The sequence below is a fragment of the Salvelinus alpinus genome, chromosome 29, assembly GCF_045679555.1.
Source record: "Salvelinus alpinus chromosome 29, SLU_Salpinus.1, whole genome shotgun sequence".
Classification (NCBI taxonomy): Eukaryota; Metazoa; Chordata; class Actinopteri; order Salmoniformes; family Salmonidae; genus Salvelinus; species Salvelinus alpinus.
Window position 1 is genome coordinate 35212894 of NC_092114.1, and position 144179 is coordinate 35357072.

Genomic DNA, 144179 nt, shown 5'->3' on the forward strand with positions numbered 1-144179 from the left:
TGAACTTAAGATGCCTAAGGGAGACCGGGCCTTGGTCTCTTCTGGTCTTCATGTTTACACTGATCACAGCACAGACCATCCCCAGCAGATCACAGCGCAGCAGTGTAGAGTACACTGCATAGAAAGTTGAGTCAACGCCAAAAGGGTTCCTCCAGAAAGAGTCTTAGGGACTGACACACGCACACCAGTACATAGCCGTGGGAAGTAGGGGTGTTGGGGGGAGGATGCAGCACTCCCTGAAAATGTTTAATAAAATAAAGTAAAGTTCTCACAAAACTAATGCACTGGGCTTTTACCAGTCCTGTATTAGCGGACTGGATTTATAGCCGTCTGTTGCGTGGGCAAAATAAAAATCTCCCCACCCCCAAACATCTTCAAGCAGATATGTACCAGTACGCCACACTGTCCAGTGAGGTTGGAGAGGACTAGAAAGGAGCGAGTTGTAATTGTTTGGCCATCCATGTCTTTGGGCATTGCTGAGCAGTCTGTCTGTACACCACACAACCCTGTCAAACTTGGTGAGATCATAGTTACAGCTGAGAACAACCTCATCTCCCGCTGAGAAGAACTCGGACCAGGTGAAAGCCAGCCTAATGAGCTTACACCATATTTTTCCAGTTAGTGCAGATGAAGGGCACCTACATTTATTTTCATAGCGTGAAGCTTGGAATTGGGTAGCCCGCTTTATATGCGCTACAGTCAATTATGATTGCATGTCTACTTATATTAACTATATAATTATTAATATACGTCTACTGTATGATAGCTAGCAAATTAATTTGCTAACTAACGTTAGCCTGCCTAGCTGGAACTTCTGAAGAAGGAAAATTATTTTATTTTTACAACTTCCAAAAACTAACCAAACAAAAACATTACTGTTACTTGACGTTTGTGTCGTCGTGCATTAGTAGTACAATTTCTAACTTATTTACATTCGTTTTTACATACACTTGTATGTTGACTTCTCCGTATTGACGTTGAGGTTTTAAGTCTTAGCGTATGTACAATCATCACGAATTGAATTATGGGGCGTTTCAGGCCCCGAAGTGAACATAATTGTACACTCATAAACTCGTACAAAAACGAGGGCTTCGGGGCTTACGTTGCGAACTTCCCTTGCTTGGCTAATTATTTGGACCGACGACAAAGATGGCCATGGGAATTCCCTCAAGGGCATAAGGCGAGGGTAAGTGGAGGAGGGTGTGTCTTTTATGAGTTTGAAATGGGCCGGGTGCCTGCAGGCTGACCCCAGATGATATTTGAAAGGTGTTTCCTCCAACACATTGTCTGCATTCCAAATACTTAAGACACCCTATCCCCTCAGCCCTCAAATTAAGTGGATACTTCTGATGACGTATCATGACGTCTGACGAGTATACACTTGCAGGGCGAGGGAGGAAGGAATGATTTTTAAATGGACCGCCCTTACCCGGATATTCTTCACTCGTTCATCCTGCGATGATTGTGTTTTCAGCCACCGGTAGCTTGTGGGTGCTTTATATGCGCTACAGTCAGTTATGATTGCATGTTAACTACATAATTATTAATTATTATTATAAAACATATTTTTTTTTTTAAACATAATTATTCATATATGCCTACTGTATGATAGCTAGAAAAGTAATTACTTTTACGAGATGTTTGTGCATTAGTAGCACCATTTCTAACGTATTTACATTAATTTTTACTTACACTTACTTACACTTGTATGTTGACTCCATATTGACGTTCACGTCAGAAAAGCTGAGTACAGGCTGAACCAATTAATAAGACATGCTCACTGCTTTCTCAGTGTGACCCACCACACTCAATCCATAGGCAGAACCAATGATTCGTGGGCAGACGATAGAATATAGGCCCACTATTCTGCCTCAGCAGAAAAATGATGCCTCAATATTTCCTCAACTTTAGTGACCGGTCTAATAGTCAAGTCACACTACTATTTCCCAGCACAATGACACACTGGTGGCAGTCTAGACATTCCCTGTTGTATTGACAGAGTCAAACAAACGTCATGTTACACGTGTCTACTCTCTCTCTTCTGTCAAAAAAGAGCGGATCAAATGGGAACACAACCCATTAGTCCTGCAACCTTTTCTTAGCTCAAGTTCTGCCCTGAGTACAGGGAGAAAGCCCATAGCTCAACAGTCTGCGACCTGTATGAGCTCTTAATAACCTTCGGCATAAATGCCGGGTTAGGACGTAACATCGCTCTGCTCAAGTCGCCATTTATGGCAAGGCAGTCGGGTCTCGTCGAAAGAGCACACACATCACTGACACGCTTGGCTGTAGTCAAGGCAAGCAACAGTGCAGTCTTCAGAGACAACATCTTGAAGGGAATTTGATTCAATGGTTCGAACGGCGTCTCACAGAGCGCCTCGAGTACCACCGTTAAATCCCACTATGATAGGGTGGCTCGCGTCCCCAATAGAAACTGTTTCACTAAAGGGTGACTGAAAACAGTGTCCCTGCCAAACCCCTCATGACAAGCTGAAATCGCTGCCGCAAACATCTTAATGGTGGCGGGTGAGAAGAAGCGCGGTCATGTTTCGAGGATGCATGACTCGACCTACGCCTCCTGAGCCCGTTGGGCAGTGGCAGCAATGAGACCATATCGAAATTGGGGAGAAAAAGGGAGTAAAAAATATATGTTTTTACTATTACTGAATGTAGAAAACACCTGGGCACCTCATTCAGAAATGTTGGTGAATGCAACCAAATTAGGCTGCCCTATAGCCATCAATTGACTATTAATCAATTATAGTTAACTACTATAGGGGACCTTATTTGATTGACATCAATCTCAGCAAGTGGCAACAACAATAGTCTACATCTCTCAAACTCAACTCTGGACCGCAAAGCCAGTTCCACTGTTTTTTTCCTCATTGGAGTCATTAAAACTCGTTTTTTAACCACCACAAATTTCTTGTTATAACAAACTATAGTTTGGCAAGTCGGTTAGGACATCTACTTTGTGCAAGACACAAGTCATTTTTCCAACAATTGTTTACAGACAGATTATTTCCCTTATAATTCACTGTATCACAATTCCAGTGGTTCAGACATTTACATACACTAAGTTGACTGTGCCTTTAAACAGCTTGAAAATTCAAGAAACTTATGTCATGGCTTTAGAAGCTTCTGATAGGCTAATTGACATAATTTGGGTCAATTGGAGGTGTACCTGTGGATGTATTTCAAGGCCTACCTTCAAACTCAGTGCCTCTTTGCTTGACATCATGGGAAAATCAAAAGAAATCAGCCAAGACCTCAGAAAAAAGATTGTAGACCTCCACAAGTCTGGTTCATCCTTGGGAGCAATTTCCAAACGCCTGAAGGTACCACGTTCATCATTCCATTGATTTTTTCCCCCCTGAAAAACTCCCCAGTCCTTAACGATTACAAGCATACCCATAACATGATGCAGCCACCACTATGCTTGAAAATATGGAAAGTGGTAATCAGTCGTGTTGTATTGGATTTGCCCCAAATTTAACACTTGTATTCAGGACAACAAGCCAAATGCTTTGTAACATTTTTTTGCAATATTACTTTAGTGCATGTTTTTAAAATATTTTTATTCTGTATAGGCTTCCTTTTCACTCTGTCAATTAGGTTAGTATTGTGGAGTAACTACCACGTTGTTGCTCCATCCTCCGTTTTCTATCACAGCCATTAAACTTTATGGACACATTCAATCTCTCCCTATCCCAGTCTGCAGTCCCCACTTGCTTCAAGATGTCTACAATTGTTCCTGTACCCAAGAAAGGTAACTGAACTAAATGACTATTGCACTAACTTCTGTCATGAAGTGCTTTGAGTGTCTAGTTAAGGATCATATCACCTCTAACTTACCTGACACCTTAAACCCACTTCAATTTGCTTACCACCCCAATAGATCCACAGACGATGCAATTGCCATCACACTGCACACTGCCCTATCCCATCTGGAAAAGAGGTATACCAATGTAAGAATGCTGTTCATTGACTATAGCTCAGCATTCAACACCATAGTACCCTCCAAGCTCATCATTAATCTCAGGGCCCTGGGTCTGAACCCCGCACTGTGCAACTGGGTCCTGGACTTCCTGGCGGGCTGCCCCTAGGTGGTGATGGTTGGAAACAACACCTCCACTTTGCTGATCTTCAACACTGGAGCCTCACAAGGGTGCGTTCTGAGCCCTCTCCTGTACTTCCTGTTCACCCACGACTGCGTGGCCATGCACGCCTCCAACTCAATCATCAAGTTTGCGGACGACACTACAGTGGTAGGCTTGATTACCAACAACGACGAGACGGCCTACAGGGAGGAGGTGAGGGCCCTCGGAGTGTGGTGTCAGGAAAATAACCTCACACTCAACGTCAACAAAACAAAGGAGATGATTGTGGACTTCAGGAAACAGCAGAGGGAGCACCCCCCTATCCACATCGACGGGACAGTAGTGGAGAAGGTGGAAAGTTTTAAGTTCCTCGGTGTACACATCACGGACAAACTGAATTGGTCCACCCACACAGACAGCGTTGTGAAGAAGGCGCAGCAGCGCCTCTTCAACCTCAAGAGGCTGAAGAAATTCGGCGTGTCACCAAAAGCACTCACAAACTTCTACAGATGCACAATCGAGATCATCCTGTTGGGCTGTATCACCGCCTGGTACGGCAACTGCTCCGCCCACAACCGTAAGGCTCTCCAGAGGGTAGTGAGGTCTGCACAACGCATCACCGGGTGCAAACTACCTGCCCTCCAGGACACCTACACCACCCGATGTCACAGGAAGGCCATAATGATCATCAATGACAACAACCACCCGAGCCACTGCCTGTTCACCCCGCTATCATCCAGAAGGCGAGGTCAGTACAGGTGCATCAAAGCAGGGACCGAGAGACTGAAAAACAGCTTCTATCTCAAGGCCATCAGACTGTTAAACAGCCACCACTAACATTTAGTGGCCGCTGCCAACATACTGACTCAACTCCAGCCACTTTAATAATGGGAATTGATGGAAATTATGTAAAAATGTATCACTAGCCACTTTAAACAATGCCACTTAATATAATGTTTACATACCCTACATTACTCATCTCATATGTATATGTATATACTGTACTCTATATCATCTGCTGCATCTTGCCATCTTTATGTAATACATGTATCACTAGCCACTTTAAACTATGCCACTTTATGTTTATATACCCTACATTACTCACCTCATATGTATATACTGTACTCTATACCATCTACTGCATCTTGCCTATGCCATTCTGTACCATCACTCATTCATATATCTTTATGTACATATTCTTTATCCCTTTACACTTGTGTGTATAAGGTAGTAGTTGTGGAATTGTTAGGTTAGATTGCTTGTTGGTTATTACTGCATTGTCGGAACTAGAAGCACAAGCATTTCGCTACACTCGCATTAACATCTGCTAACCATGTGTATGTGACAAATCAAATTTGATTTGATTTTCATACTTCTTGAGAAGAGCAGAGCTGTTGTGAAGGAAGTGTCAATACAGAGCTATATGGAGCCCTCCGCATTGTCAATAATGGAAAAAATACCCAAATGTCATACTTGAGTAAAAGTATAGATACCTTAATATAAAGTCACTACTTGAGTAAAATTATTTGGTTTTAAATATACTTAAGTATCAAAAGTAAATTTAATGGATAAAATATATTTAAGTATCAAAAATTCCTTATATTAAGCAAACCAGATGGCACCATTTTCTTGTTTAACATACATCTTGTTAAAATGTATTTTATAGCCAGGGTCACATTCCAACACTCAGACAATATTTACAAAAGATGTGTTTAGTGAATTTGTGTTTTAGTGAATCCGCCAACACATAGGCAGTAGGGATGACCACGTGTTCTCTTGATAAGTGCGTGAATTTCAACATTTTCCCGGTCTGCTAAGCATTCAAAACGTAACGACTACTTTTGGGTGTCAGGGAAAATGTATGGAGTAAAAATTACAAGATTTTCTTTAGAAATGTAGTGAAGTAAAAGTAGTCAAAAATATAAATAGTACAGATACCCCCCAAAACGACTCAAGTAAAAATAATTTAAAGTACTAATTAAGTACTTTACACTACTGCGCATTGTTACAAAATGTGGGAGGTGCATAGCGATGTGATACAGAGCTCGATTTGGCCTCCGCACAGAGCCTTTGGATTGCATTGCCAGAGCAATGATAAATTGGCTTTAATTAGGCCAACAAATCCCGGACTCCCTCAACTGGTTAAGCGAAGCCGGAAATGTTAAACCCTCTTTCTGGAATACCCACCAGAGGGGTATCCTACGAAGCAAGCGAGATATACGCAGGGTTTTCTAAAGTTAACCAGCTTCAGTTAGCTTCACATTCCAGCTCAGGCTTCATCCGTACCATTACGGTGGATATTGCTCGTCCACCTGCCGCTAACTCTAGCAGGCTTGTAACTGCACGTGTAAGGGGCTGAATACAGTTGTATTCCAGCCACTAGGGGGTACTCTGGTGAAGCCCATGGGAAATAAATAAATATAGTTTAAGTGAATTGGGGACAGGAAGAATAAGAAACAAAAAAAAGGGCTGTAAACTGCTGTTACATGTGCTGACATGATTAAAAGGGAAGTAAACCGTACCTTCCATGTTGTAGTTTATATTATAAGCTCATAGAAAGGGTAACAAATTTGGAGGCACCGCTGAGATTTATTTTCATGTGAGCACCGGCCCATATTCCTGGAACGAACAACGAGCGAGAGACATTGGGAGAGTAGCTAGCTAGCTAACGTTTTCAGGCTAACCACCAAACAGATTGTAGCTATCTTGCCATTGCCTGCATTGTCGTTGTTGCCACGTTAGTAGGACAATATGAGTCGAGAGAGGGAAACGTTGTTGGATGAAATCGAGCAGAGTTTATGGACTTTAACTGATGACAATTTATGGCACATGTGTGTAACGTTACGTTGTGGAATAGGAGGTGTAGATGACTGAAGTAAAAGGAAAGAGCCATCGCGCTTTGCGGCGCAAATTGATGGAAGATTACTGTGAGAAGGAGGATTTAATGGAATCAGAGGATGAGGGAATGTCTTGGCTGATTCAACTGAAAGACGAAATCAAAGGAATATCGGACTCTGAGGATAACGTGAAAAGTCTGCCTACAAGTCCCAGCCAGTCGGCGCCAATGATGCAAGTGGACAGCGGAGAGATGGGAGCTGCAGCAGAACGAAAAGAAGAGGGAGGGGCTCCTCAGCCCAGCAGAGAAGTGGTCTCAGCTCCAGAAAGGCATCCGCCACAGAGAGAATGGAGTGAGTATGTCCAGTTATAAAGACTTTAAAATCCATGGACAGATAGGAGATCAGAATCAGAAAGATAAGCTCAGCTTCAGCAGCCTAGAACATCAGATTGAAAATGGACAGAGAAAAGGGTACCATGAATTAGAAATCATACAAGCAGTAACCAGAGCTGTGAGCCCAGGGCTTAAAATGAGGAGTTATCTGGAGGGAAAAACAGACATGACACTCTACACACTAAGGCAAATCTTGAGGACACATTATGCAGAGAAGGATGCTACTGAACTGTATCACAAGTTGACTAAAGCAACACAAGAGCCGGGAGAGTCTGCCTTGGACTTTCTAGTCCGAGTCTTTGACCTGAGACAGAAAGTGTTATCAGCCTCAGCTTGTGCCCAATCAGGACTGAAATATGGCACAGAGTTAGTCAAGAGCAAATGCCTGCAGGCCATTGTTACAGGATTAACAAATGATCATGTCAGGGCAGAGATGAGAGTGCATCTCCAGAATATTAACACCAGTGATGAACTGTTGCTTGAGAAAATGCTAATTGCCCAGGGCAATGAAAGCGAACGTATGCAAAAGGCCAGGATTTCACGTAAGTTCACACCCACACGAGTGAACGCAGTACTGAGTGAGGATAACGGGGATAGCAGAGAGGAATGTGCACAGGCAGAGCCCTCACGGACCACATCCAAAAGCAATACAATCCTCTACTGAGTAAAATTGATGCGCGCAATGAAGCAATCAAAGAACTGACCTGTAGCCTCATTAGTACAGTCAGTGCAGGGCCAGGGTGACAGTTCAGTTGGGAATCGCTCCAACAGAAAACCAAGTCCAACCAACAGGGAGAAAAGAAAATGCAAAAGTTGTTATGAGACTGATCAACAGACTTTCCATCATTGCTACAAATGTGGCAGTGATAGCCATTGGGTAGTAGGATGTAGGATCAGGGGCAACGCATATCCCCGATCGGGGAAACGCCTGGGGGTCACAACCATGGAACGGGGAATGACCTCAGATACATCTAGCTCCATCCAGTGTTGCAGCGGCTGCAGTGCAAAGGTAGAGAGAATCTCAGAGTTGAAGTTGTGTTCATTGTGTCATAAAGCTGCCTATTGTTCCAAAGTGTGCCAACAGGATCATTGGAAACAGCACCAACCTACAAGGTTGGTGCCTGCAAGACTGACCACAACTCCCCTTGTCCCATGACACAGAGAGAGTGGGGGCCAACTACCCCAGCCACCACAGGACATTGTAATATAGCACAGCTCATTGGTAAAAGATGTCAAGTGTGGTGTTATATGGAGGGTGTGAAGACACAGGGGCTCAGGTATCCATCATAAGTGAGGAATGGAGAAAACGTAATTTGCCACGCACACAAATTAGACCACCGGCAGAAATCATGGGCAATACAGAGAAACTGGATCTGAAGGCAGCCAATGGCACTGAAATTCCCTTTCTGGGTTTTGTTTTAGTTTGCTTGATCCCAAAGCTGAGGTCATTGTAGGAAAACAGTTGAGGGTTCTGATAATAGTCACAAATTAAAGACTGGAGAAACCAATCATTGAGTTTAATGTAATTGAAGAAATAGTTCAAACAAAAAGTAACAAGGAGCCCTCAGAGCTGATGTATACAGTAAATACACAGAGGAATGCTTGCTTACAGCAGGCAGACGTGACGTTGTCATTCCAGGTGGACAAACAACATGGATTCATCCCTGTATCCCAAGAGAGGTCCCCTTCAATGATGGAATTGTGTTATTTGAACCGGACGTGAGAGGGATCTGTGGCCTGGACTTACAAAGTCAGGTCGTGAAAATATCAAAACGACCATCTCGAAAAGTTGACATTGCAGTAGTGAATACTACCAAACATGACATTACCTTACCAAGACAAACAGTGATAGGGACATTACAGAGAGTAGTAGCGTGTCACCTGGTTCCTGTGCCCAGTGGAGAAAAGGTTACTGTAGCACAGGTTCAGGACAGATCCCCACCAGAGCCTGGCCCTGCAACAGTCACATAGAGTGGTGGGACCCACCTGTAGATGTTCAGCACTTGAGCCAAGAACAACAATAATTAATCAAACAGATGCTCAGAGAGGAATCAGCTGTTTTCGCCAAAGATGACATGGACATAGGGTGTATTGAAAATCTCAGAATGTGTGTTCATTCTGAGATTGACTGATAACATACCAGTGGCAAAGAGATACAACGGTGTGCCACGCCCCTTGTATGCTGAGGTGAAAAGCCACCATCAGGAAGTCAACTTCATCATATGCATCACCTCTGGTCTGCGTACGGAAAAAGGATGGGAGTTTAAGACTTTGTGTTGATTACAGGGGATTGAACAAGAAGACTGTTCTGGACAGGCATCCCGTACCCCGTATATAGGAAATACTTGATGGTTTGGGAGGAAACTCATGGTTTACAGTTTAAGATCAAGGAAAGGCTTTGTGGGAGAGGAGTCCAGAGAATACACTGCCTTCAGCAGCCCTTGGGCCTTATATGAATGGAATAGAATTCCCTTTGGCTTATCAAACAGTCCCTCTGCCTTCCAACAAAGCATGGAGGAAAGTTTAGAGGGTATAAGAGATCTGTGTACCATATTTGGGTGATGTTCTTATTTTTAGTCATCATTTGAACAACATGTTGAAGATGTCCCTCAGGTACTCAGGCAGCAAAATAAATGGGGTATTAAACTCAGGGCTGATAAGTGTGACCTATTCAAGAATGAGGTCCGTTATTTAGGAAAAATAATTTCTGCTGAGGGTTACAGAATGGATGTTAAAGAAATTGTAGCAGTGCAAGAACTGGTAAACAGGCCACCAACAAACATGAGAGAGCTGAGGAAACTACTGGGGTTTCTAGGGTACTATACGGGTTATGTACAGAACTTCTCACAACATGCATAATGTCTCCATGACTTACTAGCAGTGAAGTCAGAGACCCCAGCATCCGGGAAGCGAAGGACCAAGGTAGCTATGCAGTCAGGACAGGCTCTGCCCCACCAGAAAGTTATATAGGAGGATGCTCACCAGAGAGCATTATTTTATTTATTTTTATTTCACCTTTATTTAACCAGGTAGGCCAGAGTTACACAACACAGAGTTACACATAAACAAACGTACAGTCAATAACACAAAATAAAAGAAAAATATAAAAATCTATATACAGTGTGTGCAAATGTAGAAGAATAGGGCGGTAGGCAAAAAATAGGCTCTAGTGGTGAAAATATTTACAATTTAGCATTAACACTGGAGTGATAGATGTGCAGATGATGAATTGCAAATAGAGATACTGGGGTGCAAAAGAGCAAGAGGGTAAGTAATAATATGGGGATGAGGAAGTCGGGTGTGCTATTTACAGATTGGCTGTGTACAGGTACAGTGATCGGTAAGCTGCTCAGACAGCTGATGCTTAAAGTTAGAGAGGGAGATATGACTCCAGCTTCAGAGATTTTGCAAATTCGTTCCAGTCATTGGCAGCAGAGAACTGGAAGGAAAGGCGGCCAAAGAAAATGTTGGCTTTGGGGATGACCAGTGCAATATACCTGCTGGAGCGTGTGCTACGGGTGGGTGTTGCTATGGTGACCAGATAAGACGGGGCTTTACCTAGCAAAGACTTATACAGTTGAAGTCGGAAATTTACATACACCTCAGCCAAATACGTTTAAACTCAGTTTTTCAGAATTCCTGTTATTTAATTGGAGTACAAAAATTCCCTGTCTTAGGTCAGTTAGGATCACCACTTTATTTTAAGAATGTGAAATGTCAGAATAATAGTGGAGAGAATGATTTATTTCAGCTTTTATATCTTTCATCACATTCCCAGTGGGTCAGTAGTTTACATACACTCAATTAGTATTTGGTAGCATTGCCTTTCGGGTAGCCTTCCACAAGCTTCCCACAATAAGTTGGGTGAATTTTGGCCCATTCCTCCTGACAGAGCTGGTGTAACGGAGTCGGGTTTCTAGGCCTCCTTTCTTTTTTCTTTTCTTAAAAAATAAATAAATAATTATTTACTACAAAAAACACAAGGGGTAACATTAAAGTATTAGAACATGATGGACAAACAATACAGCATCAAGACACTATCAAACATGTATCAGTCTTTCCGCAACAGAGCCATCCGTATGTGTGAGGGTGCGTGTGCACGATAGTGATATAAAATATGTCAGAGTTTCCTTTTTCATGATCACAATCTTGTGAAGCCCGAACCCTCCAAGATCCCCCCACAGTTCCCCAATAGCTGTCCCTCAACCATTCGAGACCCCTCCCACAGTCCGTCCCCCCCCCCCCCCCAGGGGAAAAAAATAAAATACAATGAATTAAATTCCATAGGATTGAGGTCAGGGCTTTGCGATTGGCCACTCCAATACCTTGACGTTGTTGTCCTTAAGCCATTTTGTCACAACTTTGGAAGTATGCTTGGGGTCATTGTCCATTTGGAAGACCCATTTGCGACCAAGCTTCAACTTCGTGACTGATGTCTTGAGATGTTGCTTCAATATATCCACATACTTTTCCTACCTGTAAACATCCGACTTCAACTGTAGATGACCTGGAGCCAGTGGGTTTTTCAACGGATATGTAGTGAGGGCCAGCCAACGAGAGCATACAGATCGCAGTGGTGGGTCGTACAGTTGAAGTCGGAAGTTTACATACAGTTAGGTTTGAGTCATTAAAACTCATTTTTCAACCACTCCACAAATTTCTTGTTAACAAACTATAGTTTTTGCAAGTACTAACTGACCCAAGACAGGGAATTTTTACTAGTACTAAATGTCAGGAATTGTGAAAAACTGAGTTTAAATTTATTTTTTACTGGTCTTTTTATTTTATTTTATTGGTCTTCATCTCGTGGCTCAGTCATTTCATTCGCGATAAATGGAGTTAACCGTGAGTTATGCCGCGTTCAAAACAACTGTCACTGGGGGAAAAATGAAATCGGAATTCCAAGTCGGAAACTCAGGCATCTTTCTAGAGCTGACTTCCCGACCTGAAGTTCACTGACGTCATGATTTAAACTCGTTCCCAGTTGTCTTGAAAGTACCATTAGCATTCCCCGGAGCAGGTTAGATATGAATGCACCTGGCTAAAAGGTGAGCCACTTTCGTATGACCGGTTATCCCAAGTTGGCCAACTCAGAGTTGGCCAAAGTTACCTCGCTAACTCTTCAAACCTGCTTCGTACATAAAACAATATACACTGCTCAAAAAAATAAAGGGAACACTTAAACAACACAATGTAACTCCAAGTCAATCATACTTCTGTGAAATCAAACTGTCCACTTAGGAAGCAACACTGATTGACAATACATTTCACATGCTGTTGTGCAAATGGAATAGACAAAATGTGGAAATTATAGGCAATTAGCAAGACACCCCCAATAAAGGAGTGATTCTGCAGGTGGTGACCACAGACCACTTCTCAGTTCCTATGCTTCCTGGCTGATGTTTTGGTCACTTTTGAATGCTGGCGGTGCTCTCACTCTAGTGGTAGCATGAGACGGAGTCTACAACCCACACAAGTGGCTCAGGTAGTGCAGCTCATCCAGGATGGCACATCAATGCGAGCTGTGGCAAGAAGGTTTGCTGTGTCTGTCAGCGTAGTGTCCAGAGCATGGAGGCGCTACCAGGAGACAAGCCAGTACATCAGGAGACGTGGAGGAGGCCGTAGGAGGGCAACAACCCAGCAGCAGGACCGCTACCTCCGCCTTTGTGCAAGGAGTAGCACTGCCAGAGCCCTGCAAAATGACCTCCAGCAGGCCACAAATGTGCATGTGTCTGCTCAAACGGTCAGAAACAGACTCCATGAGGGTGGTATGAGGGCCCGACGTCCACAGGTGGAGGTTGTGCTTACAGCCCAACACCGTGCAGGACGTTTGGCATTTGCCAGAGAACACCAAGAGTGGCAAATTCGCCACTGGGGCCCTGTGCTCTTCACAGATGAAAGCAGGTTCACACTGAGCACATGAGCACATGTGACAGACGTGACAGAGTCTGGAGACGCCGTGGAGAACGTTCTGCTGCCTGCAACATCCTCCAGCATGACCGTTTTGGCGGTGGGTCAGTCATGGTGTGGGGTGGCATTTCTTTGTGGGGCCGCACAGCCCTCCATGTGCTCGCCAGAGGTAGCCTGACTGCCATTAGGTACCGAGATGAGATCCTAAGAGCCATTGTGAGACCATATGCTGACACATGCACATTTGTGGCTTGCTGGAGGTCATTTTGCAGGGCTCTGGCAGTGCTACTCCTTGCACAAAGGCGGAGGTAGCGGTCCTGCTGCTGGGTTGTTGCCCTCCTACGGCCTCCTCCACGTCTCCTGATGTACTGGCCTGTCTCCTGGTAGCGCCTCCATGCTCTGGACACTACGCTGACAGACACAGCAAACCTTCTTGCCATAGCTCGCATTGATCTGCCATCCTGGATGAGCTGCACTACCTGAGCCACTTGTGTGGGTTGTAGACTCCGTCTCATGCTACCACTAGAGTGAGAGCACCGCCAGCATTCAAAAGTGACCAAAACATCAGCCAGGAAGCATAGGAACTGAGAAGTGGTCTGTGGTCACCACCTGCAGAATCACTACTTTATTGGGGGTGTCTTGCTAATTGCCTATAATTTCCACCTTTTGTCTATTCCATTTGCACAACAGCATGTGACATTTATTGTCAATCAGTGTTGCTTCCTAAGTGGACAGTTTGATTTCACAAAAGTGTGATTGACTTGGAGTTACATTGTGTTGTTTAAGTGTTCCCTTTATTTTTTTGAGCAGTGTATAACATTGTTTTGCAAGATCCATGTAAAACACTGACTTTTCTCTGGGTTTTCAGTTGCTAGGTACCAGTAAGTAGGAACAGCTGAAGAGAGGGCTGCAGAAATAAAAATACGATTGTTTAGAAGAGGTGGACATTGGAGGATGAGATGAGAACCTTCAGCAAGAAGAAAGCAGATACTGCTCTGTGGCCACTCCTTCAACACCACTGCCAACCACAAAATGGACAAACACTGCAAACGGTAAGAGACATTCATTATAAATGTAATCACATTAATCTGTCATCCCTTCAATCCTAATTCACTTTCCACACTCGACTTTATTTCTTCACCCTCAATTTCCATACCTGCTTAGAGATTGACAACCATACATGAGGATTATATATTGTGTCCTGTGAGTATTTATAACCGAACGATGTATAGTTTCATCAAAGTAAAAATATTCTGAGTGCTGTCTATTAATTTGACAGTGGTTACAATTCCCTAGGACCGTTCCTAGCTCTATACCAAAACAATTGGTGGGAACCACATATTATTGTTTTCGTAACAGAATGGAGCTTTAATATGGCATCTAAGGATACTAACCAAAATCGAAACAGATGCTCCAGAAACCTCGTGAGAATTTTTTGGGACAAATATTTTAGATTTCACTGTAAATAAATCAAAACTATTGATTAAAAAAAGCAGAGCTTATGAAATTAATTTATACATTACCAGCTTGTTTACTCATTTGACTCTTACTAATTTGGAACCAATATTAAGGTCTTTAGGCCATTTATTAAATAAATAAAATGTTTCCTTTTAATACTAGAAAAGCCTGGCCTCTTTGGGATCCCCATTCAGGCCAATGAGGGATAATTTTGAATCAACATTCAGTCTAATAAATACATTTTCAGTTTAAAAAATACATTTTCAAAATACTACTTTGGTTGTGTTTATGAAGGTCTTGGGTAACATTATAATACAAAAAAAATTATTTCCAAGAACACAAATACATTTTCATTAGTTTGTTACTGCAGGCTGTCTGTTGCTGGCATGCTCAAGTGTGGAGCGCATGGAACAGTGGTTATTCTTGGAAAAAGTACTATTTTGAGACTGATTTGGCAATGGTAAGTGTTTTGGAAACCTAAGAATCTGCTGTTTCTGATACTGTATAGAAATGAAATCGAAACATCTTATCTGCATGTGACTATGTAGGAGGATTTGAAAAAGTCCCTTTTTGGCGCTCAGGAAAAAATGGCCTCTTAACTGCTTATAACACAAATTCTGTTCGTGATATTGAAATCCTAACAACTTATGACTAATTAAGGAAAAGTTAAGGATGGACGGGGGAATTACTTTAAAAATGTCAGAGATATTATCCCCTTGACCTTTCTTGTGTTAAACACATTTGAGTCTGAAAAAAGTGATGTAACTGTGAACCCAGAATATCTACATTATTTTTGACTACCTATCATAAAAGTAATTTTGGAACATTAAAGTCAATGTCTTGAAGTACTCAACACAAGATTTTACTTGTTTTAAACACACATTTATTTTCTCTAACCCAAATGATTGATACATTTTTTTCTACTTTACTCAGTCTCTTGAAAGGTTCATGAGAAGAAATGATGAATGGACAAAAGACCCATAGACATTAAAACCAGTAGATGGTGATAGCACTGACGTCATCCACGTATTCCTATGGAAAACTCTCGATGGCTGTGCATCATCAGAGATACTTTTGAGGATATGAGAAACCAGAGACACTTTTGAGGAGATGGCAATCTCATATTAACTCCCATTGTTGCCCATGCGTCGTATTGGCTGAGCTGTACATTCAGGGCGATTCTAGGACAAGTAGAACTCTCCGTCAACGAGTGAAATGGAGTCAATTGGGCGCTAGCTCAAAAACCCAACATTAGCATGAATTTTGTAAACAAGACATTGCAAATCTTTTCTGAGATGTAAGATAAATAACTTGTTCTCTGTAATATTGTACAGTTTTGGAATCGTGACATTACGTACTTTCACGGAAAATAGGCAGTTTTCTCGACTCACCCTGACTTTGAGAAGGGATTGGGTGATTAGCTTAGCAGCCACGTGATGCTGCTTAACAATGAGAACGCGATTGTCGACGGTGCTGTGTGGACGTTATATATTGAATTATGTGATTCCTTTCTCTACTATCTCAGGCGTCATGTTGCTAAATGGCACAAAAAAATAGCTAAGAATCATGTTGAAAGTGGCCGTAACAAGCAAAGGATCATGGTCGATGTAGTCATTTTCATCCTGCCTGAGAGTCAACCATAATGGTTGTTTAGCAACACAACCAACGCCTAAGCAACTATGGGGAAAAAACAGACTGGGTTGGCAGTTGGCTTAGATTGTTGAATATGGAAAGCCATTTGGCTCTTTGCGTGTAAAATAAAAACCCATGTCAAATAACACATTACATTTAAGTCAAACACTATTTGATGAGTCAAATAAGGTTTTAATTTTACATGTCAAATAAAAAAGTTGTATTGTTGTGTGCCTAATTTGCACGTGCAAAGCCAAGCGCCAACATTACGATCAGTAGCACTGTCAAAGCTGCTGTAAAAAATAAATAAAAGATTGCAAACAAGCACACTCCTTGGCCACGATGTAGTTACAATACTGCGTTGGTAATAAGTCATAATTTTTTTGACTGAATGGGACAACGTCTGTGTTAGCATTTGAAATAAGATCAGGATCAAACGAGCAGGATCAAAAATGTTAGCAAATATATTTTGATGCAGATGTTATTAGCAACTTTTTGGGGTAGTTAGCTTTAGCTTGGTACCTAGCGAGCACCAATGCAACCAGCCTGTAAACAATGACCAGATGACACTGAAGCCATTTTCAATATTCTTAGTATTGATTTAGGAATCCATGTGACTAAATATTAGCTAGGCAACCACTTGTTGTTCTCCTATTGAAATCGAACTTCAGTTCATTAAAATAACTAGCTAGCTAGATAACGAACTAAACAAGCTAGCTAGCTATTTAACCCTGTTGCCCCAAGTTAACGTTATAAGCAGCTAGCTGGCTTCATCTGGCTAGTGCCGCTTGACCGGACCGGGTTATGTGTTGTGGAATTTGCGGCTCGCCCTTTAAATAAAAGTCCCTCTGAAAGTGATGCAAATGGATACAAATAGTGGAATCATGCCATATTTAGACTAGATAATGCGAAACAAGGTTGGAGTGTTGGAATGTGGAGCAATGAAATGGGGTATCAGTCTACTCAGTACCGAAGTTCTCCTCAGAGTTTTCAGACTCCAAAACATCCATGTTGTATTGTTTTTCCTCTGGAATAGTGTTCAACAAACACATAATAGCTTGACTGGTACAATAAATGTGGATCATTTCACAGTTGTTTCAGAGTCCCGCAATATGAGCTACAACACAAATATTTGTGTAATCTATTCGCAGTTGTTTTCTGTGGGTTTCCATTAGCAGACCAAAACCCAATTTTATTGATCCACAATGTACAGAGCAATATGAATGTCAATACGCACAATAAGCTGACTGAGGAGGTGATTTCTCACAGTCAAAGTCACGCAATAAGAGCTACAATGCTAATATTTGTTTAAACTCTTCACAGTTGTGTTCTGTGGGTGTCACTGAGTAAATTGATACCCCATGTCATTGATCCACAATGCATAGGTAATGGTGTACAGTAGGGATGCACGATATATCGGTGAACATATCGGAATCGGACGTTATTAGCTAAAAATACCAACATCGGTATCGGCCCGATGTCTAGTTTAACGCCTATGTGCAAAACCGATGTCAAAGCTGACGCACATACCTATATAACGTAAGCACATGATGTAATGATGCCATGTACAATTTGGCGCTACACGTGCAACACAGCATTCCTATCCTAGCCCACAATGTCAGCTGTGTAGATCGAACAGTCAAAAAGTCGAGCAGTCATTTGAAAGAGTAAGAACATTTCAGGGAGACAACTCAAAGGTGAAATCCATTAACACCAAGTTAATTTAATTCATTGCCCTTGACAATCAACCGTTCTCTGTCGTGGGTGATGTTGACTTTCGCGACTGGTCGAACACCGGTACATACTACCAAGTCCTCTATTTTTCAGATGTTGCCCTACCGGAGTTACACAGTAACAGCGTCACTGCTATTAGCTTCACAACATAAACGCCGTTTGGGTCTTTGCGTGTCAAAAAAGATACACGTCAAAAAACACAATTTGACAATAACACAATTTGGCTTTAAATAGGGCTTTTAATTTGACACGTCAAATAACACAGTTCTATTATAGAATGTTGTGTGTTCTGAATTTGCACGTGCAAGCCAAGCGTCACCACTACTATCAGTAGCAATGTCAAAGCTGGCAAACAAGCAAATACTGGCCACGAACGATGTGTTTACAATACTGCGTTGGTAATAAAGCATAATTTTTTCGCCCGCTACTTCTGGGGTAGCTAGCTAGCTTTAGCTTGGTACCTAGCTAGCACCAATACAACCAGCCTGAAAACAGTGACCAGTATTTCTGCAGTCATTTTCATTATTCTTAGCAATGATTCAGGAATCCTTGTGAGTAAGTATTAGCTAGGTAGCCAGTTGTTGTTCGCATAATGAAATTAAACTTCAGTTCATGAAAATAAATAGCTAGGCAGCTACTTAACACTGTTGCCCAAAGCTAGCGTCATCTGGCTAGTGATGCTCGACCGGACCTGGTTATATGCTGTGAAGCTAGCCACAATAAGGATTAGGCACAATAGTGTAATTTGAGGTTTACCTTCAAAATAAAAGTACCTCTTTGAAAGTGATGCAGAAGGTAACAATTGGTGGATTCATGCCATATTTAGACGAGATAATGTTAAACAAGGTTGGAATGTGAAGCAATGAAATGGGGTATCAGTTTTCTCGGTTACACCCACAGAACACAACTCTGAAGAGTTTATGCAAATACACTACCGGTCAAAAGTTTTAGAACACCTACTCATTCAAGGGTTTTTCTTTATTTTTAAAAATATTTTCTACATTGTAGAATAATAGTGAAGACATCACAACTATGAAATAACAGACATGGAATCATGTAGTAACCAAAAAATGTTAAACAAATCAAAATATATTTCATATTTGAGATTCTTTAAAAAGCCACTTATTGTGGCCTTGATGACAGCGTTGCACACTTGGCATTCTCTCAACCAGCTTCATGAAGTAGTCTCCTGGAATGCATTTCAATTAACAGGTGTGCTTTCTTAAAAGTTAATTTGTGGAGTTTCTTTCCTTCTTAATGCATTTGAGCCAATCAGTTGTGTTCTGACAAGGTAGGGGGGGTATACAGAAGATAGCCCTATTTGGTAAAAGACCAAGTACATATTATGGCAATAACAGCTCAAATAAGCAAAGAGAAATGACAGTCCATCATTTTTTAAAGACATGAAGGTCAGTCAATACTGAACATTTCAAGAAGTTTCTTCAAGTGCAGTTGCAAAAAGCATCAAGCGCTATGATGAAACTGGGGCGGCAGGTAGCCTAGTGGTTAGAGCCTTGGACTAACCGAAAGGTTGCAAGATCGAATCCCTGAGCTGACAAGGTAAAAATCTGGCGTTCTGCCCCTGAACAAGGCAGTTAACCCACTGTTCTTAGGCCGTCATTGAAAATAAGAATTTGTTCTTAACTGACTTGCCTAGTAAAATAAAAACGGGCTCTCATGAGGACTGCCACAGGAATGGAAGACCAAGAGTTACCTCTGATGCAGAGGATACGTTCATTAGAGTTACCAGCCTCAGAAATTGCAGCCCAAATAAATGCTTCACAGAGTCAGCATCTTTCATGTCATACCATGGCATTTACACATAAAACAAGGAGGATGTTCCTTATCGTGGATGTAATGGCATGTTCAATAGAACAGATTCAATGAAACTAGAACACCTTTCAGCGTCATAGTAGAAGTCAGGGAAATGTCAGGGAGTGAGTCAACTCTTAAATTATCTTGCCATCTTATATTATGAAATCTAATGACAAACCAAACCAGTTTTAAATCAACCAGTACTGTTTAGGGTGTGTCTAGTTATTTATTGGCGGTTGGCAATGCCTAAGACGACAATAAATAATCAGAAACTTGAAATCACATTTCACATATCCAAATAGTGTTGTGTAAGGGTAAGTTGTACAATTCACATCTGATAAATACAAGTTAGGATTCGTTACGATTGGGTCACTGCAAATCGTTAGTTGGGATGTGTGCAAAAAGTATATCATTGGTCAAAACACTGACACACTGACTGGGGATGTTGCTCTTCGCAAGATGACACGTTTTCTCTAAATGAATACATTTCTACCTGTACATATGTTTTGTTACTGTCGCAAGTAGCCATCCTATAAGCAGGAAGGAGTTCTATAGAAATAATTTGCACCAGGCAAATTTTTATAGTACGATAGTATAAATAAAGGTTGTAAATACACCTGGCTGGCTAAGTTTTCGGAAATATCCTGTATATATCCAATATTTGTATTCATTCTGACTCTAATTCTGGTTAGGCTAAAGTTGTAAAAACAATAAAGGGCTTTTTACAATGCTGAGACAAACAGAGCCAAGCTCTACTGAGCTGTCATCCACTAGTTGCTGGAACCATGCTGGAAAGGACAATGTTACAAGAAAATATCCAAGCCAGCACTGTATGGTTCAATAGTGTGAAAGAGTATACGTTAACACAGCAACTTACCTCACCACCTTGATTAAGTGGTAGACAATTCTTATGAATCATCTTAAAGTGGCTTAGCAATGAATTGATCAATGAAACACTGCATTTTACAATGCCTCACCAGCCTGGAAAGCTTTCAACACTAATATGTTCTGGGTTTGTCATCAACATATTTCACACATTCGACGTCATATGCAGAGGTGTCTCTACATGTCTGGGTGTTATGTGTAATTAAGACAGTCAGACAGACGCACACCAGAATAGAAAGGGCGGTTATTTAGGAACATTCCAACTCAAGGTGTCTTTAAAAAAAGGCACTCCCTTCCCCAACGTCAAAATATCTTCACAAGACCCTCCCCTTGTATTGTAAAAAAAAATTGCACACCCTCCGTCCTCATAGAATTAACTCAAAATAATTTTTAACGATAACTGTAGCTAGCGACCCTGTGTTTCTAAACATGGATATCAACTTTGCCACTTCAGCATGTTTTTGTGGCACAGTAGATGCCATGCAGGGCTATGGGCCAGAAGGTTGAGGGTTCGCCGACCACCACGGACTCTACAAACTCATACAAATTAACATTTCTCATCCATAGTTACAGTCAAGTTCACTCAAAGAACACTTACACAATATTAGTGCCTTTATAGAAAGAGTAAACATACTGATCATCTGGTTTTACAAAACTTGCTTTCTAGGATAGAGAAAATATTTCAAAATATTCGAATGAACACCCTTATTTTAAATACCGGTACTGGGGTGGGGAGGTCATCCAAAATACAGGAGGGTTGTCCAACTTTTTTGTTTATTTTTGCTTTTGGGAGGGTTGTGTGTTTTTTTTATTGGGAAAAGGGGAGGGTAGTGCATTTGTCCCCCCCCCTGGTTTACATTCGCTTTTTTTGCAGGATTAACTATATAATGTCTTCTATCTTAGCCACATTTCCTCATCTGCTTGCATACCCCTCCCCTATATCAAGGTGTTTTGGTACTTCCCTTAAGCACTACACTTTTCCTCATGCTAACTTTTACTATACCACTGGTCAGTATAGCCTACCAGTATATCCTGCCCTACATCCACATGAATCCACAATAAGAAATATGAATAGCTGATAGGCAGCAGAGAGGCCAGTTGCATCATTGCGCATGAAAGAACAGTGAAGACATGAAACACGCAGCTCAAAAAGTTCCCCTATTGATCATGTTTAGGGACAATATCCTACCTAGACTAGCCTACAACACCTCAATGCAATGAATAATTGCATTATTGTTTTCAACTGAGTACAAAATTCTACTCTAGGCTGCTTTGAAAATGTCATTTGAATAACGGCGCAAAAGCCCTGTTTCATTTAATTTGGATCAGTTGTAGGTCTACTCTCGACGGTGTAGAAGTTCTAGAAAAATAGAGTAGCAGGCCAGTCTGGCTTTTTATTTCTGATACTGAGATGTGGTCTGTTGCTGATCATCATTCTGCCAAGTCTTCGTACAATAGTGTGGCCACATGCTCCCGGCAGGCCCAGTTATTCAGGAAAGCTTAACATGAGCTCTGCTTAGTCTTCAATCCGAGCGGCTATTCCTCGCACACCTAGAACCTAACGTATCAATATAGCCTAAATATTGGTCATTTAACTTTGAAAAGGTATTACCTTTATGTGCCATGAACACAACCAGTCACAGTGTTTTAATCTGATTAGGCTACTTCAAAAGTCTCCTGTAGGCATGTGCATGGTCGTCCAAATTATCATTCCAGCATCTTCAAAATGGCTTCACATTAACCAGGTTTCCATCCAAATCAAATCTAATTGTATTTGTCACATGCGCCGAATAGTGAAATGCTTACTTACATGCCCTTAACCAACAATGCAGTTTTAAGAAAAATAAATGTTAAGTAAAAAATAGATAAAAATAACAAATAGTTCAAGAGCAGCAGTAAAATAACAGTAGCGAGGCTATATACAGGGGGTACCGGTACAGAGTCAATGTATGGGGGCACAGGTTAATTGAGGTAATATGTACATGTAGGTAGAGTTAAAGTGACTATGCACAGATAATAACCAGAGAGTAGCAGCAGTGTAAAACGAGGGGAGGGGGATATAGAGGTCTGGTATAGAGGTCCTGGATGGCAGGAAGCTTGGCCCTAGTGATGTACTGGGCCGTACACACTACCCTCTGTAATGATGCAACCAGTCAGGATGCTCTCGATGGCGCAGCTGTAGAACTTTTTGAGGATCTGTTGACCCATGGGGGAATAGTCTTTGTCGTGCCCTCTTCATGACTGTCTTGGTGTGTTTGGACAATGATAGATTGTTGGTGATGTGGACACCAAGGAAATTGAAGCGCTCAACCTGCTCCACTACAGCCCTGTCTATGAGAATGGGGGCGTGTTCGGTCCTCCTTTTCCTGTAGTCCACAGTCATCTCCTTTGTCTTGAACACTTTGAGGGAGAGGTTGTTATCCTGGCACCACAGGAACAGGTCTCTGACCTCCTCCCTATAGGCTGTCTCATCGTTGTCGGTGATCAGGCCTACAACTGTTGTGTCATCAGCAAAATTAATGATGGTGTTGGAGTCGTGCCTGGCTATGAAGTGATGACTGAACAGGGAGTACAGGAGGGGACTGATCACACACCCCTGAGGGGCCCACGTGTTGAGGATCAGCATGGCAGATGTATTGTTACCTACTCTTACCACCTGGGGGCCGCCCATCAGGAAGTCCAGGATCCAGTTGCAGAGGGAGGTGTTTAGTCCCAGGGTCCTATGGTATTGAACGCTGAGTTGTAGTCAATGAATAGCATTCTCACGTAGGTGTTCCTTTTGTCCAGGTGGGAAAGAGCAGTGGGGAATGCAATAGAGATTGCATCATCTGTGGATCTGTTGGGGCGGTATGCAAATTGGAGTGGGTCTAGGATTTCTGGGATAATGGTGTTGATGTGAGCCATGACCAGCCTTCCAAAGCACGTCATGGCTACAGACATGAGTGCTACGGGTCGGTAGTCATTTAGGAAGGTTATGTTAGTGTTCTTGGGCACAGGGACTATAGTTGTCTGCTTGAAACATGTTGGTATTACAGACTCAGTCAGGGACAGTTTGAAAATGTCAGTAAAGACACTTGCCAGTAGGTCAGCGCATGCTCGGAGTACACGTCCTGGTAATCCGTCTGGCCCCGCAGCCTTGTGATTGTTGACCTGTTAAAAGGTCTTACTCACATCGGCTACGGTGAGAGTGATCACACAGTCGTTCGGAACAGCTGATGCTAACATGCATGCTTCAGTGTTGCTTGCCTCGAAGTGAGCATAGAAGTAATTTAGCTCGTCTGTTAGGCTCGTGTCAATGGGCAGCTCGCGGCTGTGCGAGCTGTGCTTCCCTTTTTATGAGAGTAAAGTACGTTAAAAAAAATGTCAGGACAGGCCTGATGATAACAGCCATTTTGTCTAGGTAAACTTACCAAATGTCGACAAAATAAAATAGGCTGGACAAGGTGGGATATTTTTGTGTCGGTCAAATTAATAATGCGAGAAATGTTGGTGGAAAATGCTTTTCAAGTAAACTTGGATTCATGTGATGATATGTTGTGTGGTTCTCCCAATACAACTCGGGAAAGCATGCAGTTTATTAGGCTACAAATTAAATAAGTTATGATAAACTTCAGTGTGGTGAAAGTGATGATTGATGCTGCAGTTGGACCTCGAAGCCAGCTCCACTGCATTTTTTTCGTTGTTCCCCTCTAATCAGGGACTGATTTAGGGACACCAGGTGTGTGCACTTAATTATCAGGTAGAACAGAAAACCAGCAGGCTCTGGACCTCGTAGAGTAAAAGTTGAATACCCCTGATGTAGGCTATACCCACAATGTATCTGCTAGCTGTTAGCTAGAGCACACGTGCCAATACAAGAGTGGGCACATTCGCTACACAGTGCATTCAGAAAGTATTCAGACCCCTTGACTTTTTCCACATTTCGTTACATTACAGACTTCTTCTAGAATGTATTTAATTATTTTTTCCCTCATCAGTCTACACAATCTACCCATAATAACAAAGCAAAAACAGGTTTTTAGAACCTTTTGCTAATTTATAAAAAATAAAAACCACATTTACACAAGTATTCAGACCCTTTACTCAGTACTTTGTTAAAGCACCTTTGGCAGCGATTACAGCCTCAAGTCTTCTTGAATATGGTTCTACAAGCTTGGCACATTTGTATTTGGGGAGTTTCTCCCATTCTTTTCTGAGTGCCCAGTTCCCAGTTGTTTTGAATGTGGAAATAGTGACGGCGTCAGCATCACTGGCTACTGACCTATTAAAAATTAGTGTGTTCTTCAAACATGTCAGGGAACTGTCTTATGTGGGACACCGAATGAAGGGATGACGACTAACGTCTACCACCAGAAATAAATGCTAATAGGTACTGTATCTGTATTGGTTTGAAAGACAATTATAATATTTGCACATTGTTGTATTAGCAGAACAATAAGGATGGTTTATTCTACATGGAACCGTTGCACTTGAAAGTTATCAAAACACTTTGTTTAGAATATCTACATAAGTTCAGCAATTTGCACTTTTCTCTTATTACTTTGTAGGCTACTGCTGGACCCATGGCTTGAGGCAAACTCTGTCATATCCAGGATGAAGTGTCATGCCCTCCACCCCTCCTGCCACCTGACTGCACCTGTACGTACACGACAGAACCTCACCCAGAGACCTGTGATTGTCAGTATGTGGTTAGACAGCCAAATCCTTAGAAAATACCATAGAAATAGAATTGAATGCCATGCTATTTCTGGGACAGCTGAAGAACAAGGAGCATACAAATCTATCTGTTGTTCTCCTCTACACACAACTTATTTGTATTTTTGCTAGGTAGAGTGTAGGCATACTGTCTTTATAAGCACATCAATATTACAGCAGAAAATGTTTTGTCTTTACATGAAATTATAAAACTTCAAGTTGCAAGCTACTTTCATAGCAAGGTGTTGTAGAACGAGTGTCTCATGAAACACATTGCAGACAATGGTAAAACATGTGTATACTTTAAATGCATACATTCAACAGCTGATGATACCAAAATGAACAAATGGCCTGGAAATCACGCATTAGATGCCTTCACAGTATGAATAATAATTAGTATGTTGATTTTCATTGCTTACTGCATATGCTTTTACTGAACAGTACGTTCTAAATAATATGTAGTACGATTAGTACACAGAAGTATGTACTTTTAGTAAGTAGTAGGCAATACAGATATTGGACACGGACCATGCCTCGGGATTTAATGAATGTGAAATGTCATATGAATATAAATATATTCTTTCCCAGCACTGTCTCTAAGTAGGTTGGTATACAATGAGTCTTAAATCTGGTCACACCCTAAAAAGTCACACCCTCGAATATAAACGTACTCTCTAAAACTTGTTGTGTTTGCACCTAGCAAGTACAACGGAAATGCACAGACATTACATCCATATAAACAGTCCTTATTAGTCAAGAAGGCTCTGATAGTAACAATTAGACATGTTGAGTCAGGGATCACTGTCAGGGTTGTACAGGTTCACAAGTGATACTCACATGTTGAAAGAAACTCGCCCAAATTGCTTATCTAAATATTTTGGGTAACACTTTGTGAATGTTAAAGGTGCCATAACAACCTAATATTTAAAAATAATTCAAACGATACCAGAATAAGTAATTTTTTTATTACAGTATTTAGCAGCAGTATTGTTGCTGGTGTTGCTGACAGGATTAGTCCTGTGCACCACAAGGCTGTATTAGACTCTGCTGAGCTAAAGCCAAGGCATAAGCTTCTGGCTCAATGGGTGTTAGGCCGGGTATCTGTAAAGCACCTCCTGATCACCTCTGATGTAAAAAGGGCTTTATAAAAGAAACAATTGCTCTGACCTGAGTTCAAATAGTATTGAGCCTGTCTGGAGTGGAGTGCCAGAAAGATGTGGTTTGCTCTTTTGGGACTATTACAGTGGTCCCATTGTGCCAGGCAAGCTCAATCATCGACCACAGCTAGTTAGAGTATTTAGAATATACTATTTATCCAGGTCTGGTTCCAACCCCTTCTGCCACTGTGTCCTTGAGCAAGGCACATAAACCCCTGAACTGCTACCTGGGTACTGCTCTGAGGCTTACCTGATGCTCCCAGACTGTTGCGTGAATAGTATGTCAGAGGGTTGGGTACTGTGACAGGTGGAATACACATTTTAGTTGTACTGATAAACAAGGCAACATTAAACATGTCCTCCAACTAATAAATGTAAGATATTGTGTGTGACCGCATTTTATCCAATATATTGACCAGATACTCAAGTGGTCGCTCTAACAATGAAAATACATGTGTTCAAAATAGAAGGCAGTTAGCCTGGGTACCAGTCCAGGGCTTGACATTCAGGTAATTTCACTTGTGAGTGATTTTCATGTGTCATTTGCATAATAAAATCACATAATAAAATCATGGGATTTTTACAGTGTTTATAAATACAGGGTAATTGTGTGAATTTTACAGAGAGTAGAGGCCTAATGTTTATGAATTAAAATGGCCAACGTGCTTCCCGTGGATACTTTTTTATTGTCATGCCAGATACTCAAGGTTGTGACCTGGTCCGTGTACATCTTAGACAATGGTGTTCTGATGTAAAACGGAAACGTCAGCAACGTGAAAAAGGCACGTTTTTCTTTCCTTTTCAAATTTTTATTTTATTTTTTACATAAAACACATTGGTTGTTGTTATCTCGCTTTTTGCAGATGAACAAAAAAGTCGAGATTCTCGAGATGCAGCAGTGTGTATGAAGACTCTCCGGTGACAGTGTCCGAGGGGTTGGCTGAGAGAGTTTTTAAGGTGACTGTGGAGAGGGCCAGAGCGGGGAGCAACCCTTATAGTGCATGCACACAGCCATGGAGCTATTGAGAACACTCCCTGTGGTACAGCCGTTACTGGTAAGACGGGGAGAAAGAAGGGATGAGGGAGGAGATGTGTGTAGGTGGTGAGGAGGCGGAACATGTCGTACTCTCTGTCCTGAAGAGGTTAGTGTGCGAGGGCGCTAACCTGCTACTCTCCCTCTGCTCCCTCTGAGGAAGAACATCCCGGAAAACATTACCTTCCTCTCCTTTTTGTGTGTTGTGTGTGTGTCCAGTTGTTTTAGTCTACTCATAAAAGTGTGTTTGTCTTTCAAGAAATTCCACAAATGAACTTTTAACAAGGCACACCTACCTCATGAAGCTGGTTGAGAGAATGCTAAGAGTGTGCAAAGCTGTCATCAAGGCAAAGGGCGGATACTTCGAAGAATCTCAAGTATAAAGTATATCTAGATTTGTTTAACACTTTTTTGGTTACTACGTGATTCCATATGTGTTTTTTCATAGTTTTGATGTCTTCACTATTATTCTACAATGTAAAACATTGTAAAAATAAAGTAAAACCCTTGAATGAGTAGGTGTCTCCAAACTTTAGACCGGTACTGAATGTGTATGTATGTATGTACGTATGTACAGTATATGTCTATATACAGTGCATTTGGAAGGTATTCAGACCCCTCAACTGTTTCTATATTTTGTTACGTTACAGCCTTATTCTAAAATTGATTAAATAGTTTTTTCCCTCATCAATCTACACACAATACCCCATAATGACAAAGCAAAAATACATTTTTTGAAATTTTATAAAACCTCCAAAATGGATAGCACATTTACATAAGTATTCAGATCCTTCACTCGGTACTTTATTGAAGCACCTTTTGCAGTGATTCCAGCCTCGAGTCGTCTTGGGTATGATACTACAAACTTGGCACACCTGTATTTGGGGAGTTTCTCCCATTCTTCTCTGCAGATCCTCTCAAGCTCTGTTAGGTTGGATGGGGTGCGTTGCTGCACAGCTATTTTCAGGTCTCCAGAGATGTTTGATCGGGTTCAAGTCCGGGCTCTGGCTGGGCCACTCAAGGACATTCAGAGACTTGTCCCGAAGCCACTCCTGCGTTGTCTTGGCTGTGTGCTTAGGTGATCTTTTGCCCCAGTCTGAGGTCCTATTTGATCTGGAGCAGGTTTTCATCAAGGATCTCTCTCTAAGTCTCTCTATAAGTTCCTGTTGAACACATCTTATTGAACGCGGAATGAGGGAGAGCTTGGTTTGTTGTTTTGAAAGTGTATTGGAAAGTTTCTTAGTAGCTAGCTAACTTTTTAGTTTGTATCATTAGATATTGCTGTACTGCCGGAACTAGAAGCACAAGCATTTCGCTAAACTCGCAATAACATCTGCTAACCATGTGTATGTGACCAAGAACATTTGATTTGATTAGATTTTTTACTGTTAGAGTTCAGTGCAGCCTTTGATATTGTAATCTGTTGTTGAAAAAATTTATCTGTGGCTTTTCAACCCTTGCCATATCATGGATTCAGAGCTATCTATCTAATAGATCTCAATGGGTTTTCTTTAATGTAAGCTTCTCTAATGTCAAACATGTGAAGTGTGGTGTACCGCAGGGCAGCTCTCTAGAACCTCTACTCTTTTCTATTTTTACCAATGACCTGCCACTGGCATTAAACAAAGCATGTGTGTCCATGTATGCTGATGATTCAACCATATACCCATCAGAAACCACAACTAATGAAGTCACTGAAACCCTTAGCAAAGAGTTGCAGTCTGTTTTGGAATGGGTGGCCAGTAATAAACTGGTGCTGAACATCTCTAAAAATAAGATCATTGTAATTGGTACAAATCATTCCTTAAGTTCTAGACTTCAGCTGAATCTAGTAATGAATGGGGTGGCAGTTGAACATGTTGAGGTGACTAAATTACTTGGTGTTACATTTAGATTGTAAACTGTCATGGTCAAAACATATAGATTCAATGGTTGTAAATATGGGGAGAGATCTGTCCATAATAAAGAGATGCTCTGCATTTTTGACACCACACTCCAAAAAGCAAGTTCTGCAGGCTAGTTTTGTCTTATCTTGATTATTGTCCAGTCGTGTGGCCGAGTGCTGCAAGGAAAGACCTAGTTAAGCTGCAGCTGGCCCAGAACAGAGCGACACGTCTTGCTCTTCATTGTAATCAGAAAGCCTGATATAAATACTATGCATGCCATTCTCTCTTGGCTAAGAGTTAAGGAGAGACAGACTACATCACTTATTTTTATAAGAAATATTAGTCCCAAATTGTTTGCATAGTCAACTTGCACACAGCTCTGACACACACACTTACCCCACCAGACATGCCACCAGTGGTCTTTTCACAGTCCCCAAATACAGAACAAATTCAAGAAAGTGTACAGTATTATAAAGAGCCATTATTGCATGGAACTTCGTTCCATCTCATATTACTCAAGTGAACAGCAAACCTGTTTTTAAAAAACAGATAACGTAACACCCACGGCACAACGCCTCTCCCCTATTTGACCTCGATAGTTAGTGTGTATGTATTGGTATTGATATGTAGGCTATGTGTGCCTTTTTACATTATAAAAAAATTAATGTAGTTCTGTCCTTGACCTGTTCTTGTCTATTAATGTTCTATATTATGTCATGTTTTGTGTGGACCCCAAGAAGAGTAGCTGCGGCTTTTGCAACAGCTAAAGGGGATCCTAATGAAATACCAAAATACTACAAAATAATCTTGTTTCCCATGGTCTGAGAGTCCTTTAGGTGTCTTTTGGCAAACTCCAAGCGGGCTGTCATGTGCCTTTTACTGAGGAGTGGCTTCCGTCTGGCCACTCTACCATAAAGGCCTGATTGGTGGAGTGCTGCAGAGATGATTGTCCTTCTGGAAGGTTCTCCCATCTCCACAGAGGAACTCTGGAGCTCTGGAACCATCGGGTTCCTGGTCACCTCCCTGATCAAGGCCCTTCTCCCCTTATTGCTCAGTTTGGCTGGGTGGCCAGCTCTAGGAAAAGTCTTAGTGGTTCCAAACTTCTTCCCTTAAAGAAAGATGGAAGACACTGTGTTCTTGGGGACCTTCAATGCTGCAGAAATGTTTTGGTACCCTTCCTCAGATCTGTGTCTCGACTAAATCATGTCATGGAGCTCTACAAACAATTCATTTGAACTCATGGCTTGGTTTTTGCTCTGACATGCACTGTCAACAGTGGGACCTTATAGACAGGTGTGTGCCTTTCCAAATCATGTCCAATCAATTGAATTTATCACAGGTGGACTCCAATCAAGTTGTAGAAACATCAAGGATGATCAATTTCGAGTCTAATAGCAAAGGGTCTGAATACTTAAACTGTTTTCGCCTTGTCATTATGGGGTATTGTGTTTAGATTGATGAGGATTTTTTTATTTAATCAATTTTAGAATAAAGCTTTAACATAACATAATGTGAAAAAAGTCAAGGGGTCTGACTACTTTCCTAATGCATTGTATACATTCTGAACAAAATGATAAATGCAACATGTAAAGTGTTGGTACCATGTTTAAAATGAATGAGCTGCAATTAAAGATCCCAGAAATGTTCTATACACACAAAAGCTTATTTCACTCAAATTTTGTGCACAAATTTGTTTACTTACCTTTTAGTGAGCATTTCTCCTTTGCCAAGATAATCCATCCACCTGACAGGTGTGGCATATCAAGAAGCTGATTAAACAGACTGATCATTATCACAGGTGCACCTTGTGCTGGGGAAAATTAAAGGCCACTCTAAAATATGCAGTGTTGTCACACAACACAATGCCACAGATGTCAAGTTTTGAGGGAGCGTGCAATTGGCATGCTGACTGCAGGAACATCCACCAGAACTGTTTCCAGAGAATTTAATGTTCATTTCTCTACCTTAAGCAACCTCCACCATCGTTTTAGAGTTTGCATACTCACCAGACATGTTACCCATCGAGCTTGTTTGTGATGCTCTGGATCGTCGTGTACGACAGCGTCTTCCAGTTCCCGTCAGTATCCAGCTACTTCACACTGCCATTGAATAGAAGTGGGACAACATTCCACAGGCCACAAGCAACAGCCTGTTCAACTCTATGTGAAGGAGATGTATTGCGCAAATGGTGGTCACACCAGATACTGACTGGTTTTCTGATCCACACCGCTACCTTTTTTTAAGGTATCTGTGGCCAACAGATGCATATCTGTATTCACAGTCATGTGAAATCCATAGATTAGGGCCTAATGATTTTATTTCAATGAACTGATTTCCTTATATGAACTGTGTAACTCAGTAAAATATTTGAAATTGTTGCATGTTGCGTTTATATTTTTGTACAGTGTATATTATTCTTATTAACACAAGTTCAACTCACTATAAAATTAGAAATCTGGAAATCCGTTGTTGGGTTCACCATGTGGGGTCATTGTGACCCTCAATCATAGTTAGCAGCTGATTACAAAATACCTTGACATCTCTTTTGTTAGAGATTCATAAACTGAATCTACCTTCAAAAGAAACAGCTACATTATGTTAGTTCAAATATATTGGAATTAGCAGGTATGTGAGTGTAGGACTGTTAAATAAAACAGGCTGAGTGATCACATTCGGCCACTGACCAAATAAAATGAATGGCTCAAAAGTTAATTAAATTAAGTGTAATTAAGCAAGTTTTGGGCTATAGAAAATCTTGAAAAATGTTTGTCACCTGTCCAGTTTTCAATACAAGAAGGTCAGTAACTGGGGAACTAACAATTGTAATTATACTCTCAAAGAGATTCATCTACCCATCTTTTGTCCCTCCCTTTTTCACATTATCTTTTGACCCTCCCACAAGTTTTCTTCAGAAAACCTAGCCAGTTTTCTTTCACCTGATCGGTGAAACTCCAGTATCTTTGAGAAAAAACAAAAGCAATATTATCTATATACTGTATATTATTATATAACAAAGCAGTCACCCCACCACTTTAGTAAAAAGCTGGGGAATGAGGCTGAATAAATGTAACCACTCTCAAATTCATGGATGCAAGAAATGACCATCGATGAGGTAAAAATGATGAGGACCAAGGCAGTCTTCAAAATATTGAAATGCCTTTATTGTAGTGTAGTTTCATGTTCAGTAGAACAAATAAAAAAAATACTTGGAACACCATCATTATAGCATTTGTCAGGCAGAGATACAAGTCTTTAAATAAACATGCAATCTTCTGATATGTAATATTATAACAAACCAAACCAGTGTTCAATCAACCATGATTATAAAGGCTTTGGCTAGTCACAGAATTAGTCATCTGTGGACAGCAACACTGTTAAGAGAATTTTGTTCTCAATGTTCATAAACTGAACTTCAATTAAACTACTCTGTCTGTTACTAAGAATTTGTAAGGTTCTTATTGAAATGAAACAGACAGAGGCCAGTCTACAATAGTCAGCAAAGTTTATTTACGAGAGCTCTGCTGTGCATATACAGAAACGTTCCTTTTATAATATTCTCTTAACCTACGCACATACATACACACTAATATTCAAAGTTTATTACCACTCAGCTGACCGTTCCAGTCCCCCCCAGATACGGGAAATCTGGAGGGGCTCTCCCTGTCCTATCTTATCTCCCCAGAGTTATAGCCGGGTCAGTTCAAACATAGTTTAATGATCCACTTTGATTTCTTTAGGCACACACATACATTCCTCTCTTCTCATGTACATGCTACATAACCTCTTTATTATGAACTAACATTATTTATCAATATAGAAAAACAGGGTAAATTCAGTTAGTTATAGTTCTACGTTAAATGTATACGTCATTATTCATAAAAATCAGAACAAACACCTAAGACAACAGAAAATGATCAGAAACATGAAATCACAGTTCACATATCCAAATAGTGCTAGGAGTAAGTGTAAGAGTAGGTTGTACAATTCACATCTGATAAATATAAATTGTTGTGGATTGTTACAATTGGGGTTCCTGCAATATGTTTGGTTCGGAGTTCAACATAGGGTGGCGGTCTCAAAATGGTCTCTCAATAGCCATGTTGTAGGACTCACATGTCATGTTCCTGACCTTATTTCCTTTGTTCAGTCTTTGTTTAGTTGGTCAGGACGTGAGCTGGGTGGGCATTCTATGTTATGTGTTTCTATGTTTGGTTTAGGGTTGTCTGATTTGCCTGATATGGTTCTCAATCAGAGGCAGGTGTTTTACGTTGTCTCTGATTGGGAACCATATTTAGGTAGGCTGTGCTCACTGTTTGTTTGTGGGTGATTGTTCCTGTTCGTGCGTTCATTGTTTTTTCATTGTTCACTTGTTCAGGACTGTAGCGTCGTTGGTTTCGTTTTGTTTATTGTTTTGTTCGTCTAGAAAAGTATTCTAATAAATATGGATACATACCACGCTGCGTTTTGGTCCTCCTCTCCTTCAACCAACGACGAGAGTCGTTACATCACAACCCTAGGTTGTCCCCTGTCCTGGGGAAATGTAACCACTCAAATTCATAGACTGTTATGGATGCAATAATTTATATTTACCAATCCCGGATTGTCCATTTAAAGACTCTGCCCAATCACTTTTTTAATACATATTTTTATATTATACTCGCAAACAGATTTACCTGCCCATATTTTGTCCCTCCCAATTTTTTTTGTCAGAACACCTAACCAGTTTTCTTTCACCTGACCAGTTTTCAATACCACGTCAGTATCTTGGGAAAAAACAATAACAGTATTATCCACAAGACCTTTCACATGCATTCACCCGCCCATCCATTGTCCCTCCCTTTTTTCATAATATTTATCTTATATTTTGTGCCTCCCAAAATATTTACGTCACTTGAAAGGTGAAGAATTTGTGGCATCAAAACAGCCCGAGAGTAATATAAATAGAAACTAGAAATACATTGGCATGACAGTATACAAATGAACAGTTCAATTGTAAGCTTGAAATGGCAAACACAACTACACGGATAATAACATTTTAGAGCGGATAGAAGCTAGATATTGTGATTGCTTATTGTCATTGACCAATTCCTTCCTCAATTGATATTTGGAGAAATTACAGAAATAAGGAGACTGGCAGTAAAGTGTTTTCTGTAGGTAAGTAATGACCTTTACTGTATAATGTAATCTATACATGGAAAAGCTTTGATTTGTTAACATATTTTATTTGCACACAGTAAAAAATGTCACATGAGGAAGAGAAACCCAAAATGGGCTTTTAAGAAAGGATACAAGTCCTAAATGGATAATGTAAATAAATAACATTGAAACTATGAAGATTATGGGTATTATGTATGTGTTATATATGAAAACCCATCCACTTTGATGAACGACAACTATTACTGTCACAGAATATATATAGGATTCAGAATTTCTGGCAGACCGTTTGGAAACTTTTCCTCTTTTATGAAGTAACGGTTACATGATTTAAGTGATATACATTCATCAGTATAATGGATGGATGTGGATTCCTTTCAAAATAATGAAGTAAGCTTACAGTATTGTTACGTGTGAGAGGATATTAAGCATAATTATTTATCCTCCTGTCTTCTTTATACAATAACAATAACATGTAGCCAAGTCCTGTGCTGTCATAATGAATGACACAAACATGCCTCCCATCTAAATCTACCACCTTTCCTTTTGAAGAATATAGACATTGGATTTATGAGCTTCATGATAGCCAAGTTTAAATACATATGTTTTTTAAGCAGTAAAAGGCTGATTTCTCTTGACAAAATGCAACCCTAATGTAGATTTCACTGTATTATTTGATGTATTATGTGTTATATTTGGGAAAACACTCCACTTTTGATGAACTGCACCTATTACTGTATCAGAATATGTATTGGTTTCAGAGTGAATTGCACTAGGGTGTATAAATCCATTTTTACAGCAGCCTACTATACAAAAATTATATAATTTTTTTTGAGATCTTTATACCTCTTGATCTGGCACACCTAAATGAGTTCAAGTGCACACGTTTCCTTACCAAGTTACACATTAAGTTTAACTTGAATGGAGTCCACCATTGCACATTAATAGTGGTTCATAAGAACAGTCAATAAAATGTATATTTTTCTTTCTGTTCAGAAAACAACTGCATCAACTGGGTTCAAAATGAAGGCACAGAAAGTGACAGCTACTTTCACCATGGGTATGTAGTACACTGAATTTCATGTTTTACTAAATGCTAACTTCATGTCAACTAGTGTATTAATCCTAAATCAAAATGTAAATTATCAAAAAGGCAGGATGGTGACATAAAATGTAATTATACTAATGAGCAATGATGTATTTTCTTTTGCATATGATGTTACAATGCATATGATTTTTTTCAAAATATGTGTCTATTTTGACATTTAGTGTGGGAAATTTTAAAGGTTGTCTAATCTACTGTCAAATGTCACACCTCGATTTAAATACATACATATTTAAAGGGAAAATTACTAAAGTGTAAGAGGTAAACATAATCACACTGCTACATATTACTTCAATTATATTAACACACTACTTACTGTAATGAAAAATGTGATATCTTGTCAACAAACAAAAAATACAACTCAAGTGTGTTAATCTCAGTAAGGTATTATACAGTGCCTTCAGAAAGTATTCACACCCTTTCACTTTTTCCATATGTTGTTGAATTCCAGCCTGAATTTAGAATGGATTTTTATGTCATTGGCCTACACTCAATACCCGATAATGTCAAAGTGGAGTCATGTTTTTCAATTTTTTTAAACAAATTAATAAAAAATGAAAAGCTGAAATGTCTTGAGTTCATAAGTATTCAACCCCTTTCGCTATGGCAAGCCTAAATAAGTTCAGGAGTAAACATGTAATTTACAAGTCACATAATAAGTTGCAAGGACTCACTCTGTGTGCAATAATAGTGTTTAACATGATTTTTGAGTGACTAAGTCATCTCTTTACCCCACACATACAATTATCTGTAAGTTCTCAAGCAGTGAATTTCAAACACAGATTCAACCACAAAGACCAGGAAGGTTTTCGAAAGCAGACTCCTCAAGGATCCTCCTCTAGGATTTCGCCTGCGCTTAGCTCCATTCCATTTTTTTTTTATCCTTAAAAACTCCCCAGTCCAGATTATAAGCATACCCATAACATTATGCATCTACCACTATGCTTGAAAATAAGGAGTGGTACTCAGTAATGTGTTGTATTGGATTTGCTCCAAACATAACACTTTGTATTCTGAACAAAAAGTGAATTGCATATTCTGTATAGGTTTCTGTCTTTTCACTCTGTCAATTAGGTTAGTATTGTGGATTAATTACAATATTGTTGATCCATCTTCAGTTTTCTCCTATCACAGCCATTAAACTGTTTCAAAGTTACCATTGGCCTGATGGTGAAATCCCTGAGTTTTCCTTCCTCTCCGGCAACTTAATTAGGAAGGATGCCTGTGTCTTTGTAGTGACTGGGTGTATTGATACACCTTCTAATGTTGAATTAATAACTTCACCATGCTCAAAGGGATATTCAATGTCTGCCTTTTTTTGCGGGGCATTTGAAAACCTTCCTAGTCTGCTTTCCACCAGAAACTGGGAGATGAATTCACCTTTCATCAGGACAATAACCTAAAAAGGAAGGCCACATCTACACTGGAGTTCATAATCAAGAAGACAGTGTGAATGTTCCAGTTTTGACTTGAATCTACTTGAAAATCTATGTAAATGGTTGTCTAGCAATGATCAACAACCGATTTGACACAGCTTGAAGAATTTTGAAAAGAATAATGAGCAAATGTTGCACATTCCAGGTGTGGAAAGCTCTTAGACTGACAAAAGGTGTTTCTACAAAGTATTGACTCGGTTGTGAACACTTATGTAAATGAGATATTTCTGTGTTTTATTTTCAATACATTTGCAAAAATGTTCTTAACATGTTTTGACTTTGTCATTATGGCTTATTGTGTGTAGATGGGTAGGAATTATTATTTTTTAAATACATTTTGAATTCAGGCTGTAACACAAGAAAATGTGGAATAAGTCAAGGGGTATGAACACTTACTTAAGGCATTGTAGGTAATATTCTTAACAATCATTTACTCATTATTTTTACATTTTTACATCATTATTTATTTTCAGAAAAATATAAGGAGTGTGGCTACAAATTATAATTATTTATTTTATATGAAAATAAGCAGAATATTTAAAAACTGCACCATCCAGATGAAGAGTAAACGTGGAAATATTGATATTGTGCGCAATAAACAATTTAACCTTTCATCTCACAAACCACAGTGTTCTTATGTTGGATTATCCATGGAGTTTCTTCCACAACCGGAACTTCCACAACTGCAATTCCTACAACTGCAGATCTTATTACGACAACAACAACTGCAGCTCCTACGGCAACAACTGTAGCTCCAACGACAACTGTAGCTCCAACGACAACTACAACTGCAGTACCTAATACAACAACCACAACTGCAGTTCCTAATACAACTGTAGCTCCTATGACCACTACAACAGTAGCACCTACAACGACAACTGTAGCTCCTACAGCAACAAATGTAGCTCCTACTACTACTACAACTACAGACCCTACTACGACTGTAGCTCCTGCGGACACTACAAAGGTAACACCTACAATTACCACTGTAGCTCCCACGACACCTGCAGCTCCTACGACAACTGAAGCTCTGACGACAACAACTGCAGCTCCTATGACTACAACAACTCCAGAACCTACGACTGCTACGACTGCAGAACCTACCACAACAACTGCTGTTCTTACGACCACAACGACCACAACGACTGCAGCACCTTCTACATCATCTACAACTTCAGCTCCTACGACAACCACAACAACAGCACCTACTACAACACCTGCAGTTCCATCAACTGTAGCTCCCACGACCACTCCACCTGCTGTACTTACTACAACAATCACAACTACAGCTCCTGATACAACAACTGTAGCTTCTACGTCATCCACAGCAGCTGCCTCTACGACAACCACTGCAGCTCTAACAACAACAACTGCTGCTCCAACGACCACTACAACTCCAGAACCTATTACGACAACCACTGCAGCTCCTGCTACAACAACTGCTATTCTTATAACCACTGCGACTGCAGCACCTTCTACAACTTCAGCTCCTACGACAACCACAACAGCAACACCTACAACAACTGCAGCTCCTACAACAACTTTAGCATCTACTTCAACCACAGCAGCTGCCCCTACGACAACCACTGCAGTTCTAACAACAACAACTGCTGCTCCAACGACCACTACAACTCCAGAACCTATAACGACAACCACTGCAGCTCCTGCTACAACAACTGCTATTCTTACAACCACTGCGACTGCAGCACCTTCTACAACAACTACAACTTCAGCTCCTACGACAACAACAACAGCAACACCTACAACAACTGTAGCTCCCACGACAACTGCAGCTCCTACAACAACTTTAGCATCTACTTTAACCACAGCAGCTGCCCCTACGATAACCACTGCAGCCCTAACTACAACAACTGCTGCTCCTACGACCACTACAACTCCAGAACCTACTACGACAACCGGTGCAGCTCCTAGTACAACAACTGCTGTTCTTACGACCACAACGACTGCAGCACCTTCTACAACTTCAGCTCCTACGACAACCACAACAGCAACACCTACAACAACTGCAGCTCCTACAACAACTTTAGCATCTACTTCAACCACAGCAGCTGCCCCTACAACAACCACTGCAGCCCTAACTACAACAACTGCTGCTCCTACGACCACTACAACTCCAGAACCTAGTACGACAACCAGTGCAGCTCCTAATACAACAACTGCTGTTCTTACGACCACAGCGCACCTTCTACAACATCTCGCTCCTACGACAACCACAACAACAGCACCTACTACAACATCTGCAGTTCCATCAACTGTAGCTCCCACGACCACTCCACCTGCTGTACTTACTACAACAATCACAACTACAGCTCCTGATACAACAACTGTAGCTTCTACGTCATCCACAGCAGCTGCCTCTACGACAACCACTGCAGCTCTAACAACAACAACTGCTGCTCCAACGACCACTACAACTCCAGAACCTGTTACGACAACCACTGCAGCTCCTGCTACAACAACTGCTATTCTTACAACCACTGCGACTGCAGCACCTTCTACAACAACTACAACTTCAGCTCCTACGACAACCACAACAGCAACACCTACAACAACTGCAGCTCCTACAACAACTTTAGCATCTACTTCAACCACAGCAGCTGCCCCTACGACAACCACTGCAGTTCTAACAACAACAACTGCTGCTCCAACGACCACTACAACTCCAGAACCTATAACGACAACCACTGCAGCTCCTGCTACAACAACTGCTATTCTTACAACCACTGCGACTGCAGCACCTTCTACAACAACTACAACTTCAGCTCCTACGACAACAACAACAGCAACACCTACAACAACTGTAGCTCCCACGACAACTGCAGCTCCTACAACAACTTTAGCATCGACTTTAACCACAACTGCTGCTCCTACGACCACTACAACTCCAGAACCTACTACGACAACCAGTGCAGCTCCTAATACAACAACTGCTGTTCTTACGACCACGACTTCAGCTCCTACGACAACCACAACAACAGCACCTACTACAACATCTGCAGTTCCATCAACTGTAGCTCCCACGACCACTCCACCTGCTGTACTTACTACAACAATCACAACTACAGCTCCTGATACAACAACTGTAGCTTCTACGTCATCCACAGCAGCTGCCTCTACGACAACCACTGCAGCTCTAACAACAACAACTGCTGCTCCAACGACCACTACAACTCCAGAACCTGTTACGACAACCACTGCAGCTCCTGCTACAACAACTGCTATTCTTACAACCACTGCGACTGCAGCACCTTCTACAACAACTACAACTTCAGCTCCTACGACAACAACAACAGCAACACCTACAGAAACTGTAGCTCCCACGACAACTGCAGCTCCTACAACAACTTTAGCATCTACTTCAACCACAGCAGCTGCCCCTACAACAACCACTGCAGCCCTAACTACAACAACTGCTGCTCCTACGACCACTACAACTCCAGAACCTACTACGACAACCGGTGCAGCTCCTACTACAACAACTGCTGTTCTTACGACCACGACTGCAGCACCTTCTACAACATCTACAACTTCAGCTCCTACGACAACTACAACAACAGCAGTTACTACAACACCTGCAGTTCCATCAACTGTCGCTCCCACGACCACTCCACCTGCTGTACTTACTACAACAATCACAACTACAGCTCCTGATACAACAACTGTAGCTTCTACGTCATCCACAGCAGCTGCCTCTACGACAACCACTGCAGCTCTAACAACTACAACTGCTGCTCCAACGACCACTACAACTCCAGAACCTATTACGACAACCACTGCAGCTCCTGCTACAACAACTGCTATTGTTACAACCACTGCGACTGCAGCACCTTCTACAACAACTACAACTTCAGCTCCTACCACAACCACAACAGCAACACCTACAACAACTGTAGCTCCCACGACAACTGCAGCTCCTACAACAACTTTAGCATCTACTTCAACCACAGCAGCTGCTCCTACGACAACCACTGCAGCCCTAACTACAATAACTGCTGCTCCTACGACCACTACAACTCCAGAACCTACTACGACAACCAGTGCAGCTTCTACTACAACAACTGCTGTTCTTACGACCACGACTGCAGCACCTTCTACAACATCTACAACTTCAGCTCCTACGACAACCACAACAACAGCACCTACTACAACACCTGCAGTTCCATCAACTGTAGCTCCCACGACCACTCCACCTGCTGTACTTACTACAACAATCACAACTACAGCTCCTGATACAACAACTTTAGCATCTACTTCAACCACAGCAGCTGCCCCTACGACAACCACTGCAGCCCTAACTACAGCAACTGCTGCTCCTACGACCACTACAACTCCAGAACCTACTACGACAACCAGTGCAGCTCCTACTACAACAACTGCTGTTCTTACGACCACGACTGCAGCACCTTCTACAACATCTACAACTTCAGCTCCTACGACAACCACAACAACAGCACCTACTACAACACCTGCAGTTCCATCAACTGTAGCTCCCACGACCACTCCACCTGCTGTACTTACTACAACAATCACAACTACAGCTCCTGATACAACAACTTTAGCATCTACTTCAACCACAGCAGCTGCCCCTACGACAACCACTGCAGCCCTAACTACAGCAACTGCTGCTCCTACGACCACTACAACTCCAGAACCTACTACGACAACCAGTGCAGCTCCTACTACAACAACTGCTGTTCTTACGACCACGACTGCAGCACCTTCTACAACATCTACAACTTCAGCTCCTACGACAACCACAACAACAGCACCTACTACAACACCTGCAGTTCCATCAACTGTAGCTCCCACGACCACTCCACCTGCTGTACTTACTACAACAATCACAACTACAGCTCCTGATACAACAACTGTAGCTTCTACGTCATCCACAGCAGCTGCCTCTACGACAACCACTGCAGCTCTAACAACAACAACTGCTGCTCCAACGACCACTACAACTCCAGAACCTATTACGACAACCACTGCAGCTCCTGCTACAACAACTGCTATTCTTACAACCACTGCGACTGCAGCACCTTCTACAACAACTACAACTTCAGCTCCTACGACAACAACAACAGCAACACCTACAGAAACTGTAGCTCCCACGACAACTGCAGCTCCTACAACAACTTTAGCATCTACTTCAACCACAGCAGCTGCCCCTACGACAACCACTGCAGCCCTAACTACAACAACTGCTGCTCCTACGACCACTACAACTCCAGAACCTACTACGACAACCGGTGCAGCTCCTACTACAACAACTGCTGTTCTTACGACCACAACGACTGACTGCAGCACCTTCTACAACTTCAGCTCCTACGACAACCACAACAGCAACACCTACAACAACTGCAGCTCCTACAACAACTTTAGCATCTACTTCAACCACAGCAGCTGCCCCTACAACAACCACTGCAGCCCTAACTACAACAACTGCTGCTCCTACGACCACTACAACTCCAGAACCTACTACGACAACCAGTGCAGCTCCTAATACAACAACTGCTGTTCTTACGACCACGACCTCAGCTCCTACGACAACCACAACAACAGCACCTACTACAACATCTGCAGTTCCATCAACTGTAGCTCCCACGACCACTCCACCTGCTGTACTTACTACAACAATCACAACTACAGCTCCTGATACAACAACTGTAGCTTCTACGTCATCCACAGCAGCTGCCTCTACGACAACCACTGCAGCTCTAACAACAACAACTGCTGCTCCAACGACCACTACAACTCCAGAACCTGTTACGACAACCACTGCAGCTCCTGCTACAACAACTGCTATTCTTACAACCACTGCGACTGCAGCACCTTCTACAACAACTACAACTTCAGCTCCTACGACAACAACAACAGCAACACCTACAGAAACTGTAGCTCCCACGACAACTGCAGCTCCTACAACAACTTTAGCATCTACTTCAACCACAGCAGCTGCCCCTACAACAACCACTGCAGCCCTAACTACAACAACTGCTGCTCCTACGACCACTACAACTCCAGAACCTACTACGACAACCGGTGCAGCTCCTACTACAACAACTGCTGTTCTTACGACCACAACGACTGCAGCACCTTCTACAACATCTACAACTTCAGCTCCTACGACAACTACAACAACAGCAGTTACTACAACACCTGCAGTTCCATCAACTGTCGCTCCCACGACCACTCCACCTGCTGTACTTACTACAACAATCACAACTACAGCTCCTGATACAACAACTGTAGCTTCTACGTCATCCACAGCAGCTGCCTCTACGACAACCACTGCAGCTCTAACAACAACAACTGCTGCTCCAACGACCACTACAACTCCAGAACCTATTACGACAACCACTGCAGCTCCTGCTACAACAACTGCTATTCTTACAACCACTGCGACTGCAGCACCTTCTACAACAACTACAACTTCAGCTCCTACGACAACCACAACAGCAACACCTACAACAACTGTAGCTCCCACGACAACTGCAGCTCCTACAACAACTTTAGCATCTACTTCAACCACAGCAGCTGCCCCTACGACAACCACTGCAGCCCTAACTACAACAACTGCTGCTCCTACGACCACTACAACTCCAGAACCTACTACGACAACCAGTGCAGCTCCTACTACAACAACTGCTGTTCTTACGACCACGACTGCAGCACCTTCTACAACATCTACAACTTCAGCTCCTACGACAACCACAACAACAGCACCTACTACAACACCTGCAGTTCCATCAACTGTAGCTCCCACGACCACTCCACCTGCTGTACTTACTACAACAATCACAACTACAGCTCCTGATACAACAACTTTAGCATCTACTTCAACCACAGCAGCTGCCCCTACGACAACCACTGCAGCCCTAACTACAGCAACTGCTGCTCCTACGACCACTACAACTCCAGAACCTACTACAACAACTGCTGTTCTTACGACCACGACTGCAGCACCTTCTACAACATCTACAACTTCAGCTCCTACGACAACCACAACAACAGCACCTACTACAACACCTGCAGTTCCATACAACTGTAGCTCCCACGACCACTCCACCTGCTGTACTTACTACAACAATCACAACTACAGCTCCTGATACAACAACTGTAGCTTCTACGTCATCCACAGCAGCTGCCTCTACGACAACCACTGCAGCTCTAACAACAACAACTGCTGCTCCAACGACCACTACAACTCCAGAACCTATTACGACAACCACTGCAGCTCCTGCTACAACAACTGCTATTCTTACAACCACTGCGACTGCAGCACCTTCTACAACAACTACAACTTCAGCTCCTACGACAACCACAACAGCAACACCTACAACAACTGTAGCTCCCACGACAACTGCAGCTCCTACAACAACTTTAGCATCTACTTTAACCACAGCAGCTGCCCCTACGATAACCACTGCAGCCCTAACTACAACAACTGCTGCTCCTACGACCACTACAACTCCAGAACCTACTACGACAACCGGTGCAGCTCCTACTACAACAACTGCTGTTCTTACGACCACAACGACTGCAGCGACCTTCTAGCAACATCTACAACTTCAGCTCCTACGACAACCACAACAGCAACACCTACTACAACAACTGCAGCTCCTACAACAACTTTAGCATCTACTTCAACTCACAGCAGCTGCACTCACTACAACAATCACAACTGCAGCTCCTAACTACAACAACTGCTAGCTCCTACGACCACTACAACTCCAGAACCTACTACGACAACCACTGCAGCTCCTACTACAACAACTGCTGTTCCTACAACCACTGCGACTGCAGCACCTTCTACGACTACAACTTCAGCTCCTACGACAACCACAACAGCAACACCTACAACAACTGTAGCTCCCACGACAACTGCAGCTCCTACAACAACTTTAGCATCTACTTCAACCACAGCAGCTGCCCCTACGACAACCACTGCAGCCCTAACTACAACAACTGCTGCTCCTAAGACCACTACAACTCCAGAACCTACTACGACAATCACAACTACAGCTCCTGACTACAACAACTGTAGCTTCTACGTCATCCACAGCAGCTGCCTCTACGACAACCACTGCAGCTCTAACAACAACAACTGCTGCTCCAACGACCACTACAACTCCAGAACCTGTTACGACAACCACTGCAGCTCCTGCTACAACAACTGCTATTCTTACAACCACTGCGACTGCAGCACCTTCTACAACAACTACAACTTCAGCTCCTACGACAACAACAACAGCAACACCTACAGAAACTGTAGCTCCCACGACAACTGCAGCTCCTACAACAACTTTAGCATCTACTTCAACCACAGCAGCTGCCCCTACAACAACCACTGCAGCCCTAACTACAACAACTGCTGCTCCTACGACCACTACAACTCCAGAACCTACTACGACAACCAGTGCAGCTCCTACTACAACAACTGCTGTTCTTACGACCACGACTGCAGCACCTTCTACAACATCTACAACTTCAGCTCCTACGACAACCACAACAACAGCACCTACTACAACACCTGCAGTTCCATCAACTGTAGCTCCCACGACCACTCCACCTGCTGTACTTACTACAACAATCACAACTACAGCTCCTGATACAACAACTGTAGCTTCTACGTCATCCACAGCAGCTGCCTCTACGACAACCACTGCAGCTCTAACAACAACAACTGCTGCTCCAACGACCACTACAACTCCAGAACCTATTACGACAACCACTGCAGCTCCTGCTACAACAACTGCTATTCTTACAACCACTGCGACTGCAGCACCTTCTACAACAACTACAACTTCAGCTCCTACCACAACCACAACAGCAACACCTTCAACAACTGTAGCTCCCACGACAACTGCAGCTCCTACAACAACTTTAGCATCTACTTCAACCACAGCAGCTGCCCCTACGACAACCACTGCAGCCCTAACTACAACAACTGCTGCTCCTACGACCACTACAACTCCAGAACCTACTACGACAACCAATGCAGCTCCTACTACAACAACTGCTGTTCTTACGACCACAACGACTGCAGCACCTTCTACAACTTCAGCTCCTACGACAACCACAACAGCAACACCTACAACAACTGCAGCTCCTACAACAACTTTAGCATCTACTTCAACCACAGCAGCTGCCCCTACGACAACCACTGCAGCCCTAACATCAACAACTGCTGCTCCTATGACCACTACAACTCCAGAACCTACTACGTCAACCAGTGCAGCTCCTACTACAACAACTGCTGTTCTTACGACCACGACTGCAGCACCTTCTACAACATCTACAACTTCAGCTCCTACGACAACCACAACAACAGCACCTACTACAACACCTGCAGTTCCTACAACTGTAGCTACCACGACCACTCCACCTGCTGTACTTACTACAACAATCACAACTACAGCTCCTGCTACAACAACTGTAGCTTCTACGTCAACCACAGCAGCTGCCTCTACGACAACCACTGCAGCTCCTGCTACATCAACTGCTATTCCAACAACCACTGCGACTGCAGCACCTTCTACAACTACAACTTCAGCTCCTACGACAACCACAACAGCAACACCTACAACAACTGTAGCTCCCACGACAACTGCAGCTCCTACAACAACTTTAGCATCTACTTCAACCACAGCAGCTGCCCCTACGACAACCACTGCAGCCCTAACTACAACAACTGCTGCTCCTAACGACCACTACAACTCCAGAACCTACTACGACAACCAATGCAGCTCCTACTACAACAACTGCTAGTCTTTAACCACGTCGACTGCGCACCTCAGCAGCTACGCTCCTACGACAACCACTGCAGCTACTAACTACAACAACTGCGTTCCTCCAACGACAGCACTACCAACTCACAGCAGCTGCCTATTACAACAACCACTGCAGCTCTAACTACAACAACTGCTGCTCCAACGACCACTACAACTCCAGAACTTACCACGACAACCACTGCAGCTTCTGCTACAACAACTACTATTTTTACAACCACTGCGACTGCAGCACCTTCTACAACGACTACAACTTCAGCACCTACGACAACAACAACAGCAACACCTACAGACAACTGTAGCTCCCACGACAACTGCAGCTCCTACAACAACTTTAGCATCTACTTCAACCACTGCAGCTGCCCCTACGATAACTACTGCAACCCTAACTACACAACTGCCGCTCCTACGACCACTACAACTCCAGAACCTACTACGACAACCAGTGCAGCTCCTACTACAACAACTGCTGTTCTTACGACCACGACTGCAGCACCTTCTACAACATCTACAACTTCAGCTCCTACGACAACCACAACAACAGCACCTACTACAACACCTGCAGATCCATCAACTGTAGCTCCCACGACCACTCCACCTGCTGTACTTACTACAACAATCACAACTACAGCTCCTGATACAACAACTGTAGCTTCTACGTCATCCACAGCAGCTGCCTCTACTACAACCACTGCAGCTCTAACAACAACAACTGCTGCTCCAACGACCACTACAACTCCAGAACCTATTACGACAACCACTGCAGCTCCTGCTACAACAACTGCTATTCTTACAACCACTGCGACTGCAGCACCTTCTACAACAACTACAACTTCAGCTCCTACCACAACCACAACAGCAACACCTACAACAACTGGAGCTCCCACGACAACTGCAGCTCCTACAACAACTTTAGCATCTACTTCAACCACAGCAGCTGTCCCTACGACAACCACTGCAGCCCTAACTACAACAACTGCTGCTCCTACGACCACTACAACTCCAGAACCTACTACGACAACCAATGCAGCTCCTACTACAACAACTGCTGTTCTTACGACCACAACGACTGCAGCACCTTCTACAACTTTAGCTCCTACGACAACCACAACAGCAACACCTACAACAACTGCAGCTCCTACAACAACTTTTGCATCTACTTCAACCACAGCAGCTGCCCCTACGACAACCACTGCAGCCCTAACATCAACAACTGCTGCTCCTATGACCACTACAACTCCAGAACCTACTACGTCAACCAGTGCAGCTCCTACTACAACAACTGCTGTTCTTACGACCACGACTGCAGCACCTTCTACAACATCTACAACTTCAGCTCCTACGACAACCACAACAACAGCCCCTACTACAACACCTGCAGTTCCTACAACTGTAGCTCCCACGACCACTCCACCTGCTGTACTTTCTACAACAATCACAACTACAGCTCCTGCTACAACAACTACTAGCTTCTACGATCACTACCACAGCAGCTGCCTACTACGACAACCACTGCAGCTCCTGCTACAACAACTGCTATTCTTACAACCACTGCGACTGCAGCACCTTCTACAACAACTACAACGTCAGCTCCTACGACAACCACAACAGCAACACCTACAACAACTGTAGCTCCCTCGGCAACTGCAGCTCCTACAACAACTTTAGCATCTACTTCAACCACTGCAGCCCTAACTACAACAACTACTCCTCCTACGACCACTACAACTCCAGAACCTACTACGACAACCAGTGCAGCTCCTACTACAACAACTGCTGTTCTTACGACCACGACTGCAGCACCTTCTACAACATCTACAACTTCAGCTCCTACGACAACCACAACAACAGCACCTACTACAACACCTGCAGTTCCTACAACTGTAGCTACCACGACCACTCCACCTGCTGTACTTACTACAACAATCACAACTACAGCTCCTGCTACAACAACTGTAGCTTCTACGTCAACCACAGCAGCTGCCTCTACAACAACCACTGCAGCTCCTGCTACATCAACTGCTATTCCAACAACCACTGCGACTGCAGCACCTTCTACAACTACAACTTCAGCTCCTACGACAACCACAACAGCAACACCTACAACAACTGTAGCTCCCACGACAACTGCAGCTCCTACAACAACTTTAGCATCTACTTCAACCACAGCAGCTGCCCCTAAGACAACCACTGCAGCCCTAACTACAACAACTGCTGCTCCTAAGACCACTACAACTCCAGAACCTACTACGACAACCAATGCAGCTCCTACTACAACAACTGTAGCTTCCACGTCATCCACAGCAGCTACCTCTACGACAACCACTGCAGCTCTAACTACAACAACTGCTTCTCCAACGACCACTACAACTCCAGATCCTATTACAACAACCACTGCAGCTCTAACTACAACAACTGCTGCTCCAACGACCACTACAACTCCAGAACTTACCACGACAACCACTGCAGCTTCTGCTACAACAACTACTATTTTTACAACCACTGCGACTGCAGCACCTTCTACAACGACTACAACTTCAGCACCTACGACAACAACAACAGCAACACCTACAGAAACTGTAGCTCCCACGACAACTGCAGCTCCTACAACAACTTTAGCATCTACTTCAACCACTGCAGCCCTAACTTCAACAACTACTCCGCCTACGACCACTACAACTCCAGAACCTACTACGACAACCAGTGCAGCTCCTACTACAACAACTGCTGTTCTTACGACCACGACTGCAGCACCTTCTACAACATCTACAACTTCAGCTCCTACGACAACCACAACAACAGCACCTACTACAACACCTGCAGATCCATCAACTGTAGCTCCCACGACCACTCCACCTGCTGTACTTACTACAACAATCACAACTACAGCTCCTGATACAACAACTGTAGCTTCTACGTCATCCACAGCAGCTGCCTCTACTACAACCACTGCAGCTCTAACAACAACAACTGCTGCTCCAACGACCACTACAACTCCAGAACCTATTACGACAACCACTGCAGCTCCTGCTACAACAACTGCTATTCTTACAACCACTGCGACTGCAGCACCTTCTACAACAACTACAACTTCAGCTCCTACCACAACCACAACAGCAACACCTACAACAACTGGAGCTCCCACGACAACTGCAGCTCCTACAACAACAACTTTAGCATCTACTTCAACCACAGCAGCTGTCCCTACGACAACCACTGCAGCCCTAACTACAACAACTGCTGCTCCTACGACCACTACAACTCCAGAACCTACTACGACAACCAATGCAGCTCCTACTACAACAACTGCTGTTCTTACGACCACAACGACTGCAGCACCTTCTACAACTTTAGCTCCTACGACAACCACAACAGCAACACCTACAACAACTGCAGCTCCTACAACAACTTTAGCATCTACTTCAACCACAGCAGCTGCCCCTACGACAACCACTGCAGCCCTAACATCAACAACTGCTGCTCCTACGACCACTACAACTCCAGAACCTACTACGTCAACCAGTGCAGCTCCTACTACAACAACTGCTGTTCTTACGACCACGACTGCAGCACCTTCTACAACATCTACAACTTCAGCTCCTACGACAACCACAACAACAGCCCCTACTACAACACCTGCAGTTCCTACAACTGTAGCTCCCACGACCACTCCACCTGCTGTACTTTCTACAACAATCACAACTACAGCTCCTGCTACAACAACTATAGCTTCTACATCAACCACAGCAGCTGCCTCTACGACAACCACTGCAGCTCCTGCTACAACAACTGCTATTCTTACAACCACTGCGACTGCAGCACCTTCTACAACAACTACAACGTCAGCTCCTACGACAACCACAACAGCAACACCTACAACAACTGTAGCTCCCACGACAACTGCAGCTCCTACAACAACTTTAGCATCTACTTCAACCACTGCAGCCCTAACTACAACAACTACTCCTCCTACGACAACTCCAGAACCTACTACGACAACCAGTGCAGCTCCTACTACAACAACTGCTGTTCTTACGACCACGACTGCAGCACCTTCTACAACATCTACAACTTCAGCTCCTACGACAACCACAACAACAGCACCTACTACAACACCTGCAGTTCCTACAACTGTAGCTACCACGACCACTCCACCTGCTGTACTTACTACAACAATCACAACTACAGCTCCTGCTACAACAACTGTAGCTTCTACGTCAACCACAGCAGCTGCCTCTACAACAACCACTGCAGCTCCTGCTACATCAACTGCTATTCCAACAACCACTGCGACTGCAGCACCTTCTACAACAACTACAACTTCAGCTCCTACGACAACCACAACAGCAACACCTACAACAACTGTAGCTCCCACGACAACTGCAGCTCCTACAACAACTTTAGCATCTACTTCAACCACAGCAGCTGCCCCTAAGACAACCACTGCAGCCCTAACTACAACAACTGCTGCTCCTAAGACCACTACAACTCCAGAACCTACTACGACAACCAATGCAGCTCCTACTACAACAACTGTAGCTTCCACGTCATCACACAGCAGCTACCTCTACGACAACCACTGCAGCTCTAACTACATCAACTGCTTCTCCAACGACCACTACCAACTCCAGCATCCTATTACAACAACCACTGCAGCTCTAACTACAACAACTGCTGCTCCAACGACCACTACAACTCCAGAACTTACCACGACAACCACTGCAGCTTCTGCTACAACAACTACTATTTTTACAACCACTGCGACTGCAGCACCTTCTACAACGACTACAACTTCAGCACCTACGACAACAACAACAGCAACACCTACAGAAACTGTAGCTCCCACGACAACTGCAGCTCCTACAACAACTTTAGCATCTACTTCAACCACTGCAGCTCCTAACTTCAACAACTACTCGCGCCTACGACCACTACAACTCCAGAACCTACTACGACAACCAGTGCAGCTCCTACTACAACAACTGCTGTTCTTACGACCACCGACTGCAGCACCTTCTACAACATCTACAACTTCAGCTCCTACGACAACCACAACAACAGCACCTACTACAACACCTGCAGATCCATCAACTGTAGCTCCCACGACCACTCCACCTGCTGTACTTACTACAACAATCACAACTACAGCTCCTGATACAACAACTGTAGCTTCTACGTCATCCACAGCAGCTGCCTCTACGACAACCACTGCAGCTCTAACAACAACAACTGCTGCTCCAACGACCACTACAACTCCAGAACCTATTACGACAACCACTGCAGCTCCTGCTACAACAACTGCTATTCTTACAACCACTGCGACTGCAGCACCTTCTACAACAACTACAACTTCAGCTCCTACGACAACCACAACAGCAACACCTACAACAACTGGAGCTCCCACGACAACTGCAGCTCCTACAACAACTTTAGCATCTACTTCAACCACAGCAGCTGTCCCTACGACAACCACTGCAGCCCTAACTACAACAACTGCTGCTCCTACGACCACTACAACTCCAGAACCTACTACGACAACCAATGCAGCTCCTACTACAACAACTGCTGTTCTTACGACCACAACGACTGCAGCACCTTCTACAACTTCAGCTCCTACGACAACCACAACAGCAACACCTACAACAACTGCAGCTCCTACAACAACTTTAGCATCTACTTCAACCACAGCAGCTGCCCCTACGACAACCACTGCAGCCCTAACATCAACAACTGCTGCTCCTATGACCACTACAACTCCAGAACCTACTACGTCAACCAGTGCAGCTCCTACTACAACAACTGCTGTTCTTACGACCACGACTGCAGCACCTTCTACAACATCTACAACTTCAGCTCCTACGACAACCACAACAACAGCCCCTACTACAACACCTGCAGTTCCTACAACTGTAGCTCCCACGACCACTCCACCTGCTGTACTTTCTACAACAATCACAACTACAGCTCCTGCTACAACAACTATAGCTTCTACATCAACCACAGCAGCTGCCTCTACGACAACCACTGCAGCTCCTGCTACAACAACTGCTATTCTTACAACCACTGCGACTGCAGCACCTTCTACAACAACTACAACGTCAGCTCCTACGACAACCACAACAGCAACACCTACAACAACTGTAGCTCCCACGACAACTGCAGCTCCTACAACAACTTTAGCATCTACTTCAACCACTGCAGCCCTAACTACAACAACTACTCCTCCTACGACAACTCCAGAACCTACTACGACAACCAGTGCAGCTCCTACTACAACAACTGCTGTTCTTACGACCACGACTGCAGCACCTTCTACAACATCTACAACTTCAGCTCCTACGACAACCACAACAACAGCACCTACTACAACACCTGCAGTTCCTACAACTGTAGCTACCACGACCACTCCACCTGCTGTACTTACTACAACAATCACAACTACAGCTCCTGCTACAACAACTGTAGCTTCTACGTCAACCACAGCAGCTGCCTCTACAACAACCACTACAGCTCCTGCTACATCAACTGCTATTCCAACAACCACTGCGACTGCAGCACCTTCTACAACTACAACTTCAGCTCCTACGACAACCACAACAGCAACACCTACAACAACTGTAGCTCCCACGACAACTGCAGCTCCTACAACAACTTTAGCATCTACTTCAACCACAGCAGCTGCCCCTACGACAACCACTGCAGCCCTAACTACAACAACTGCTGCTCCTAAGACCACTACAACTCCAGAACCTACTACGACAACCAATGCAGCTCCTACTACAACAACTGTAGCTTCCACGTCATCCACAGCAGCTACCTCTACGACAACCACTGCAGCTCTAACTACAACAACTGCTTCTCCAACGACCACTACAACTCCAGAACCTATTACAACAACCACTGCAGCTCTAACTACAACAACTGCTGCTCCAACGACCACTACAACTCCAGAACTTACCACGACAACCACTGCAGCTTCTGCTACAACAACTGCTATTCTTACAACCACTGCGACTGCAGCACCTTCTACAACAACTACAACTTCAGCTCCTACGACAACAACAACACCTACAGAAACTGTAGCTCCCACGACAACTGCAGCTCCTACAACAACTTTAGCATCTACTTCAACCACTGCAGCCCTAACTTCAACAACTACTCCGCCTACGACCACTACAACTCCAGAACCTACTACGACAACCAGTGCAGCTCCTACTACAACAACTGCTGTTCTTACGACCACGACTGCAGCACCTTCTACAACATCTACAACTTCAGCTCCTACGACAACCACAACAACAGCACCTACTACAACACCTGCAGATCCATCAACTGTAGCTACCAAGACCACTCCACCTGCTGTACTTACTACAACAATCACAACTACAGCTCCTGCTACAACAACTGTAGCTTCTACGTCAACCACAGCAGCTGCCTCTACAACAACCACTGCAGCTCCTGCTACATCAACTGCTATTCCAACAACCACTGCGACTGCAGCACCTTCTACAACTACAACTTCAGCTCCTACGACAACCACAACAGCAACACCTACAACAACTGTAGCTCCCACGACAACTGCAGCTCCTACAACAACTTTAGCATCTACTTCAACCACAGCAGCTGCCCCTACGACAACCACTGCAGCCCTAACTACAACAACTGCTGCTCCTAAGACCACTACAACTCCAGAACCTACTACGACAACCAATGCAGCTCCTACTACAACAACTGCTGTTCTTACGACCACGACTGCAGCACCTTCTACAACACCTACAACTTCAGCTCCTACGACAACCACAACAACAGCACCTACTACAACACCTGCAGTTCCTACAACTGTAGCTCCCACGACCACTCCACCTGCTGTACTTTCTACAACAATCACAACTACAGCTCCTGCTACAACAACTGTAGCTTATATTTCAACCACAGCAGCTGCCTCTACGACAACCACTGCAGCTCCTGCTACATCAACTGGTATTCCAACAACCTCTGCGACTGCAGCTCCTGCTACAACAACTGCTATTCTTTCAACCACTGCGACTGCAGCACCTTCTACAACTTCAGCTCCTACGACAACAACAACAACAGCAACACCTACAGAAACTGCAGCTCCTACAACAACTTTAGCATCTACTTCAACCACAGCAGCTGCCCCTACGACAACTACTGCAGCCCTAACTACAACAACTGCTGCTCCTACGACCACTACAACTCCAGAACCTACTACGACAACCAGTGCAGCTCCTACTACAACAACTGCTGTTCTTACGACCACGACTGCAGCACCTTCTACAACATCTACAACTTCAGCTCCTACGACAACCACAACAACGGCACCTACTACAACACCTGCAGTTCCTACAACTGTAGCTACCACGACCACTCCACCTGCTGTACTTACTACAACAATCACAACTACAGCTCCTGCTACAACAACTGTAGCTTCTACGTCAACCACAGCAGCTGCCTCTACGACAACCACTGCAGCTCCTGCTACAACAACTGCTATTCTTACAACCACTGCGACTGCAGCACCTTCTACAACAACTACAACTTCAGCTCCTACGACAACCACAACAACAACACCTACAACAACTGTAGCTCCCACGACAACTGCAGCTTCTACAACAACTTTAGCATCTACTTCAACCACAGCAGCTGCCCCTACGACAACCACTGCACCCCTAACTACAACAACTGCTGCTCCTAAGACCACTACAACTCCAGAACCTACTACGACAACCAATGCAGCTCCTACTACAACAACTGCTGTTCTTACGACCACGACTGCAGCACCTTCTACAACAACTACTTCAGCTCCTACGACAACCACAACATTAACACCTACAACAGCTCTAGCTCCCACGACAACTGCAGCTCCTACAACAACTTTAGCATCTACTTCAACCACTGCAGCCCTAACTACAACAACTACTCCTCCTACGACCACTACAACTCCAGAACCTACTACGACAACCAGTGCACCTCCTACTACAACAACTGCTGTTCTTACGACCACGACTGCAGCACCTTCTACAACATCTACAACTTCAGCTCCTACGACAACCACAACAACAGCACCTACTAGAACACCTGCAGTTCCTACAAATGTAGCTACCACGACCACTCCACCTGCTGCACTTACTACAACAATCACAACTACAGCTCCTGATACAACAACTATAGCTCCTACGTCATCCACAGCAGTTGCCTCTACGACAACCACAGCAGCTCTAACTACAACAACTGCTGCTCCAACGACCACTACAACTCCAGAACCTACCACGACAACCACTGCAGCTTCTGCTACAACAACTGCTATTCTTACAACCACTGCGACTGCAGCACCTTCTACAACAACTACAACTTCAGCTCCTACGACAACAACAACACCTACAGAAACTGTAGCTCCCACGACAACTGCAGCTCCTACAACAACTTTAGCATCTACTTCAACCACAGCAGCTGCCCCTACGACAACCACTGCAACCCTAACTACAACAACTGCTGCTCCTACGACCACTACAACTCCAGAACCTACTACGACAACCAGTGCAGCTCCTACTACAACAACTGCTGTTCTTACGACCACGACTGCAGCACCTTCTACAACATCTACAACTTCAGCTCCTACGACAACCACAACAACAGCACCTACTACAACACCTGCAGTTCCTACAAACTGTAGCTACCTACGACCACTCACACCTGCTGTACTTACTACAACAATCACAACTACAGCTCCTGACTACAACAACTGCTAGCTTCGACGTCAACCACAGCAGCTAGAACCTACTACAACAACCACTGCAGCTCCTGCTACAACAACTGCTATTCTTACAATCACTGCGACTGCAGCACCTTCTACAACAACTACAACTTCAGCTCCTACGACAACCACAACAGCAACACCTACAACAACTGTAGCTCCCACGACAACTGCAGCTCCTACAACAACTTTAGCATCTACTTCAACCACAGCGGCTGCCCCTACGACAACCACTGCAGCCCTAACTACAACAACTGCTGCTCCTAAGACCACTACAACTCCAGAACCTACTACGACAACCAATGCAGCTCCTACTACAACAACTGCTGTTCTTACGACCACGACTGCAGCACCTTCTACAACATCTACAACTTCAGCTCCTACTTCAACCACAGCAGCTGCCCCTACGACAACCACTGCAGCCCTAACTACAACAGCTGCTTCTCCTACGACCACTACAACTCCAGAACCTACTACGACAGAACCTACTCTTACGACTGCTATGACTGCTATGACTGCAGAATCTACCACGACAACCAGTGCAGCACCTTCTACAACAACTACAACAGCTATTTCTACAACAACTGTAAATCCTATGACAACAATCGTTGGTCCTACATCAATTAATACTGCAGATCCTAAAACCACCACCCCAACTGGTAGTTCTCATCCTACAACGACTACAACTGCAGCACTTACAAAAACAACCGCAATTGTACTTCCTACCTCGACAACCAGAACTGCAACTTATAACTCAACTTCTATGACATCAACTACTAGGTATGCAAGATAATTTAGTGTAATTATTTCATACAATTCAATTAACACTTTGTCAATCAAGGAACCTTTGCGACAATGAACCGTGTAAATCCATGTATATCCATGCTTGTGTCATTATATGAGTATAAATTAGCATATAATAACCCACCCAAAAAAATATTAACTCTTGAACCGTTCAAGCTAGAGAGACCGAACCAACTTTCATATGTTCAGGCTATCCTATCCTTTCCTTATCCATCAATCAATCTTTCCATCTACCTACTTTTTCCAATTATAACCAGTCACTACCATTACTACTGCGGTGACTGCCAATACTATAACTTATTTTACAACCATGAATACTTTAAGACAAGCTAGCAAGTACACACATTTTCTTTAGGAAATGTAATTTTCCATGTATTATTATTTTCTCTTAGATTCGGCACAGTGGGGGTTTTTGTTAAACTGATATTCAAGGTCAAAACACCAGTCCCCACTGAGAATGATGTCCTTGGTGCCGTCAAGAAGCAACTGTCTCCTCAATTCACGACCACTCAAACCACCTTCCAGAATGCAACTTATATCAGTGAGTTCCACAAATTAGGCTTCATGAAGACATTTATTTCCACTCTATAATATAATTTCTTAATGAGTAAACATTCAACTGCTCCTGCTATCTAAATACTTCTTGAATGTTTTTTAATGTTGTTGAAACTCCTAAATTGTAGCAGTTCATTTGATCTGTTGCTATAGTGACCATTTTTTTGTGTGCTCACAGAACTTACAGATACTTCATTTGCCATCGACCTTGGTTTCAAAATAACCAATGTAACCCAGGAGTCTCTAAGTAATAGACTCACACTCACCAATGAGACCGAACTCCAGATCCAGGATTCAATTAACAAACTAGTAAGATATACTGTACTTCTACACATAAGATACATTCATGGTCATGTTCAGGTCATGATAGTAATTGACAACTTGATGTTTTGTCCCCTTTTAGCTCCATAAGGTTCTCAGTGAACCAGACGGCAAACAGTTTCAATTTCCCATCGCCGACTTCATGTAAGTACAACGTCATATCCTTGAACCAACCCATCTTTCTCAACTGCACTCTTTAGAATTTCTGCATATTTCATTTAGCTGCTGCTTGTACAGCTAAACAGGATGAAGGGAGCATGTTTAACTCTCACACAAAACCCATTTTCACGTCCACAGTGATGATGGCACTGAAATCACGGCAAACGTGACGTATGTATACAAAGAGGAAGATGTCAACCACCCTAGTAGTTTTCTACAGGAAGTCTTAAAAGTCTCAGGTATGCTGCTTTCATTACCATACGGTTGTCATTTCTATGTTTTTTTTATGACAGTGAGTTATCAAACACCATGTAACGTGTATAATACTCAATCTCGAAAACACTTATATATCTATGTTATATGACATATTACAAGTTTATAATCCCTCTAAAATGTATTTTCATTTATTTTCTAGGTCTCCTGACCACCACTGTTGCCCCAACAACAACTACCAGCACCACACCACTTCCTACCCTTTTGACTTCAGTGACATCAACAACTAGGTAAGCAAGATCATTTATTATAATTATTTCATACAATTCAATGAACACTTTGTCAATTGAGTAACCTTTGCAACAATGAACCATGTATATCCATGCTTGTGTCGTTAACTACTGATGTTTTAATGAAAGCATCCAAAATGTTAACTTTTCTTTAGAAAAGCTCTTTGAGTACATCAATCGGTCAAAAGGCGCAATATAAATCTAATCCATTATTATTAATGTGCTTGCTGAAGGCAAGACCACTAGATTTCTTAGATACTTTTTCTAATTATTTTAACATTTTCTAAACTTTCTAAACTAAAACAATTTAATTGAGTATAAATTAGCATATAATAACCTACCAAAAATAATATTAACTCTTGAACCGTTCAAGCTAGAGAGACCGAACCAACTTTCATATGTTCAGGCTATCCTATCCTATCCTATCCTATTCTTATCCATCAATCAATCTTTCCATCTACCTACTTTTTCCAATTATAACCAGTCACTACCATTACTACTGCGGTGACTGCCAATACTATAACTTATTTTACAACCATGAATACTTTAAGACAAGCTAGCAAGTACACACATTTTCTTTAGGAAATGTAATTTTCCATGTATTATTATTTTCTCTTAGATTCGGCACAGTGGGGGTTTTTGTTCAACTGATATTCAAGGTCAAAACACCAGTCCCCACTGAGAATGATGTCCTTGGTGCCGTCAAGAAGCAACTGTCTCCTCAATTCACGACCACTCAAACCACCTTCCAGAATGCAACTTATATCAGTGAGTTCCACAAATTAGGCTTCATGAAGACATTTATTTCCACTCTATAATATAATTTCTTAATGAGTAAACATTCAACTGCTCCTGCTATCTAAATACTTCTTGAATGTTTTTTAATGTTGTTGAAACTCCTAAATTGTAGCAGTTCATTTGATCTGTTGCTATAGTGACCATTTTTTTGTGTGCTCACAGAACTTACAGATACTTCATTTGCCATCGACCTTGGTTTCAAAATAACCAATGTAACCCAGGAGTCTCTAAGTAATAGACTCACACTCACCAATGAGACCGAAACTCCAGATCCAGGATTCAATTAACAAACTAGTAAGATATACTGTACTTCTACACATAAGATACATTCATGGTCATGTTCAGGTCATGATAGTAATTGACAACTTGATGTTTTGTCCCCTTTTAGCTCCATAAGGTTCTCAGTGAACCAGACGGCAAACAGTTTCAATTTCCCATCGCCGACTTCATGTAAGTACAACGTCATATCCTTGAACCAACCCATCTTTCTCAACTGCACTCTTTAGAATTTCTGCATATTTCATTTAGCTGCTGCTTGTACAGCTAAACAGGATGAAGGGAGCATGTTTAACTCTCACACAAAACCCATTTTCACGTCCACAGTGATGATGGCACTGAAATCACGGCAAACGTGACGTATGTATACAAAGAGGAAGATGTCAACCACCCTAGTAGTTTTCTACAGGAAGTCTTAAAAGTCTCAGGTATGCTGCTTTCATTACCATACGGTTGTCATTTCTATGTTTTTTTTATGACAGTGAGTTATCAAACACCATGTAACGTGTATAATACTCAATCTCGAAAACACTTATATATCTATGTTATATGACATATTACAAGTTTATAATCCCTCTAAAATGTATTTTCATTTATTTTCTAGGTCTCCTGACCACCACTGTTGCCCCAACAACAACTACCAGCACCACACCACTTCCTACCCTTTTGACTTCAGTGACATCAACAACTAGGTAAGCAAGATCATTTATTATAATTATTTCATACAATTCAATGAACACTTTGTCAATTGAGTAACCTTTGCAACAATGAACCATGTATATCCATGCTTGTGTCGTTAACTACTGATGTTTTAATGAAAGCATCCAAAATGTTAACTTTTCTTTAGAAAAGCTCTTTGAGTACATCAATCGGTTAAAAGGCGCAATATAAATCTAATCCATTATTATTAATGTGCTTGCTGAAGGCAAGACCACTAGATTTCTTAGATACTTTTTCTAATTATTTTAACATTTTCTAAACTTTCTAAACTAAAACAATTTAATTGAGTATAAATTAGCATATAATAACCTACCAAAAATAATATTAACTCTTGAACCGTTCAAGCTAGAGAGACCGAACCAACTTTCATATGTTCAGGCTATCCTATCCTATCCTATTCTTATCCATCAATCAATCTTTCCATCTACCTACTTTTTCCAATTATAACCAGTCACTACCATTACTACTGCGGTGACTGCCAATACTATAACTTATTTTACAACCATGAATACTTTAAGACAAGCTAGCAAGTACACACATTTTCTTTAGGAAATGTAATTTTCCATGTATTATTATTTTCTCTTAGATTCGGCACAGTGGGGGTTTTTGTTAAACTGATATTCAAGGTCAAAACACCAGTCCCCACTGAGAATGATGTCCTTGGTGCCGTCAAGAATCAACTGTCTCCTCAATTCACGACCACTCAAACCACCTTCCAGAATGCAACTTATATCAGTGAGTTCCACAAATTAGGCTTCATGAAGACATTTATTTCCACTCTATAATATAATTTCTTAATGAGTAAACATTCAACTGCTCCTGCTATCTAAATACTTCTTGAATGTTTTTTAATGTTGTTGAAACTCCTAAATTGTAGCAGTTCATTTGATCTGTTGCTATAGTGACCATTTTTTTGTGTGCTCACAGAACTTACAGATACTTCATTTGCCATCGACCTTGGTTTCAAAATAACCAATGTAACCCAGGAGTCTCTAAGTAATAGACTCACACTCACCAATGAGACCGAAACTCCAGATCCAGGATTCAATTAACAAACTAGTAAGATATACTGTACTTCTACACATAAGATACATTCATGGTCATGTTCAGGTCATGATAGTAATTGACAACTTGATGTTTTGTCCCCTTTTAGCTCCATAAGGTTCTCAGTGAACCAGACGGCAAACAGTTTCAATTTCCCATCGCCGAATTCATGTAAGTACAACGTCATAACCTTGAACCAACCCATCTTTCTGAACTGCACTCTTTAGAATTTCTGCAGATTTCATTTAGCTGCTGCTTGTACAGCTAAACAGGATGAAGGGAGCATGTTTAACTCTCACACAAAACCCATTTTCACATCCACAGTGATGATGGCACTGAAATCACGGCAAACGTGACGTATGAATACAAAGAGGAAGATGTCAACCACCCTAGTAGTTTTCTACAGGAAGTCTTAAAAGTCTCAGGTATGCTGCTTTCGTTACCATACGGTTGTCTTTTCTATGTTTTTCTTTATGACAGTGAGTTATCAAACACCATGTAACGTGTATAATACTCAATCTCGAAAACACTTATATATCTATGTTATATGAAATATTACAAGTTTATAATCCCTCTAAAATGTATTTTCATTTATTTTCTAGGTCTCCTGACCACCACTGTTGCCCCAACAACAACTACCAGCACCACACCACTTCCTACCCTTTTGACTTCAGTGACATCAACAACTAGGTAAGCAACATCATTTATTATAATTATTTCATACAATTCAATTAACACCTTGTCAATCAAGGAACCTTTGCAACAATGAACCATGTATATTCATGCTTGTGTCGTTAACTACTGATGTTTTAATAAAAGCATCCAAAACATCAACCTTTCTTTAGAAAAGCTCTTTGAATACATCAATCGGTCAAAAGGCGCAATATAAATCTAATCCATTATTATTAATGTGCTTGCTGAAGGCAAGACCACGAGATTTCTTAGATACTTTTTCTAATTATTTTAACATTTTCTAAACTTTCTAAACTAAAACAATTTAATTGAGTATAAATTAGCATATAATAACCTACCAAAAATAATATTAACTCTTGAACCGTTCAAGCTAGAGAGACCGAACCAACTTTCATATGTTCAGGCTATCCTATCCTATCCTATTCTTATCCATCAATCAATCTTTCCATCTACCTACTTTTTCCAATTATAACCAGTCACTACCATTACTACTGCGGTGACTGCCAATACTATAACTTATTTTACAACCATGAATACTTTAAGACAAGCTAGCAAGTACACACATTTTCTTTAGGAAATGTAATTTTCCATGTATTATTATTTTCTCTTAGATTCGGCACAGTGGGGGTTTTTGTTAAACTGATATTCAAGGTCAAAACACCAGTCCCCACTGAGAATGATGTCCTTGGTGCCGTCAAGAAGCAACTGTCTCCTCAATTCACGACCACTCAAACCACCTTCCAGAATGCAACTTATATCAGTGAGTTCCACAAATTAGGCTTCATGAAGACATTTATTTCCACTCTATAATATAATTTCTTAATGAGTAAACATTCAACTGCTCCTGCTATCTAAATACTTCTTGAATGTTTTTTAATGTTGTTGAAACTCCTAAATTGTAGCAGTTCATTTGATCTGTTGCTATAGTGACCATTTTTTTGTGTGCTCACAGAACTTACAGATACTTCATTTGCCATCGACCTTGGTTTCAAAATAACCAATGTAACCCAGGAGTCTCTAAGTAATAGACTCACACTCACCAATGAGACCAAACTCCAGATCCAGGATTCAATTAACAAACTAGTAAGATATACTGTACTTCTACACATAAGATACATTCATGGTCATGTTCAGGTCATGATAGTAATTGACAACTTGATGTTTTGTCCCCTTTTAGCTCCATAAGGTTCTCAGTGAACCAGACGGCAAACAGTTTCAATTTCCCATCGCCGACTTCATGTAAGTACAACGTCATATCCTTGAACCAACCCATCTTTCTCAACTGCACTCTTTAGAATTTCTGCATATTTCATTTAGCTGCTGCTTGTACAGCTAAACAGGATGAAGGGAGCATGTTTAACTCTCACACAAAACCCATTTTCACGTCCACAGTGATGATGGCACTGAAATCACGGCAAACGTGACGTATGTATACAAAGAGGAAGATGTCAACCACCCTAGTAGTTTTCTACAGGAAGTCTTAAAAGTCTCAGGTATGCTGCTTTCATTACCATACGGTTGTCATTTCTATGTTTTTTTTATGACAGTGAGTTATCAAACACCATGTAACGTGTATAATACTCAATCTCGAAAACACTTATATATCTATGTTATATGACATATTACAAGTTTATAATCCCTCTAAAATGTATTTTCATTTATTTTCTAGGTCTCCTGACCACCACTGTTGCCCCAACAACAACTACCAGCACCACACCACTTCCTACCCTTTTGACTTCAGTGACATCAACAACTAGGTAAGCAAGATCATTTATTATAATTATTTCATACAATTCAATGAACACTTTGTCAATTGAGTAACCTTTGCAACAATGAACCATGTATATCCATGCTTGTGTCGTTAACTACTGATGTTTTAATGAAAGCATCCAAAATGTTAACTTTTCTTTAGAAAAGCTCTTTGAGTACATCAATCGGTCAAAAGGCGCAATATAAATCTAATCCATTATTATTAATGTGCTTGCTGAAGGCAAGACCACTAGATTTCTTAGATACTTTTTCTAATTATTTTAACATTTTCTAAACTTTCTAAACTAAAACAATTTAATTGAGTATAAATTAGCATATAATAACCTACCAAAAATAATATTAACTCTTGAACCGTTCAAGCTAGAGAGACCGAACCAACTTTCATATGTTCAGGCTATCCTATCCTATCCTATTCTTATCCATCAATCAATCTTTCCATCTACCTACTTTTTCCAATTATAACCAGTCACTACCATTACTACTGCGGTGACTGCCAATACTATAACTTATTTTACAACCATGAATACTTTAAGACAAGCTAGCAAGTACACACATTTTCTTTAGGAAATGTAATTTTCCATGTATTATTATTTTCTCTTAGATTCGGCACAGTGGGGGTTTTTGTTAAACTGATATTCAAGGTCAAAACACCAGTCCCCACTGAGAATGATGTCCTTGGTGCCGTCAAGAAGCAACTGTCTCCTCAATTCACGACCACTCAAACCACCTTCCAGAATGCAACTTATATCAGTGAGTTCCACAAATTAGGCTTCATGAAGACATTTATTTCCACTCTATAATATAATTTCTTAATGAGTAAACATTCAACTGCTCCTGCTATCTAAATACTTCTTGAATGTTTTTTAATGTTGTTGAAACTCCTAAATTGTAGCAGTTCATTTGATCTGTTGCTATAGTGACCATTTTTTTGTGTGCTCACAGAACTTACAGATACTTCATTTGCCATCGACCTTGGTTTCAAAATAACCAATGTAACCCAGGAGTCTCTAAGTAATAGACTCACACTCACCAATGAGACCAAACTCCAGATCCAGGATTCAATTAACAAACTAGTAAGATATACTGTACTTCTACACATAAGATACATTCATGGTCATGTTCAGGTCATGATAGTAATTGACAACTTGATGTTTTGTCCCCTTTTAGCTCCATAAGGTTCTCAGTGAACCAGACGGCAAACAGTTTCAATTTCCCATCGCCGACTTCATGTAAGTACAACGTCATATCCTTGAACCAACCCATCTTTCTCAACTGCACTCTTTAGAATTTCTGCATATTTCATTTAGCTGCTGCTTGTACAGCTAAACAGGATGAAGGGAGCATGTTTAACTCTCACACAAAACCCATTTTCACGTCCACAGTGATGATGGCACTGAAATCACGGCAAACGTGACGTATGTATACAAAGAGGAAGATGTCAACCACCCTAGTAGTTTTCTACAGGAAGTCTTAAAAGTCTCAGGTATGCTGCTTTCATTACCATACGGTTGTCATTTCTATGTTTTTTTTATGACAGTGAGTTATCAAACACCATGTAACGTGTATAATACTCAATCTCGAAAACACTTATATATCTATGTTATATGACATATTACAAGTTTATAATCCCTCTAAAATGTATTTTCATTTATTTTCTAGGTCTCCTGACCACCACTGTTGCCCCAACAACAACTACCAGCACCACACCACTTCCTACCCTTTTGACTTCAGTGACATCAACAACTAGGTAAGCAAGATCATTTATTATAATTATTTCATACAATTCAATGAACACTTTGTCAATTGAGTAACCTTTGCAACAATGAACCATGTATATCCATGCTTGTGTCGTTAACTACTGATGTTTTAATGAAAGCATCCAAAATGTTAACTTTTCTTTAGAAAAGCTCTTTGAGTACATCAATCGGTCAAAAGGCGCAATATAAATCTAATCCATTATTATTAATGTGCTTGCTGAAGGCAAGACCACTAGATTTCTTAGATACTTTTTCTAATTATTTTAACATTTTCTAAACTTTCTAAACTAAAACAATTTAATTGAGTATAAATTAGCATATAATAACCTAGCAAAAATAATATTAACTCTTGAACCGTTCAAGCTAGAGAGACCGAACCAACTTTCATATGTTCAGGCTATCCTATCCTTTCCTATATCCATCAATCAATCTTTCCATCTACCTACTTTTTCCAATTATAACCAGTCACTACCATTACTACTGCGGTGACTGCCAATACTATAACTTATTTTACAACCATGAATACTTTAAGACAAGCTAGCAAGTACACACATTTTCTTTAGGAAATGTAATTTTCCATGTATTATTATTTTCTCTTAGATTCGGCACAGTGGGGGTTTTTGTAAAACTGATATTCAAGGTCAAAACACCAGTCCCCACTGAGGATGATGTCCTTGGTGCCGTCAAGAAGCAATTGTCTCCTCAATTCACGACCACTCAAACCACCTTCCAGAATGCAACTTATATCAGTGAGTTCCACAAATTAGGCTTCATGAAGACATTTATTTCCACTCTATAATATAATTTCTTAATAAGTAAACATTCAACTGCTCCTGCTATCTAAATACTTCTTGAATGTTTTGTAATGTTGTTGAAACTCCTAAATTGTAGCAGTTCATTTGATCTGTTGCTATAGTGACAATTTTTTTGTGTGCTCACAGAACTTACAGATACTTCATTTGCCATCGACCTTGGTTTCAAAATAACCAATGTAACCCAGGAGTCTCTAAGTAATAGACTCACACTCACCAATGAGACCAAACTCCAGATCCAGGATTCAATTAACAAACTAGTAAGATATACTGTACTTCTACACATAAGATACATTCATGGTCATGTTCAGGTCATGATAGTAGTTGACAACTTGATGTTTTGTCCCCTTTTAGCTCCATAAGGTTCTCAGTGAACCAGACGGCAAACAGTTTCAATTTCCCATCGCCGACTTCATGTAAGTACAACGTCATATCCTTGAACCAACCCATCTTTCTCAACTGCACTCTTTAGAATTTCTGCATATTTCATTTAGCTGCTGCTTGTACAGCTAAACAGGATGAAGGGAGCATGTTTAACTCTCACACAAAACCCATTTTCACGTCCACAGTGATGATGGCACTGAAATCACGGCAAACGTGACGTATGTATACAAAGAGGAAGATGTCAACCACCCTAGTAGTTTTCTACAGGAAGTCTTAAAAGTCTCAGGTATGCTGCTTTCATTACCATACGGTTGTCATTTCTATGTTTTTTTTATGACAGTGAGTTATCAAACACCATGTAACGTGTATAATACTCAATCTCGAAAACACTTATATATCTATGTTATATGACATATTACAAGTTTATAATCCCTCTAAAATGTATTTTCATTTATTTTCTAGGTCTCCTGACCACCACTGTTGCCCCAACAACAACTACCAGCACCACACCACTTCCTACCCTTTTGACTTCAGTGACATCAACAACTAGGTAAGCAAGATCATTTATTATAATTATTTCATACAATTCAATGAACACTTTGTCAATTGAGTAACCTTTGCAACAATGAACCATGTATATCCATGCTTGTGTCGTTAACTACTGATGTTTTAATGAAAGCATCCAAAATGTTAACTTTTCTTTAGAAAAGCTCTTTGAGTACATCAATCGGTCAAAAGGCGCAATATAAATCTAATCCATTATTATTAATGTGCTTGCTGAAGGCAAGACCACTAGATTTCTTAGATACTTTTTCTAATTATTTTAACATTTTCTAAACTTTCTAAACTAAAACAATTTAATTGAGTATAAATTAGCATATAATAACCTACCAAAAATAATATTAACTCTTGAACCGTTCAAGCTAGAGAGACCGAACCAACTTTCATATGTTCAGGCTATCCTATCCTATCCTATCCTATTCTTATCCATCAATCAATCTTTCCATCTACCTACTTTTTCCAATTATAACCAGTCACTACCATTACTACTGCGGTGACTGCCAATACTATAACTTATTTTACAACCATGAATACTTTAAGACAAGCTAGCAAGTACACACATTTTCTTTAGGAAATGTAATTTTCCATGTATTATTATTTTCTCTTAGATTCGGCACAGTGGGGGTTTTTGTTCAACTGATATTCAAGGTCAAAACACCAGTCCCCACTGAGGATGATGTCCTTGGTGCCGTCAAGAAGCAACTGTCTCCTCAATTCACGACCACTCAAACCACCTTCCAGAATGCAACTTATATCAGTGAGTTCCACAAATTAGGCTTCATGAAGACATTTATTTCCACTCTATAATATAATTTCTTAATGAGTAAACATTCAACTGCTCCTGCTATCTAAATACTTCTTGAATGTTTTTTAATGTTGTTGAAACTCCTAAATTGTAGCAGTTCATTTGATCTGTTGCTATAGTGACCATTTTTTTGTGTGCTCACAGAACTTACAGATACTTCATTTGCCATCGACCTTGGTTTCAAAATAACCAATGTAACCCAGGAGTCTCTAAGTAATAGACTCACACTCACCAATGAGACCAAACTCCAGATCCAGGATTCAATTAACAAACTAGTAAGATATACTGTACTTCTACACATAAGATACATTCATGGTCATGTTCAGGTCATGATAGTAGTTGACAACTTGATGTTTTGTCCCCTTTTAGCTCCATAAGGTTCTCAGTGAACCAGACGGCAAACAGTTTCAATTTCCCATCGCCGACTTCATGTAAGTACAACGTCATATCCTTGAACCAACCCATCTTTCTCAACTGCACTCTTTAGAATTTCTGCATATTTCATTTAGCTGCTGCTTGTACAGCTAAACAGGATGAAGGGAGCATGTTTAACTCTCACACAAAACCCATTTTCACGTCCACAGTGATGATGGCACTGAAATCACGGCAAACGTGACGTATGTATACAAAGAGGAAGATGTCAACCACCCTAGTAGTTTTCTACAGGAAGTCTTAAAAGTCTCAGGTATGCTGCTTTCATTACCATACGGTTGTCATTTCTATGTTTTTTTTATGACAGTGAGTTATCAAACACCATGTAACGTGTATAATACTCAATCTCGAAAACACTTATATATCTATGTTATATGACATATTACAAGTTTATAATCCCTCTAAAATGTATTTTCATTTATTTTCTAGGTCTCCTGACCACCACTGTTGCCCCAACAACAACTACCAGCACCACACCACTTCCTACCCTTTTGACTTCAGTGACATCAACAACTAGGTAAGCAAGATCATTTATTATAATTATTTCATACAATTCAATGAACACTTTGTCAATTGAGTAACCTTTGCAACAATGAACCATGTATATCCATGCTTGTGTCGTTAACTACTGATGTTTTAATGAAAGCATCCAAAATGTTAACTTTTCTTTAGAAAAGCTCTTTGAGTACATCAATCGGTCAAAAGGCGCAATATAAATCTAATCCATTATTATTAATGTGCTTGCTGAAGGCAAGACCACTAGATTTCTTAGATACTTTTTCTAATTATTTTAACATTTTCTAAACTTTCTAAACTAAAACAATTTAATTGAGTATAAATTAGCATATAATAACCTACCAAAAATAATATTAACTCTTGAACCGTTCAAGCTAGAGAGACCGAACCAACTTTCATATGTTCAGGCTATCCTATCCTATCCTATCCTATTCTTATCCATCAATCAATCTTTCCATCTACCTACTTTTTCCAATTATAACCAGTCACTACCATTACTACTGCGGTGACTGCCAATACTATAACTTATTTTACAACCATGAATACTTTAAGACAAGCTAGCAAGTACACACATTTTCTTTAGGAAATGTAATTTTCCATGTATTATTATTTTCTCTTAGATTCGGCACAGTGGGGGTTTTTGTTCAACTGATATTCAAGGTCAAAACACCAGTCCCCACTGAGGATGATGTCCTTGGTGCCGTCAAGAAGCAACTGTCTCCTCAATTCACGACCACTCAAACCACCTTCCAGAATGCAACTTATATCAGTGAGTTCCACAAATTAGGCTTCATGAAGACATTTATTTCCACTCTATAATATAATTTCTTAATGAGTAAACATTCAACTGCTCCTGCTATCTAAATACTTCTTGAATGTTTTTTAATGTTGTTGAAACTCCTAAATTGTAGCAGTTCATTTGATCTGTTGCTATAGTGACCATTTTTTTGTGTGCTCACAGAACTTACAGATACTTCATTTGCCATCGACCTTGGTTTCAAAATAACCAATGTAACCCAGGAGTCTCTAAGTAATAGACTCACACTCATCAATGAGACCAAACTCCAGATCCAGGATTCAATTAACAAACTAGTAAGATATACTGTACTTCTACACATAAGATACATTCATGGTCATGTTCAGGTCATGATAGTAGTTGACAACTTGATGTTTTGTCCCCTTTTAGCTCCATAAGGTTCTCAGTGAACCAGACGGCAAACAGTTTCAATTTCCCATCGCCGACTTCATGTAAGTACAACGTCATATCCTTGAACCAACCCATCTTTCTCAACTGCACTCTTTAGAATTTCTGCATATTTCATTTAGCTGCTGCTTGTACAGCTAAACAGGATGAAGGGAGCATGTTTAACTCTCACACAAAACCCATTTTCACGTCCACAGTGATGATGGCACTGAAATCACGGCAAACGTGACGTATGTATACAAAGAGGAAGATGTCAACCACCCTAGTAGTTTTCTACAGGAAGTCTTAAAAGTCTCAGGTATGCTGCTTTCATTACCATACGGTTGTCATTTCTATGTTTTTTTTATGACAGTGAGTTATCAAACACCATGTAACGTGTATAATACTCAATCTCGAAAACACTTATATATCTATGTTATATGACATATTACAAGTTTATAATCCCTCTAAAATGTATTTTCATTTATTTTCTAGGTCTCCTGACCACCACTGTTGCCCCAACAACAACTACCAGCACCACACCACTTCCTACCCTTTTGACTTCAGTGACATCAACAACTAGGTAAGCAAGATCATTTATTATAATTATTTCATACAATTCAATGAACACTTTGTCAATTGAGTAACCTTTGCAACAATGAACCATGTATATCCATGCTTGTGTCGTTAACTACTGATGTTTTAATGAAAGCATCCAAAATGTTAACTTTTCTTTAGAAAAGCTCTTTGAGTACATCAATCGGTCAAAAGGCGCAATATAAATCTAATCCATTATTATTAATGTGCTTGCTGAAGGCAAGACCACTAGATTTCTTAGATACTTTTTCTAATTATTTTAACATTTTCTAAACTTTCTAAACTAAAACAATTTAATTGAGTATAAATTAGCATATAATAACCTACCAAAAATAATATTAACTCTTGAACCGTTCAAGCTAGAGAGACCGAACCAACTTTCATATGTTCAGGCTATCCTATCCTATCCTATCCTATTCTTATCCATCAATCAATCTTTCCATCTACCTACTTTTTCCAATTATAACCAGTCACTACCATTACTACTGCGGTGACTGCCAATACTATAACTTATTTTACAACCATGAATACTTTAAGACAAGCTAGCAAGTACACACATTTTCTTTAGGAAATGTAATTTTCCATGTATTATTATTTTCTCTTAGATTCGGCACAGTGGGGGTTTTTGTTCAACTGATATTCAAGGTCAAAACACCAGTCCCCACTGAGGATGATGTCCTTGGTGCCGTCAAGAAGCAACTGTCTCCTCAATTCACGACCACTCAAACCACCTTCCAGAATGCAACTTATATCAGTGAGTTCCACAAATTAGGCTTCATGAAGACATTTATTTCCACTCTATAATATAATTTCTTAATGAGTAAACATTCAACTGCTCCTGCTATCTAAATACTTCTTGAATGTTTTTTAATGTTGTTGAAACTCCTAAATTGTAGCAGTTCATTTGATCTGTTGCTATAGTGACCATTTTTTTGTGTGCTCACAGAACTTACAGATACTTCATTTGCCATCGACCTTGGTTTCAAAATAACCAATGTAACCCAGGAGTCTCTAAGTAATAGACTCACACTCACCAATGAGACCAAACTCCAGATCCAGGATTCAATTAACAAACTAGTAAGATATACTGTACTTCTACACATAAGATACATTCATGGTCATGTTCAGGTCATGATAGTAGTTGACAACTTGATGTTTTGTCCCCTTTTAGCTCCATAAGGTTCTCAGTGAACCAGACGGCAAACAGTTTCAATTTCCCATCGCCGACTTCATGTAAGTACAACGTCATATCCTTGAACCAACCCATCTTTCTCAACTGCACTCTTTAGAATTTCTGCATATTTCATTTAGCTGCTGCTTGTACAGCTAAACAGGATGAAGGGAGCATGTTTAACTCTCACACAAAACCCATTTTCACGTCCACAGTGATGATGGCACTGAAATCACGGCAAACGTGACGTATGTATACAAAGAGGAAGATGTCAACCACCCTAGTAGTTTTCTACAGGAAGTCTTAAAAGTCTCAGGTATGCTGCTTTCATTACCATACGGTTGTCATTTCTATGTTTTTTTTATGACAGTGAGTTTTCAAACACCATGTAACGTGTATAATACTCAATCTCGAAAACACTTATATATCTATGTTATATGACATATTACAAGTTTATAATCCCTCTAAAATGTATTTTCATTTATTTTCTAGGTCTCCTGACCACCACTGTTGCCCCAACAACAACTACCAGCACCACACCACTTCCTACCCTTTTGACTTCAGTGACATCAACAACTAGGTAAGCAAGATCATTTATTATAATTATTTCATACAATTCAATGAACACTTTGTCAATTGAGTAACCTTTGCAACAATGAACCATGTATATCCATGCTTGTGTCGTTAACTACTGATGTTTTAATGAAAGCATCCAAAATGTTAACTTTTCTTTAGAAAAGCTCTTTGAGTACATCAATCGGTCAAAAGGCGCAATATAAATCTAATCCATTATTATTAATGTGCTTGCTGAAGGCAAGACCACTTGATTTCTTAGATACTTTTTCTAATTATTTTAACATTTTCTAAACTTTCTAAACTAAAACAATTTAATTGAGTATAAATTAGCATATAATAACCTACCAAAAATAATATTAACTCTTGAACCGTTCAAGCTAGAGAGACCGAACCAACTTTCATATGTTCAGGCTATCCTATCCTATCCTATCCTATTCTTATCCATCAATCAATCTTTCCATCTACCTACTTTTTCCAATTATAACCAGTCACTACCATTACTACTGCGGTGACTGCCAATACTATAACTTATTTTACAACCATGAATACTTTAAGACAAGCTAGCAAGTACACACATTTTCTTTAGGAAATGTAATTTTCCATGTATTATTATTTTCTCTTAGATTCGGCACAGTGGGGGTTTTTGTTCAACTGATATTCAAGGACAAAACACCAGTCCCCACTGAGGATGATGTCCTTGGTGCCGTCAAGAAGCAACTGTCTCCTCAATTCACGACCACTCAAACCACCTTCCAGAATGCAACTTATATCAGTGAGTTCCACAAATTAGGCTTCATGAAGACATTTATTTCCACTCTATAATATAATTTCTTAATGAGTAAACATTCAACTGCTCCTGCTATCTAAATACTTCTTGAATGTTTTTTAATGTTGTTGAAACTCCTAAATTGTAGCAGTTCATTTGATCTGTTGCTATAGTGACCATTTTTTTGTGTGCTCACAGAACTTACAGATACTTAATTTGCCATCGACCTTGGTTTCAAAATAACCAATGTAACCCAGGAGTCTCTAAGTAATAGACTCACACTCACCAATGAGACCAAACTCCAGATCCAGGATTCAATTAACAAACTAGTAAGATATACTGTACTTCGACACATAAGATACATTCATGGTCATGTTCAGGTCATGATAGTAGTTGACAACTTGATGTTTTGTCCCCTTTTAGCTCCATAAGGTTCTCAGTGAACCAGACGGCAAACAGTTTCAATTTCCCATCGCCGACTTCATGTAAGTACAACGTCATATCCTTGAACCAACCCATCTTTCTCAACTGCACTCTTTAGAATTTCTGCATATTTCATTTAGCTGCTGCTTGTACAGCTAAACAGGATGAAGGGAGCATGTTTAACTCTCACACAAAACCCATTTTCACGTCCACAGTGATGATGGCACTGAAATCACGGCAAACGTGACGTATGTATACAAAGAGGAAGATGTCAACCACCCTAGTAGTTTTCTACAGGAAGTCTTAAAAGTCTCAGGTATGCTGCTTTCATTACCATACGGTTGTCATTTCTATGTTTTTTTTATGACAGTGAGTTATCAAACACCATGTAACGTGTATAATACTCAATCTCGAAAACACTTATATATCTATGTTATATGACATATTACAAGTTTATAATCCCTCTAAAATGTATTTTCATTTATTTTCTAGGTCTCCTGACCACCACTGTTGCCCCAACAACAACTACCAGCACCACACCACTTCCTACCCTTTTGACTTCAGTGACATCAACAACTAGGTAAGCAAGATCATTTATTATAATTATTTCATACAATTCAATGAACACTTTGTCAATTGAGTAACCTTTGCAACAATGAACCATGTATATCCATGCTTGTGTCGTTAACTACTGATGTTTTAATGAAAGCATCCAAAATGTTAACTTTTCTTTAGAAAAGCTCTTTGAGTACATCAATCGGTCAAAAGGCGCAATATAAATCTAATCCATTATTATTAATGTGCTTGCTGAAGGCAAGACCACTAGATTTCTTAGATACTTTTTCTAATTATTTTAACATTTTCTAAACTTTCTAAACTAAAACAATTTAATTGAGTATAAATTAGCATATAATAACCTACCAAAAATAATATTAACTCTTGAACCGTTCAAGCTAGAGAGACCGAACCAACTTTCATATGTTCAGGCTATCCTATCCTATCCTATCCTATTCTTATCCATCAATCAATCTTTCCATCTACCTACTTTTTCCAATTATAACCAGTCACTACCATTACTACTGCGGTGACTGCCAATACTATAACTTATTTTACAACCATGAATACTTTAAGACAAGCTAGCAAGTACACACATTTTCTTTAGGAAATGTAATTTTCCATGTATTATTATTTTCTCTTAGATTCGGCACAGTGGGGGTTTTTGTTCAACTGATATTCAAGGTCAAAACACCAGTCCCCACTGAGGATGATGTCCTTGGTGCCGTCAAGAAGCAAATGTCTCCTCAATTCACGACCACTCAAACCACCTTCCAGAATGCAACTTATATCAGTGAGTTCCACAACTTAGGCTTCATGAAGACATTTATTTCCACTCTATAATATAATTTCTTAATGAGTAAACATTCAACTGCTCCTGCTATCTAAATACTTCTTGAATGTTTTTTAATGTTGTTGAAACTCCTAAATTGTAGCAGTTCATTTGATCTGTTGCTATAGTGACCATTTTTTTGTGTGCTCACAGAACTTACAGATACTTCATTTGCCATCGACCTTGGTTTCAAAATAACCAATGTAACCCAGGAGTCTCTAAGTAATAGACTCACACTCACCAATGAGACCAAACTCCAGATCCAGGATTCAATTAACAAACTAGTAAGATATACTGTACTTCTACACATAAGATACATTCATGGTCATGTTCAGGTCATGATAGTAGTTGACAACTTGATGTTTTGTCCCCTTTTAGCTCCATAAGGTTCTCAGTGAACCAGACGGCAAACAGTTTCAATTTCCCATCGCCGACTTCATGTAAGTACAACGTCATATCCTTGAACCAACCCATCTTTCTCAACTGCACTCTTTAGAATTTCTGCATATTTCATTTAGCTGCTGCTTGTACAGCTAAACAGGATGAAGGGAGCATGTTTAACTCTCACACAAAACCCATTTTCACGTCCACAGTGATGATGGCACTGAAATCACGGCAAACGTGACGTATGTATACAAAGAGGAAGATGTCAACCACCCTAGTAGTTTTCTACAGGAAGTCTTAAAAGTCTCAGGTATGCTGCTTTCATTACCATACGGTTGTCATTTCTATGTTTTTTTTATGACAGTGAGTTATCAAACACCATGTAACGTGTATAATACTCAATCTCGAAAACACTTATATATCTATGTTATATGACATATTACAAGTTTATAATCCCTCTAAAATGTATTTTCATTTATTTTCTAGGTCTCCTGACCACCACTGTTGCCCCAACAACAACTACCAGCACCACACCACTTCCTACCCTTTTGACTTCAGTGACATCAACAACTAGGTAAGCAAGATCATTTATTATAATTATTTCATACAATTCAATGAACACTTTGTCAATTGAGTAACCTTTGCAACAATGAACCATGTATATCCATGCTTGTGTCGTTAACTACTGATGTTTTAATGAAAGCATCCAAAATGTTAACTTTTCTTTAGAAAAGCTCTTTGAGTACATCAATCGGTCAAAAGGCGCAATATAAATCTAATCCATTATTATTAATGTGCTTGCTGAAGGCAAGACCACTAGATTTCTTAGATACTTTTTCTAATTATTTTAACATTTTCTAAACTTTCTAAACTAAAACAATTTAATTGAGTATAAATTAGCATATAATAACCTACCAAAAATAATATTAACTCTTGAACCGTTCAAGCTAGAGAGACCGAACCAACTTTCATATGTTCAGGCTATCCTATCCTATCCTATCCTATTCTTATCCATCAATCAATCTTTCCATCTACCTACTTTTTCCAATTATAACCAGTCACTACCATTACTACTGCGGTGACTGCCAATACTATAACTTATTTTACAACCATGAATACTTTAAGACAAGCTAGCAAGTACACACATTTTCTTTAGGAAATGTAATTTTCCATGTATTATTATTTTCTCTTAGATTCGGCACAGTGGGGGTTTTTGTTCAACTGATATTCAAGGTCAAAACACCAGTCCCCACTGAGGATGATGTCCTTGGTGCCGTCAAGAAGCAACTGTCTCCTCAATTCACGACCACTCAAACCACCTTCCAGAATGCAACTTATATCAGTGAGTTCCACAAATTAGGCTTCATGAAGACATTTATTTCCACTCTATAATATAATTTCTTAATGAGTAAACATTCAACTGCTCCTGCTATCTAAATACTTCTTGAATGTTTTTTAATGTTGTTGAAACTCCTAAATTGTAGCAGTTCATTTGATCTGTTGCTATAGTGACCATTTTTTTGTGTGCTCACAGAACTTACAGATACTTCATTTGCCATCGACCTTGGTTTCAAAATAACCAATGTAACCCAGGAGTCTCTAAGTAATAGACTCACACTCACCAATGAGACCAAACTCCAGATCCAGGATTCAATTAACAAACTAGTAAGATATACTGTACTTCTACACATAAGATACATTCATGGTCATGTTCAGGTCATGATAGTAGTTGACAACTTGATGTTTTGTCCCCTTTTAGCTCCATAAGGTTCTCAGTGAACCAGACGGCAAACAGTTTCAATTTCCCATCGCCGACTTCATGTAAGTACAACGTCATATCCTTGAACCAACCCATCTTTCTCAACTGCACTCTTTAGAATTTCTGCATATTTCATTTAGCTGCTGCTTGTACAGCTAAACAGGATGAAGGGAGCATGTTTAACTCTCACACAAAACCCATTTTCACGTCCACAGTGATGATGGCACTGAAATCACGGCAAACGTGACGTATGTATACAAAGAGGAAGATGTCAACCACCCTAGTAGTTTTCTACAGGAAGTCTTAAAAGTCTCAGGTATGCTGCTTTCATTACCATACGGTTGTCATTTCTATGTTTTTTTTATGACAGTGAGTTATCAAACACCATGTAACGTGTATAATACTCAATCTCGAAAACACTTATATATCTATGTTATATGACATATTACAAGTTTATAATCCCTCTAAAATGTATTTTCATTTATTTTCTAGGTCTCCTGACCACCACTGTTGCCCCAACAACAACTACCAGCACCACACCACTTCCTACCCTTTTGACTTCAGTGACATCAACAACTAGGTAAGCAAGATCATTTATTATAATTATTTCATACAATTCAATGAACACTTTGTCAATTGAGTAACCTTTGCAACAATGAACCATGTATATCCATGCTTGTGTCGTTAACTACTGATGTTTTAATGAAAGCATCCAAAATGTTAACTTTTCTTTAGAAAAGCTCTTTGAGTACATCAATCGGTCAAAAGGCGCAATATAAATCTAATCCATTATTATTAATGTGCTTGCTGAAGGCAAGACCACTAGATTTCTTAGATACTTTTTCTAATTATTTTAACATTTTCTAAACTTTCTAAACTAAAACAATTTAATTGAGTATAAATTAGCATATAATAACCTACCAAAAATAATATTAACTCTTGAACCGTTCAAGCTAGAGAGACCGAACCAACTTTCATATGTTCAGGCTATCCTATCCTATCCTATCCTATTCTTATCCATCAATCAATCTTTCCATCTACCTACTTTTTCCAATTATAACCAGTCACTACCATTACTACTGCGGTGACTGCCAATACTATAACTTATTTTACAACCATGAATACTTTAAGACAAGCTAGCAAGTACACACATTTTCTTTAGGAAATGTAATTTTCCATGTATTATTATTTTCTCTTAGATTCGGCACAGTGGGGGTTTTTGTTCAACTGATATTCAAGGTCAAAACACCAGTCCCCACTGAGGATGATGTCCTTGGTGCCGTCAAGAAGCAACTGTCTCCTCAATTCACGACCACTCAAACCACCTTCCAGAATGCAACTTATATCAGTGAGTTCCACAAATTAGGCTTCATGAAGACATTTATTTCCACTCTATAATATAATTTCTTAATGAGTAAACATTCAACTGCTCCTGCTATCTAAATACTTCTTGAATGTTTTTTAATGTTGTTGAAACTCCTAAATTGTAGCAGTTCATTTGATCTGTTGCTATAGTGACCATTTTTTTGTGTGCTCACAGAACTTACAGATACTTCATTTGCCATCGACCTTGGTTTCAAAATAACCAATGTAACCCAGGAGTCTCTAAGTAATAGACTCACACTCACCAATGAGACCAAACTCCAGATCCAGGATTCAATTAACAAACTAGTAAGATATACTGTACTTCTACACATAAGATACATTCATGGTCATGTTCAGGTCATGATAGTAGTTGACAACTTGATGTTTTGTCCCCTTTTAGCTCCATAAGGTTCTCAGTGAACCAGACGGCAAACAGTTTCAATTTCCCATCGCCGACTTCATGTAAGTACAACGTCATATCCTTGAACCAACCCATCTTTCTCAACTGCACTCTTTAGAATTTCTGCATATTTCATTTAGCTGCTGCTTGTACAGCTAAACAGGATGAAGGGAGCATGTTTAACTCTCACACAAAACCCATTTTCACGTCCACAGTGATGATGGCACTGAAATCACGGCAAACGTGACGTATGTATACAAAGAGGAAGATGTCAACCACCCTAGTAGTTTTCTACAGGAAGTCTTAAAAGTCTCAGGTATGCTGCTTTCATTACCATACGGTTGTCATTTCTATGTTTTTTTTATGACAGTGAGTTATCAAACACCATGTAACGTGTATAATACTCAATCTCGAAAACACTTATATATCTATGTTATATGACATATTACAAGTTTATAATCCCTCTAAAATGTATTTTCATTTATTTTCTAGGTCTCCTGACCACCACTGTTGCCCCAACAACAACTACCAGCACCACACCACTTCCTACCCTTTTGACTTCAGTGACATCAACAACTAGGTAAGCAAGATCATTTATTATAATTATTTCATACAATTCAATGAACACTTTGTCAATTGAGTAACCTTTGCAACAATGAACCATGTATATCCATGCTTGTGTCGTTAACTACTGATGTTTTAATGAAAGCATCCAAAATGTTAACTTTTCTTTAGAAAAGCTCTTTGAGTACATCAATCGGTCAAAAGGCGAAATATAAATCTAATCCATTATTATAAATGTGCTTGCTGAAGGCAAGACCACTAGATTTCTTAGATACTTTTTCTAATTATTTTAACATTTTCTAAACTTTCTAAACTAAAACAATTTAATTGAGTATAAATTAGCATATAATAACCTACCAAAAATAATATTAACTCTTGAACCGTTCAAGCTAGAGAGACCGAACCAACTTTCATATGTTCAGGCTATCCTATCCTATCCTATCCTATTCTTATCCATCAATCAATCTTTCCATCTACCTACTTTTTCCAATTATAACCAGTCACTACCATTACTACTGCGGTGACTGCCAATACTATAACTTATTTTACAACCATGAATACTTTAAGACAAGCTAGCAAGTACACACATTTTCTTTAGGAAATGTAATTTTCCATGTATTATTATTTTCTCTTAGATTCGGCACAGTGGGGGTTTTTGTTCAACTGATATTCAAGGTCAAAACACCAGTCCCCACTGAGGATGATGTCCTTGGTGCCGTCAAGAAGCAACTGTCTCCTCAATTCACGACCACTCAAACCACCTTCCAGAATGCAACTTATATCAGTGAGTTCCACAAATTAGGCTTCATGAAGACATTTATTTCCACTCTATAATATAATTTCTTAATTAGTAAACATTCAACTGCTCCTGCTATCTAAATACTTCTTGAATGTTTTTTAATGTTGTTGAAACTCCTAAATTGTAGCAGTTCATTTGATCTGTTGCTATAGTGACCATTTTTTTGTGTGCTCACAGAACTTACAGATACTTCATTTGCCATCGACCTTGGTTTCAAAATAACCAATGTAACCCAGGAGTCTCTAAGTAATAGACTCACACTCACCAATGAGACCAAACTCCAGATCCAGGATTCAATTAACAAACTAGTAAGATATACTGTACTTCTACACATAAGATACATTCATGGTCATGTTCAGGTCATGATAGTAGTTGACAACTTGATGTTTTGTCCCCTTTTAGCTCCATAAGGTTCTCAGTGAACCAGACGGCAAACAGTTTCAATTTCCCATCGCCGACTTCATGTAAGTACAACGTCATATCCTTGAACCAACCCATCTTTCTCAACTGCACTCTTTAGAATTTCTGCATATTTCATTTAGCTGCTGCTTGTACAGCTAAACAGGATGAAGGGAGCATGTTTAACTCTCACACAAAACCCATTTTCACGTCCACAGTGATGATGGCACTGAAATCACGGCAAACGTGACGTATGTATACAAAGAGGAAGATGTCAACCACCCTAGTAGTTTTCTACAGGAAGTCTTAAAAGTCTCAGGTATGCTGCTTTCATTACCATACGGTTGTCATTTCTATGTTTTTTTTATGACAGTGAGTTATCAAACACCATGTAACGTGTATAATACTCAATCTCGAAAACACTTATATATCTATGTTATATGACATATTACAAGTTTATAATCCCTCTAAAATGTATTTTCATTTATTTTCTAGGTCTCCTGACCACCACTGTTGCCCCAACAACAACTACCAGCACCACACCACTTCCTACCCTTTTGACTTCAGTGACATCAACAACTAGGTAAGCAAGATCATTTATTATAATTATTTCATACAATTCAATGAACACTTTGTCAATTGAGTAACCTTTGCAACAATGAACCATGTATATCCATGCTTGTGTCGTTAACTACTGATGTTTTAATGAAAGCATCCAAAATGTTAACTTTTCTTTAGAAAAGCTCTTTGAGTACATCAATCGGTCAAAAGGCGCAATATAAATCTAATCCATTATTATTAATGTGCTTGCTGAAGGCAAGACCACTAGATTTCTTAGATACTTTTTCTAATTATTTTAACATTTTCTAAACTTTCTAAACTAAAACAATTTAATTGAGTATAAATTAGCATATAATAACCTACCAAAAATAATATTAACTCTTGAACCGTTCAAGCTAGAGAGACCGAACCAACTTTCATATGTTCAGGCTATCCTATCCTATCCTATCCTATTCTTATCCATCAATCAATCTTTCCATCTACCTACTTTTTCCAATTATAACCAGTCACTACCATTACTACTGCGGTGACTGCCAATACTATAACTTATTTTACAACCATGAATACTTTAAGACAAGCTAGCAAGTACACACATTTTCTTTAGGAAATGTAATTTTCCATGTATTATTATTTTCTCTTAGATTCGGCACAGTGGGGGTTTTTGTTCAACTGATATTCAAGGTCAAAACACCAGTCCCCACTGAGGATGATGTCCTTGGTGCCGTCAAGAAGCAACTGTCTCCTCAATTCACGACCACTCAAACCACCTTCCAGAATGCAACTTATATCAGTGAGTTCCACAAATTAGGCTTCATGAAGACATTTATTTCCACTCTATAATATAATTTCTTAATGAGTAAACATTCAACTGCTCCTGCTATCTAAATACTTCTTGAATGTTTTTTAATGTTGTTGAAACTCCTAAATTGTAGCAGTTCATTTGATCTGTTGCTATAGTGACCATTTTTTTGTGTGCTCACAGAACTTACAGATACTTCATTTGCCATCGACCTTGGTTTCAAAATAACCAATGTAACCCAGGAGTCTCTAAGTAATAGACTCACACTCACCAATGAGACCAAACTCCAGATCCAGGATTCAATTAACAAACTAGTAAGATATACTGTACTTCTACACATAAGATACATTCATGGTCATGTTCAGGTCATGATAGTAGTTGACAACTTGATGTTTTGTCCCCTTTTAGCTCCATAAGGTTCTCAGTGAACCAGACGGCAAACAGTTTCAATTTCCCATCGCCGACTTCATGTAAGTACAACGTCATATCCTTGAACCAACCCATCTTTCTCAACTGCACTCTTTAGAATTTCTGCATATTTCATTTAGCTGCTGCTTGTACAGCTAAACAGGATGAAGGGAGCATGTTTAACTCTCACACAAAACCCATTTTCACGTCCACAGTGATGATGGCACTGAAATCACGGCAAACGTGACGTATGTATACAAAGAGGAAGATGTCAACCACCCTAGTAGTTTTCTACAGGAAGTCTTAAAAGTCTCAGGTATGCTGCTTTCATTACCATACGGTTGTCATTTCTATGTTTTTTTTATGACAGTGAGTTATCAAACACCATGTAACGTGTATAATACTCAATCTCGAAAACACTTATATATCTATGTTATATGACATATTACAAGTTTATAATCCCTCTAAAATGTATTTTCATTTATTTTCTAGGTCTCCTGACCACCACTGTTGCCCCAACAACAACTACCAGCACCACACCACTTCCTACCCTTTTGACTTCAGTGACATCAACAACTAGGTAAGCAAGATCATTTATTATAATTATTTCATACAATTCAATGAACACTTTGTCAATTGAGTAACCTTTGCAACAATGAACCATGTATATCCATGCTTGTGTCGTTAACTACTGATGTTTTAATGAAAGCATCCAAAATGTTAACTTTTCTTTAGAAAAGCTCTTTGAGTACATCAATCGGTCAAAAGGCGCAATATAAATCTAATCCATTATTATTAATGTGCTTGCTGAAGGCAAGACCACTAGATTTCTTAGATACTTTTTCTAATTATTTTAACATTTTCTAAACTTTCTAAACTAAAACAATTTAATTGAGTATAAATTAGCATATAATAACCTACCAAAAATAATATTAACTCTTGAACCGTTCAAGCTAGAGAGACCGAACCAACTTTCATATGTTCAGGCTATCCTATCCTATCCTATCCTATCCTATTCTTATCCATCAATCAATCTTTCCATCTACCTACTTTTTCCAATTATAACCAGTCACTACCATTACTACTGCGGTGACTGCCAATACTATAACTTATTTTACAACCATGAATACTTTAAGACAAGCTAGCAAGTACACACATTTTCTTTAGGAAATGTAATTTTCCATGTATTATTATTTTCTCTTAGATTCGGCACAGTGGGGGTTTTTGTTCAACTGATATTCAAGGTCAAAACACCAGTCCCCACTGAGGATGATGTCCTTGGTGCCGTCAAGAAGCAACTGTCTCCTCAATTCACGACCACTCAAACCACCTTCCAGAATGCAACTTATATCAGTGAGTTCCACAAATTAGGCTTCATGAAGACATTTATTTCCACTCTATAATATAATTTCTTAATGAGTAAACATTCAACTGCTCCTGCTATCTAAATACTTCTTGAATGTTTTTTAATGTTGTTGAAACTCCTAAATTGTAGCAGTTCATTTGATCTGTTGCTATAGTGACCATTTTTTTGTGTGCTCACAGAACTTACAGATACTTCATTTGCCATCGACCTTGGTTTCAAAATAACCAATGTAACCCAGGAGTCTCTAAGTAATAGACTCACACTCACCAATGAGACCAAACTCCAGATCCAGGATTCAATTAACAAACTAGTAAGATATACTGTACTTCTACACATAAGATACATTCATGGTCATGTTCAGGTCATGATAGTAGTTGACAACTTGATGTTTTGTCCCCTTTTAGCTCCATAAGGTTCTCAGTGAACCAGACGGCAAACAGTTTCAATTTCCCATCGCCGACTTCATGTAAGTACAACGTCATATCCTTGAACCAACCCATCTTTCTCAACTGCACTCTTTAGAATTTCTGCATATTTCATTTAGCTGCTGCTTGTACAGCTAAACAGGATGAAGGGAGCATGTTTAACTCTCACACAAAACCCATTTTCACGTCCACAGTGATGATGGCACTGAAATCACGGCAAACGTGACGTATGTATACAAAGAGGAAGATGTCAACCACCCTAGTAGTTTTCTACAGGAAGTCTTAAAAGTCTCAGGTATGCTGCTTTCATTACCATACGGTTGTCATTTCTATGTTTTTTTTATGACAGTGAGTTATCAAACACCATGTAACGTGTATAATACTCAATCTCGAAAACACTTATATATCTATGTTATATGACATATTACAAGTTTATAATCCCTCTAAAATGTATTTTCATTTATTTTCTAGGTCTCCTGACCACCACTGTTGCCCCAACAACAACTACCAGCACCACACCACTTCCTACCCTTTTGACTTCAGTGACATCAACAACTAGGTAAGCAAGATCATTTATTATAATTATTTCATACAATTCAATGAACACTTTGTCAATTGAGTAACCTTTGCAACAATGAACCATGTATATCCATGCTTGTGTCGTTAACTACTGATGTTTTAATGAAAGCATCCAAAATGTTAACTTTTCTTTAGAAAAGCTCTTTGAGTACATCAATCGGTCAAAAGGCGCAATATAAATCTAATCCATTATTATTAATGTGCTTGCTGAAGGCAAGACCACTAGATTTCTTAGATACTTTTTCTAATTATTTTAACATTTTCTAAACTTTCTAAACTAAAACAATTTAATTGAGTATAAATTAGCATATAATAACCTACCAAAAATAATATTAACTCTTGAACCGTTCAAGCTAGAGAGACCGAACCAACTTTCATATGTTCAGGCTATCCTATCCTATCCTATCCTATTCTTATCCATCAATCAATCTTTCCATCTACCTACTTCTTCCAATTATAACCAGTCACTACCATTACTACTGCGGTGACTGCCAATACTATAACTTATTTTACAACCATGAATACTTTAAGACAAGCTAGCAAGTACACACATTTTCTTTAGGAAATGTAATTTTCCATGTATTATTATTTTCTCTTAGATTCGGCACAGTGGGGGTTTTTGTTCAACTGATATTCAAGGTCAAAACACCAGTCCCCACTGAGGATGATGTCCTTGGTGCCGTCAAGAAGCAACTGTCTCCTCAATTCACGACCACTCAAACCACCTTCCAGAATGCAACTTATATCAGTGAGTTCCACAAATTAGGCTTCATGAAGACATTTATTTCCACTCTATAATATAATTTCTTAATGAGTAAACATTCAACTGCTCCTGCTATCTAAATACTTCTTGAATGTTTTTTAATGTTGTTGAAACTCCTAAATTGTAGCAGTTCATTTGATCTGTTGCTATAGTGACCATTTTTTTGTGTGCTCACAGAACTTACAGATACTTCATTTGCCATCGACCTTGGTTTCAAAATAACCAATGTAACCCAGGAGTCTCTAAGTAATAGACTCACACTCACCAATGAGACCAAACTCCAGATCCAGGATTCAATTAACAAACTAGTAAGATATACTGTACTTCTACACATAAGATACATTCATGGTCATGTTCAGGTCATGATAGTAGTTGACAACTTGATGTTTTGTCCCCTTTTAGCTCCATAAGGTTCTCAGTGAACCAGACGGCAAACAGTTTCAATTTCCCATCGCCGACTTCATGTAAGTACAACGTCATATCCTTGAACCAACCCATCTTTCTCAACTGCACTCTTTAGAATTTCTGCATATTTCATTTAGCTGCTGCTTGTACAGCTAAACAGGATGAAGGGAGCATGTTTAACTCTCACACAAAACCCATTTTCACGTCCACAGTGATGATGGCACTGAAATCACGGCAAACGTGACGTATGTATACAAAGAGGAAGATGTCAACCACCCTAGTAGTTTTCTACAGGAAGTCTTAAAAGTCTCAGGTATGCTGCTTTCATTACCATACGGTTGTCATTTCTATGTTTTTTTTATGACAGTGAGTTATCAAACACCATGTAACGTGTATAATACTCAATCTCGAAAACACTTATATATCTATGTTATATGACATATTACAAGTTTATAATCCCTCTAAAATGTATTTTCATTTATTTTCTAGGTCTCCTGACCACCACTGTTGCCCCAACAACAACTACCAGCACCACACCACTTCCTACCCTTTTGACTTCAGTGACATCAACAACTAGGTAAGCAAGATCATTTATTATAATTATTTCATACAATTCAATGAACACTTTGTCAATTGAGTAACCTTTGCAACAATGAACCATGTATATCCATGCTTGTGTCGTTAACTACTGATGTTTTAATGAAAGCATCCAAAATGTTAACTTTTCTTTAGAAAAGCTCTTTGAGTACATCAATCGGTCAAAAGGCGCAATATAAATCTAATCCATTATTATTAATGTGCTTGCTGAAGGCAAGACCACTAGATTTCTTAGATACTTTTTCTAATTATTTTAACATTTTCTAAACTTTCTAAACTAAAACAATTTAATTGAGTATAAATTAGCATATAATAACCTACCAAAAATAATATTAACTCTTGAACCGTTCAAGCTAGAGAGACCGAACCAACTTTCATATGTTCAGGCTATCCTATCCTATCCTATCCTATTCTTATCCATCAATCAATCTTTCCATCTACCTACTTCTTCCAATTATAACCAGTCACTACCATTACTACTGCGGTGACTGCCAATACTATAACTTATTTTACAACCATGAATACTTTAAGACAAGCTAGCAAGTACACACATTTTCTTTAGGAAATGTAATTTTCCATGTATTATTATTTTCTCTTAGATTCGGCACAGTGGGGGTTTTTGTTCAACTGATATTCAAGGTCAAAACACCAGTCCCCACTGAGGATGATGTCCTTGGTGCCGTCAAGAAGCAACTGTCTCCTCAATTCACGACCACTCAAACCACCTTCCAGAATGCAACTTATATCAGTGAGTTCCACAAATTAGGCTTCATGAAGACATTTATTTCCACTCTATAATATAATTTCTTAATGAGTAAACATTCAACTGCTCCTGCTATCTAAATACTTCTTGAATGTTTTTTAATGTTGTTGAAACTCCTAAATTGTAGCAGTTCATTTGATCTGTTGCTATAGTGACCATTTTTTTGTGTGCTCACAGAACTTACAGATACTTCATTTGCCATCGACCTTGGTTTCAAAATAACCAATGTAACCCAGGAGTCTCTAAGTAATAGACTCACACTCACCAATGAGACCAAACTCCAGATCCAGGATTCAATTAACAAACTAGTAAGATATACTGTACTTCTACACATAAGATACATTCATGGTCATGTTCAGGTCATGATAGTAGTTGACAACTTGATGTTTTGTCCCCTTTTAGCTCCATAAGGTTCTCAGTGAACCAGACGGCAAACAGTTTCAATTTCCCATCGCCGACTTCATGTAAGTACAACGTCATATCCTTGAACCAACCCATCTTTCTCAACTGCCCTCTTTAGAATTTCTGCATATTTAATTTAGCTGCTGCTTGTACAGCTAAACAGGATGAAGGGAGCATGTTTAACTCTCACACAAAACCCATTTTCACATCCACAGTGATGATGGCACTGAAATCACGGCAAACGTGACGTATGTATACAAAGAGGAAGATGTCAACCACCCTAGTAGTTTTCTACAGGAAGTCTTAAAAGTCTCAGGTATGCTGCTTTCATTACCATACGGTTGTCATTTCTATGTTTTTTTTATGACAGTGAGTTATCAAACACCATGTAACGTGTATAATACTCAATCTCGAAAACACTTATATATCTATGTTATATGACATATTACAAGTTTATAATCCCTCTAAAATGTATTTTCATTTATTTTCTAGGTCTCCTGACCACCACTGTTGCCCCAACAACAACTACCAGCATCACACCACTTCCTACCCTTTTGACTTCAGTGACATCAACAACTAGGTAAGCAAGATAATTTATTATAATTATTTCATACAATTCAATGAACACTTTGTCAATTGAGTAACCTTTGCAACAATGAACCATGTATATCCATGCTTGTGTCGTTAACTACTGATGTTTTAATGAAAGCATCCAAAATGTTAACTTTTCTTTAGAAAAGCTCTTTGAGTACATCAATCGGTCAAAAGGCGCAATATAAATCTAATCCATTATTATTAATGTGCTTGCTGAAGGCAAGACCACTAGATTTCTTAGATACTTTTTCTAATTATTTTAACATTTTCTAAACTTTCTAAACTAAAACAATTTAATTGAGTATAAATTAGCATATAATAACCTACCAAAAATAATATTAACTCTTGAACCGTTCAAGCTAGAGAGACCGAACCAACTTTCATATGTTCAGGCTATCCTATCCTATCCTATCCTATTCTTATCCATCAATCAATCTTTCCATCTACCTACTTTTTCCAATTATAACCAGTCACTACCATTACTACTGCGGTGACTGCCAATACTATAACTTATTTTACAACCATGAATACTTTAAGACAAGCTAGCAAGTACACACATTTTCTTTAGGAAATGTAATTTTCCATGTATTATTATTTTCTCTTAGATTCGGCACAGTGGGGGTTTTTGTTCAACTGATATTCAAGGTCAAAACACCAGTCCCCACTGAGGATGATGTCCTTGGTGCCGTCAAGAAGCAACTGTCTCCTCAATTCACGACCACTCAAACCACCTTCCAGAATGCAACTTATATCAGTGAGTTCCACAAATTAGGCTTCATGAAGACATTTATTTCCACTCTATAATATAATTTCTTAATGAGTAAACATTCAACTGCTCCTGCTATCTAAATACTTCTTGAATGTTTTTTAATGTTGTTGAAACTCCTAAATTGTAGCAGTTCATTTGATCTGTTGCTATAGTGACCATTTTTTTGTGTGCTCACAGAACTTACAGATACTTCATTTGCCATCGACCTTGGTTTCAAAATAACCAATGTAACCCAGGAGTCTCTAAGTAATAGACTCACACTCACCAATGAGACCAAACTCCAGATCCAGGATTCAATTAACAAACTAGTAAGATATACTGTACTTCTACACATAAGATACATTCATGGTCATGTTCAGGTCATGATAGTAGTTGACAACTTGATGTTTTGTCCCCTTTTAGCTCCATAAGGTTCTCAGTGAACCAGACGGCAAACAGTTTCAATTTCCCATCGCCGACTTCATGTAAGTACAACGTCATATCCTTGAACCAACCCATCTTTCTCAACTGCACTCTTTAGAATTTCTGCATATTTCATTTAGCTGCTGCTTGTACAGCTAAACAGGATGAAGGGAGCATGTTTAACTCTCACACAAAACCCATTTTCACGTCCACAGTGATGATGGCACTGAAATCACGGCAAACGTGACGTATGTATACAAAGAGGAAGATGTCAACCACCCTAGTAGTTTTCTACAGGAAGTCTTAAAAGTCTCAGGTATGCTGCTTTCATTACCATACGGTTGTCATTTCTATGTTTTTTTTATGACAGTGAGTTATCAAACACCATGTAACGTGTATAATACTCAATCTCGAAAACACTTATATATCGATGTTATATGACATATTACAAGTTTATAATCCCTCTAAAATGTATTTTCATTTATTTTCTAGGTCTCCTGACCACCACTGTTGCCCCAACAACAACTACCAGCACCACACCACTTCCTACCCTTTTGACTTCAGTGACATCAACAACTAGGTAAGCAAGATCATTTATTATAATTATTTCATACAATTCAATGAACACTTTGTCAATTGAGTAACCTTTGCAACAATGAACCATGTATATCCATGCTTGTGTCGTTAACTACTGATGTTTTAATGAAAGCATCCAAAATGTTAACTTTTCTTTAGAAAAGCTCTTTGAGTACATCAATCGGTCAAAAGGCGCAATATAAATCTAATCCATTATTATTAATGTGCTTGCTGAAGGCAAGACCACTAGATTTCTTAGATACTTTTTCTAATTATTTTAACATTTTCTAAACTTTCTAAACTAAAACAATTTAATTGAGTATAAATTAGCATATAATAACCTACCAAAAATAATATTTACTCTTGAACCGTTCAAGCTAGAGAGACCAAACCAACTTTCATATGTTCAGGCTATCCTATCCTATCCTATTCTTATCAATCAATCAATCTTTCCATCTACCTACTTTTTCCAATTATAACCAGTCACTACCATTACTACTGCGGTGACTGCCAATACTATAACTTATTTTACAACCATGAATACTTTAAGACAAGCTAGCAAGCACACACATTTTCTTTAGGATATGTAATTTTCCATGTATTATTATTTTCTCTTAGATTTGGCACAGCCGTGGTTTTTGTTAAACTGATATTCAACCTCAAAACACCAGTCCCCACTGAGGATGATGTCCTTGGTGCCGTCAAGAAGCAACTGTCTCTTCAATCCAAGACCACTCAAACCACCTTCCAGAATGCAACTTATATCAGTGAGTTTAAGAAATTAGGCTTCATGAAGACATTTATTTCCACTCTATAAAATAATTTCTTATTAAGTACACATTCAACTGCTCCTGCTATCTAAATAGTTCTTGAATGTTTTTTTTACGGTGTTGAAACTCCTAAATTGTAGCAGTTCATTTGATCTGTTGCTATAGTGACCATGTTTTTATCTGCTCACAGAACTTTCAGATACTTCATTTGCCATCAACCTTGGTTTCAAAATAACCAATGTAACCCTGGAGTCTCTAAGTAATAGACTCACATTCACCAATGAGACCTACGTCCAGATACAGGATTCAATTAACACACTAGTAAGATACTGTACTTCTACACATAAGATACATCCATGGTCATGTTCAGGTCATGATAGTAGTTGACAACTTGATGTTTTGTCCCCTTTTAGCTTCGTCAACTTCTCAGTGAACCAAACGGCAACCAGTTTCAATTTCCCATCGCCGACTTCATGTAAGTACAACGTCATATCCTTGAACCAACCCATCTTTCTCAACTGCACTCTTTAGAATTTCTGCAGATTTCATTTAGCTGCTGCTTGTACAGCTAAACAGGATGAAGGGAACATGTTTAACTCTCACACAAAACCCATTTTTACGTCCACAGTGCTTATGGCACTGAAATCAGAGCAAACGTGACGTATGTATACAAAGAGGACGATGTCAACCACCCTGGTAGTTTTCTACAGGAAGTCTTAAAGGTCTCAGGTATGCTGCTTTTGTTACCATACGGTTGTCATTGCTGTGTTTTTTTTATGACAGTGAGTTATCAAACACCATGTAACGTGTATAATACTCAATCTCGAAAACACTTTGTTATATGACATATTACAAGTTTTAATCCCTCTAAAATGTATTTTCATTTATTTTCTAGGTCTCCTGACCACCACTGTTAACCCAACAACAACTACCAGCACCACACCACTTCCTACACTTTTGACTTCAGTGACATCAACAACTAGGTAAGCAAGATCATTTATTATAATTATTTCATACAATTCAATTAACAGTTTGTCAGTCAAGGAACCTTTGCTTCAATGAACCATGTATATCCATGCTTGTGTCGTTAACTACTGATGTTTTAATGAAAGCATCCAAAATGTCAACCTTTCTTTAGAAAAGCTCTTTGAGTACATCAATCGGTCAAAAGGCGCAATATAAATACAATCCATTATTATTAATGTGCTTGCTGAAGGCAAGACCACTAGATTTCTTACATACTTTTTCGAATTATTTTAACATTTTCTGAACTTTCTAAACTAAAACAATTTAATTCAGTATAAATTAGCATATAATAACCCACCAAAAATAATATTAACTCTTGAACCGTTCAAGCTAGAGAGACCAAACCAACTTTCATATGTTCAGGCTATCCTATCCTTTCCTTATCCATCAATCAATCTTTCCATCTACCTACTTTTTCCAATTATAACCAGTCACTACCATTACTACTGTATTGACTGCCACTACTATGACTTATTTTAAAATCATAAATACTTTAAGACAAGCTAGCAAGCACACACATTTTCTTTAGGAAATGTAATTTTCCATGTATTATTATTTTTTCTTAGATTTGGCACAGCCGTGGTTTTTGTTAAACTGATATTCAACCTCAAAACACCAGTCCCCACTGAGGATGATGTCCTTGGTGCCGTCAAGAAGCAACTGTCTCTTCAATCCAAGACCACTCAAACCACCTTCCAGAATGCAACTTATATCAGTGAGTTTAAGAAATTAGGCTTCATGAAGACATTTATTTCCACTCTATAAAATAATTTCTTATTAAGTACACATTCAACTGCTCCTGCTATCTAAATACTTCTTGAATGTTTTTTTTACGGTGTTGAAACTCCTAAATTGTAGCAGTTCATTTGATCTGTTGCTATAGTGACCATGTTTTTATCTGCTCACAGAACTTTCAGATACTTCATTTGCCATCAACCTTGGTTTCAAAATAACCAATGTAACCCTGGAGTCTCTAAGTAATAGACTCACATTCACCAATGAGACCTACGTCCAGATACAGGATTCAATTAACACACTAGTAAGATACTGTACTTCTATACATACGATACATCCATGGTCATGTTCAGGTCATGATAGTAGTTGACAACTTGATGTTTTGTCCCCTTCTAGCTTCGTCAACTTCTCAGTGAACCAAACGGCAACCAGTTTCAATTTCCCATCGCCGACTTCATGTAAGTACAACGTCATAACCTTGAACCAACCCATCTTTCTCAACTGCACTCTTTAGAATTTCTGCAGATTTCATTTAGCTGCTGCTTGTACAGCTAAACAGGATGAAGGGAACATGTTTAACTGTCACACAAAACCCATTTTTATGTCCACAGTGCTTATGGCACTGAAATCAGAGCAAACGTGACGTATGTATACAAAGAGGACGATGTCAACCACCCTAGTAGTTTTCTACAGGAAGTCTTAAAAGTCTCAGGTATGCTGCTTTTGTTACCATACGGTTGTCATTGCTGTGTGTTTTTTATGACAGTGAGTTATCAAACACCATGTAACGTGTATAATACTCAATCTCCAAAACACTTATATATCTATGTTATATGACATTTTACAAGTTTATAATCCCTCTAAAATGTATTTTCATTTCTATTCTAGGTCTCCTGACCACCACTGTTGCCCCAACAACAACTACCAGCACCACACCACTTCCTACCCTTTTGCTGACCACTACTTTCAATACCACAAGTGTTGGAGGTTTTCCTGGCTGGGCTTTGGCCATTATCATTCCTTGTGGCATTGCTATCATTCTGGTACCCCTGTGGATCCTGCTATGTGTACGTATAGGCTTGTGTTCACATGTGTACTGTGAAAATAGTTTACAAAGTGTTTCATCCAATAAGCTGTTTAATTTCTGCAATGATATTTTGCATGTGAATCATGCCTCCCCATCTTTCTTTTGCAGTGTATGCTATGTGGCTGCTGTGCAGCTGTAAGGAGACGCTGGCACAGACGCAGATCTTATAATGTACAGTACACCACCAGAAACGGACTCTTCTGAGGTGACAACACTAACATCAGTAGGCAACTGTCATCACAAGAACAGCCAATTATCTATCTATATCTGCATATCAGGAGACTTCATTGGGTGCTTGCATCTATTTTTTTTATCATGAAAAGAAAATTCATAATGGGCTTAATAATCCACAAGTTTTTTGCGCATTGTACAATTTTTTATATTATACATCTGATTGTTAATCATAGTTACAGCTGAGCTGAACAGCATGTATGCTTATGTATTTATTAGCTATGTAATTGATGTGGTTTCAAGCTGTGCTGTCCACTGACTAAAATGGTTATCAGTTATTTATTTAATGTATAATAAGGTAGATTAAAATATTTATTTGAGTTTTGTTATTTCCTCTCTTGACTAACTATTAACTAACTTATTTTCAACTGCAATACTGTACTTGTTTCTTCATCACACAGTTTGACAAATGTAATAAAGACTTTGCAAATCAGTATTAAGAAAACATTGTATGATTACAGACAGCACATCTAAACATCAAAGGAAGTCAAGATTGTCCCACCTGGCACCTTACGCTCAGAAATATCTAACACAATTTAATATCTACAGTACCAGTCAAAAGTTTGGACACACCTACTCATTCAAGGGTTTTTCTTTCTTTTTACTATTTTCTACATTGTAGAATAATAGTGAAGATATAACACATATGGAATCATGTAGTAACCAAAAAAGTGTTAAACAAATAAAAATAGATTTTAGATTTTAGATTCTTCAAAGTAGCCACCCTTTGCCTTGATGACAGCTTTGCACACTCTTGGCATTCTCTCAACCAGCTTCACCTGGAATGGTTTTCCAACAGTCTTGAAGTAGTTCCCACATATGCTGAGCACTTGTTGGCTGCTTTTCCTTCACTCTGCGGTCCAACTCATCCTAACCATCTCTATTGGGTTGAGGTCAGGTGATTGTGGAGGCTAGATCCTCTGATTTAGCACTCCAAATATCCCTTACACAGCCTGGAGGAATGTTGGGTCATTGTCCAGTTGAAAAATAAATAATAGTCACACTAAGCGCAAACCAGATGGGATGGCGTATTGCTGCAGAATGCTGTGGTAGCCATGCTGGTTAAGTGTGCCTTGAATTCTAAATAAATCACAGACAGTGTCACCAGCAAAGCACCCCCACACCATCACACCTCCTCCAAGCTTCTTCTTCTTATTGGTGTCCTTTAGTAGTGGTTTCTTTACAGTATTTCGACCATGAAGGTCTGATTCATGCAGTCATCTCTGAACAGTTGATGTTGAGATGTGTCTGTTACTTGAACTCTGTAAAGTATTTATTTGGGCTGCAATCTGAGGTGCAGTTAACTCTAACGAACTTATCCTCTGCAGCAGAGGTAACTCTGGGTCTTCATCTCCTGTGGCAGTCCTCATGAGAGCCAGTTTCATCATAGCGCTTGTTGGTTCCCTGACATTTTCCGAATTGACTGACCTTCATGTCTTAAATTACTGATGGACTGTTGTTTCTCTTTGCTTATTTGAGCTGTTCTTACCATAATATAGACTTGGTATTTTTTTTTACATTATTTTTTACTACCTATCATAAAAGTAATTTTGGAACATTAAAGTCAATGTCTTGAAGTACTCAACACAAGATATTACTTGTTATAAACACATTTATTTTTTCTAACCCAAATTATTGATACATTTTTTTCCACTTTAGTCAGTATATACTTTCGCGGAAAATAGGCAGTTTTCTCGACTCATACCCTGACTTTGAGAAGGGATTGGGTGATTAGCTTAGCAGCCACGTGATGCTGCATAACAATGAGAACGCGATTGGTCGACGGTGCTGTGTGGACATTATATATTGAATTATTCATTGCCTAATGTGATTCCTTTCTCTACTATCTCAGGCGTCATGTTGCTAAATGGCACAACAAAAATAGCTAAGAATCATGGTGAAAGTGGCCGTAACAAGCAAAGGATCATGGTCGATGTAGTCATTTTCATCTTGCCTGAGAGTCAACCTTAACGGTTGTTTAGCAACACAACCGACGCCTAAGCAACTATGGGGCAAAACAGACTGGGTTGGCAGTTGGCTTAGATTGTTGAATATGGAAAGCCATTTGGCTCTTTGCATGTAAAAAAAAAAACATGTCAAATAACACTATTTGATGAGTCAAATAAGGTTTTAATTTTACATGTCAAATAAAAAAGTTGTATTGTTGTGTGTGCCTAATTTGCACGTGCAAAGCCAAGCGCCAACATTACGATCAGTAGCACTGTCAAAGCTGCTGTAAAAAATAAATAAAAGATTGCAAACAAGCACACTCCTTGGCCACGATGTAGTTACAATACTGCGTTGGTAATAAGTCATTATTTGTTTGACTGAATGGGACAACGTCTGTGTTAGCATTTGAAATAAGATCAGGATCAAACGAGCAGGATCAAAAATGTTAGCAAATATATTTTGATGCAGATGTTATTAGCAACTTTTGGGGTAGTTAGCTTTAGCTTGGTACCTAGCGAGCACCAATGCAACCAGCCTGAAAACAATGACCAGTTGAAACTGCAGTCATTTTCATTATTCTTAGCAATGATTTAGGAATCCTTGTGAGTAAGTATTATTAGGTAGCCACTTGTTGTTCGCCTAATGAAATTAAACTTCAGTTCATGAAAATAAATAGCTAGGCAGCTACCTAGCCCTGTTGCCCAAAGCTAGCGTTAAAAGCAGTCAGCTAGCTTCATCTGGCTAGTGATGCTCGACCGGACCGGGTTATATGTTGTGAAGCTAGCCACAATAAGGATTAGGCACAATAGTGTAATTTGAGGTTTACCTTCAAAATAAAAGTACCTATTTGAAAGTGATGCAGAAGTTTAGAATTGGTGGAATCATGCCATATTTAGACTAGATAATGTTAAACAAGGTTGGATTGTGAAGCAATGATTATGAAGCAATGAAATGGGGTATCAGTCTACTCGGTTACACCCACAGAACACAACTCTGAAGAGTTTATGCAAATACACTACCGGTAAAAAGTTTTAGAGCACCTACTGATGTCACGATCGTATACTGGAGAGAATGAGGACCAAGGCGCAGCGGGATATGAATACATCTTCTCTTTTTATTTAAACGACGAAGATGAACACGACACGAAACGCTTTAACAAACTATACAAAACAACAAACGACCGTGAAGCTAAATAACGTTGTGCACATACACACACACACACACACACACACACACACACACACACACACACACACACACACACACACACACACACACACACACACACACACACACACACACACACACACACACACACAGGCTACAAACGTTCCACATAGACAATTACCCACAAATACATGATGCCCATGGCTACCTAAAATATGGCTCCCAATCAGAGACAAATGAACAACATCTGTCTCTGATTGAGAACCAATCAGGCAACCATAGACATACCTAGACACAACACTCAACCATAGACTATACTAAACACCTACACTGAACACAACCCCATCTACTCTATGAAACCCACTCAATCACACAAACCACACTATACAAATACAAAAACACATACTAACCCATGTCACACCCTGACCTAACTAAAATACTAATGAAAACAAAGATAACTAAGGCCAGGGTGTGACATAACCCCCCCCTTAAGGTGCGAACTCCGGACGCACCAGCATAAAGTCTATGGGAGGGTCTGGGTGGGCGTCTGTCCATGGTGGCGGCTCTGGTACTGGTCGTGGTCCCCACCCCACCATAGTCACTACCCGCTTTTGTAGCCTCCTCCAAATGTCCACCCTCCAACTTAACCCCACTGGACTAAGGGGCAGCACCGGACAAAGGGGCAGCACCGGACAAAGGGGCAGCACCGGACAAAGGGGCAGCACCGGACAAAGGGGCAGCACCGGACAAAGGGGCAGCACCGGACAAAGGGGCAGCACCGGACAAAGGGGCAGCACCGGACAAAGGGGCAGCACCGGACAAAGGGGCAGCACCGGACAAAGGGGCAGCACCGGGATAAAGGGCAGCACCGGGATAAGGGGCAGCACCGGGATAAGGGGCAGCACCGGGATAAGGGGCAGCACCGGACTAAGGGGCATCACCGGACTAAGGGGCATCACCGGACTAAATGGCGGATCCTGGCTGGACGGCTCTGGCGGATCCTGGCTGGCTAACGGCTCTGGCGGATCCTGGCTGGCTGACGGCTCTGGCGGATCCTGGCTGGCTGACGGGTCTGGCGGATCCTGGCTGGCTGACGGATCTGGCGGATCCTGGCTGGCTGACGGATCTGGCGGATCCTGGCTGGCTGATGGATCTGGCTGCTCATGGCTGGCTGACGGATCTGGCTGCTCATGGCTGGCTGACGGATCTGGCTGCTCATGGCTGTCTGACGGATCTGGCTGCTCATGGCTGGCTGACGGATCTGGCTGCTCATGGCTGGCTGACGGATCTGGCTGCTCATGGCTGGCTGACGGATCTGGCTGCTCATGGCTGGCTGACGGATCTGGCTGCTCATGGCTCGCTGGCGGATCTGGCTGCTCATGGCTCGCTGGCGGATCTGGCAGATCCTGTCTGGTTGGCGGCTCTGGCAGATCCTGTCTGGTTGGCGGCTCTGGCAGATCCTGTCTGGTTGGCGGCTCTGGCAGATCCTGTCTGGTTGGCGGCTCTGGCAGATCCTGTCTGGTTGGCGGCTCTAGCAGCTCCTGACTGACGAACGGCTCTGACGGCTCGGGACAGACGGGCGGCTCTAATGGCTCGGGACAGACGGATGGCTCAGATGGCGCTGGGGAGACGGATGGCTCAGATGGCGCTGGGGAGACGGATGGCTCAGATGGCGCTGGGGAGACGGATGGCTCAGATGGCGCTGGGGAGACGGATGGCTCAGATGGCGCTGGGGAGACGGATGGCTCAGATGGCGCTTGGCAGACGGGCAGCTCTGGCCGGCTGAGGCGCACTGTAGGCCTGGTGCGTGGTGCCGGAACTGGTGGTACCGGGCTGGGGCGACGCATCTCAGGGCTAGTGCGGGGAGAAGGAACAGGGCATACTGGACCCTGGAGACGCACCTTAGGCCTAGTGCGTGGTGTCGGAACTGGTGGTACCGGGCTAGGGACACGCATCTCAAGGCTAGTGCGGGGAGCAACAACAGGGCACACTGGACTCTCAAGGCGTACTATAGGCCTTGTGCGTGGTACCGGTACTGGTGGTACCGGGCTGAGGGCCCGCACATCAGGGCGAGTACGGGGAGAAGGAACAGTGCGTACAGGACTCTGGAGACACACAGAAGGCTTGGTGCGTGGTGTAGGCACTGGTGGTAATGTGCTGGAGACACGCACCACAGGGCTAGTACGTGGAGGAGGAACAGGGCTCTGGAGACACCCAGGAAGCTTGATGCGTGGTGTAGGCACTGGTGGTAATGGGCTGGAAACACGCACCTCAAAGCTAGTGCGGGGAGCAGGAACAGTGCGTAAAGGGCTCTGGAGACGCACCTTAGACCTAGTGCTTGGTGCCGGAACTAGTGGTACAGGGCTGGGGACATGCATCTCAGGATGAGTGCAAAAAGTAGGAACAGGACACACCGGGTTGTGAAGGTGTACTGGAGACCTGGTGTGTATAGCCGGCATCAAATCTTCCGGGAACTTTAACACAAGTTTCAGGCTGAGTACGAGGAACTGACACAGGTGGCATTGGACAGCTAACACGCTCCTCAGGGAGAATGCCATGCATACTCTGCCAAACCAACAGCTCTCTCTCTTCACTCTCCTCCAATTTCTTCAACAACTCTTCGAATGTCTCATAATCTCCCCTTCGTTCACTCTCCTCCAATCTGTCCAATAACTCCTCGACCCTCTCAGACTCACTCCTCAACTTCGCCGACTGCTCCAAGTGCCCCCCTCCAAAATTGTTTTTGTGCTGTCTCTTGGGCTTCCTCCCGTGTCGCCTTGCTGCCTCCATCTCTGCCTTGGGGCAGTGATATTCCCCTGGCTGTGACCAGGGTCCTCTCCCGTCTAGAATTTCCTCCCACGTCCAGGAGTCTTGACATCGCTGCTGTTGCGTTTTTTTCCGCTGCTTGGTCCGATGGTGGGTAATTCTGTCACGATCGTATACTGGAGAGAATGAGGACCAAGGCGCAGCGGGATATGAATACATCTTCTCTTTTTATTTAAACGACGAAGATGAACACGACACGAAACGCTTTAACAAACTATACAAAACAACAAACGACCGTGAAGCTAAATAACGTTGTGCACATACACACACACACACACACACACACACACACACACACACACACACACACACACACACACACACACACACACACACACACACACACACACACACACACACACACACACACACACACACACACACACAGGCTACAAACGTTCCACATAGACAATTACCCACAAATACATGATGCCCATGGCTACCTAAAATATGGCTCCCAATCAGAGACAAATGAACAACATCTGTCTCTGATTGAGAACCAATCAGGCAACCATAGACATACCTAGACACAACACTCAACCATAGACTATACTAAACACCTACACTGAACACAACCCCATCTACTCTATGAAACCCACTCAATCACACAAACCACACTATACAAATACAAAAACACATACTAACCCATGTCACACCCTGACCTAACTAAAATACTAATGAAAACAAAGATAACTAAGGCCAGGGTGTGACAACTGATCCGTATTCATCGACCTGGCCAAGGCTTTCGACTCTGTCAATCACCACATTCTTATTGACAGACTCAACAGCCTTGGTTTCTCAAATGATTGCCTCGCCTGGTTCACCAACTACTTCTCTGATAGAGTTCAGTGTGTCAAATCAGAGGGTTTGTTGTTCGGACCTCTGGCAGTCGCTATGGGGGTGCCACAGGGTTCAATTCTCGGGCTGACTCTTCTCTGTATACATCAATGATGTCGCTCTTGCTGCTGGTGATTCTCTGATCCACCTCTACGCAGACGACACCATTCTGTATACTTCTGTCCCTTCTTTGGGCACAGTGTTAACAAACCTCCAGACGAGTTTCAATGCCATACAACTCTCCTTCCGTAGCCTCCAAGTAAAACTAAATGCATGCTCTTCAACCGATCACTAACCCTAGTAGTTAGAGCGTTGGACTAGTAACCGAAAGGTTGCAAGTTTGAATCCCCGAGCTGACAAGGTAAAAATCTGTTGTTCTGTCCCTGAATAAGGTAGATAACCCACTGTTCCTAGGCCGTCATTGAAAATAAGAACTTAACTGACTTGCCTAGTTAAATAAAGGTAAAATAAAAACTGGCTCTCATGAGGACTGCCATAGGAATGGAAGACCAAGAGTTACCTCTGCTGCAGAGGATACGTTCATTAGAGTTACAGCCCAAATAAATGCTTCACAGAGTTCAAGTAACAGACATCTCAACATCAACAGATGAGACTCTGTGAATCAGGCCGTCATGGTCGAATTTCTGCAAAGAAACCACAGCTAAAGGACACCAATAAGGAGAAGAGACTTGCTTGGGCCAAGAAACACGAGCAGTGGACATTAGACCGGTGTATATTTGTCCTTTGGTCTGGAGTCCAAATTGGAGATTTTTGGTTCCAACTGCCGTGTCTTTGTGAAACGCGGTGTGGGTGAACGGATTATCACTGCATGTGTATTTCCCACCGTAAAGCATGGAGGAGGAGGTGATATGGTGCTTTGCTGGTGACACTGTCTGTGATTTATTTAGAATAAAAAATATATATTGTATTTTAAAAGCAACAGTTCTAACCTAGACTTTTTTTCAACAATACTTTTTTTTTTCATCTGTACTGTTACTTAGGGTTGCACTATCAAAAACTCAACCTGTGTGATGTGATCAATGAGTTTATTCCAGTTAAAATGTACAATTATTTATTTTATTTTAACAACAACAGTTCCAACCTAGACAGATGTAGAGAGTGTTTTTAATGGGAAAAAAATTAATATGCATAGCAATTTATAAGGGTATTTCATTGTTATTTGTTTTTGTCTTAAGGGCAATAAAATGTACCAGTATTTACGTATAGTTGCATATTTTCATAAGCTTGGGTCTCAGGAAAACAGAATTTCTAATTTGGGTCCCAGGGTGAAAAAGTTTAAGAACCCCTGTTATCAACGTGCAACCAAAAATACGTTTGCACAATGAGCACTTGTCTCTCAAAACATCGTTACAGTTGTTTAGCTAGCTAGCCAATTGTAGACATATTTAACGTTACATTGACATGAAATCAGTCAAAACACTTCCCCACATGGCAGTTTCTTGTCGTTGTTGGTAGAATCACAACAACTTTGGTCGCTCTGACGATTGTAATTTACATAGGCTTTCTAGGGCAGACCAGGGCTGATGGCACCGCTTGGTTGCTACGCAGTAGCCGATCAGCAGAGCTTGTGACTTCAGTCAGAATACTTCACTATTGTAGTCATATTTTGTCTCTACAGCAAGAGGGCGCCAAATGATCAGGTTCTGGTTAGTTATTGTTCAACACAGGCCCGCTCCAAATATATTGAAAATGCATTCTTATATGTCTGAATTGGTGAAAACTAACATTACAAGTTTTCCAAGAGCCATTATGTACCATTATGTGGAGTGTGGAGCTTGCAATGCCAGGGTCGGTTCCCACTAGAGTCCTTCACACAAAAATCTATGCACGCTCTACTGTGGTTCGCTTTCAAAAAAAGCATCTACAAAATTATAATATAAACTAAGCATGTACTGTTCATCTTTCATGTCATACCATGGCATTCACACATAAAACAAGGAGGATGTTCCTTATCGTGGATGTAATGGCATGTTCAATAGAACAGATTCAATGAAACTAGAACACCTTTCAGCGTCATAGTAGAAGTCAGGGAAATGTCAGGGAGTGAGTCAACGCTTAAATTAACATGCCATCTTATATTATGAAATCTAATGACAAACCAAACAAGTTTTAAATCAACCAGTACTGTTTAGGGTGTGTCTAGTTATTGGAGGATGGCAATGCCTAAGACAACAATAAATAATCAGAAACTTGAAATCACATTTCTCATATCCAAATAGTGTTGTGTAAGGGTAAGTTGTACAATTCACATCTGATAAATACAAGTTAGGATTTGTTATGATTGGGTCACTGCAAATCGTTAGTTGGGATGTGTGCAAAAAAAAGTATATCATTGGTCAAAACACTGACACACTGACTGGGGATGTTGACTTCGCAAGATGACACGTTTTCTCTAAATGAATACATTTCTACCTGTACATATTTACATTTACATTTAAGTCATTTAGCAGACGCTCTTATCCAGAGCGACTTACAAATTGGAAAGTTCATACATATTCATCCTGGTCCCCCCGTGGGGAATGAACCCACAACCCTGGCGTTGCAAGCGCCATGCTCTACCAACTGAGCCACACGGGACCACGTGTGGTCCTCGTAGGTCCCATATGTTTTGTTTACTGTGGCAAGTAGCCATCCTATAAGCAGGAAGGAGTTCTATAGAAATAATCCACTTCACAGAGGTTTAACGGGTCCTGGATAGAGGTCCTGGATGGCAGGAAGCTTGGCCCTAGTGATGTACTGGGCCGTATGCACTACCCTCTGTAGTGATGCAACCATTCAGGATGCTCTCGATGGTGCAGCTGTAGAACTTTTTGAGGATCTGTAGACCCATGGGGGAATAGTTTTTGCCGTGCCCTCTTCATGACTGTCTTGGTGTGTTTGGACAATGATAGATTGTTGGTGATGTGGACACCAAGGAAATTGAAGAGCTCAACCTGCTCCACTACAGCCCCGTCTATGAGAATGGGGGCGTGCTCGGTCCTCTCAGTCCAACATTCATCTCCTTTGTCTTGATCACGTTGAGGGACAGGTTGTTTTCCTGGCACCACATGACCAGGTCTCTGACCTTCTCCCTATAGGCTGTCTCATCGTTGTCGGTGAGCCTACAACTGTTGTCGTCAGCAAACTTAATGATGGTGTTGGAGTCGTACCTGGCTATGCAGTCATGAGTGAACAGGGAGTACAGGAGGGGACTGAGCACACACCCCTGAGGGGCCCACGTGTTGAGGATCAGCATGGCAGATGTGTTGTTACCTACTCTTACCACCTGGGGCCCGCCCATCAGCAAGTCCAGGATCCAGTTGCAGAGGGAGGTGTTTGGTCAGGGTCCTATGGTATTGAACGCTGAGTTGTAGTCAATGAATAGCATTCTCACGTAGGTGTTCCTTTTGTCCAAGTGGGAAAGGGCAGTGGGGAGTGCAATAGAGATGGCATCATCTGTCGATCTGTTGGGGCGGTATTGAAATTGGAGTGGGTCTAGGGTTTCTGGGATGATGGTGTTGATGTGAGCCATGATCAGCCTTTCAAAGCATTTCATGGCTACAGACATGAGTGCTATGGGTCGGTAGTCATTTAGGAAGGTTACATTAGTGTTCTTGGGCACAGGGACTATAGTTGTCTGCTTGAAACATGTTGGTATTAGACTCAGTCAGGAACAGTTTGAAAATGTCAGAAGACACTTGCCAGTAGGTCAGCGCATGCTCGGACTACACGTCCTGGTAATCCGTCTGGCCCCGCAGCCTTGTGATTGTTGACCTGTTTAAAGGTCTTACTCACATCGGCTATGGAGAGTGTGATCACACAGTCGTTCGGAACAGCTGAAGCTAACATGCATGCTTCAGTGTTGCGTGCCTCGAAGCAAGCATAGAAGTAATTTAGCTTGTCTATTAGGCCGGTGTCACTGGGCAGCTCGCGGCTGTGTGAGCAGTGCTTCCCTTTTTATGCGAGTAAAGTACGTAATTTTTTTTTTTATCTTGGATTCATGTGACGATATGTTGTGTGGTTCTCCCAATACAACTCGGGAAAGCATGCAGTTTATTAGGCTACAAATTAAATAAGTTATGATGTACTTCACAGTGTGGTGAAAGTGCACAGTGATGAGCATGATTCTCCTTTCAATAAATATCGATGGTCTTATTCTGGTGACATGATGATTGATGCTGCAGTTGGACCTCAAAGCCAGCTCCACTGCATGTTTTTCATTGTTCCCCTCTAATCAGGGACTGATTTAGGGACACCAGGTGTGTGCACTTAATTATCAGGTAGAACAGAAAACCAGCAGGCTCTGGACCTCGTAGAGTAAAAGTTGAATACCCCTGATGTAGGCTATACCCACAATGTATCTGCTAGCTGTTAGCTAGAGCACACGTGCCAATACCAGAGTGGGCACATTCGCTACACAGTGCATTCAGAAAGTATTCAGACCCCTTGACTTTTTCCACATTTCGTTACATTACAGACTTCTTCTAGAATGTATTTAATATTTTTCTCCCTCATCAGTCTACACAATCTACCCATAATAACAAAGCAAAAATAGGTTTTTAGAATTTTTTGCTAATTTATAAAAAATAAAAACCTGAAATATGACATTTACACAAGTTTTCAGACCCTTTACTCAGTACTTTGTTAAAGCACCTTTGGCAGCGATTACAGCCTCAAGTCTTCTTGAATATGGTACTACAAGCTTGGCACATTTGTATTTGGGGAGTTTCTCCCATTCTTTTCTGAGTGCCCAGTTCCCAGTTGTTTTGAACGTGGAAATAGTGACGGCGTCAGCATCACTGGCTACTGACCTATTAAAAATGAGTGTGTTCTTCAAACATGTCAGGAAACTGTCTTATATGGGACACCGAATGAAGGGATGACGACTAACGTCTACCACCAGAAATAAATGCTCATAGGTACTGTATCTGTATTGGTTTGAAAGACAATTATAATATTTGCACATTGTTGTATTAGCAGAACAATACGGATGGTTTATTCTACATGGAACCGTTGCACTTGAAAGTTATCAAAACACTTTGTTTAGAATATCTACATAAATTCAGCAATTTGCACTTTTCTCTTATTACTTTGTAGGCTACTGCTGGACCCATGGCTTGAGGCAAACTCTGTCATATCCAGTGTCATATCCAGGGTGAAGTGTCATGCACTCCACCCCTCCTGCCACCTGACTGCACTTGTACGTACATGAAGACAGAACCTCACCCAGAGACCTGTGAATGTCGGTATGTGGTTAGACAGCCAAATCCTTAGAAAATACCATAGAAATAGAATTGAATGCCATGCTATTTCTGGGACAGCTGAAGTTGTACCGAAGATTTGTATGCTCCTTGTTCTATCTGTGGTTCTCCTCTACACAGAACTTATTTGTATTGTTGCTAGGTAAAGTGTAGCTATACTGCCTTTATAAGCACATCAATATTACAGCAGAAAATGTTTTGTCTTTACATGAAATTACAAAACTTCAAGTTGCAAGCTACTTTCATAGCATAGTTCATAGTTGTAGAACAAGTGTCTCTTGAAAAACATTGCAGACACTGGTAAAACATGTGTATACTTTAAATGCATACATTCAACAGCTGATGATACCAAAATGAACAAATGGCGGGAAATCACGCATTAGATGCCTTCGCAGTATGAATAAACTTAGTATGTTGATATTCTTGCTTACTGCATATGTTTTACTAAACAGTATGTTCTAAATAATCTATAGTACGATTAGTACACAGAAGTATGTACTTTTAGTAAGTAGTAGGCAAGACATATATTGGACACGGACCATGCCTCGGGATTTAATGAATGTGAAATGTCATATGAATATAAATATCTTCTTTCCAAGCACTGTCTCTACGTAGGTTGGTATACAATGAGTCTTAAATCTGGTCACACCCTAAAAAGTCACACCCTCGAATATAAACGTACTCTCTAAAACTTGTTGTGTTTGCACCTAGCAAGTACAACGGAAATGCACAGACATTACATCCATATAAACAGTCCTTATTAGTCAAGAAGGCTCTGATAGTAACAATTAGACATGTTGAGTCAGGCATCACTGTCAGGGTTGTACAGGTTCACAAGTGATACTCACATGTTGAAAGAAACTCGCCCAAATTGCTTATCTAAATATTTTGGGTAACACTTTGTGAATGTTAAAGGTGCCATAACAACCTAATATTTAAAAATAATTCAAACGATACCAGAATAAGTAATTTTTTTATTACAGTATTTAGCAGCAGTATTGTTGCTGGTGTTGCTGACAGGATTAGTCCTGTGCACCACAAGGCTGTATTAGACTCTGCTGAGCTAAAGCCAAGGCATAAGCTTCTGGCTCAATGGGTGTTAGGCCGGGTATCTGTAAAGCACCTCCTGATCACCTCTGATGTAAAAAGGGCTTTATAAAAGAAACAATTGCTCTGACCTGAGTTCAAATAGTATTTAGCCTGTCTGGAGTGGAGTGCCAGAAAGATGTGGTTTGCTCTTTTGGGACTATTACAGTGGTCCCATTGTGCCAGGCAAGCTCAATCATCGACCACAGCTAGTTAGAGTATTTAGAATATACTATTTATCCAGGTCTGGTTCCAACCCCTTCTGCCACTGTGTCCTTGAGCAAGGCACATAAACCCCTGAACTGCTACCTGGGTACTGCTCTGAGGCTTACCTGATGCTCCCAGACTGTTGCGTGAATAGTATGTCAGAGGGTTGGGTACTGTGACAGGTGGAATACACATTTTCGTTGTACTGATAAACAAGGCAACATTAAACATGTCCTCCAACTAATAAATGTAAGATATTGTGTGTGACCGCATTTTATCCAATATATTGACCAGATACTCAAGTGGTCGCTCTAACAATGAAAATACATGTGTTCAAAATAGAAGGCAGTTAGCCTGGGTACCAGTCCAGGGCTTGACATTCAGGTAATTTCAATTGTGAGTGATTTCATGTTCAATTTGCAAAATAAAATCAGGTGATTTTTTAGTGTTTATAAATACAGGGTAATTGTGTGAATTTTACAGAGAGTAGAGGCCTAATGTTTATGAATTAAAATGGCCAACGTGCTTCCCGTGGTTACTTTTATTATTGTCATGCCAGATACTCAAGGTTGTGACCCGGTCCGTGTACATCTTAGACAATGGTTTTCTGATGTAAAATGGAAACGTCAGCAATGTGAAAAGGCACGTTAATTTTTTCATAAAATACATTGGTTGTTGTTATCTCGTTTTTTGCAGATTAACAAAAAAGTAGAGATTCTCGAGATGCAGCAGTGTGTATGAAGACTCTCCGGTGACAGTGTCCGAGGGGTTGGCTGAGAGAGTTTTTAAGGTGACTGTGGAGAGGGCCAGAGCGGGGAGCAACCCTTATACTGCATATACACAGCCATGGAGCTATCGAGAACACTCCCTGTGGTACAGGCATTATTGGTAAGACTGGGCGAAAGAAGGGATGAGGGAGGAGATGTGTGTAGGTGGTGAGGAGGCGGAACACGTCGTACTCTCTGTCCTGAAGAGGTTAGTGTGCGAGGGCGCTAACCTGCTACTCTCCCTCTGCTCCCTCTGAGGAAGAACATCCCGGAAAACATTACCTTCCTCTTCTTTTTGTGTGTTGTGTGTGTGTGTGTGTGTGTGTGTGTGTGTCCAGTTGTTTTAGTCTACTCATAAAAGTGTGTTTGTCTTTCAAGAAATTCCACAAATGAACTTTTAACAAGGCACACCTACCTCATGAAGCTGGTTGAGAGAATACCAAGAGTGTGCAAAGCTGTCATCAAGGCAAAGGGCGGATACTTTGAAGAATCTCAAGTATAAAGTATATTTAGATTTGTTTAACACTTTTTTGATTACTACGTGATTCCATATGTGTTTTTTCATAGTTTTGATGTCTTCACTATTATTCTACAATGTAAAACATTGTAAAAAATAAAGTAAAACCCTTGAATGAGTAGGTGTCTCCAAACTTTAGACCGGTACTGAATGTGTATGTATGTATGTACGTATGTACAGTATATGTCTATATACAGTGCATTTGGAAGGTATTCAGACCCCTCAACTTTTTCTACATTTTGTTACGTTACAGCCTTATTCTAAAATTGATTAAATTGTTTTTCCCCTCATCAATCTACACACAATTCCCCATAATGACAAAGCAAAAATACATTTTTAGAAATTTTAGCAAATGTATAAAACCTACAAAATTTATATCACATTTTCATAAGTATTCAGATCCTTCACTCGGTACTTTATTGAAGCACCTTTGGCAGTGATTCCAGCCTCGAGTCGTCTTGGGTATGATACTACAAACTTGGCACACCTGTATTTGGGGAGTTTCTCCCATTCTTCTCTGCAGATCCTCTCAAGCTCTGTTAGGTTGGATGGGGTGCATAGCTGCATAGCTATTTTCAGGTCTCCAGAAATGTTCGATCGGGTTCAAGTCCGGGCTCTGGCTGGGCCACTCAAGGACATTCAGAGACTTGTCCCGAAGCCACTCCTGCGTTGTCTTGGCTGTGTGCTTAGGTGAACTTTTGCCCCAGTCTGAGGTCTGAGGTCCTGTTTCCTCTGGAGCAGGTTTTCATCAAGGATCTCTCTATAAGTCTCTCTATAAATTCCTGTTCAACACTTCCTGTTGAACGCGGAACGAGGGAGAGCTTGGTTTGTTGTTTTGAAAGTGTATTGGAAAGTTTCTTAGTTGCTAGCTAACTTTTTAGTTTGGATCCCGCGACGCATTTGACATCAGTTACTGGGACTGCTATTCTGTCCAGTGATCCTGCCAACCAAGGCCGGGTCTGAGGAGCTATTTGGCGTAGCAGCTAGCCTAGCTGCTTAATAGCTGCCTATCAAGCTAGCAGGGTTCATTGAGGATTTCAATGTAGCCAGCGACGCGGTTAGCCATTGTGGCTGGGACCGCGGATTGTCTCGGGTTTGTGGCTGTCTAGATCCCTGCTGTTTGTTGTGTTCAATCTTCCCTGTGACCTGCCATGTCTGGAACTGCGAGAAGTAACAGCGTAACCTACATTGCTACCTGCCATGACAAAGACAAAAGCCGGCGGGAGTATTGTTGAGGACAGTGGTGTCTCAGGTGAAGGATCTTTTAAACAAAAAAATGAGTCCAGGACCTGAAGAACAGTTTGCAGTTCTCCCAGGGTCAGCTCGACGAGGTGAAACAGGAGAACGGCAAGATGACAGCAATCGTAAGTCATTGAGAGAGGACATCAGTTCTGTGTGTGAATCCATGATAACAATGACGGGTAAATCTCGAGGGACAATCAAGGCGGAACAAAATGGTTGTGGACGGAATTGCAGAATCCCCACATGAGACCTGGACGAAGTCTGAGGAATGTATATCTTCCTCAACAAGGACTCCCCTGAAGCTGTGTGCCAGAAGAGGAAAGAACTTATCCCAGTCATGAAAGCTGTCAGAGCACGTGGGGACATTGCTTACATCCGCTATGACAGGCTCATTTTCCACCCTCCCTCCCAGAAGCCTGGAAGGGATGAGAGAGCCAAGCTTATGGGTTCGTAGCTCCAACCCCGAAGCACACACACACACACACACACACCAATTGATTAATGGACTGCTGAATGTTAATTTTCTTTTCCATATAATGTCTATCTCTGATAAGCTACCCAGGAAAGGGCTGAAAATTGCCCATATTAATATATGTAGCCTTATAAATAAGGTTAATGAAATCAATAACTTGCTAACAACAGATAACATTCATATATTAGCCATTTCTGAGACTCACTTAGATTATTAACTTGATGATACATCAGTAGCAATACAAGGATATAACATCTATAGAAGAGACAGAAACGCTTATGGGGAAGGTGATGCTGTATATATTCAGAGCCATATCCCTGTAATGCTTAGAGAAGATCTTATGTCAAGTGTTAATGAAGTGTTGTGGTTTCAGGTTCACTTGGCACATCTAAAGCGTTTTATTTTGGGATGTTGCTATAGGCCACCAAGTGCCAACAGTCATTATCTAAATAATATGTGTGAAATGCTTGATAGTCTATGTGATGTAAACAGAGAGGTCTACTTTCTTGGGGACCTGCATATTGACTGGTTTTCATCAAGCTGTTTGCTCAAGAGGAAGCTTCTCACTGTAACCAGTTCCTGTAATCTGGTTCTGTCACGCCCTGACCATAAAGAACTTTTTATTCTCTATGTTGGTTAGGTCGGGGTGTGATTAAGGGTGGGTTATCTAGGTGAATTATATTTCTATGTTGGCCTGGTATGGTTCCCAATCAGAGGCAGCTGTTTATTGTTGTCTCTGATTGGGGATCATATTTAGGTAGCCATTTCCCCATTGTACTTTGTGGGATCTTGTCTAGGTATAGTTGCCTGATAAGCTACCCAGGAAAGGGCTTAAAATGGCCTATTTTGAGCTTCAAGTTTTGTTTGTTCGCTTTATTGTTTTTTCCCTTTGAGTTTTCTATTCCAAATAAAGGATGGAAACATTCCATGCTGCACCTTGGTCCAATCATTATGACAAACGTGACAGGTTCAGGTTATTAATCAACCTATCAGGGTGTTTACAAACACTATAGGGACAATATTATCCACATGTATCGATCACATTTTTACTAATACTGTAGAACTTTGTCCTAAAGCTGTATCCGTACCTATTGGATTCAGTGATCACAATATAGTGGCTATATCCAGGAAGGCCAAAGTTCCAAAAGCTGGGCCTAAAATACTGTATAAGAGATCATAGAAAATATTTTGCTGTGACTCTTATGTGGATAATGTTAAAAATATGTATTGGTCTGATGTGATTAATAAGGAGCATCCAGACGCTGCACTTGATGAATTTATGAAATTGCTTCTTCCAATTATTGATAAACATGCACCTGTTAGGCAACTGACTGTTAGAACTGTTAAGGCTCCATGGATTGATGAGGAATTGAAAAACTGTATGGTTGAAAGAGATGGAGCAAAAGGAGTGGCTAATAAGTCTGACTGACTTACTACAAATTGAGAAATTATGTAACGAATTATGTGACATAAAAAAAGAAGAAACTGTATTATGAAGCCAAGATCAATGATATAAAGAATGGTGGGAAAAAAACTTTGGAGTACTTTAAATGAAATTATGGGCAGAAAGACAGATTCAGCTCCATCTTTCATCGAATCTGTCACGCCCTGACCATAGAGAGCCTTTTTTATTCTCTATTTTGGTTAGGTCGGGGTGTGACTAGGGGGGTTGTTCCTATCTAGGTGTTTTGTTTTCTATGTTGGCCTGGTATGGTTCCCAATCAGAGGCAGCTGTTTATCGTTGTCTCTGATTGGGGATCATATTTAGGCAGACTTTTCCACTGGGTTTTTGTGGGATCTTGTTTCTGTGTAGTTGCCTGTGAGCACTGCTTGAGCGTCACGTATCGTTTATTCTTTATTGTTTTTTTGTGCATTTCACTAATAAAATATGTGGAACCCAGATCACGCTGCACGTTGGTCCGAGTATGCTTACGACGATCGTGACAGAATCAGATGGCTTATTCATCACAAAACCATTTGATGTCGCTAATTATTTTCATGATTTCTTCATTTGCAAAGTGGGCAAACTTAGACAGAAAATGCCAGCAACGAACAGTGAGCCATCATATTAATGCATAAAAAAAACAAATAATAAAAGAAAAACATTGCAAGTTTGAATTTTGTAAAGTTTGTGTGGTCGAGGTGGAAAAATTATTGTTAACGGTCAATAATGACAAACCTCCTGGCATTGACAAATTAGATGGAAAGCTACTGAGGATGGTAGCCACTCCTATCTGTCATAGCCACTCCTATCTGTCAAATTAGATGGAAAGCTACTGAGGATGGTAGCCACTCCTATCTGTCATAGCCACTCCTATCTGTCATATCTTTAATCTGAGCCTAGAGGAGTGTGGTGTCAGGAAAACAACCTTTCCCTCAACGTTAACAAAACGAAGGAGATGATCGTGGACTTCAGGAAACAGCAGAGGGAGGACCCCCCTATCCACATTGACGGGTCAGCAGTGGAGAAGGTGTAAAGTTTTAAGTTCCTCGGCATAAACATCAAGGACAAACTGAAATGGTCCACCCACAGAGACAGTGTGGTGAAGAAGGCGCAACAGCGCCTTTTCAACCTCAGGAGGCTGAAGAAATTTGGCTTGTCACCTAAAACCCTCAAACTTTTACAGACACACAATTGAGAGCATCTAGTCGGGCTGTATCACCGCCTGGTAGGCAACTGCACCGCCCACAATCGCAGGGCTCTCCAGAGGGTGGTGCGGCCTGCACAACGCATCACCGGGGGCAAACTACCTCTCTCCAGGACACCTACAGCCCCGATGTCACAGGAAGGCCAAAAAGATAATTTACGACAACAACCACTCGAGCCACTGCCTGTTCACCCCACTACCATCCAGAAGGCGAGGTCAGTACAGGTGCATCCAAGCTGGGACCGAGAGACAGAAGCTATTTTTCAATCTCAAGACCATCAGACTGTTAAACAGCCATCACTAACACAGAGTGGCTGCTGCCTACATACAGACTTGAAATGATTGGCCACTTTAATAAATGGATCACTAGTCACTTTAATAATGTTTACATATCTTGCATTTCTCATCCCATATGTATATACTGTATTTTATACCATCTATTGCATCTTGCCTATGCCACTCAGTCATTGCTCATGCATATATTTATATGTATATATTCTTATTCCATCCCTTTACTTAGATTTGTGTCTATTAGGTAGTTGTTGTGGAATTGTTACATTACTTGTTAGATATTGCTGTACTGCCGGAACTAGAAGCACAAGCATTTCGCTAAAATCGCAATAACATCTGCTAACCATGTGTATGTGACCAAGAACATTTGATTTGATTTGATTTTTTTCTGTTAGAGTTCAGTGCAGCCTTTGATATTGTAATGTCGTGTCTTTGCTATCATTCAATTGAAGACTTATAGTTTTTATCAAAGATTCCTGTAATTAGGGATTACGCGATCAACTGAGTTGTAACGTAACTAATTAACTATGAATTCGAGGGCCCCAGGGAAAGTAGTCAGATTACAAAGTTATAATTTCCCAATATAACCTTTCAGATATTTTCATATCTGATCAATAGTCTTCTGATTAATGATTTATTTATTTTACCTCACGTTAGTCTCATTCCAAACGTCGTAAATTGTTGGTTATCTGCACGAACCCAGTCTTCACTATGAGTCATCCATACATCAATTGTCTTAAATAATTTATTTATTACTAACTAATTCATTTACAGAAATGCATAAACAAACAAACAAACTTAAAAATGGTTACATGAAAATGATGGGAGAAATATGCCCTAGGGGGCTGAACCGGCATGGCGGCTTGTTAGACAAAGGGAAAATGGGGGTCGATTCAGAAGTCACTACAGAGTATACTCTTTATAACAATTGACATGCTAATCCTTACACATGAACGCTCACTCATTCGGGAACAATTGCAATCAATATATATATATAGTTACGCTCGGTGTGTGTTGTCTTGATCGTTGGAGAGAAGTTAGTTTCTGTTGGAGTTCCTTCTGTCTCTGTCTTAGTTCTTGTGGGTAGTTCAGAGTGACATTCGTTATAGAATGGATGTTTCGCCGGTTGTCTTTCTTCGCGTTCAATGATACCGAATTCCTAGCTGCATACCAGTAGTCAATATCAAAGACTTGTTCTTATTCGTCTAAGAGTTTAACCACGTGGTATCGTTAAAGATTCAGCAATGGTACTTAACCTTCGTTCTCCTACGATGGAGAAAACATGGTCTAAAGGATAATTTCTCAGAGTTGGCTTTTATTCAGATAGCAGGAAGGGGCTGTCCTTGGATGTCTGACCCAACGGGGCTCAGGGGCGGTCCTTGGATTTAGTTCAAATCAAAAAGGGATTTGTATTTTTCTTCATTAAACAGTCCAAAATCATATTACACAATTATACAAACAGTATCATACTCACTCATTCATTTTATACAACAAACAGATGTAAACCTCATATCTGAGGTTATTATATAAACAGCGGTATGGTAATGTAGTCCCACAGTCTCACATGAGTTTCCCACGTGGTGACAAACAGGCATGTTAATAGCTGGGATCTTCACCGATCTTTAATACTTTTTCCGGAACATGAAATCTGTTCGTACCTCAAGTTCTGTGAGGTGGAAGAAACCTCTTTGTCCTGAAAGTGTACCCTCTCTCTAATACTGTTTAGCCATGAGGAGATTCTCAGGAATTTACGACGTCTCTCTGTGATCACAGCATGGGTTGAAGGAGGAAAGGGAGAGGCAGGGAGAGGGGGATGGGGTTTGCAATACCCAAGCAGGCAACGTCATGACAGTAACCTGTTGTTGAAAAAACGTATGTGTTATGGCATTTCAACCCTTGCCATATCATGGATTCAGAGCTATCTATCTAATAGATCTCAATGGGTTTTCTTTAATGTAAGCTTCTCTAATGTCAAACATGTGAAGTGTGGTGTAACGCAGAGCAGCCCTCTAGAACCTCTACTCTTTTCTATTTTTACCAATGACCTGCCACTGGCATTAAACAAAGCATGTGTGTCCATGTATGCTGATGATTCAACCATATAACATTCAGAAACCACAACTAATGAAGTCATTGAAACCCTTAGCAAAGAGTTGCAGTCTGTTTTGGAATGGGTGGCCAGTAATAAACTGGTGCTGAACATCTCTAAAAATAAGATCATTGTAATTGGTACAAATCATTCCTTAAGTTCTAGACTTCAGCTGAATCTAGTAATGAATGGGGTGGCTGTTGAACAAGTTGAGATGACTAAATTACTTGGTGTTACCTTTAGATTGTAAACTGTCATGGTCAAAACATATAGATTCAATGGTTGTAAATATGGGGAGAGATCTGTCCATAATAAAGAGATGCTCTGCATTTTTGACACCACACTCCAAAAAGCAAGTTCTGCAGGCTCTAGTTTTGTCTTATCTTGATTATTGTCCAGTCGTGTGGCCGAGTGCTGCAAGGAAAGACCTAGTTAAGCTGCAGCTGGCCCAGAACAGAGCGACACGTCTTGCTCTTCATTGTAATCAGAAAGCCTGATATAAATACTATGCATGCCATTCTCTCTTGGCTAAGAGTTAAGGAGAGACAGACTACATCACTTATTTTTATAAGAAATATTAATCCCAAATTGTTTGCATAGTCAACTTGCACACAGCTCTGACACACACACTTACCCCACCAGACATGCCACCAGTGGTCTTTTCACAGTCCCCAAATACAGAACAAATTCAAGAAAGTGTACAGTATTATAAAGAGCCATTATTGCATGGAACTTCGTTCCATCTCATATTACTCAAGTGAACAGCAAACCTGTTTTTAAAAAACAGATAACGTAACACCCACGGCACAACGCCTCTCCCCTATTTGACCTCGATAGTTAGTGTGTATGTATTGGTATTGATATGTAGGCTATGTGTGCCTTTTAACATTATAAAAAGATTAATGTAGTTCTGTCCTTGACCTGTTCTTGTCTATTAATGTTCTATATTATGTCATGTTTTGTGTGGACCCCAGGAAGAGTAGCTGCTGCTTTTGCAACAGCTAAAGGGGATCCTAATGAAATACCAAAATACTTTGATCTGTTCATCTTTCCCTCGATCCTGACTAGTCTCCCAGTCCCTGCCGCTGAATAACATCCCCACAGCATGATGCTGCCACCACCATACTACACCGTAGGGATGGTGCCAGGTTTCCTTGAGACGTGACACTCGGCATTCAAGCCAAATAGTTAAATCTTGGTTACATCAGACCAGATAATCTTGTTTCCCATGGTCTGAGAGTCCTTTAGGTGTCTTTTGGCAAACTCCAAGCGGGCTGTCATGTGCCTTTTACTGAGGAGTTGCTTCCGTCTGGCCACTCTACCATAAAGGCCTGATTGGTGGAGTGCTGCAGAGATGCTTGTCCTTCTGGAAGGTTCTCCCATCTCCACAGAGGAACTCTGGAGCTCTGGAACCATCGGGTTCCTGGTCACCTCCCTGATCAAGGCCCTTCTCCCCCTATTGCTCAGTTTGGCTGGGTGGCCAGCTCTAGGAAAAGTCTTAGTGGTTCCAAACTTCTTCCCTTAAAGAAAGATGGAAGACACTGTGTTCTTGGGGACCTTCAATGCTGCAGAAATGTTTTGGTACCCTTCCTCAGATCTGTGTCTCGACTAAATCATGTCATGGAGCTCTACAAACAATTCATTTGAACTCATGGCTTGGTTTTTGCTCTGACATGCACTGTCAACTGTGGGACCTTATAGACAGGTGTGTGCCTTTCCAAATCATGTCCAATCAATTGAATTTATCACAGGTGGACTCCAATCAAGTTGTAGAAACATCTCAAGGATTATCAATTTCGAGTCTAATATCAAAGGGTCTGAATACTTAAAAAACGTTTTCGCCATGTCATTATGGGGTATTGTGTGTAGATTGATGAGGATTTTTTTTATTTAATCCATTTTAGAATAAAGCTTTAACGTAACAAAATGTGGAAAAAGTCAAGGGGTCTGACTACTTTCCTAATGCACTGTATACATTCTGAACCAAAATGATAAATGCAACATGTAAAGTGTTGGTACCATGTTTAAAATGAATGGGCTGCAATTAAAGATCCCAGAAATGTTCTATACACACTAAAGCTTATTTCACTCAAATTCTGTGCACAAATTTGTCTACTTACCTTTTAGTGAGCATTTCTCCTTCGCCAAGATAATCCATCCACCTGACAGGTGTGGCATATCAAGAAGCTGATTAAACAGCATGATCATTATCACAGGTGCACCTTGTGCTGGGGAAAATTAAAGGCCGCTCTAAAATATGCAGTGTTGTCACACAACACAATGCCACAGATGTCAAGTTTTGAGGGAGCGTGCAATTGGCATGCTGACTGCAGGAACATCCACCAGAAATGTTTCCAGAGAATTTAATGTTAATTTCTCTACCCTAAGCCACCTCCACCATCGTTTTAGAGTTTGCATACTCACCAGACATGTCACCCATCGAGCTTGTTTGGGATTCTCTGGATCGTCGTGTACGACAGCGTCTTCCAGTTCCCGTCAGTATCCAGCTACTTCACACTGCCATTGAATAGAAGTGGGACAACATTCCACAGGCCACAAGCAACAGCCTGATCAACTCTATGTGAAGGAGATGTATTGCGCTGCATGAGGCAAATGGTGGTCACACCAGATACTGACTGGTTTTCTGATCCACACCGCTACCTTTTTTTAAGGTATCTGTGGCCAACAGATGCATATCTGTATTCACAGTCATGTGAAATCCATAGATTAGGGCCTAATGATTTTATTTCAATGAACTGATTTCCTTATATGAACTGTGTAACTCATTAAAATATTTGAAATTGTTGCATGTTGCGTTTATATTTTTGTACAGTGTATATTATTCTTATTAACACAAGTTCAACTCACTATAAAACTAGAAATCTGGAAATCCAAGACGATTTCCTCCGTTGTTGGGTTCACCATGTGGGGTCATTGTGACTCTCAATCATAGTTAGCAGCTGATTACAAAATACCTTGACATCTCTTTTGTTAGAGATTCATAAACTGAATCTACTGTTAGAAGAAACAGCTAGGTTATGTTAGTTCAAATATATTGGAATTGGCAGGTATGTGAGTGTAGGACTGTTAAATAAAAAAGTCTGAGTGATCACTTTAGGCCACTGACTAAATTAAATGAATGGCTCAAAAGTTAAGTAAATTAAGTGTAATTAAGCAAGTTTTGGCCTTTAGAAAATCTTGAAAAATGTTTGTCACCTGACCAGTTTTCAATACAAGAAGGTCAGTAACTGGGGAACTAACAATTGTAATTATACTCTCAAAGAGATTCACCTACCCATCTTTTGTCCCTCCCTTTTTCACATTATCTTTTGACCCTCCCACAAGTTTTCTTCAGAAAACCTAGCCAGTTTTCTTTCACCTGATCGGTGAAACTCCAGTATCTTTGAGAAAAAACAAAATAAATATTATCTATATACTGTATATTATTATATAACAAAGCAGTCACCCCACCACTTTAGTAAAAAGCTGGGGAATGAGGCTGGATAAATGTAACCACTCTCAAATTCATGGATGCAAGGAATGACCATCAATGAGGTAAAAATGACGAGGACCAAGGCAGTCTTCAAAATATTGAAATGCGTTTATTGTAGTGTAGTTTCATGTTCAGTAGAACAAATAAAACAATTACTTGAACACCATCATTATAGCATTTGTCAGGCAGAGATACAAGTCTTTAAATAAACATGCAATCTTCTGATATGTAATATTATAACAAACCAAATCAGTGTTCAATCAACCATGATTATAAAGGCTTTGGCTAGTCACAGAATTAGTCATCTGTGGACAGCAACACCTAAGACAACAGTAAATGTTTAGAAACATGAAATCACAGTTCACATATCCAAATAGTGCTAGGAGTAAGTGTAAGAGTAGGTTGTACAATTCACATCTGATAAATATAAATTGTTGTGGATTGTTACAATTGGGGTTCCTGCAATATGTTTGGTTCGGAGTTCAACATAGGGTGGCGGTCTCAAAATGGTCTCTCAATAGCCATGTTGTAGGACTCACAACCCTAGGTTGTCCCCTGTCCTGGGGAAATGTAACCACTCAAATTCATAGACTGTTATGGAAGATATAATTAATATTTACCAATCCCGGATTGTCCATTTAAAGACTCTGCCCAATCACTGTTTTAATAAAAAAAAAATATTCAGCCACGAGATAAAGATTTATATTAATTTCTCAAAAAATATTATTTGTGAAGTCCAAAAAATAAAGGGTAGTTTGCACACAAAAATAATAGACAGAATGTCAGAATTATTATAATTTAAAAAAAATGGCTTTTCAGCAGGCACACCCATGTTTTGGTGTCAACCTTCAGTTTAAGTAATCAATGTTAAATCATTTTACCAACTGAAGAATAAGTGTCATACAAATATATTATTCTTATTAATACAATTAATGAAGTCCAACTGAAATCTGGAAATCCAAGATGATTTCCTCCGTTGTTGTGTTCACCATGTGGGGTCATTGTGACTCTCAATCATAGTTAGCAGCTGATTACAAAATACCTTGACATCTCTTTTGTTAGAGATTCATAAACTGAATCTACTGTTAGAAGAAACAGCTAGGTTATGTTAATAATATATGTACACAAATTAGCAGGTGTGTGAGTGTAGGACTGTTAAATAGAAAAAGGCTGAATTATAACCTTAGGCCACTGACTAAATAAAAGTATGTTTTTGACTATAGAAAACGTTGAAAAATTGTAATTGTGCCTGACCAGTTTTCAATACAATAAGGTCAGTAATTGGGGAAAACGAAATTGTTATTATACTCACAAACTGATTTACCTGCCCATATTTTGTTCCACCCTTTTTCATATCTTTTGTCCCTCCCAAATTTTTGTCAGAACACCTAACCAGTTTTCTTTCACCTGACCAGTTTTCAATACCACGTCAGTATCTTGGGAAATAACAATAACAGTATTATGCACAAGACCTTTCACATGCATTCACCCGCCCATCCATTGTCCCTCCCTTTTTCATAATCTTTATCTTATATTTTGTGCCTCCCAAAATATTTACGTCACTTGAAAGGTGAAGAATTTGTGGCATCATAACAGCCCTAGAGTAATATAAATAGAAACTAGAAATACATTGGCATGACAGTATACAAATGAACAGTTCAATTGTAAGCTTGGAATGGCAAACACAACTACACGGACAATAACATTTTAGAGCGGATAGAAGCTAGATATTGTGATTGTTTATTGTCATTGACCAATTCCTTCCTCAATTGATATTTGGAGAAATTACAGAAATAAGGAGACTGGCAGTAAAGTGTTTTCTGTAGGTAAGTAATGACCTTTACTGTATAATGTAATCTATACATGGAAAAGCTTTGATTTTTTAACATATTTTATTTGCACACAGTAAAAAAATTTAATAGAAAATATAACACAAGGTATGTACACATGTCACATGAGGAAGATAAACCCAAAATTGGCTTTTAAGAAAGGATATAAGTCCTAAATGGATCATGTAAATAAAAAACATTGAAACTATGAAGATTATGGGTATTATGTATGTGTTATATATGAAAACCCATCCACTTTTGATGAACGACAACTATTACTGTCACAGAATATATATAGGATTCAGAATTTCTGGCAGACTGTTTGGAAACTTTTCCTCTTTTATGAAGTAACGGTTACATGATTTAAGTGATATACATTCATCAGTATAATGGATGGATGTGGATTCCTTTTATTTGATGTATTATGTGTTATATTTGGGAAAACACTCCACTTTTGATGAACTTCACCAATTACTGTATCAGAATATGTATTGGTTTCAGAGTGAATTGCTGGGTGCTGGTAGACTGTTTGAAAACTAGAAATTACTTTTCTTCTTTTATGAAGTAAGATGATTGACGTGCTGCAGTAAAAGGCAGATTTCTCATAGAAAAAATACAACACAAATTTAGATTTTCCTATAAAATTTCACGAGGGTGTATAAATCAATTTTTACAGCAGCCTACTATACAAAAATTATAGAAAACTTTTTGAGATCTTTATACCTCTTGATCTGGCACACCTAAATGAGTTCAAGTGCACACGTTTCCTTACCAAGTTACACATTAAGTTTAACTTGAATGGAGTCCACCATTGCACATTAATAGTGGTTCATAAGAACAGTCAATAAAATGTATATTTTTCTTTCTGTTCAGAAAACAACTGCATCAACTGGGTTCAAAATGAAGGCACAGAAAGTGACAGCTACTTTCACCATGGGTATGTAGTACACTGAATTTCATGTTTTACTAAATGCTAACTTCATGTCAACTAGTGTATTAATCCGAAATCAAAATATAAATTATCAAAAAGGCAGGATGATGACATAAAATGTAATTATACTAATGAGCAATGATGTATTTTTTTTTTTGCATATGATGTTACAATGCATATGATTTTTTCCAAAATATGTGTCTATTTTGACATTTAGTGTGGGAAATTTTAAATGTTGCCTAATCTACTGTCAAGTGTCACACCTCGATTAAATACATACATATTTAAAGGGAAAATTACTAAATGGTAAGAGGTAAACATAATCACACTGCTACATATTACTTCAATTATATTAACACACTACTTACTGTAATGAAAAATGTGATATCTTGTCAACAAACAAAAAATACAACTCAAGTGTGTTAATCTCAGTAAGGTATTATACAGTGCCTTCAGAAAGTATTCACACCCTTTCACTTTTTCCAAATGTTGTTGAATTCCAGCCTGAATTTAGAATGGATTAAATTTGGATTTTTATGTCACTGGCCTACACTCAATACCCGATAATGTCAAAGTGGAGTTTTTTTTAAACAAATTAATAAAAAATGAAAAGCTGAAATGTCTTGAGTTCATAATTATTCAACCCCTTTCGCTATGTCAAGCCTAAATAAATTCAGGAGGAAAAATTTAATTTACAAGTCACATAATAAGTTGCAAGGACTCACTCTGTGTGCAATAATAGTGTTTAACATGATTTTTGAGTGACTAAGTCATCTCTGTACCCCACACATACAATTATCTGTAAGTTCTCAAGCAGTGAATTTCAAACACAGATTCAACCACAAAGACCAGGAAGGTTTTCAAATGCCCCGCAAAAAAAGGCAGACATTGAATATCCCTTTGAGCATGGTGAAGTTATTAATTCAACATTAGAAGGTGTATCAATACACCCAGTCACTTCCTAATTAAGTTGCCGGAGAGGAAGGAAAACTCAGGGATTTCACCATCAGGCCAATGGTAACTTTGAAACAGTTTAATGGCTGTGATAGGAGAAAACTGAGGATGGATCAACAATATTGTAATTAATCCACAATACTAACCTAATTGACAGAGTGAAAAGACAGAAACCTATACAGAATATGCAATTCACTTTTTGTTCTGAATACGAAGTATTATGTTTGGAGCAAATCCAATACAACACATTACTGAGTACCACTCCTTATTTTCAATCATAGTGGTAGAGGCATAATGTTATGGGTATGCTTATAATCTGGACTGGGGAGTTTTTAAGGATAAAAAAGAAATGGAATGGAGCTAAGCGCAGGCGAAATCCTAGAGGAGGATCCTAGAGGAGTCTGCTTTCCACCAGAAACTGGGAGATGAATTCACCTTTCAGCAGGACAATAACCTAAAAAGGAAGGCCACATCTACACTGGAGTTCATAATCAAGAAGACAGTGTGAATGTTCCAGTTTTGACTTGAATCTACTTGAAAATCTATGTAAATGGTTGTCTAGCAATGATCAACAACCGATTTGACACAGCTTGAAGAATTTTGAAAAGAATAATGAGCAAATGTTGCACAATCCAGGTGTGGAAAGCTCTTAGACTGACAAAAGGTGTTTCTACAAAGTATTGACTCGGTTGTGAACACTTATGTAAATGAGATATTTCTGTATTTTATTTTCAATACATTTGCAAAAATGTTCTTAATAAACATGTTTTCACTTTGTCATTATGGCTTATTGTGTGTAGATGGTTAGGAATTATTATTTTTTAAATACATTTTGAATTCAGGCTGTAACACAAGAAAATGTGGAATAAGTCAAGGGGTATGAACACTTACTTAAGGCATTGTAGGTAATATCCTTAACAATCATTTACTCTTTATTTTTAAATTTTTACATCATTATTTATTTTCAGAAAAATATAAGGAGTGTGGCTACAAATTATAATTATTTATTTTATGTGAAAATGAGCAGAATATTTAAAAACTGCACCTTCCAGATGAAGAGTAAACTTGGAAATATTGATATTGTGAGCAATAAACAATTTAACCTTTCATCTCACAAACCACAGTGTTCTTATGTTGGATTATCCATGGAGTTCCTTCCACAACCACATCTTCCACAACTGCAATTCCTACAACTGCAGATCTTATTACGACAACAACAACTGCAGCTCCTACGGCAACTGCGGCTCCAACGACAACTGCAGCTCCAACGACAACTGCAGCTCCAACGACAACTGCAGCTCCAACGACAACTGCAGCTCCAACGACAACGACAACTACAACTGCAGTACCTAATACAACAACCACAACTGCAGTTCCTAATACAACTGTAGCTCCTATGACCACTACAACAGTAGCACCTACAACGACAACTGTAGCTCCTACAGCAACAAATGTAGCTCCTACTACTACTACAACTACAGACCCTACTACGACTGTAGCTCCTGCGGACACTACAAAGGTAACACCTACAATTACCACTGTAGCTCCCACGACACCTGCAGCTCCTACGACAACTGAAGCTCTGACGACAACAACTGCAGCTCCTATGACCACAACAACTCCAGAACCTACGACTGCTACGACTGCAGAACCTACCACAACAACTGCTGTTCTTACGACCACAACGACTGCAGCACCTTCTACAACAACAACAACTTCAGCTCCTACGACAACCACAACAACAGCACCTACTACAACACCTGCAGTTCCTACAACTGTAGCTCCCACGACCACAACACCTGCTGTACTTACTACAACAATCCCAACTTCAGCTCCTACGACAACCACAACAGAAACACCTACAACAACTTTAGCTCCCACGACAACTGCAGCTCCTACAACAACTTTAGCATCTACTTCAACCACAGCAGCTGCCTCTACGACAACCACTGCAGCCCTAACTACAACTGCTGCTCCTACGACCACTACAACTCCAGAACCTACTACGACAACCAGTGCAGCTCCTTCTACAACAACTGCTGTTCTTACGACCACAACGACTGCAGCACCTTCTACAACAACTACAACTTCAGCTCCTACGACAACCACAACCGCAACACCTACAACAACTGTAGCTCCCACCACAACTGCAGCTCCTACAACAACTTTAGAATCTACTTCAACCACAGCAGCTGCCCCTACGACAACCACTGCAGCCCTAACTACAACTGCTGCTCCTACGACCACTACAACTCCAGAACCTACTACGACAACCAGTGCTGCTCCTACTACAACAACTGCTGTTCTTACGACCACAACGACTGCAGATCCTTCTACAACAACTACAACTTCAGCTCCTACGACAACCACAACAGCAACACCTACAACAACTGTAGCTCCCACGACAACTGCAGCTCCTATAACAACTTTAGCATCTACATCAACCACAGCAGCTGCCCCTACGACAACAACTGCAGCCCTAACTACAACAACTGCTGCTCCTACAACCACTACAACTCCAGAACCTACTACGACAACCAGTGCAGCTCCTACTACAACAACTGCTGTTCTTACGACCACAACGAATGCAGCACCTTCTACAACAACTACAACTTCAGCTCCTACGACAACCACAACAGCAACACCTACAACAACTGTAGCTCCCACGACAACTGCAGCTCCTACAACAACTTTAGCATCTACTTCAACCACAGCAGCTGCCCCTACGACAACCACTGCAGCCCTAACTACAACAACTTCTGCTCCTACGACCACTACAACTCCAGAACCTACTACGACAACCAGTGCTGCTCCTACTACAACAACTGCTGTTCTTACGACCACAACGACTGCAGCACCTTCTACAACAACTACAACTTCAGCTCCTACGACAACCACAACAGCAACACCTATAAAAACTGTAGCTCCCACGACAACTGCAGCTCCTATAACAACTTTAGCATCTACTTCAACCACAGCAGCTGCCCCTACGACAACAACTGCAGCCCTAACTACAACAACTGCTGCTCCTACGACCACTACAACTCCAGAACCTACTACGACAACCAGTGCAGCTCCTACTACAACAACTGCTGTTCTTACGACCACAACGACTGCAGCACCTTCTACAACAACTACAACTTCAGCTCCTACGACAACCACAACAGCAACACCTACAACAACTGTAGCTCCAACGACAACTGCAGCTCCTACAACAACTTTAGCATCTACTTCAACCACAGCAGCTGCCCCTACGACAACCACTGCAGCCCTAACTACAACAACTGCTACTCCTACGACCACTACAACTCCAGAACCTACTACGACAACCAATGCAGCTCCTACTACAACAACTGCTGTTCTTACGACCACAACGAATGCAGCACCTTCTACAACAACTACAACTTCAACTCCTACGACAACCACAACAGCAACACCTACAACAACTGTAGCTCCCACGACAACTGCAGCTCCTACAACAACTTTAGCATCTACTTCAACCACAGCAGCTGCCCCTACGACAACCACTGCAGCCCTAACTACAACAACTGCTGCTCCTACGACCACTACAACTCCAGAACCTACTACGACAACCAGTGCAGCTCCTACTACAACAACTGCTGTTCTTACGACCACAACGACTGCAGCACCTTCTACAACAACTACAACTTCAGCTCCTACGACAACCACAACAGCAACACCTACAACAACTGTAGCTCCCACGACAACTGCAGCTCCTACAACAACTTTAGCATCTACTTCAACCACAGCAGCTGCCCCTACGACAACCACTGCAGCCCTAACTACAACAACTGCTACTCCTACGACCACTACAACTCCAGAACCTACTACGACAACCAATGCAGCTCCTATTACAACAGCTGCTGTTCTTACGACCACAACGACTGCAGCACCTTCTACAACAACTACAACTTCAACTCCTACGACAACCACAACAGCAACACCTACAACAACTGTAGCTCCCACGACAACTGCAGCTCCTACAACAACTTTAGCATCTACTTCAACCACAGCAGCTGCCCCTACGACAACCACTGCAGCCCTAACTACAACAACTGCTGCTCCTACGACCACTACAACTCCAGAACCTACTACGACAACCAGTGCAGCTCCTACTACAACAACTGCTGTTCTTACGACCACAACGACTGCAGCACCTTCTACAACAACTACAACTTCAGCTCCTACGACAACTACAACAGCAACACCTACAACAACTGTAGCTCCCACGACAACTGCAGCTCCTACAACAACTTTAGCATCTACTTCAACCACAGCAGCTGCCCCTACGACAACCACTGCAGCCCTAACTACAACAACTTCTGCTCCTACGACCACTACAACTCCAGAACCTACTACGACAACCAGTGCTGCTCCTACTACAACAACTGCTGTTCTTACGACCACAACGACTGCAGCACCTTCTACAACAACTACAACTTCAGCTCCTACGACAACCACAACAGCAACACCTATAACAACTGTAGCTCCCACGACAACTGCAGCTCCTACAACAACTTTAGCATCTACTTCAACCACAGCAGCTGCCCCTACGACAACCACTGCAGCCCTAACTACAACAACTTCTGCTCCTATGACCACTACAACTCCAGAACCTACTACGACAACCAGTGCTGCTCCTACTACAACAACTGCTGTTCTTACGACCACAACGACTGCAGCACCTTCTACAACAACTACAAATTCAGCTCCTACGACAACCACAACAGCAACACCTACAACAACTGTAGCTCCCACGACAACTGCAGCTCCTACAACAACTTTAGCATCTACTTCAACCACAGCAGCTGCCCCTACGACAACCACTGTAGCCCTAACTACAACAACTGCTGCTCCTACGACCACTACAACTCCAGAACCTACTACAACAACCAGTGCAGCTCCTACTACAACAACTGCTGTTCTTACGACCACAACGACTGCAGCACCTTCTACAACAACTACAACTTCAGCTCCTACGACAACCACAACAGCAACACCTACAACAACTGTAGCTCCCACGACAACTGTAGCTCCTACAACAACTTCAGCATCTACTTCAACCACAGCAGCTGCCCCTACGACAACCACTGCAGCCCTAACTACAACAACTTCTGCTCCTATGACCACTACAACTCCAGAACCTACTACGACAACCAGTGCTGCTCCTACTACAACAACTGCTGTTCTTACGACCACAACGACTGCAGCACCTTCTACAACAACTACAAATTCAGCTCCTACGACAACCACAACAGCAACACCTGCAACAACTGTAGCTCCCACGACAACTGCAGCTCCTACAACAACTTTAGCATCTACTTCAACCACAGCAGCTGCCCCTACGACAACCACTGTAGCCCTAACTACAACAACTGCTGCTCCTACGACCACTACAACTTCAGAACCTACTACGACAACCAGTGCTGCTCCTACTACAACTACTGCTGTTCTTACGACCACAACGACTGCAGAACCTTCTACAACAACTACAACTTCAGCTCCTACGACAACCACAACAGCAACACCGATAACAACTGTAGCTCCCACGACAACTGCAGCTCCTATAACAACTTTAGCATCTACTTCAACCACAGCAGCTGCCCCTACGACAACAACTGCAGTCCTAACTACAACAACTGCTGCTCCTACGACCACTACAACTCCAGAACCTACTACGACAACCAGTGCAGCTCCTACTACAACAACTGCTGTTCTTACGACCACAACGACTGCAGCACCTTCTACAACAACTACAACTTCAACTCCTACGACAACCACAACAGCAACACCTACAACAACTGTAGCTCCCACGACAACTGCAGCATCTACTTCAACCACAGCAGCTGCCCCTACGACAACCACTGCAGCCCTAACTACAACTGCTGCTCCTACGACCACTACAACTCCAGAACCTACTACGACAACCAGTGCAGCTCCTACTACAACAACTGCTGTTCTTACGACCACAACGACTGCAGCACCTTCCACAACAACTACAACTTCAGCTCCTACTACAACCACAACAGCAACACCTACAACAACTGTAGCTCCCACGATAACTGCAGCTCCTACAACAACTTTAGCATCTACTTCAACCACAGCAGCTACCCCTACGACAACCACTGCAGCCCTAACTTCAACTGCTGCTCCTACGACCACTACAACTCCAGAACCTACTACGACAACCAGTGCAGCTCCTACTACAACAACTGCTGTTCTTACGACCACAACGACTGCAGCACCTTCTACAACAACTACAACTTCCGCTCCTACGACAACCACAACAGCAACACCTATAACAACTGTAGCTCCCACGACAACTGCAGCTCCTATGACAACTTTAGCATCTACTTCAACCACAGCAGCTGGCCCTACGACAACCACTGCAGCCCTAACTACAACAACTGCTGCTCCTACGACCACTACAACTCCAGAACCTACTACGACAACCAGTGCAGCTCCTACTACAACAACTGCTGTTCTTACGACCACAACGACTGCAGCACCTTCTACAACAACTACAACTTCAGCTCCTACGACAACCACAACAGCAACACCTACAACAACTGTAGCTCCCACGACAACTGTAGCTCCTACAACAACTTCAGCATCTACTTCAACCACAGCAGCTGCCCCTACGACAACCACTGCAGCCCTAACTACAACAACTTCTGCTCCTACGACCACTACAACTCCAGAACCTACTACGACAACCAGTGCTGCTCCTACTACAACAACTGCTGTTCTTACGACCACAACGACTGCAGCACCTTCTACAACAACTACAACTTCAGCTCCTACGACAACCACAACAGCAACACCTATAACAACTGTAGCTCCCACGACAACTGCAGCTCCTATAACAACTTTAGCATCTACTTCAAACACAGCAGCTGCCCCTACGACAACAACTGCAGCCCTAACTACAACAACTGCTGCTCCTACGACCACTACAACTCCAGAACCTACTACGACAACCAGTGCAGCTCCTACTACAACAACTGCTGTTCTTACAACCACAACGACTGCAGCACCTTCTACAACAACTACAACTTCAGCTCCTACTACAACCACAACAGCAACACCTACAACAACTGTAGCTCCCACGATAACTGCAGCTCCTACAACAACTTTAGCATCTACTTCAACCACAGCAGCTACCCCTACGACAACCACTGCAGCACTAACTTCAACTGCTGCTCCTACGACCACTACAACTCCAGAACCTACTACGACAACCAGTGCAGCTCCTACTACAACAACTGCTGTTCTTACGACCACAACGACTGCAGCACCTTCTACAACAACTACAACTTCCGCTCCTACGACAACCACAACAGCAACACCTATAACAACTTTAGCTCCCACGACAACTGCAGCTCCTATGACAACTTTAGCATCTACTTCAACCACAGCAGCTGGCCCTACGACAACCACTGCAGCCCTAACTACAACAACTGCTGCTCCTACGACCACTACAACTCCAGAACCTACTACGACAACCAGTGCAGCTCCTACTACAACAACTGCTGTTCTTACGACCACAACGACTGCAGCACCTTCTACAACAACTACAACTTCAGCTCCTACGACAACCACAACAGCAACACCTACAACAACTGTAGCTCCCACGACAACTGTAGCTCCTACAACAACTTCAGCATCTACGTCAACCACAGCAGCTGCCCCTACGACAACCACTGCAGCCCTAACTACAACAACTTCTGCTCCTACGACCACTACAACTCCAGAACCTACTACGACAACCAGTGCTGCTCCTACTACAACAACTGCTGTTATTACGACCACAACGACTGCAGCACCTTCTACCACAACTACAACTTCAGCTCCTACGACAACCACAACAGCAACACCTATAACAACTGTAGCTCCCACGACAACTGCAGCTCCTATAACAACTTTAGCATCTACTTCAACCACAGCAGCTGCCCCTACGACAACAACTGCAGCCCTAACTACAACAACTGCTGCTCCTACGACCACTACAACTCCAGAACCTACTACGACAACCAGTGCAGCTCCTACTACAACAACTGCTGTTCTTACAACCACAACGACTGCAGCACCTTCTACAACAACTACAACTTCAGCTCCTACGACAACCACAACAGCAACACCTACAACAACTGTAGCTCCCACGACAACTGCAGCTCCTACAACAACTTCAGCATCTACTTCAACCACAGCAGCTGCCCCTACGACAACCACTGCAGCCCTAACTACAACAACTTCTGCTCCTACGACCACTGCAACTCCAGAACCTACTACGACAACCAGTGCAGCTCCTAGTACAACAACTGCTGTTCTTACGACCACAACGACTGCAGCACCTTCTACAACAACTACAACTTCAGCTCCTACGACAACCACAACAGCAACACCTACAACAACTGTAGCTCCCACGACAACTGCAGCTCCTACAACAACTTCAGCATCTACTTCAACCACAGCAGCTGCCCCTACGACAACCACTGCAGCCCTAACTACAACAACTTCTGCTCCTACGACCACTACAACTCCAGAACCTACTACGACAACCAGTGCTGCTCCTACTACAACAACTGCTGTTCTTACGACCACAACGACTGCAGCACCTTCTACAACAACTACAACTTCGGCTCCTACGACAACCACAACAGCAACACCTACAACAACTGTAGCTCCCACGACAACTGCAGCTCCTACAACAACTTTAGCATCTACTTCAACCACAGCAGCTGCCCCTACGACAACCACTGCAGCTCTAACTACAACAACTGCTACTCCTACGACCACTACAACTCCAGAACCTACTACGACAACCAGTGCAGCTCCTACTACAACAACTGCTGTTCTTACGACCACAACGACTGCAGCACCTTCTACAACAACTACAACTTCAACTCCTACGACAACCACAACAGCAACACCTACAACAACTGTAGCTCCCACGACAACTGCAGCTCCTACAACAACTTTAGCATCTACTTCAACCACAGCAGCTGCCCCTACGACAACCGCTGTAGCCCTAACTACAACAACTGCTGCTCCTACGACCACTACAACTCCAGAACCTACTACGACAACCAGTGCAGCTCCTACTACAACAACTGCTGTTCTTACGACCACAACGACTGCAGCACCTTCTACAACAACTACAACTTCAGCTCCTACGACAACCACAACAGCAACACCTACAACAACTGTAGCTCCCACGACAACTGCAGCTCCTACAACAACTTCAGCATCTACTTCAACCACAGCAGCTGCCCCTACGACAACCACTGCAGCCCTAACTACAACAACTTCTGCTCCTACGACTACTACAACTCCAGAACCTACTACGACAACCAGTGCTGCTCCTACTACAACAACTGCTGTTCTTACGACCACAACGACTGCAGCACCTTCTACAACAACTACAACTTCAGTTCCTACGACAACCACAACAGCAACACCTATAACAACTGTAGCTCCCACGACAACTGCAGCTCCTATAACAACTTTAGCATCTACTTCAACCACAGCAGCTGCCCCTACGACAACAACTGCAGCCCTAACTACAACAACTGCTGCTCCTACGACCACTACAACTCCAGAACCTACTACGACAACCAGTGCAGCTCCTACTACAACAACTGCTGTTCTTACGACCACAACGACTGCAGCACCTTCTACAACAACTACAACTTCAGCTCCTACGACAATCACAACAGCAACACCTACAACAACTGTAGCTCCCACGACAACTGCAGCTCCTACAACAACTTTAGCATCTACATCAACCACAACAGCTGCCCCTACGACAACCACTGCAGCCCTAACTACAACAACTGCTACTCCTACGACCACTACAACTCCAGAACCTACTACGACAACCAATGCAGCTCCTACTACAACAACTGCTGTTCTTACGACCACAACGACTACAGCACCTTCTACAACAACTACAACTTCAACTCCTACGACAACCACAACAGCAACACCTACAACAACTGTAGCTCCCACGACAACTGCAGCTCCTAAAACAACTTTAGCATCTACTTCAACCACAGCAGCTGCCCCTACGACAACCACTGTAGCCCTAACTACAACAACTGCTGCTCCTACGACCACTACAACTCCAGAACCTACTACGACAACCAGTGCAGCTCCTACTACAACAACTGCTGTTCTTACGACCACAACGACTGCAGCACCTTCTACAACAACTACAACTTCAGCTCCTACGACAACCACAACAGCAACACCTACAACAACTGTAGCTCCCACGACAACTGCAGCTCCTACAACAACTTTAGCATCTACTTCAACCACAGCAGCTGCCCCTACGACAACCGCTGTAGCCCTAACTACAACAACTGCTGCTCCTACGACCACTACAACTCCAGAACCTACTACGACAACCAGTGCAGCTCCTACTACAACAACTGCTGTTCTTACGACCACAACGACTGCAGCACCTTCTACAACAACTACAACTTCAGCTCCTACGACAACCACAACAGCAACACCTACAACAACTGTAGCTCCCACGACAACTGCAGCTCCTACAACAACTTCAGCATCTACTTCAACCACAGCAGCTGCCCCTACGACAACCACTGCAGCCCTAACTACAACAACTTCTGCTCCTACGACTACTACAACTCCAGAACCTACTACGACAACCAGTGCTGCTCCTACTACAACAACTGCTGTTCTTACGACCACAACGACTGCAGCACCTTCTACAACAACTACAACTTCAGTTCCTACGACAACCACAACAGCAACACCTATAACAACTGTAGCTCCCACGACAACTGCAGCTCCTATAACAACTTTAGCATCTACTTCAACCACAGCAGCTGCCCCTACGACAACAACTGCAGCCCTAACTACAACAACTGCTGCTCCTACGACCACTACAACTCCAGAACCTACTACGACAACCAGTGCAGCTCCTACTACAACAACTGCTGTTCTTACGACCACAACGACTGCAGCACCTTCTACAACAACTACAACTTCAGCTCCTACGACAATCACAACAGCAACACCTACAACAACTGTAGCTCCCACGACAACTGCAGCTCCTACAACAACTTTAGCATCTACATCAACCACAACAGCTGCCCCTACGACAACCACTGCAGCCCTAACTACAACAACTGCTACTCCTACGACCACTACAACTCCAGAACCTACTACGACAACCAATGCAGCTCCTACTACAACAACTGCTGTTCTTACGACCACAACGACTACAGCACCTTCTACAACAACTACAACTTCAACTCCTACGACAACCACAACAGCAACACCTACAACAACTGTAGCTCCCACGACAACTGCAGCTCCTACAACAACTTTAGCATCTACTTCAACCACAGCAGCTGCCCCTACGACAACCACTGTAGCCCTAACTACAACAACTGCTGCTCCTACGACCACTACAACTCCAGAACCTACTACGACAACCAGTGCAGCTCCTACTACAACAACTGCTGTTCTTACGACCACAACGACTGCAGCACCTTCTACAACAACTACAACTTCAGCTCCTACGACAACCACAACAGCAACACCTACAACAACTGTAGCTCCCACGACAACTGCAGCTCCTACAACAACTTCAGCATCTACTTCAACCACAGCAGCTGCCCCTACGACAACCACTGCAGCCCTAACTACAACAACTTCTGCTCCTACGACCACTACAACTCCAGAACCTACTACGACAACCAGTGCAGCTCCTACTACAACAACTGCTGTTCTTACGACCACAACGACTGCAGCGCCTTCTACAACAACTACAACTTCAACTCCTACGACAACCACAACAGCAACACCTACAACAACTGTAGCTCCCACGACAACTGCAGCTCCTACAACAACTTTAGCATCTACTTCAACCACAGCAGCTGCCCCTACGACAACCACTGTAGCCCTAACTACAACAACTGCTGCTCCTACGACCACTACAACTCCAGAACCTACTACGACAACCAGTGCAGCTCCTACTACAACAACTGCTGTTCTTACGACCACAACGACTGCAGCACCTTCTACAACAACTACAACTTCAGCTCCTACGACAACCACAACAGCAACACCTACAACAACTGTAGCTCCCACGACAACTGCAGCTCCTACAACAACTTCAGCATCTACTTCAACCACAGCAGCTGCCCCTACGACAACAACTGCAGCCCTAACTACAACAACTGCTGCTCCTACGACCACTACAACTCCAGAACCTACTACGACAACCAGTGCAGCTCCTACTACAACAACTGCTGTTCTTACGACCACAACGACTGCAGCACCTTCTACAACAACTACAACTTCAACTCCTACGACAACCACAACAGCAACACCTACAACAACTGTAGCTCCCACGACAACTGCAGCATCTACTTCAACCACAGCAGCTGCCCCTACGACAACCACTGCAGCCCTAACTTCAACTGCTGCTCCTACGACCACTACAACTCCAGAACCTACTACGACAACCAGTGCAGCTCCTACTACAACAACTGCTGTTCTTACGACCACAACGACTGCAGCACCTTCTACAACAACTACAACTTCCGCTCCTACGACAACCACAACAGCAACACCTATAACAACTGTAGCTCCCACGACAACTGCAGCTCCTATGACAACTTTAGCATCTACTTCAACCACAGCAGCTGGCCCTACGACAACCACTGCAGCCCTAACTACAACAACTGCTGCTCCTACGACCACTACAACTCCAGAACCTACTACGACAACCAGTGCAGCTCCTACTACAACAACTGCTGTTCTTACGACCACAACGACTGCAGCACCTTCTACAACAACTACAACTTCAGCTCCTACGACAACCACAACAGCAACACCTATAACAACTGTAGCTCCCACGACAACTGCAGCTCCTATAACAACTTTAGCATCTACTTCAACCACAGCAGCTGCCCCTACGACAACAACTGCAGCCCTAACTACAACAACTGCTGCTCCTACGACCACTACAACTCCAGAACCTACTACGACAACCAGTGCAGCTCCTACTACAACAACTGCTGTTCTTACGATCACAACGACTGCAGCACCTTCTACAACAACTACAACTTCAGCTCCTACGACAATCACAACAGCAACACCTTCAACAACTGTAGCTCCCACGACAACTGCAGCTCCTACAACAACTTTAGCATCTACATCAACCACAGCAGCTGCCCCTACAACAACCACTGCAGCCCTAACTACAACAACTGCTACTCCTACGACCACTACAACTCCAGAACCTACTACGACAACCAATGCAGCTCCTACTACAACAACTGCTGTTCTTACGACCACAACGACTGCAGCACCTTCTACAACAACTACAACTTCAGCTCCTACGACAACCACAACAGCAACACCTACAACAACTGTAGCTCCCACGACAACTGCAGCTCCTACAACAACTTCAGCATCTACTTCAACCACAGCAGCTGCCCCTACGACAACCACTGCAGCCCTAACTACAACAACTTCTGCTCCTACGACCACTACAACTCCAGAACCTACTACGACAACCAGTGCTGCTCCTACTACAACTACTGCTGTTCTTACGACCACAACGACTGCAGCACCTTCTACAACAACTACAACTTCCGCTCCTACGACAACCACAACAGCAACACCTATAACAACTGTAGCTCCCACGACAACTGCAGCTCCTATGACAACTTTAGCATCTACTTCAACCACAGCAGCTGGCCCTACGACAACCACTGCAGCCCTAACTACAACAACTGCTGCTCCTACGACCACTACAACTCCAGAACCTACTACGACAACCAGTGCAGCTCCTACTACAACAACTGCTGTTCTTACGACCACAACGACTGCAGCACCTTCTACAACAACTACAACTTCAGCTCCTACGACAACCACAACAGCAACACCTATAACAACTGTAGCTCCCACGACAACTGCAGCTCCTATAACAACTTTAGCATCTACTTCAACCACAGCAGCTGCCCCTACGACAACAACTGCAGCCCTAACTACAACAACTGCTGCTCCTACGACCACTACAACTCCAGAACCTACTACGACAACCAGTGCAGCTCCTACTACAACAACTGCTGTTCTTACGATCACAACGACTGCAGCACCTTCTACAACAACTACAACTTCAGCTCCTACGACAATCACAACAGCAACACCTTCAACAACTGTAGCTCCCACGACAACTGCAGCTCCTACAACAACTTTAGCATCTACATCAACCACAGCAGCTGCCCCTACAACAACCACTGCAGCCCTAACTACAACAACTGCTACTCCTACGACCACTACAACTCCAGAACCTACTACGACAACCAATGCAGCTCCTACTACAACAACTGCTGTTCTTACGACCACAACGACTGCAGCACCTTCTACAACAACTACAACTTCAGCTCCTACGACAACCACAACAGCAACACCTACAACAACTGTAGCTCCCACGACAACTGCAGCTCCTACAACAACTTCAGCATCTACTTCAACCACAGCAGCTGCCCCTACGACAACCACTGCAGCCCTAACTACAACAACTTCTGCTCCTACGACCACTACAACTCCAGAACCTACTACGACAACCAGTGCTGCTCCTACTACAACTACTGCTGTTCTTACGACCACAACGACTGCAGCACCTTCTACAACAACTACAACTTCAGTTCCTACGACAACCACAACAGCAACACCTATAACAACTGTAGCTCCCACGACAACTGCAGCTCCTATAACAACTTTAGCATCTACTTCAACCACAGCAGCTGCCCCTACGACAACAACTGCAGCCCTAACTACAACAACTGCTGCTCCTATGACCACTACAACTCCAGAACCTACTACGACAACCAGTGCAGCTCCTACTACAACAACTGCTGTTATTACGACCACAACGACTGCAGCACCTTCTACAACAACTACAACTTCAGCTCCTACGACAACCACAACAGCAACACCTACAACAACTGTAGCTCCCACGACAACTGCAGCTCCTACAACAACTTCAGCATCTACTTCAACCACAGCAGCTGCCCCTACGACAACCACTGCAGCCCTAACTACAACAACTTCTGCTCCTACGACCACTACAACTCCAGAACCTACTACGACAACCAGTGCTGCTCCTACTACAACAACTGCTGTTCTTACGACCACAACGACTGCAGCACCTTCTACAACAACTACAAATTCAGCTCCTACGACAACCACAACAGCAACACCTACAACAACTGTAGCTCCCACGACAACTGCAGCTCCTACAACAACTTTAGCATCTACTTCAACCACAGCAGCTGCCCCTAAGACAACCACTGCAGCCCTAACTTCAACAACTGCTACTCCTACGACCACTACAACTCCAGAACCTACTACGACAACCAGTGCAGCTCCTACTACAACAACTGCTGTTCTTACGACCACAACGACTGCAGCGCCTTCTACAACAACTACAACTTCAACTCCTACGACAACCACAACAGCAACACCTACAACAACTGTAGCTCCCACGACAACTGCAGCTCCTACAACAACTTTAGCATCTACTTCAACCACAGCAGCTGCCCCTACGACAACCACTGTAGCCCTAACTACAACAACTGCTGCTCCTACGACCACTACAACTCCAGAACCTACTACGACAACCAGTGCAGCTCCTACTACAACAACTGCTGTTCTTACGACCACAACGACTGCAGCACCTTCTACAACAACTACAACTTCAGCTCCTACGACAACCACAACAGCAACACCTACAACAACTGTAGCTCCCACGACAACTGCAGCTCCTACAACAACTTCAGCATCTACTTCAACCACAGCAGCTGCCCCTACGACAACAACTGCAGCCCTAACTACAACAACTGCTGCTCCTACGACCACTACAACTCCAGAACCTACTACGACAACCAGTGCAGCTCCTACTACAACAACTGCTGTTCTTACGACCACAACGACTGCAGCACCTTCTACAACAACTACAACTTCAACTCCTACGACAACCACAACAGCAACACCTACAACAACTGTAGCTCCCACGACAACTGCAGCATCTACTTCAACCACAGCAGCTGCCCCTACGACAACCACTGCAGCCCTAACTTCAACTGCTGCTCCTACGACCACTACAACTCCAGAACCTACTACGACAACCAGTGCAGCTCCTACTACAACAACTGCTGTTCTTACGACCACAACGACTGCAGCACCTTCTACAACAACTACAACTTCCGCTCCTACGACAACCACAACAGCAACACCTATAACAACTGTAGCTCCCACGACAACTGCAGCTCCTATGACAACTTTAGCATCTACTTCAACCACAGCAGCTGGCCCTACGACAACCACTGCAGCCCTAACTACAACAACTGCTGCTCCTACGACCACTACAACTCCAGAACCTACTACGACAACCAGTGCTGCTCCTACTACAACAACTGCTGTTCTTACGACCACAACGACTGCAGCACCTTCTACAACAACTACAACTTCAGCTCCTACGACAACCACAACAGCAACACCTATAACAACTGTAGCTCCCACGACAACTGCAGCTCCTATAACAACTTTAGCATCTACTTCAACCACAGCAGCTGCCCCTACGACAACAACTGCAGCCCTAACTACAACAACTGCTGCTCCTACGACCACTACAACTCCAGAACCTACTACGACAACCAGTGCAGCTCCTACTACAACAACTGCTGTTCTTACGATCACAACGACTGCAGCACCTTCTACAACAACTACAACTTCAGCTCCTACGACAATCACAACAGCAACACCTTCAACAACTGTAGCTCCCACGACAACTGCAGCTCCTACAACAACTTTAGCATCTACATCAACCACAGCAGCTGCCCCTACAACAACCACTGCAGCCCTAACTACAACAACTGCTACTCCTACGACCACTACAACTCCAGAACCTACTACGACAACCAATGCAGCTCCTACTACAACAACTGCTGTTCTTACGACCACAACGACTGCAGCACCTTCTACAACAACTACAACTTCAGCTCCTACGACAACCACAACAGCAACACCTACAACAACTGTAGCTCCCACGACAACTGCAGCTCCTACAACAACTTCAGCATCTACTTCAACCACAGCAGCTGCCCCTACGACAACCACTGCAGCCCTAACTACAACAACTTCTGCTCCTACGACCACTACAACTCTAGAACCTACTACGACAACCAGTGCAGCTCCTAGTACAACAACTGCTGTTCTTACGACCACAACGACTACAGCACCTTCTACAACAACTACAACTTCAGCTCCTACGACAACCACAACCACAACAGCAACACCTACAACAACTGTAGCTCCCACGACAACTGCAGCTCCTACAACAACTTCAGCATCTACTTCAACCACAGCAGCTGCCCCTACGACAACCACTGCAGCCCTAACTACAACAACTTCTGCTCCTACGACCACTACAACTCCAGAACCTACTACGACAACCAGTGCTGCTCCTACTACAACAACTGCTGTTCTTACGACCACAACGACTGCAGCACCTTCTACAACAACTACAACTTCGGCTCCTACGACAACCACAACAGCAACACCTACAACAACTGTAGCTCCCACGACAACTGCAGCTCCTACAACAACTTTAGCATCTACTTCAACCACAGCAGCTGCCCCTACGACAACCACTGCAGCTCTAACTACAACAACTGCTACTCCTACGACCACTACAACTCCAGAACCTACTACGACAACCAGTGCAGCTCCTACTACAACAACTGCTGTTCTTACGACCACAACGACTGCAGCACCTTCTACAACAACTACAACTTCAACTCCTACGACAACCACAACAGCAACACCTACAACAACTGTAGCTCCCACGACAACTGCAGCTCCTACAACAACTTTAGCATCTACTTCAACCACAGCAGCTGCCCCTACGACAACCACTGTAGTCCTAACTACAACAACTACTGCTCCTACGACCACTACAACTCCAGAACCTACTACGACAACCAGTGCAGCTCCTACTACAACAACTGCTGTTCTTACGACCACAACGACTGCAGCACCTTCTACAACAACTACAACTTCAGCTCCTACGACAACCACAACAGCAACACCTACAACAACTGTAGCTCCCACGACAACTGCAGCTCCTACAACAACTTCAGCATCTACTTCAACCACAGCAGCTGCCCCTACGACAACCACTGCAGCCCTAACTACAACAACTTCTGCTCCTACGACCACTACAACTCCAGAACCTACTACGACAACCAGTGCTGCTCCTACTACAACAACTGCTGTTCTTACGACCACAACGACTGCAGCACCTTCTACAACAACTACAACTTCAGTTCCTACGACAACCACAACAGCAACACCTATAACAACTGTAGCTCCCACGACAACTGCAGCTCCTATAACAACTTTAGCATCTACTTCAACCACAGCAGCTGCCCCTACGACAACAACTGCAGCCCTAACTACAACAACTGCTGCTCCTACGACCACTACAACTCCAGAACCTACTACGACAACCAGTGCAGCTCCTACTACAACAACTGCTGTTCTTACGACCACAACGACTGCAGCACCTTCTACAACAACTACAACTTCAGCTCCTACGACAACCACAACAGCAACACCTACAACAACTGTAGCTCCCACGACAACTGCAGCTCCTACAACAACTTCAGCATCTACTTCAACCACAGCAGCTGCCCCTACGACAACCACTGCAGCCCTAACTACAACAACTTCTGCTCCTACGACCACTACAACTCCAGAACCTACTACGACAACCAGTGCTGCTCCTACTACAACAACTGCTGTTCTTACGACCACAACGACTGCAGCACCTTCTACAACAACTACAAATTCAGCTCCTACGACAACCACAACAGCAACACTTACAACAACTGTAGCTCCCACGACAACTGCAGCTCCTACAACAACTTTAGCATCTACTTCAACCACAGCAGCTGCCCCTACGACAACCACTGCAGCCCTAACTTCAACAACTGCTACTCCTACGACCACTACAACTCCAGAACCTACTACGACAACCAGTGCAGCTCCTACTACAACAACTGCTGTTCTTACGACCACAACGACTGCAGCGCCTTCTACAACAACTACAACTTCAACTCCTACGACAACCACAACAGCAACACCTACAACAACTGTAGCTCCCACGACAACTGCAGCTCCTACAACAACTTTAGCATCTACTTCAACCACAGCAGCTGCCCCTACGACAACCACTGTAGCCCTAACTACAACAACTGCTGCTCCTACGACCACTACAACTCCAGAACCTACTACGACAACCAGTGCAGCTCCTACTACAACAACTGCTGTTCTTACGACCACAACGACTGCAGCACCTTCTACAACAACTACAACTTCAGCTCCTACGACAACCACAACAGCAACACCTACAACAACTGTAGCTCCCACGACAACTGCAGCTCCTACAACAACTTCAGCATCTACTTCAACCACGGCAGCTGCCCCTACGACAACAACTGCAGCACTAACTACAACAACTGCTGCTCCTACGACCACTACAACTCCAGAACCTACTACGACAACCAGTGCAGCTCCTACTACAACAACTGCTGTTCTTACGACCACAACGACTGCAGCACCTTCTACAACAACTACAACTTCAACTCCTACGACAACCACAACAGCAACACCTACAACAACTGTAGCTCCCACGACAACTGCAGCATCTACTTCAACCACAGCAGCTGCCCCTACGACAACCACTGCAGCCCTAACTTCAACTGTTGCTCCTACGACCACTACAACTCCAGAACCTACTACGACAACCAGTGCAGCTCCTACTACAACAACTGCTGTTCTTACGACCACAACGACTGCAGCACCTTCTACAACAACTACAACTTCCGCTCCTACGACAACCACAACAGCAACACCTATAACAACTGTAGCTCCCACGACAACTGCAGCTCCTATGACAACTTTAGCATCTACTTCAACCACAGCAGCTGGCCCTACGACAACCACTGCAGCCCTAACTACAACAACTGCTGCTCCTACGACCACTACAACTCCAGAACCTACTACGACAACCAGTGCTGCTCCTACTACAACAACTGCTGTTCTTACGACCACAACGACTGCAGCACCTTCTACAACAACTACAACTTCAGCTCCTACGACAACCACAACAGCAACACCTATAACAACTGTAGCTCCCACGACAACTGCAGCTCCTATAACAACTTTAGCATCTACTTCAACCACAGCAGCTGCCCCTACGACAACAACTGCAGCCCTAACTACAACAACTGCTGCTCCTACGACCACTACAACTCCAGAACCTACTACGACAACCAGTGCAGCTCCTACTACAACAACTGCTGTTCTTACGACCACAACGACTGCAGCACCTTCTACAACAACTACAACTTCAGCTCCTACGACAATCACAACAGCAACACCTTCAACAACTGTAGCTCCCACGACAACTGCAGCTCCTACAACAACTTTAGCATCTACATCAACCACAGCAGCTGCCCCTACAACAACCACTGCAGCCCTAACTACAACAACTGCTACTCCTACGACCACTACAACTCCAGAACCTACTACGACAACCAATGCAGCTCCTACTACAACAACTGCTGTTCTTACGACCACAACGACTGCAGCACCTTCTACAACAACTACAACTTCAGCTCCTACGACAACCACAACAGCAACACCTACAACAACTGTAGCTCCCACGACAACTGCAGCTCCTACAACAACTTCAGCATCTACTTCAACCACAGCAGCTGCCCCTA

The 144179-nt window shown here is 41.5% G+C and overlaps 1 protein-coding gene and 3 long non-coding RNA genes across 4 annotated transcripts; all 4 read left to right on the plus strand.

Moving 5' to 3' along the window:
* Positions 1-6539: 6539 nt before the first annotated feature.
* On the plus strand, positions 6540-28164 carry LOC139558583 (uncharacterized). The gene is made up of 3 exons (XR_011671600.1): positions 6540-7288; positions 14108-14291; positions 25311-28164. It is a non-coding gene; the product is annotated as an uncharacterized lncRNA (long non-coding RNA).
* Positions 28165-53803: 25639 nt separating this feature from the next.
* On the plus strand, positions 53804-90909 carry LOC139558902 (mucin-3A-like). The gene is made up of 94 exons (XM_071374411.1): positions 53804-53826; positions 54113-54582; positions 58351-58481; positions 58576-58637; positions 58791-58891; positions 59068-59155; positions 59775-59923; positions 60116-60165; positions 60342-60403; positions 60557-60657; positions 60834-60921; positions 61536-61684; positions 61877-61926; positions 62103-62164; positions 62318-62418; positions 62596-62683; positions 63298-63446; positions 63639-63769; positions 63864-63925; positions 64079-64179; positions 64356-64443; positions 65058-65206; positions 65399-65529; positions 65624-65685; positions 65839-65939; positions 66116-66203; positions 66814-66962; positions 67155-67285; positions 67380-67441; positions 67595-67695; positions 67872-67959; positions 68579-68727; positions 68920-69050; positions 69145-69206; positions 69360-69460; positions 69637-69724; positions 70344-70492; positions 70685-70815; positions 70910-70971; positions 71125-71225; positions 71402-71489; positions 72109-72257; positions 72450-72580; positions 72675-72736; positions 72890-72990; positions 73167-73254; positions 73874-74009; positions 74440-74501; positions 74655-74755; positions 74932-75019; positions 75639-75787; positions 75980-76110; positions 76205-76266; positions 76420-76520; positions 76697-76784; positions 77404-77552; positions 77745-77875; positions 77970-78031; positions 78185-78285; positions 78462-78549; positions 79169-79317; positions 79510-79640; positions 79735-79796; positions 79950-80050; positions 80227-80314; positions 80934-81082; positions 81275-81405; positions 81500-81561; positions 81715-81815; positions 81992-82079; positions 82699-82847; positions 83040-83170; positions 83265-83326; positions 83480-83580; positions 83757-83844; positions 84469-84617; positions 84810-84940; positions 85035-85096; positions 85250-85350; positions 85527-85614; positions 86234-86382; positions 86575-86705; positions 86800-86861; positions 87015-87115; positions 87292-87379; positions 87999-88147; positions 88340-88470; positions 88565-88626; positions 88780-88880; positions 89057-89144; positions 89764-89912; positions 90105-90235; positions 90330-90391; positions 90822-90909. Exons 1-94 carry the CDS (start codon positions 53804-53806, stop codon positions 90907-90909), a joined length of 10026 nt encoding a protein of 3341 aa, XP_071230512.1.
* A 617-nt stretch (positions 90910-91526) lies between these two features.
* Positions 91527-92387, plus strand: LOC139558586 (uncharacterized). Its single transcript, XR_011671602.1, has 4 exons — positions 91527-91672; positions 91866-91996; positions 92089-92150; positions 92304-92387. It is a non-coding gene; the product is annotated as an uncharacterized lncRNA (long non-coding RNA).
* Positions 92388-93270: 883 nt separating this feature from the next.
* LOC139558584 (uncharacterized) lies at positions 93271-94114 on the plus strand. Its single transcript, XR_011671601.1, has 4 exons — positions 93271-93416; positions 93610-93740; positions 93833-93894; positions 94048-94114. It is a non-coding gene; the product is annotated as an uncharacterized lncRNA (long non-coding RNA).
* Positions 94115-144179: the final 50065 nt, after the last annotated feature.

Bases quoted from the DNA above. Each gene is read 5' to 3' on its own strand.
- LOC139558902 (XM_071374411.1), top strand. From the start codon at position 53,804: ATGCAGCTCCTACTACAACAACT. The intron at 60,658-60,833 runs GTATGCTGCTTT...TTTATTTTCTAG, and splicing joins GGAAGTCTTAAAAGTCTCAG to GTCTCCTGACCACCACTGTT. The intron at 74,010-74,439 runs GCAACTTATATC...GTCCCCTTTTAG, and splicing joins CTCAAACCACCTTCCAGAAT to CTCCATAAGGTTCTCAGTGA.